At 37.3% G+C, this 144,179-nt stretch overlaps 10 protein-coding genes across 11 annotated transcripts; 5 read left to right on the top strand and 5 right to left on the bottom strand.

The window, feature by feature from the left end:
* Positions 1–29,454: 29,454 nt before the first annotated feature.
* Positions 29,455–31,508, bottom strand: LOC118435777. Its single transcript, XM_035852194.1, has 3 exons — positions 31,064–31,508; positions 30,048–30,403; positions 29,455–29,973 (listed from the first exon to the last, which is right to left on the bottom strand). The coding sequence occupies exons 1-3, from the start codon at positions 31,138–31,140 to the stop codon at positions 29,681–29,683; spliced, it is 726 nt and encodes a 241-aa protein (XP_035708087.1). The 5' UTR covers positions 31,141–31,508; the 3' UTR covers positions 29,455–29,680.
* Positions 31,509–34,467: 2,959 nt separating this feature from the next.
* On the top strand, positions 34,468–47,012 carry LOC110850246. Of its 2 annotated transcripts, none has more exons than XM_035852523.1 (6): positions 34,468–34,807; positions 44,835–45,013; positions 45,142–45,267; positions 45,346–45,454; positions 45,526–45,617; positions 46,315–47,012. In XM_035852523.1, exons 3-6 carry the CDS (start codon positions 45,196–45,198, stop codon positions 46,531–46,533), a joined length of 492 nt encoding a protein of 163 aa, XP_035708416.1. In that variant the 5' UTR covers positions 34,468–34,807; positions 44,835–45,013; positions 45,142–45,195; the 3' UTR covers positions 46,534–47,012. The 2 variants fall into 2 exon arrangements, with proteins under 2 accessions (XP_035708416.1, XP_035708417.1); XM_035852524.1 differs by lacking the exon at positions 34,468–34,807 and adding an exon at positions 42,046–42,134.
* A 2,991-nt stretch (positions 47,013–50,003) lies between these two features.
* LOC110850510 (lazarillo protein) lies at positions 50,004–52,202 on the top strand. The gene is made up of 5 exons (XM_022097947.2): positions 50,004–50,218; positions 50,284–50,417; positions 50,484–50,614; positions 51,816–51,908; positions 51,976–52,202. The coding sequence occupies exons 1-5, from the start codon at positions 50,006–50,008 to the stop codon at positions 52,110–52,112; spliced, it is 708 nt and encodes a 235-aa protein (XP_021953639.2). The 5' UTR covers positions 50,004–50,005; the 3' UTR covers positions 52,113–52,202.
* A 4,793-nt stretch (positions 52,203–56,995) lies between these two features.
* Positions 56,996–58,294, top strand: LOC110849905. Its single transcript, XM_022097378.2, has 5 exons — positions 56,996–57,579; positions 57,642–57,758; positions 57,829–57,962; positions 58,026–58,100; positions 58,166–58,294. The coding sequence occupies exons 1-5, from the start codon at positions 57,077–57,079 to the stop codon at positions 58,189–58,191; spliced, it is 855 nt and encodes a 284-aa protein (XP_021953070.1). The 5' UTR covers positions 56,996–57,076; the 3' UTR covers positions 58,192–58,294.
* A 16,563-nt stretch (positions 58,295–74,857) lies between these two features.
* Positions 74,858–78,745, bottom strand: LOC118435784. Its single transcript, XM_035852201.1, has 5 exons — positions 78,465–78,745; positions 78,340–78,401; positions 78,007–78,051; positions 75,936–76,130; positions 74,858–75,204 (listed from the first exon to the last, which is right to left on the bottom strand). Exons 1-5 carry the CDS (start codon positions 78,694–78,696, stop codon positions 74,989–74,991), a joined length of 750 nt encoding a protein of 249 aa, XP_035708094.1. The 5' UTR covers positions 78,697–78,745; the 3' UTR covers positions 74,858–74,988.
* Positions 78,746–95,449: 16,704 nt separating this feature from the next.
* On the top strand, positions 95,450–97,310 carry LOC110849763. Its single transcript, XM_022097207.2, has 6 exons — positions 95,450–95,690; positions 95,906–96,256; positions 96,371–96,606; positions 96,671–96,833; positions 96,972–97,080; positions 97,177–97,310. The coding sequence occupies exons 1-6, from the start codon at positions 95,477–95,479 to the stop codon at positions 97,208–97,210; spliced, it is 1,107 nt and encodes a 368-aa protein (XP_021952899.1). The 5' UTR covers positions 95,450–95,476; the 3' UTR covers positions 97,211–97,310.
* A 3,895-nt stretch (positions 97,311–101,205) lies between these two features.
* Positions 101,206–102,519, bottom strand: LOC118435963. Its single transcript, XM_035852532.1, has 3 exons — positions 102,398–102,519; positions 101,781–101,967; positions 101,206–101,470 (listed from the first exon to the last, which is right to left on the bottom strand). Exons 1-3 carry the CDS (start codon positions 102,463–102,465, stop codon positions 101,267–101,269), a joined length of 459 nt encoding a protein of 152 aa, XP_035708425.1. The 5' UTR covers positions 102,466–102,519; the 3' UTR covers positions 101,206–101,266.
* Positions 102,520–118,090: 15,571 nt separating this feature from the next.
* On the top strand, positions 118,091–120,601 carry LOC118435947. The gene is made up of 3 exons (XM_035852501.1): positions 118,091–119,122; positions 119,191–119,510; positions 119,580–120,601. Exons 1-3 carry the CDS (start codon positions 119,040–119,042, stop codon positions 119,735–119,737), a joined length of 561 nt encoding a protein of 186 aa, XP_035708394.1. The 5' UTR covers positions 118,091–119,039; the 3' UTR covers positions 119,738–120,601.
* Positions 120,602–129,345: 8,744 nt separating this feature from the next.
* On the bottom strand, positions 129,346–131,072 carry LOC110849579. The gene is made up of 4 exons (XM_035852035.1): positions 130,548–131,072; positions 130,411–130,457; positions 130,178–130,326; positions 129,346–129,781 (listed from the first exon to the last, which is right to left on the bottom strand). Exons 1-4 carry the CDS (start codon positions 130,607–130,609, stop codon positions 129,530–129,532), a joined length of 510 nt encoding a protein of 169 aa, XP_035707928.1. The 5' UTR covers positions 130,610–131,072; the 3' UTR covers positions 129,346–129,529.
* A 6,554-nt stretch (positions 131,073–137,626) lies between these two features.
* Positions 137,627–139,365, bottom strand: LOC118435780. Its single transcript, XM_035852197.1, has 3 exons — positions 138,232–139,365; positions 138,089–138,166; positions 137,627–137,890 (listed from the first exon to the last, which is right to left on the bottom strand). The coding sequence occupies exons 1-3, from the start codon at positions 139,327–139,329 to the stop codon at positions 137,798–137,800; spliced, it is 1,269 nt and encodes a 422-aa protein (XP_035708090.1). The 5' UTR covers positions 139,330–139,365; the 3' UTR covers positions 137,627–137,797.
* Positions 139,366–144,179: the final 4,814 nt, after the last annotated feature.

Below are 144,179 nucleotides of genomic sequence, written 5' to 3'. Positions count from 1 at the left end.
CCCCATGATCAGAGGCATTTGCAAGATTTGCAAAATCACACATACACCGAGACGAGCATTTTTCCCTACATGCCGTCCGATTTGCACTACCCCACCTTCGCCCTTCCCCCGACCTACTTCAACAATCATATCCTCTCCCAAAGTTTCACTCTTGGCCCGAAACCAATCATCACGACCACCAGGTCTTTGCTGGGACCAAACTATGAAAATCATGTAAGTACCGGGTTTCGTTTTACTAATTAAAAAACATTTTAGGCACGGTGAGTGGTCAAAAGTGTCAAAATTTGTGGACCATTCAAAATTCATAATGACGTGTCTCTTAGCCCAACCTCGTATTTTAGACACCTCAGTTTGGAAAAGTTATTTTTGAAATGTGGCACTTGGTTATTGAATTCACTTTTGTATTTTATTTATCATAACTGCCGCAAAAATATTAATTTTCAAATTCCAAATTTTTTCGACAGCCGTCATCTTCATCCAACTTTCCACCCTCTACAAAACACCCGTGCTATTACCACTGCACGTATTTCGCGGAAGGTTGTCCCGCCAAGAAACCGTCCCACCCAGGGATACTTGGACATGAAGAATTTTGTAATTTCAGGTACGCAAGTTCGATTTCGTTCAGCGATTCGTGAAAATAAACATATCTCACTTTCTTCTCGTTTTCAGACCGATATCTTGCCACTTTCCGGTCGAGGGGTGTCACAATGTCAAAATTCAGTTCGGCCAGTACATCCGGCATTTAATGGAAAGTCACGAAGTGGAAAAATGCTTTGGAGATTCACACCGGCACAGGTTTGTGGTGCCACGGAACGGTGACAGACTAGTTCCAGGTGGGCCGTATTTTTTAAATCGATATTTAAATCTTAAAAAAAATTCAAAAAACTAAATCAGGCGCCATTAATTTTATTTCATAAAGTAACACCGGGCACGGTGATAATTTTCCTTATAAAATTCATAGCCCTAATCCACATTGCAGTGCTTTTCTCTCCTCTTGCCCCAATCACACCGCGAAAGATTATTAGGAATTTACTTTTATTACTAAATTTGAATTTCCCACATTTTTAGACGGAAGTGCAAACATGTTCGTGATGTTCTCCGAGAATAAAAACTTCTTAGTTCGCGCCGTCCAATGGGGTGAACATATCTACGTCTGGGTCGCATATCACGGAGACTTGCGCCAATTCTCGGACACTTATCGGGCAGAAATCACACTCCTCTTGACAAATGAGGACGAACCACGCGGAAACCAGGGAGATTATCGCGGCGCCAGGGGTGGTGATGATAACGACAGTGTCGTCATTATTGACGACGACCAAGAAACTGGACAGGATGGCGAGTCTGAATCTGAGGAGGAAAGTGAAGCAGAAAGCGACAACTATCTGGTAACCAGATCTTCTTGTATTTTAAATAATTTAAGAAAATTCATCTCTCAATTTTCAAAAAGTTCAAAATTTCCAACATCCCGCCATTTTTTCCCTTAAATTTAGCCCACAAACAACCCCCAGTTTTCCGGTCGCATCGCTACATCAGCCCGAATCACTTTAGGGGAGTTGGCTGGAAGCGGCAACTATTTGAAATTACCGGTCAGTCAGGTTCGCGAAAATCTCAGTGTTATTACACTCCGTCCAAATCAGTTCTTGGAATGCTGGACAATTCACGTCTTAATTTATCATGGAAATAACTAAGCAGCTGAAATTATTTACCCTTATTACTGAGTATTCCTTGGTCTTTACCGTCCTGAATGAATTTCATCATATCAATATTCAATTATACAATTATAAATTATATATGTAACTCATTCCAATTATACAAAATTGCATGCATCTATATATCATGAATTCATTAATTACATTTTTTAGATATCTTGGGCAGTATTCTTAAAGAAATCGCTACAAACAAATTTCAATTGTTTTCCACTAATAATTTATACATACATATGTTTCAAATTAATATGTTTCCAAGAAATATGTACGATCCACCCAAGAATCTCCGGCTTGCCACGATTGAACTATATCTGTCAATTTGTACTTTTTTGGCGGGGTGAACTTTTTGGGGCGGGGTGAACTTTTTGTGGTGGCCGCAGACTATTCAGAAATAGATGTAGTCCAACCAGGTCCGGTAGCATATTAAAGGCTAATTGCCAATTAAATATTTGTCTTTTTACCACAATAATTTTTTTCTTCTCCCGCTTCACATTTTGTTGTAAATCGCTTGGTATTTAATAAATAAAAATAAGTTTAACTGATTTCACTGTAGCCATATTATTTTATAAGCACCCTTCCCATCCATGCCATACACATTCTCGCTATAATAATTCTATGATAATGTTCATTCCTGTCGTGCAGTTTACCGACGTCACAAACTAATTAACTTCTCACCACCTTGACAATGGAGAAGATAAGATAATTCGCAACGTTGGCATGTCTCATTTAAATATTCCACACTCCCAATAACAGTCTTATTCCTTCTACGAACACCAACACCACTGAATCCACTACATACGCTTGCTGAAAACGCTTAAGTTTTCCACAACCAAATTTATAATTTTGAAACAATTTCTCGAACTGAAGATGACACCACAAAAGCTGTTAAGTTTATCAATCATCACTGCTTGTGCCGTCATTTCTACCACTCTTGGTAAGCAAATTTTAACATCACTTAAACTAGAAATATGTAATTTTTTCCATTTCCAAAAGTAAATACGGATCACGTAGCTTTATAATATGCTCTCCTTACCTTGTAATGTTGAATTTGGCATGAAAGGATAGAAATGACGAAATTATGGTCAGAAAATTAGAGGTATTGTGCAGAAGACGGGAAAGGGCATGTTAGGAATTTCTCTGTGATTAATATCTTCCCCCTCCCCCTTCACCCCCTCCGGTCATTACAAATCCATCTTTACAATTGTTATAATTCGCAAAGGCGAGCTTGATTAATTTCTTCTGACTTTCAATATTCAAATTACAGGTCAGGGTGTTGTAATAACAGACGTGGCGTACGGATCTGACCCTGAACAAGTAATGGACATCTACCTCCCCTCCTCGCACACGACCCGGGTCAACAAGGTCGTCGCCCTGGTTCACGGCGGCGCTTGGGGCGGTGGATAGAAGGTAGACATGCTCGAATTTATACCATTCTTGCAACGAGATTTCCCAGAGTATTGCATCGCCAACATGGAGTATCGATTAGGTGGGGATAACCATATCGCCAAACTTTTTACAAGTGTATTTAGTACATAATTAAATTTCAAGCGATACCTTGACAGGTTCGAATCTAGGTACAACCGGACAAATTATTATTTTTACGATTCACCAAGTTACTTTTAGTCCAAAATTATTCTTTTTGCATTTTCTTTCAAAATAAATATATGGAACCAATTTCTTTCTCCAGCACCCACGAAAGTCCCGGATTCCCCAAACAACTCGACGACATCGCCCTCGCGCTGACCTATCTCTCCAACACGTTTACGCAAGACGTGACCTTTGCCCTTTTCGGAACCTCCGCTGGCGCCCATCTCTCCATGCTGTCCGCCTACTACCGCGATACTGCAAGAAACGTAGAAGTCATCGTGTCTCACGTTGGTCCTGGGGACCGTTTCACCAATCCGCAATTTGCACTTTGCACTCCTCAATTCATGAAAAGTGTGGAGTGCAAATGTGAAGCGTTTCACCATAAAGATGCAGTTTTGCACTTTTCACTCCACAAATAACCTCAAATTGCAAAGCAAAATCCTTGGTTACCTTTTCTATCAGGTTAGTTTAATTTTAATCCCATGACATCGAAAACTCAAAACGCAAATTTTAGGATATTTCGTTGGTACTTTTTGGAAAATTCAATGGTGAAAAGTGGATTTTTCTTTGACAAATTTCGGATTATTTCCTATATCAACCAATGTTAAAAATTGGATTTTTCAAGTTTTCCAAACAGAATTGAACATGAACATTCAAAATCGAAAATAATAATGTGCAGTATGAAAAATTAGGATTATGTACAAGACTAAATTAATTGTCATTTGTGGGTTTCATGATGGATAACAGAGTTTATGCGAATGTGATATTAAATTCTCATAATAAAACTAAAAGACTGAATTTAGAACTAAATTTATATAATTGTTATTTTTAATGTGCAAAATAAATTTTATTATCAATTACAAAAGTGCATAAAATTGATGTAATTGATATTCTAACAATTACAGAAATATTCGGAACATTTAAATTGCAATTTGAAAAAATTAAATAGTTATGGAAATAATAAATTGTAATATTTACTATTAGTATTATTATGAGGATTTAATAGCTCATTTGCATAAACTCTGTTGTCCATTATGAACGAATTCCATACTGCCGTATCTCGACCATGCACAGTTATATACATGTATGTATATCGAATAATACATCTATCGAAATGCTTTTGTTATTCTAAATTTTGAACATGCATCATCATCTTTCCTTAACTAATTTTATGACTTCAAAAAACTTAAATTGCTTAAATTTGTAAATAAAAGGGTTGCTCATTCATAAAAAACATAAATTTTGTCAGTTACGTCCATGTTTAATAAAGTTTCTCTTATTGCAAAGTACTTGGCGACTTTACGATAAATATTGTAAATTGCGGAATTTTGCATAAATATATTTCCAGAGTCGTCATTGGTGAAACATAAATTAAATTTTTAGCCTCCGCAAATCCGCAAAAATTACTTCGCATTCCTCAATTTTTCATCCGCAGTTTGCAACTATGGTGAAACGCTTTGAACTACAGGGTGTAAAGAAAGTTTGCCAGCCATTTTTTTTATGCAATTTTTTGCATTCAAACGCCTATATCTCCGTTGAAACGTGCTTTGAAAATCTGAATTTTTTACCACGATGAGTGCAAAGGTCAACGTGTCGCGTGAAACTATCCGGATGATGATCCGAGCTCTAACTGAGGAGAGACGCGTTGTCATGCAAATTTCAAGAAAATCTGGAGTATACAAGGAAACCGTCTACCACTGGAGAAACAGGAAAACTTTTTCAGACAAATAAACACCTGCTCGACCCACAACGATTTTTCGACAATAAGAAATATGATAAAGCACACTGGTCCGGCTGACCCAATTCCTTGGCCAAAACTTATTTTTATATATTAAAATACCAACTATTGTCCGATGTATATTGCTAATAGGTGAACAACTTTGCAAAGTTTCAATTGAATTGCTCCACTACGAGGAAAGTTCTGGATGCTGAAACTTTCATCTTAGCATTAAGTCAAATGGGGAAAACTTAAAGTTGAAAATCCTGTAAAGTCCTGTACCCCTAATGGAAATCTTATACATATTTTTTATCTCCTATATACCAACTACAAAATTTGCTGCCACCACTATAAATTAATAGAGAAATTTAACTTTGTATAATTACATCTCCATTGTGCATGAAAATAATTTTTTTATATCTCATTAAAGATGAGGCTGATAGAAAAATTTGAAAAATTTGGCCAGTAAAGCTACTGGTGTCTAGAAGACCTGGTAAAAATTTTGTTTTGATATCTCTTGATTTACGCAAATGGCAAACATTTTTTCGAAAGCCACAATTCACAACGAGACATGTCATCTTTGATCACATCTTCTGACTTAGATATTTGAGATACGAAGCTGGTTCCATAAGAAATAATGTAGCCTATGAGTAGAGCTTTCCAACGATATCCCATTTGATATGGTTGCTTATCATAACAATTGCGACTTTTGACCGCACCCCCTGACCTAGGTAGTGGTTGCATGGTCAAAACCCGCATATTAATTAATACAGCTCCAAAAGAGCTACCACATCACACCCATTTTGGTTGGGTGGGTCGTAAAACAAATTTGGTGAATGACCACACCCCCAGGGGGGTGTGGTCAGTACAACCACTCTAAGCTCTTACACAGCATTGAGCCCTCTTGTTTTCAATTCCCGAAGCCTGATATCAAAAAATTTTATGGTTTTCGGCCAAGAGGTTTAGGACGTTTATTTTAGGAATCCGGACCACTGTGTAAAGTCAAGAATATATCGAAAATTTGGAAGTTCGGTGTGGAAATGTGCAAAGGACCTAATCACTCAAAACGATTTTTGAGGAAAGTGGAGACAAGTAGTCACGTGACTGTTCAAAATTAAAAAAAAACACTCCTTGGGCAAGAACAGCATTCAAGGGTTAGAGAAAATCACTTTTGAGTGAAAAAATATTACTGATCGGAGGAAATTTTGGACATTTTTGGAAGAAAACGGCTATTTGGATATTGGAAGGAGGTAAGGTCAAGTATTTGTGCACGGATGAAACCTGGATTAAACTTTACCCTGAGCCACACCACCAGACCCCAAGATATCGAAAGGAACAAAGAACAGGTGTCCCTTTATCTGCCATCCCGAAAAACGGCCTAAAGTTTATGGTTGCTGGTGGATTTATTTCGCGAGGAGTTAATGGCTTGCGCATTATCCCAAAAGGTAATACTATTGATGGAAATTCATACGGAAATCAGATTCTGCGTATTCATACGAAGTCATTGGACCACAAAGAACTGTTCTCCAAAGGAAAACATAAAATTTTTCTCCAAGATGGTGACCCGGCTTACCCGGCGAAATAAACAAGGACAATTTTGGACGCGCTAGACGTCAACTTTCGGAGAAACGGTATTTGACCACAAAACTCACCGGATATGAACCCCATCTATAATTTGTGGTCAATTCTCAATGATCCCATATATTAACATCAACAGACAACGATAAGCGCAGACCTTATGCGTCATTTCCATAAGTCATGGAAATAAATTCTCAAAGTAACTTTAGAAAATCTGGCATAAAGTTTCGAAAAACGAATCAAACTGATAATGAATAACAACTTGGGACACACCAAGTACTAGGCTATTACATATAAATACCTTTTAATTATATCTTTTTTTTTGTTGAATAACAATGAGTTGAATTTGATGGCTTAATATGGCTGGCAAACTTTCTTTACACACTGTACAACTTTGCAAAAAAACTTGCAAAATGTGGAGTGCAAAGTTCTGGTGAAACGGCCCCCTGGTGACCTCACCGACCCTTCCTACGTCGCAAACGCTCTCTACGACGAACTGTTCTTCTCCCTCGTCGGACCATGCCACTTCTCAGAATGCCCCGATTTGTACAACGCCACCAGCCCGATCACCTACCTCACTTCCCGCGCAGCCCCAACGATCGGGTTCTACGGAACGCTGGATCTCCTCGTCCCCTCGACACAGATGCCAATCCTACGCGGGAAGCTGGACGAGTTTGGGGTCACCAATAAGTTCTCGGTTTACCCCGGCGGGCACGGTTGGAACTGGAGTGACGCAAACAAAGAAGATCTCCGAGTTCAAATTTCCCAATTCTTTCGTGACCATTGGTAAAAATGTGGACAAGATGTTCAGATTATAACGGGTGAAGAAATAGTGATATGCAATTAATAAAAAGGCTTGGAGTTCTCTTCGAGACTTCATCCTGTGCAGTCGCATCCTCTCATCGCTCCTGCAACGGATCTGCTGCCTATCTGGCTCACGGGATGTGTCCAGGGCAAGTTAAGTGTGCTCAAGGGGCGCGTCGCCACAGTGAGCCTCGTCCACTCACCACTCCCACCTGCGACCCCTGTGACACCTCCTGACACATCCCTGACCCAGCAACGACAAGCTGCGCCATCAGGCGAAGATGCAATCGCCGGACCTACTGCACAGGATGATCTACGTCTCGAAGGGGCTCCCCCAGGCAGGTTTCCGTTTGATATATCGGGGTGGTGACCGTGGGGTGTGGTTGAGGGGAGAGTGGGGGTGGGATTGTGCATGGCGGAGGGCAGTGTGAACGGGCCTACGGGGGTCCCATGACTCGGTTGTGCTGTGATGGGGGGAAGGGGCAAGTGGGTGGTGGTCGCGGCCCCGGCCAAGGCCATGATGGGGACACGTAGCCAGCACCCGTAAGGGTGTTAAGGTATTTCGTGGTCCGTGGACTACCCCTGCCCAACAACCTTCACTCGTCTGACTTCCGCCATCACGTCTCTGCCCTCATTTGACTATCGCCACTATCCTTCGCAATCTGCCTATGATCCCTATCACTCGTTGCCTGCCTGGGTGCAGTAGTGAGACCTAATCGGGCTCTGCACTGGGCTATCTTTCCAGTGTATGGAGAGGTTTTCCGAATACGGTTTTCCCTTCTCCATCTCCACTACCTTTCCATTTACTTATTTGTTAATATATATGAATGTAACGATGAGAGCCGTGGCTATATCGTAAAATAAACTCTTGATTGATTGATTTGATAGTAAAAAGGCTTATTCGGAGTTTAGTTATCTCTGCGTAATTCTGACATACGTTCACAAGTTTCGATAGAAATCAAACAAGCAAAAGTTGCTGAAACGCATAATTGTGTTTTACTTGCTTTACAATCTGGCATCACATACACTCATAATAGTTTGGAAACAATATTGTCACCCTTGTAGGCAATATGTGATTCTACCGCGAGGTAACATTGACGTAACAATTTGTTTCCGAAGGTAGCAATAGCAGTGAAAATTTTATTACCCGTGCGGTGATATTACGCCTGTCCAGGATTTAGTATCTCAATATTTGCTACCCTTCGGTAATAAATTATCACCAACGCGGTAGAATCACATATTGCCTATCAAGGTGACAATATTGTTTCCAAATTATTTAGAGTGTAGAGGCGGATAATATAACTGCAATGACATAAGAACACAAAAACACCAATATAGAGTTATTTTATAGAGAGGGATCGTTCATAAAATACGTTATGCAAATTTTCCTTTTTTCGAACTTTCCCTCCCCCTGTACACGTTATGAGATAGGAATTTTGACATGGTATAGGTAGGCAATTTCAGACCTAAATGTTTATAAACGTTCCCAGAGGAATCGCCACCTTGGTATAACATTTTTGCAGTGGATTTCTTTAAGTGTATAGACTATGCAGATTATTTTCGTCATCCCTAAGAGAATGTAGAGCCTCTGTCGTTCTTTCTGACTTTTTGACTCCTGCAATCTCAACTCTATGCTCTTCTCCACTATATGGTAAAGATAACTCTACAGTCTCACCTCATCTCTCTATTCCCCGTCTCCCCACCAAATCCAAACCCCAACACATTGTCACATTTGCAGCATTGTAGTAGGCAGCTCCTCTCTTCCTCCTACTCTGCTCATCCATAAAAAAGGAAGAGGGTAGCAATTATTAATTAATTAATGGTTGGCATGGCAACCAGTACGTTTATGGGTTGTCATGACAACCCTTTTATTTAAAGTTTATGGCAGGGCAACGACGGAGACGATCATCATCACTGCCACTATATAGCAGCAGCAAACCTCCTCCTCCTGCTCTCCTCATAAATTTAATAGTAAGTGGGGGTGGTTAATTTATGGTTGGCATGGTAGTTGCGGGGGAGGTGGTAGTGATAGGAGGAGGTCATGACATTTGTTAGAAATGTTTTTTATTTTAAATAAATTAATACCGATTTGTACAAAAGAACACATTAATGTAATTATATATTATTTTTTCATGAACAGACACTTCCCATACATTACTATATGGATTTCTAGGTGGCCGCTAGCCGGGCACTAAAGACTAGTTATTATATAAACTGGAACAATGAAAATACTTAAATTATGTTTATGCCCAGGATTTCCTGTAATTATTTGGAAATGTGTCGTATCCACGAGGTCAGTCAAGAAAAACCTTAGTTATAAAAAAATATTTTGAACGGGAATATCATTTAGTTGTGAAAAACCTCAACTGGAAGTACACCAAATAAATTTATTACAACAAAATTGGTAACAGTTATTAATTGGTACCCATTATTTTTTCAAAATCCATTGCAAACGTATTTTCCAGCTAAGTAATTAACTGTTAATCATAACTCTACATATTCACAGACCCCTACAACTACTTTCTTGCCCCACTTTCTACTAATTCTGTCCCTCATATCATTCCTGCATGGGGACCGTGACTACAGCAAAATTAAATTGCCCGAAATCTCCAAAGATGCCATGGCTGTACTTACAACTGTATACAAGGGTCAAAAGTATACTGCTGACTGTCTTTGTCCGTCTGATCTTAACACGACCGGATCCTTTTACATGTTTTGCGGGGCGGAAATACAGCACACTAAGCCAGGGATGAATTGTTTGCAGGACGGGGTGTATCAATGTGCCAATGGGAAACAGGAAGCCCTTTTCTTGATGAATTGTGCCTCGCACGCTAATGCAAAATTCCACCGTTGCGGCAGACTCGACGACGCCAGGTGCCCCGGTCGCAACTGTGCCACCCACAACCAAATGGGCTGTCGCTAATCGTATCGGTAATTTACAACGCGTAAGTGTCTCCAATCAGTATTCTTGTAAAATTAACATGTTTAACATGATAACAAAGGTTTCTCTATGTTTACAGAAAACAGCGAAAACAATAATTAGGAAAAGTGCTGCTTGAAAAATTGGTTAATAGTTTCTATATATTTGACCATCAATTTTTGCCCAATTCATTATAAATACCTTTAAAAATGGCGATAATGTACTAATTTTACAATAAAACAAGCTCATTAACATGGCAGAAATAAATAATCCGGCAACTAGAAAAAGCGTTAAATCTCCTCGACAGATGCCCATCCTACGGGGAATGCTGGACGAGTTTGGGGTCATAAATAAGTTCTCGGTTTACCCCGGAGGTCACGGTTGGAACTGGAGTGACGCCAACAAGGAAGATCTCCGAGTTCAAATTTCCCAATTCTTTCTTGACCATTGGTAAAAATGTGGACAAGATGTTCAGATTATAACGGGTGAAGAAATAGTGATATGAAATTAATAAAGAGGTGTGTGCTTATTCGGAGTTTAGTTATTTCTGCTAAATCTGACATACGTTCACGAGTTTCGATAGAGAAGTTGCTTAAACGCATAATTGGGTTTTACTTGCTTTTCATTCTGGCATCTAGAGGCGGATAATATAACTGCAATGGCATAAGAACACAAAAACACCAATATAAAGTTATTTTATAAAGAGGGATCGTTCCTAAACTATGTAATGCAAATTTTCATTTTTTCGAACTTTCCCTCCCCGTGTACACGTTACGATATAGAAATCTTAACATGGTGTAGGTAGGCAATTTCAGATCTCTCCCATTCTTGCGTTACGTATTTATAAACGTTCCTAGAGGAATGGCCACCTTGGTATAAAATTTTTGCAGTGGGATTTTTTTAATTGTATAAACTATACGGCTCTTTGCGTCATCATTATGTCAACTGGAACAATGCGAAATTATGTTTATGCTCATGATTTTCTGCAATTATGTGCAAATTTGTCGAATACACGACGTCAGTCGAAGAAAATCTTATTCATGAGAAATATTTTGAACTGGAACACCATTTACATAGTTGCGAAAAACCTCACCTTAAAATACACCAAATAAATTTATTACAACCAAAATTGGCAACCGTTATTAATTTGTACGCAGCATTTTTTCATAAACGCAGGTTAGCTATTAACAATCCAATGCGCACATATTTTCCAGCTAAATAATAATTAACTGTTAATCACAACTCTACATATTCACAGAGTCCTACAATGACTTTCTTGCCCCACTTTCTACTAATTCTGTCCCTCGTGTCATTCCTGCATGGGTACGGTGACTACAGCAATATTAAATTGCCCGCAATCTCCAACTATAGCATGAATTATATTACCACACTACGCAATGGTCAAAAGTATGCTGCTGACTGCCTTTGTCCGCGAAGCCTTAACACGACGGGATCCTACTACATGTTTTGCGGGTACGAAATGCCGATCGTTAAGACCGGGGTGGAATGTACTATGCGGCAAGGTGTGTATCGATGCATCAATGGGAAGAAGGAAGCCCTTTTCGAGGAGAATTGCGTCTCGCAAGGCGATCTGAAAAGCAAAGGTTGCGGTCCAATCGACGCCTTGTGCCCCGGTGGCGACTGTGGCCCCCACAACTACAGAGGTTGTCGCTACGTGCGTCAGTAATTTACAAAGGGTAAGTGTCGCAAATCAGTATACTTGTAAAATTAACCTGTTTAACATAAATGTTTATCAATATTTACAGAAAACCGCTTTTGGAAATTAGCCTAACGCGATTGGTTTCTATAGATTTGACAATCAATTGGTTTGCATAGTTCATTAACTATACATGAAAAAGACGGTAATTCACTGATTTTACAATGAAACAACTCTATTAACATGGAAAAAATAAATAATTGTGCAACTACGAAAAAGCGGGTGGAGTTTCCGTTTCAAAATAAATCTTAAAATTTCTATTTATTTCACCCAAGAAACCCTACAATCCAACAAAATTACATGGCGACATCAATATACCAAATCGAGTCGTGTGTTGTTTCCATCCATATCGTCGTATAACGACTGACCCTCCCAAAAACGTACACCCTTCCCCATTTGGGCACATATGCCACCCCTGTCCCGTAAAACAAGACATCCTGCGCCCCCGGAAGTCCCCACGTCGGGCAGTATTTGCCATCCCCGATCTGCAGTTGGTACCAGAAAATGCTGTCCATCTCCTTTAATCCGCCCACAATATAGTCATCGCGCTCATCATTCGTTGCCGACGTAACTTGGCCAATGTCCGCCGGGATGTTCAAATTATTCTCGATTTGCCCGACATCTGGATCCGGGTGGTAAATGACGCGGTCATACGGCGGGTTCAGGGCAGCGTTTCCCTGCCCAAAAAGATACAGTCTTCCATTGCCGTCCCAAAATGACGCCGCTGTGCGAAACAAGGTGGGCAGATCGTTCATCAAGGTCTAATAATTGTACGCCGTGTTAAACTGGATGACGCCTTGTTGAAACAAATTTCCGGCCAGGACGTACGAAATTGTTTCGTTGTACGCGAACGATGTACTGTACTGGAGGTCGTGGCGAAGGGTGGCGACATGTGTCACCTGAAGTGTGTTGGAGTCGAATTTGTAAACGTCTTTTAGTAGTTTCCAAGCCCGTCAGCTGTCACGGTGCCCAGGTAGAGGCCTTTCGGTAGGTGCGCTACCAGTTCGATGGTGTCGGAGGAAATGCTGTATTTTAAAATCTCGTCGGAATATACCGCCGGCGAGGGAAATAGGTACCATCTTGCCCCGCCGAAGATATAGATCGAGTCGTCACCATCATATTTTACGACGGGTACTTGAGTCGGTTCCGGAAGTTTGGCTCTGCAGAGGGTAGCGTACAACTGGGAACAATCAGCTGCGTCGACAAAATTTCGGCCTTGATTGTGGACGAGAAGAACAGAAATTAGGACGAGAAGTTTTCGGAATGGCGCCATTTCTTTTTTTGCGGTGATAGGAGACAATTAAAATTTCACACAGAATGAAAAATATTAAAAAAAATTATTTATTAAAATAAAAATATAAAAAAAACTTTTCTTAAAAATTTTAGATTTTAAATGTTACTACAACACTTGTCATGAACAATATATATAAATTGGCGTTATGACTGCTCTTTTATATCCAAGAAGTCGCACCCTCTTATGCAATAAAATATGCAAAATGCGCATTTGCGAAATTGTAAACAATTTCTGCGATACGCCGATACCAAAAATTCGTAAGTCTGCTGAATAAATAAATATTCTCTGAATTTTGTGAAATAAGTTATCAAATAAAAAAGCACAAAGGGATTAGTGGATCACACGATACATGAGTCATTGTCAACAATAAAAAGCAAATTACACAAAATATTCAATTCGCTGTTATTTACTCTATTTTACGTAAATGCCAACCCTGATGTTCGCCTTCACGATTCCGAGAAATACCGCTCACACAACAATTTAAATTGTGAAAGGTCATACGTAACCTTTTACTGCATAACTAAACCAATAAAAATAAACTGGGGGATTAATTCCTACACTGCAAAAAGTCTGGTGTAAATCCTGCCCATAAATTTACACCGAAAACTTGGTGAGAATAATTCTCACCAAATCCGGTGGCATTTCACCCCCGCGCACGATATCTCGCGGCACACACAGCATTTGTTTTTTTTCCTCACCAGCAAGCGGGGTCGATATTTACACTTTTGGAGTAATTTCATCCCTGTTCCGGTGAGAATTGGCCACGTTTTTTCTCGTCTGTTCTTCACCACTCCGCCATTTTGTCAGGCATGTCCAGCTCTACCATGTCCAGTCCCACCGTGACGAAGGTAGTTAGAATTTCTAACGTGTCGAGAGGTAAAAAATTTGTGGTGGGGTTTGATAAAATAAAATACGAAGACTTCATCAATTTAGGTAAGTCAAAATTATTGTCCACTTTTATATATTTTGTAATTTCTGTCTAAATCTTTCCGACTTCTCATTTTTATTTTTTAGTGAGAACAAAATTCAACTTGCCAGAGGGTACTGAAATATCACTTCTAGACGAAGAAGGAGCAGAAGTAGACGAGGAGGTGCTGCCATTCCTTCTCGATAAGGCCGATATCCCCAATCTTATCTTTGTTGTGAAGGGCGAAGAATATTGCGCTGCATCCCACAACGTCGTGACTCCTCAATCTTCGTCACAAATATTTCCAGGTAATTATTGGTCGCAATTAATTCTAATAAATTGTAAGTTACTAATCTTCCTCGTCAAGATGTGGCGTTACCCCCACGTACATTCCCAACCAGAGGACAGGTCAGCGATTCATTTAAACAGGTAGTAAACGCTACATATTTAAGTGTATTTAATACTTTATTTAACAAAGTATTTTTGTCAGGTCCTGGAAAACTTGCTAGAGTCAAACCAACACCTTGCGGGCGTCGTCGCAGACTGCAACAAACACGGTTTCGTCGACGCAGCCTCATCCTCTTTCATCATTAAGGAATTTGTCACCAAACTGACACAGCTTAAAGGGTAAATATTTTTATTTATTTTTGATGGACGGTGACGTCACCCAATTAGTCTAAATTATTATTTTTTTATTCCAGGGATTCACCTTCCACGAGGGACCAGAAACTTCTTGCCCTAGCAATTGTGGAAATATTGCCATGTTGGAGATTCCCCACAACTACCGACGGAATTGTAACTTATTTATTTCATTATATCTTATAGTAGATCATAATATCATTAATAATAATATCAACGAGTTGAAAATTTTAAATTGATGAACTTTATGTCTTACAGGATTTACTTTTCGACGACGTTAATCGTTCGGGACTGATCCAGGCACGACTCCGCTGGATGCATCGTAATTTGAAGGACAAAAATAATGTGGTCAAGTCAAGAGGAAAACGACCTTCAACGGCAATGATAGGAGGCCCACGGTCTACAAAACTCGTGTCGCTCGACCAGGATCAACAAAGCTATGAAGAACTTGTAGGGAAATTTAACGGTATCTCCACTAAGGCAGCGGTTGAAGAGATCAAGGCCTTAATGACTGCCACTCTTCCTCATAGGAATTTACTGCGCTCTACGAACGAATTGTCCATTCTCAAAATCTATAACAAATTCAAGGAATGCAATTTTTTGGTATCGTTGAATATTTAAATGTTACCCATATCCATGCTTGTCTAATTTACATGAATTACCTATTTTTAATGTCAATTTAATTTATGAATTTAGGTGAACTATGAGTTTTATCTTCTACACCCTGAAGCTGAAACAAATTTTCTTGACACATGGCCTGCGCTCTCTGCATGCATAGTTGAGAAGGCGCCGAGTTTGACCAAGTCACCCTCATTACATAAATTTATCAATGAAGAGGCTGGTAAATTTGCAAAATTTATAAGGTTGTAGTTTCAAAACAATCACCTAATTTTTCCATCATTTAGAAAATTGGGACTTAACTTTGAAAGCACTATTTATCCTGCTTCATCTCATCCCACCAACTGCTCACGGGAAAGGAAAAGCAAACCGGTGCAATATTTCTCAGGCTGTGGAAAGGATTGTGACATTTCATAAGGTGAGTAAGCCATTAAATCGATTGACATACTCTTTAGTTATTTTATTCCATTATTATCCATTTATTTAACTTATTTTTCTGCATTTTGGTAGACACCAACGCCAGTCCAATCTATTCTGGATACCTGGAGTGCAGAAAAGACGCAGCCTAACTTGATTTGCCTTGGCGAAAACAGTGCCAATATTTCGTCTTTCTTTTTGACTCTCGACAGCACCCTAGTTCCACTCGACGCCACCACCTCCTTGGCAGCAGTTGACTCCCTCTTCAAGTCACATTTTGTCTTCGCCACGGAATACGATAAGAGCCTGATCGGGCTATGGAAATTTCTTCAGGTGTACGTTTATAAGGTTGATGTAGAGTCAACGACTATTCCTCCAAAAGCCAAAGAAGTCTACGTCCAGTTGTGCAGCTCATTTAATTTTTAGTGTTATTAGCTAATTAACTATGAGATAACTAACTTATTAGATAATTTGTAGATAGTTAATTAATTAGTTAAACCCTAAAATGTTCACCTGCCCGGTTTGTTCAAAGTGCTGCCTAAATAGTAAGGATATTCAATTACACTTAAAATTTAAACATAACTATGGCCGCTCTAATTTTCCAGGCCATGTTTGTCCAGAAATAAGCTGCACTAGAAAATTTTCTACTTGGTGTGGTTTACTGAAACATTTAAAGTTTCACAATAATAATGTACAGCGTGAGGAAGAAATTTACGAAGAAGAAAGCAATAACGAGCTAGGTTTAGGGCCAGACGACATATCAGATATTGTCGAAGACTCGAATGTTTGTTACGACCCAGACAAGCTAATTATTTATTTACTAACAAATTTCTGTTCCTCTTTAATGTCTCGAGGTGTAAGTAATTCAGTAGTTGATTATGTAGTTAAAGAATTAGACTATTGTTTCTCCCAAGTTTCCAAAATAATAATTAAATTAGCTAGTAAATATATTGTTAATAACTTAGCAGATTTTTCTCTGGAACTAGAATCACTGTTGTCTGCATTGGACAAGTTAAAAACAGGTTATAGTCGCCAGAAACTTTACGAAACTACAAACAAAATTGTTAACCCAGTAGAAATAACTTTAGGTACTAGAGTAGATTTAAAACTTAAAGATACAAAAAGAGAGCAAGTGTTAGTTCCCGAAACGTTTATGTACGTTCCTATTCTAGAGACATTAGAAAGAATATTTTCCGAAAATCAATACTCTAAATATCTATTAAATCCACCAAAAATTGTGTCTTTCTATGAAAAATTTAGTGATTCTCAAAGTTTCAAGTCCAATATTTTATTTAAAAATTTTCCAAATGCAATTCAAATTCAGCTTTTCTATGACGATTTTGAACCTGCTAACCCAATTGGGCCAGTTCGTAGTGTACATAAAATTGGGGGTATTTATTTTATTATTAGAAATTTTCCTGATTATATCAATTCGCAACTTAACCAAATCCATTTATTGGCACTCTTCCATACAGAAGATGCAAAAAAATATGGAATAAGTTCAATTTTAAAATATATAATTCCAGACATAAAAATTTTAGAAACTGTTGGATTATTAGTTCGTAATGAACGAGTATTTGGTACAGTTTGTTGTCTTGTTCACGACAATTTAGGAGGAAACACTTTGCTAGGCTTTATGGAGTCATTTAACGCAAATTATTATTGCAGAATTTGCTGTACATCACGCAATGAGGCCCAAGATACTCTTGACCACAATAATATGGTACTTAGGGATAGGGTTAATTATACTCAACATCTGATTGACTCGAATTTTGGTGTCGTTAGAGAGTGTGAGCTTAATAATTTATATTATTTTAATTTTCTAGACCGTCCAACTGTGGACATAATGCACGACCTACTGGAAGGAGTCGTGCCGTACGAGATCAAATTAGTTATTCAGAAGCTAATCAGTATGGGCAGCTTTACTTTAGAAGAAATTAATAATAGAATAATGTGTCATGATTTCGGTTTTTTAGAGTCAAGGAATAAGCCATGGCCACTTCGTTTAGATTTATCCGGAAATAAATTAGGACAGAAGGCCGCTCAAGCGTGGTGTTTAGTCAGATTTCTTCCAATTATTATAGGCGACTTAATTGTAACTGAGGATCAGTTAAAGTATTGGGAGCTGATTTTACAATTATTGGAATGTATGAGCTTAATTTTTTGTCGAAAATTTTCTGAGTCAACAATCGAGACTATGCATTCATCAATTATTAGGCACCATGAGCTGTTTAAAACATTGTTTCCGGAACGTAAACTAATTCCCAAACATCATTTCATGACACATTACTCTTATGTTATTAGAAAATCTGGTCCATTAATTAATCTTTGGGCAATGAGGTTCGAGGGCAAGCATAATTATTTCGTGCAGTTAGTTAGCCAAATAAAAAGTTACAAAAATATTTGCTTGTCGCTGGCCAACAGGCATCAACAACATATGTCTCACGTTATATCTAGACACGATTTGAGTGACGATATGAAAATAGATATTATTTTCCCAGTGCTGTTGTCACAAATTTCGGATTCTTTTGACTTAATTGAGTTACTTCGAGGATTTAAAGGTTGCGAAAAATTTGATGAGAAGACCTCAATATTTACGACCAATCAAGTTTGGTTTCGAGGGTATAATTATAGATATAATTTTGTTGTATGTTATGAGATAGGACCAGTTTTCCCAAAGTTCGGCATAATTTCTGAATTTATTGTTTTAGAAGATAATTGTTGTTTAATACTGCTTAAGGAACTAGAAGTAAAATATTTTTATCGAAATTTGTTTGCTTATAAATTATCTCCCGTACAGGACCGCTTTAAATTAATTCACATCAGTAGTTTTGTAATTCATGACGCTATGGAAATTCAAAATAATTGTAAATTAGATGGTATGTATGTTATTTGTAGACATCACTTATAGCTAGTTTGTATTGAACCTCATATGTAATATTTATTATAATATTTTTTTAGTTTTTTCAATAAAAAAATATGCAGCACAAATTATTTTAATTAATGCGATTTTTATTTAAACCTCACCAGAGTTGCTTCCTAAATCTCACCAAACAGTGTAAAATCGATAATTTATCAGTGTCAATGGTCATCACCATCACCGTGTTAACGATATTATGGAATGGGGATGAATTCTCACCGTGTTGGTGCTAAATCTTATTTACACCAACGGGGAGGATTTCACACCAAAACGGTGTAGCCGCATAATCTCTCCGCGCGGTGTAAATCCGGTGAGGATATTTCTTGCAGTGTAGGTATTAATAATTATGCAAGTTCTTAAAGTCACTTCGTCTTGTAACAAGACTCTTCTTACAGGTTTCGAACACCGATCAAGTAATTTCTCTCGTGCAACAGAATGCTCACAATTCGAGACTTTTCGCACTTGGCATTGGGCCGTCTTCATCCCATCACTATCAAGGAATGGCGACTGCGGGTGGAGGAACGTGTGCGTTTGCCGAAGGGAACGCAAGAATTCAAACGGCGACACTAAGTCAATTAAAGAACGCTCTGCAGCCGTCTCTAACTGGTACTGAATATACTGGAGTACTGTCAAAATCAGCTGTTATTAAAAAATTAACCATACTACGTAGACATAAATATAAATTGGCTTGGACGTGAAGATCCAATAAGCGTGGTCCTTAATCCGGAGAAAACCCTTGTGGGGTATAACAAACCACTGCGACCGGAAATAGGAAAATCTTTCTCACAATCCCCTAAAAACATACCACCAATTTTTGACGGACATCAGCGGTCGTTTTTGGAATTTTCCCTCCTGGAGTTGACAAACCGATTGGAGTTACGATTACTGCTAATTCGCCTGATGGAACTATGACTTTGAATATCACGGTTAGCATTTTGAAATTTCATTAATTTATTAAATTCGAGTATTTTTCTTATGTTAGATGAGTGACGCGAACACGCTTGGACACACAAACATGCTTCACAAACTGGCAGTTGTAAAACTAATTCGTGAATTAGAAATGAAAGAAATCTCGATGCCTGGCATGAGCGATAGCGTCAAGGAGGAAATTATTACCCTCGGAATAGACCACGGTATTACAAATCCAACCTTCTCCATATACATACCTAACTAAATTTGATATCCTTTTCTGTAGGAATAACTTCGAAACACACTTCGTATATTGCTGTGGACGAGGATCAAACCGAATTATATTTTGGACCAATGCAATATCGACAGATTCCTTCTCTATAGTATGTAACAAATATAATGCTAAGATTGAATATTTTTATTTCGACATGATCCCGTAATTATTGGATGGTAAAACTTCGTACACAAACCTCATTAAAGATTAAAAGGGATTAATACCCCAACGAGGAAATTGCCAGCAGATTCCTTTGACATTTGTGTAAGAAAAATTACGGGATTATTTCGAAATAAAATATATGCCATCGTAGCTATATATTTGTTACATATTCTATATCGTCTTGCTGCTTCAGCAAATTATTACGGATCCACAACCGCTGATTATGATGAGCCAATTATTTGTTTTTCCAGCGAAGGGCTGGATTCCATGGTTGATTCCATGTCCCTGGCTGGTATTATTGGTGAGCAACAGTTGAAGGTGGACCAAATAACTCAACACCAAAGTAATAATGCATCTGCTACTCCAGGGAGGTATGCAATCAAAACACATTCGTAACACTTGACTTGATAGATTTGTTGAACTTACATAATACCAATTGTTTCATCACCCGGCATCACATTTACTTACCTGTTTGGTCTGTGTCACGTAGTTCCGTGCTTGGTTCAGTGTTTCGGTCCATGTTTGGGCACACCTTTAAGAAAAAGAAGAAGTCCGCGGAGGCGAGACAAATTTCTCTTGACCAAAACCAGCGTAATAATCCTTCTGGTTCTACGGAGGGGATATCTGGACAAAATAGGTATGCCTATAAACAATTAACCCATTCGTTCGTCAAACATTGACAGAATTTTGACAGAATGCTCATCTTTCCCAAACACATATATATCCGATTAAATTACTTATTTACTCGATTAAATTACAGCCCACAAAAAGTAGACCCGTCATCATCTTTACAATCTGCCGGGGAAAAACTGCTTGTTATTATTAACAATCACAATTTTGATGGATCATTCTCACTAACGGTGGAATTGTGCCGTGCAATAGGGCTCCCACATGAACAAGTTAAATTTGGTAAGTTGAACAAAAATTGGTATGTGACGAAATGAACTTCTTATAAAAAATAATTTTTACTATATTCTAGTATCTTCGACGCAAGGCTACGACACTGCACTTTTAGCAACCGCACTGGCAATTTCGTATCTTACTACACACCTAAAAGAACAAGAGGACTCGTGGAGCATTGTGGTTAAGAAGGCAGAGAAGTGGCTGGTACAAACTTGCCCAGATACAAACATGTTGCACGTAATTATGGCGTCCGCTGTCGAACTTCTTAAAAGTGGCATTAGAACCAACTAAATATGCATATTTCAATTGCAATACTTATACGATAAACGATCCTTAAGACAATTTTAATATAATTGCAACCTGGCATAAATTTTTAAAATTAGCAAAAGTATAGTTTTCATGGCGTCTTGTTTAGTAACCAAGTGGAACCTTAAAACCTATTTATTTATTTATTCACATCAAGCTTGATTTAAATACAAAATCTTGTTACGCTAGACCTATAAACTAACAATGCGACGACGCCGGCGGTCTCGGTCAAATTTTGATGAAACCACAATAATTATGTTGCGTTACATAAATAATCAAAAACATGTCTAATTGTAAGTATTTTTCAGAATCCTCAGAATCCGCAAATTTGCTTACAACTAAAGTTACAATGGTATGTGAGGCCGTAAATTGTGATTTTCTCGTGAAATTTGTCTTTTTTGTTTTTGCGCATGCATTAAATACGTGCAAATATATGATACGACAAAGCCGTAAATAAATGCATAATTCGCTGCCATATATTGTAAAATTTAACTCTCTCTTTTTCGATTGCAATCAGTTGTAAAATGCGTACGCTTTATACAGAGTAGGCATCTTCTACAGGGTGTTAATAAAGTCCGATCCCATTTTTCCTGTAAAAAAGTGAAGGCTAGTATAAAAAAAAACTACCCGTGATACTTACAAAAAATGTTCGACATATTTACCTTAGTATTTGGTCTTGCTACCATTTACTTTAACCATGCCCTCAACTCTTTGTTTAAGGCTCTGTGCTAATTTTTCCAATGTGCCTCTGGAAATCGAATTCCATACATCTTGAACTTTTTTTTACTAGCTCTTCCCTCGTCCGGGGTTGTGGCTCTTTGTATACATTTTCCTTAAGTATGGACCACTGGTTCTTCAGGGGATTCAAATCTGGGCCGTTAGCGGCCCACACCCCCTTGCTCCAGACCGTTGAAACTTGCGTCTTGATGAGACTCAAACTCGCTTTTGCTGTATGGGCTATAGCACCATCCTGCATGAAAACTATTTTTCTTTCATTCGGAAATATTTCCTTGTTCCCCATGCTATCGAAATAGATAGGTAATATTTTTTCCATATAATGCTTTGCATTGACTGATTGGCCTTTTGGTATGATATGTAGAGGGGTCACGCAACGTGCACAAAATCCACCCGCTACCATAACTTTAAGCCCGAATTTTGGGATCGCTCTTGATGGTACATCCGATTTGTTTTCTGTCCTGTAACGAACATTTTGTTGGTTCAATTTTGGATATAGTTCAATAATAGATTCGTCAGTCCAAAGGATGTGACTGCGCAATTCTTCACCAAGTCTTTTTTCACTCAAATGGGCACTTTTCTGAAGGAGTTCTTCAAATTTCAGACGGTCATCGATATATTTTTGTGACATGAGAGGTTTTTTGGTTAGTTTGTAAGCTGTGTGACCCCACTTCGTAGTTTTCACAAATTTTTGCACGGTCACACAGTTAATTTGCTTCTTCTTCTCTTTATAGCGTTTTGAGTCATTTAACTCCCTTGCTCAATTACGTAATGAACTACCGGTTTTCTTGCAAAGTCTGTTTTTAATCATTCTTTTTGTGGTAGGTGACACCTTTCTGGGTCGCCCTGGTCGCTTTTTGTCGTGGACAAAATTTTTATTCTTCCATTTCCAAACAGTTCTGCGGCTGCAGCCCAATTTTTGCACAATTTCTGTAGGTTTAAGCCCCTGCTGATGCAATGTTTGTATCTCAACTCTAAGATGCTCATGACTTACACGTTTAGTTGTTCCTCCCATGGTAAAAATTTGAAATAAATAACTTCACTGGTTCAAAAGTTCCAGCTGAATTTGTAACAACCACGCTCCAAAAAATGCATGGGATCGGACTTTATTAACACCCTTTAAGAGTAGAGGGATACAAACCCAAAAAACTAACAATGGAGGTCTCCCAACGAATGCTCACAGATTTGGACGAAACTGGTGTCAATCGATCACAAATTTAATTAGTATGAAATTTGCAAATACAACCATCTGCCAAGGCGCAGGTTTGGCGGAGATATTGACATAAACAGAGGCGAAAAGGCGCCCAAGATGCCATCAATTTTACACTTTTCAAATTTTGCCTTAAAAATTTGCGAGGTTTCACCTCTTTTTATGCAAATATCTCCGCCAAACCTGCGCATTTGCAGATAGTTGCATTTGCAAATTTCATACTAATTAAATTTGTGATCGATTGACACCATTTTCGTCCAAATCTTAGAGCATACGTTGGGAGACCTCCATTGCAAGTTGCACTTATGTGAAGAAAGCTGAGTTTTTTTCTGGCATTGAGTTACAACACGTGAATTTGGCTGAGAAAATTCAAACATTTGGCATGAATTATTAAAATTCAATTTCGCGCCAAAAAATTCGAACGGCCCGACAACCGGCGGTCCGGTCCGGTCCTGGAAATCCTGATCCGAAACTGGACCGAAACTTTCGGTACGGATTGGCATAAAGCCCAATCCTGGACCGGACCGCCGGGTTTCGGTCCGGTCCGGGCCAATCCGAGGCCCATTGAGAACACTACCCCGATCCATGCGATCCAGTAGGACATTTTGACCTCGGCCGAGTTGTAGAATCGGTCAGCGAACGGTTCTTGAGACAGGGTGACGCGTTCCTATGCAAATTTATAGGGTTAAATTAGAAGAGTTATGATCTGACAGTGCGACGTGGTTCTCTCCAATTTTGACTGGACGAATACTCACAATGGAGGTCTCCCAACGTATGCTCACAGATCTGGACGAAACTAGTGTCAATCGATCAGAAATTTAATTAGTAGGAAATTTGCAAATGGGTGTTACTGCCAATGTGCAGGTTTGGCGGGGATATTTGCATCCAAAGTGGCGAACGCGCAAATTTATAATGGAAAATCGGAAAAGTGTAAAATTGGTGGCATTTGGGGACCTTTTTCGCCTATTTTGATGCAAATATCTCCGCCAAACCGGCGCATTGAGAGAAACTTCCATTTTCAAATTTCCTACTAATTAAATTTGTGATGGATTGACACCAGTTTCGTCCAAATCTGTGAGCATAGGTTGGGAGACCTCCATTGTGAGTTGCCCACGCAAAGAAATAGGAGGACCAATATTTTTGCGTTTCCTGGAATCTCCGTGTTTTTGTGTGCAACGGATTCTTTAAATACATTTTCAGTCAAGATCGTGATTTTTCAGAACGTTGTTAATTTTGGAATGTCAACCCAATTTCTAAAATTTAAAACTTGATTGATCAAAATTACTTCCCCAAAATTATAACAGTGCATTGGTAATTTTTCATTCTATTCCTGAATTTAAAAAAATGCAAAGACATTAAATTTATATAAAAAGAGTTTTCTAAAACCTGTTAACCTTTCTAAAAGTAGGTCTTTTAATTGCTTAATGTAATTCTAGCGAGTAAACATGTCTAGTTTGTGCAATCGGGTCAAAATTTGCAAGATTTTCGTAAAGTGTTGAAAGTCATGATTTCAAGAATGTCAAGATCAGAGATAACCACTTCACACTTCCGCATTGTGAGTCATTTTTGTATAACTTCTTACCAATGAATCTTCCACTTGGGCATGAATTGGTGTAAAGAGGACACAAAATCTGTTCTGCGCTTTTATATTTGGATACGGAATCTGGGCCGCGCAGGTCGCAGAGGTCAATTTTTCCGGGGGTGGGTGGCCGCTTCCGCCAGATTCTTAAAGGCTCCACCTATGCAGGCAGTGAATACGGCAGTTATCGAGGATTTAGTGGAATCCTAGATAAAAACGATGAAACCTTCATAAATATTTAATTAATGTCCTCGTCATGAAATAAAATTTCGTAAATTGTGTACGTTCAATTTCTTAATTGCCGCTGGTTTTATGGGTTTCCACCATCCCAACGTTTTGGGACAACAAAGGGTTGGACCATGAAATGGGTTCGTCTCCTTTTTCATGTACAGATTTCGAAGCAGATACGGACCTGAAGGAGTAAATAGAGCAATATGTAGATTTTTATGTCATGTCAGGATATCTCATATTCCCAGAGGGATTACTCTGTTCCCGATTAAGAAAATTACTAATCCATATTTATGCAATGAAAACTTTTAAAATTCATCTCAATCCAAATTTTTCAGGAATTAAAATTAATCCTGGAATAACCCCAAAGAATAAAACCATCGTGAGTATGGATTATTAATAACAAAACTAATCCGCATTATTAATATTAATCCATAATCCGTCGGTCCAACCTTTCGAGCAGAAGGATTAATACTAGGGCATGTAATATCGATATTTCGAGATCTCGAAATATCGATATTTCGGTATTACAATACCGAGTTTTCGGTATTCAAATACTGAAATATCGATATTTCAATATTGAAATACCGAAATTGAAATATTGCAGATTATGATTTTAATCAATTAATGTAATCTTTGGTTAATCGACAACAATGCAAAATTTCAAATTTTTAAACTTTGACCTCATAATCATCCTGTACTAAAGGTCATAAGGTCAAAAAACCTTATAGCGAGTTTCATTCGAAACGTAGGGATCAAATATTGCTGCCCTTAACTCTCGGAGCCGCAAAATATGACCCCCAGGTCACGAACAAAATTGTGGGCGTGGCGAGGGGGGTGGAAAAATAAAGCCAGGTTTAAATTCCCTCAGCGTTACCGGCTGGGGAACCGCCCAACATCAAATTACTACCAGGGTCAAACCCATCGAAACTGCCAACATTCCTGCATTAACTTTTTCAATCCTAACCCACAGGGGGTGTGGCCATCAGCGCTTTTGGGAGTATGCACGTTAAGTACAGTGAGCCAAATGGGTGAAGGCACCTTTGCATATTTTTTATTTCGATATGATGTCGTGAACATAGAAGTTTGAAACTTGGCACACATGTGCAACAACTAAACGCCGACTAATGCCGCGTCGTAGATTTTTCAGGTCACCGACAGGTCAAAGGTCAGAATTTTTTGAAAAAAAAAGAATTTGAGAGGCAAAAATAAAAACTTTGTGGATAATTTTTTTTTAACTTTTGCATAATTTTTATTCGATGCTAAAAGCGATTTGAAGAAAATTGACGTATCACATGACCGTGTGCGATTTTTTTGACGCCTTCAGGAATTTTTTCGCCAAGGGGTGTTTGAGGGTCTATTTTCGCGACCGCGGGGTAATTCAAAAAACTGAAATATTGGAAAGTACATATATTGTGTTTGTATACTTTTCTATACGGAAAAAATATTAACCAAAACTTAACCGAGGCGATAATCCAAGTATTTCGAAATGTTCATTGCGTTCGAGAGAAAGCGTTTGGAAAACGACATCCAGAAACTGTGGGAAGTTTACCAACTTAGGAGGGGAACTTCAGAACGTGCCACTCTCAGAATTCGATGCCCTTCGGATATGTTGTAGTACCCCATGAGTGTACCAAAACCCTGAAACGGTTTGATGCCATGGCCACATTTGCGTCCGCCACACCCACTCAAAGGGGCTAAAAACACGAAAAATACCCTGTTTTGGTTCAATAGAAAATTCACCAAAAATCCAATTTTGATCCGATTTCCACAATTTAAGCATTTTTGTGATCCTAGATAGTTGCTTGATCATATCCAATATCAAACTCAACTTTTTTGAAATTTTGATTTTTTCGAAGACACACCCCTGGACAAGAAGTTTTCAAAAATATTCAAAAAATTTAAAAAATTCATTTTGGTGTCGGATATCATAAAGCAACTATCTGGGATCACGAAAATGCTTAAATTGCGGAAATCCGATCAAAATTTGATTTTTGGTGAATTTTTGAAGGTGATGATTTTCGTGTTTTTCGCCCCTTTGAGTGGGTGTGGCGGACGCAAATGTGGCCATGGCATCAAACCGTTTCAGGGTATTGGTACACTCATGGGGTACTACAACATATCCTAAGGGCATCGGATTCTGTGAGTGGCATGTTGTGAAGTGTTCCTCCTTAGCTGTGCATTTACTGGAAAACGGAAATAATGAGGGTCATATTGCTGAAGCCATAGAAAATTTTTGAACTTGTTTTGGCATCAGATTCCCAAATATTTGGAGAATCGCATCCAATTACTTTAGATACGAAATCATTCCTGTCACAGGGTTTGGAAAAAACCGAAGATTTCTCTGGTGCCTTAAAAATTTATGAAGAGATTTTGAACGGTCATGAAACAATCTTTGGAACAGAGCATAAAACAACTGTTAAAACAAGATGTTCCATTGGCAGAGTTTTGTATGAATTGAAACAGTTTGGAAAAGCTATATCCATTTTTGAACAAATTTACAGTACAAATAAGGTTTTGGAGAGTGAAACCATGGACACGCTTTATGCTCGGTTAAATTTTGCCATGTCGTTTAACAAGTGTGGGGCAAGGGAAAAGGCGATGAAAATATTTGCAGAAATTTTAAAGCTTCAAGGAGAATTTGAGGAAGATGACGAAAGTAAAGAAATCTTTGAAGCTGCGAGGAACCTGATGAAGGAAACTAATTAGAAAATCATAAGCTAATTAGCGAAAGTAATTGGAAATGCCATAAAATATATTAAGTTTAGAATAGGTTATGAGAATATATAACGTTTAACGTTTAATATATATAACGTTTTGTTATAAGTTTTGCCATACTACATGAACTTGATGAACAAATTATGCATTCTTTAACATGTGAAACATTTTTAAAATTGATTGATTGATTGAAGTTTTTAGCCCGAGTCAGGGCTTATGGAACCGTCACGTCCGTCTGTCCGTCCGTCCGTCCGTCCGTCCGTCCGTCCGGCACGATAGAGCCAAAACGGCTGAGCCGATTGACTTGAAATTTTTACCATATGCATATTGGACAAAGTTAGGAAACGAGTTCGAAGATGGGCGAAATCGGTCAAGTGGTTGACCCGTGAGGTGGGTGGGGTATTATGCATCAAAATTTCAAAATTGTCGTAGAAAGCTGAAATTTGGTACAGAGGTTGCTAATGACCCCTAACGGAAAAATGTGATGTGAAATTAACAAAATTTTTATGTTGAGTGACCCTATGGTGCGACCCATACTGATTTTCAGAAATTGTCGTAAAAAGATGAAATTCGGAACGGTGATACGTAATAGCTTCTCATGCAAGAATATGAAGCCAAACGTGAGCAAAATGTAACCAGAGTGACCCTAGGAGATGATTCATACCGTTTTTCAAAAGTTGCTATTTTCAGCTGAAATTTGGTATGGAGGTTAAAAATTTGTTATGCGCAGCAAGTAAAGGTTTGGAAGTTCAATAATTGAAAGAAGTGAGCCCTACTTGCCCTACTGGTGATGGCGAAAGATTCGTAAATATTTAAAAAATTAGGTGTCAAGTAATATAAAATTTTTACGAAAGATTTGAACATCCACACCATAATATAGTAGTCCGGTCAAATCGGACAAAAGTTTAGAAACGGACTCTATCCCTGAGTCAGGGACCCTGACTCGGGCTAAATGGAGTCTGCACTGTAGGTTTTTATTAATGGTGTCGAATGAGCGTCAACAGTGTTGACTCAACACACGTACTGATTTTCAGCCCTGGACACCGAGGCACAGAACTCGAATATAATTTGAACAAAAAATCTACGCTAATTTTAACTAATCATAACAATTGTAATTGACATCATAAACTATTATGTATCCCGCATACAAATAATATACTATTTTACTGTGTCACAAAAATTTGAATAAGTCAATTCCTTTACCTCAAAAATTGTGCCAATCTACACTCACCAAAACAGTTCTTTGTCTAACCTTCACTTTCCTATTTCATACAATATAAGAAATGACAATATGATATTTTGCCGCATTTTGTATATCCAATCACATTTGTGGAAAGACACTGAAAAGGTCAAAACTTACGATAAAAATATTACTTTTCTGTATAACCCTATAAAATTCTGACAGTGATGACAATTATTTGAACTTTAAGGATGAAATTTAAAAAAATATGACTAAATGATTCCAATTTAATTTGTTAAGACAAAAAATTACGAATGTATATTTCTACTAACAATTAAGTACCATAAATATGTTATAATTATTAATCGTCCCAGTCGTAAGTTAATCATTAAAATATTTCAGAGTAAATTACATATTTCTCAAAGTTGTTGCCTAATCCCAAAATTTGTTCGTATTAATAACGGTTCTTTATCCATAATTTATTATTTCTCCCAATTTATTATAAGTTAAACTGGATTATATAGATTTATTTTTAAAAGTTTGCCGCATAATATATTAAGAACAGTTAAGACCAAGACTCATTAACAAAAAATTCAACCCATATCTGTCCATGCTTAACCTTTCAAGTAGCGTTGTAAATACACGAACAAATTTACAGTTCTCTCGCATCCCTATATTTCTTTAGCTCAGCCGTCCTCGCCAAGTGTTCCTCGTAAGCTTTGGGATCATCCAGGACGCCAATTTGAATGCATTTCCACACCTCTGAAATCAACGCGGGGTCATCCAGATCATACGTAGCCAGGAAACGTATATCGTCGGTAAGGTCGTAGAGGCCGACTGGTTCGCAATCCAATATTAGATGGGCACTAGCAAATCCTACGCGACGCAGGACCGCCAAAGTCCCCCTCATCTTGAGACAAACGGTTTTCGAAAAATGTAAATTTCCTGCGGCAACGAAATTTGGTAAAGTTTTGTCCCAAATGAACACATGAGGCTTCGAGTTGTTCGCAAAATCTTACCGTCATAATCTTCATAGTCGTTGACATATTTGAAAATCGGATCGTTCTCTTTGTCCGTAACGAAATCAGTGAATGCATCCTTAATCGCTAACACTTTCCCGGGCTTGTTTACCAAATCCTTTAAAGCAGCCGGTATTAAATTTTTCTTATCGCGCAGGGTAATTCGGGTGTAAACTTCGTCACCAATCGTGACGCCGTGATCGGTAAGATCGTCCATAATAACGACTCTGTTCCCTGCATTGTCCTGACCTTGGTTGGTTTTAAAATCCAGGTAGCACATCTTGGTCACGTTGCCGAGGACGAGAGAGGTTAGTTTAGTGTGAGCGTGCTCACCAAGGAAACAGGCAGATTGGATTCTGTAAAGTATGTATGTAAATACATGAGATCAACCACATTCGAGTCTTCGAAAGTATTCAAAATTTATAAACGAATTCCCCAAACAGATGTAATAAACTTGCAAAACGGAGTGTAGTGCGGGAAAATTAATTTGCTGGCCACTGGCCAAGTAGCCGATGTAGATCGACGGGATGGTGACTTATGAAATCTCCTAAAAATTTAGCACGTTTTGACCCATGGCATACATACTAACTGTGGCCTTTTCACCCAGAATGATCAGTAGAGATTTCGGCTTGTAGATAAACCAAATTAGGAGTCTTTTAATGTTGGAAATGATGCAACCCCCAGTGATCTCGATGACCTTGGGAATGAGGTCAAAGGTCGAAAATGACAAATTTTTATTTTAATCGTTTACGACATACGACGTTTACGACAAAGTAGTTTGAGACTGTAGGGACTTCAGAAATCGACATAGTTTTGACGTTCAATGACCTCCTGACCTTGACCGTGTGGTCAAGGTTCGAAAGACCAAAATTACATGTCGATATCGTCACCCGGAATTATGGGAACTTGATTTTTTCGAGCTGACTTATCGAGCTGACGGACGAACCGACAAATCAATCACAGAAAGCCCTCTACACACATACACTTCGTACACTTGTTAAATAACTTTCGCCTACCCCGTCTTCAGCTGAGCTCTCTTTCGGCTGGGCAACGTCCACAATGGCGGCGTGAATAAGACCACTGGGCACACCATCGTCGTCCCCAACTTGTTCAAAATGAAGGACTAAATCCAGGTAAAGGCTCCCCCTCTCGCCCACCAACCAACCCAGCTGCACGTCGACGACGTACAACTCGGTGTATGGGGGACTAACATATGTTTTCCATTCCTCCATATTTTTTAAGGTCTCGATCCATGCAACCGGATCGTCCAAGACGATTGAGCGGATACAGTTCCACACGCTGGGAGTCAAGTCTGGGTCATCCACATTATCGAAGCGAAGGTTTAAAAATTCCGGGACATTGGTGATCAAGCAGACGGGACGACAATCCCAGATTTCCCCGAGTGTGAGACCGTTATCCCGCGCGAAATCAAACGTAGATACGAGCATTAAACATACCTTAGAAGTGTGTAGGACTCCTGGAATAAAAACAATTAAATGACTCCATATCACCTGTTTCGTCCGCTGAGTTGTTCTTTCTTAATATGTGATAGCACCTCAGCGCCACTTCAGTTAATCTTGTGTCTGTAATACCTTCCAGGATGGAAGGACCATGAAAGATGCAGGTAGTGTTCATCTGGAAGAAGAAAATGCATGGAAAAGTTGGACCTTTCAATTTCAAAAGTTTAAAATTTCATGCTATTTCTGAATCTTTAAAAATGCAAAAATAATAATTTTTTTAATTCAAAATTTTTCAAAAATGGATTTATATATTTTCAGGGAAGTAATTCTGAGCAAAAATTGTGTTTAATTTTTGAAATCGGGTTAAAATTCGAAAACTTGGAGCATTTTGAAAAATCCAGATTTCTGCTAAAAATTTATTTTAAAATTCCGCCACGGGCGGAAACATGCGCATTCTAAAAAACGAATAAATACGGGTCGACATATTTTTCATGCGACAATTTAAAATTCAGATCGGCGATAATCACCTCACGCCTTTGCATTGTAAGAGCTAGCCTGGGACCAGTAAGTAAATTTTCCCAAAATATGTATTTCCTAGTTTTCCTTCAAATGTTAATTTTTTTTTCTACGGAACGTAGTATGAGTTTTGAGAAGGGAACAAGAGAATACCTGGGCGCTATGGGGCCCAGCTATTTGAAAAAATTCAAACTGGCATTGAAAAAATGCATTTTTTCGATGCCAGTTTGAATTTTTTGGACAAAAACATGGCCAGCCCATGCCCTACAAAATGTTGCGGCCTGCCCACGTCAGCTGGGCAGGGCCTTCCGGAAAAAGTTGGGTCGCCCTCGCCTAGCTTCATTGTGCAGGGAACGTCCAAATATTACGACACAAAAAAGATTGGTGGGCCGTTTGGGGTCTCATATCTTGCTCGTGTGAAGCTTGACACAAGTAAGATAGGGAAGACGTGGTGACTATATTAGTGACACAAATTATAAAGTTGGTACCTCATCATTATCAAGCACGGGTTTTTCAGGTACGTCAGAGAGAACGGAATGAACCGTTAATTCAGGCTGGACGACATCGACGTAAAAATCAAGATATGTGGCTCCTCCGTTGTGTGGCAGTTTCCACTCCAAGGTAGCCTTTCGAACTAACAATTCTACGTGGTATGAAATTGCGCAAGGTAATTTGATCGCAATTAGTGCAAAGGTAAGTAAGCTTGGTAAATAAGTCGACGGCTTCATTTTAATGGATTTTGTACCAGTTAAGAGACTGAACTGGGGATCATGAAGCTTCTAAACGTTATACGGACGAAAGGATAAGTTGATAACGAAATGTTTTAGATAAAGGCACGTGATAACCAAATCTGTGGATTATGCTCGAAATTAATCCATATGATGTGATTGTCTCATTACAACACTTATATAAGGATTTGAGTTTTGCGTAAATACGTAAGCTAGATATGTTCTAATTTATGCATGTACTATTACATATTGTATCACTCACAAATACTAGAACACACTCTTAAAACTCGGTAACCAATTATAAGTATTTATTACTGGCCGGAGTATCTACATTCACAGAAATGGGGTCATGATTATAACCACACTCTAAACAAAAATTTATCAATTCAACACCGCCGGTGTCAATATATGACTTAACCGCCTTGGTGACAATTGTGATTCCGAGTGGTAATGAAATTTTTTCCGTCCGGTCATAACATTATAACTATCGGTATCAACATCATCATAACTCGGAATCAACACTGTAACCAAGGCGGTTAAGTTATATATTGACACGGCGGTGTTGATTTGAAAAATTTTTATTTAGAGTGCAGAAAGTAAACGTATGTGACTCTCCCGGAATGGTTATAAACTTATCACAACTGGTAATAATGTATAACCACCTGGTGACAAATTTATAACCATTCCGGTAGAGTTTACTTTCTGGTTATAATCATAACCCCATTTCTGTTAGTGTGTGCAACTATGTGGTCAAAATATCTTTGTCTCCACTGCAACGGTAAGTAATTTGTTTTTGGCTGGTAGTAAATTTACTACCACACTGATAATAAAACTAATCGCGAGATTTGAAAATATTACCAGTTAGGAAACAACTTTTCTTCCAGTCTTTCTATTTTTAACACCGTAGCGCACATATTTTAGTTTTGACCGTTTATTCTTGCAATTTCAAGGAGAGAATTTACTCAGCACTTTGCGGATAATAAGGTCAGATGACCGGCCTCTTCTCGACGTGGCCTCGGGGTAGCTTAAAAGTGGTAGCCGTTGAGGTAATGCCAAGGGCTTCAAGTTCAGTCCTTCTCAACCGTATAAAAATCGTGTAGCGACTTCTGCATAATACCGCACAGTTAGTCGGCATAATGAGTTATGCATACAAAGTTTTGCATAATTCTGGATAAAATTTCTGGAGAGTATATTCTGCAGAAAAGTTTATAAACCGATAGTTTGATGAAGAGACTTTTCTTCATACAAAGCTTGTGGCTAGCAATCTCTCATTTTAAGAAAAACCATAGCATTATTATGCATAATCCTGCATAGTTTATGTGCAAATCACCCTGCATAAATTTGTCTGCATAAAATTCAGCCAAATCTCTGCATAACATCTGGCCAAATTTCTGCACAAGATCCGTAAAAATTTTTATACGGGCACCTATGCTCTCCGACCACGCCCAAGACCAAGTTTTAATGTGAAGATCAGCCTTTTATCAATCCTATATTAATTTGCTAATCACATGCATTAATATGCAAGTCAAGATACATTCTATTTTGACACACTTCTTGGTTGCAACTTTGTTGCACCATCATCTCCCCTCATTATTATGCTAACTCTCTCTTATAGCTCTTACTTCCTTGACCAACGAACTATTAGTAGGTTACACATAGGTATATATATAGTATATAAAGAAGGGGCAGCAAGGCAGAAGACAGAGCTGAGCGAGTCTGGGCGAGTCTTCTGAAAGCAAGTTTTTACGCAGGCAAGGCTTCTGCCTTGCCTGCACCTCTCCCAACATAGTGTAGATTGAGTGTGCGAAGAATGGAATAAAATCTCTTCTTGTCTGAACAAGTCTCATTTCGCCTCCACAATTATTACGCACCACAACGACCACGACGATACACACCCCATCTTCTCTTCCCACCCGAATAGCCGAGTGATGTGGGGTCATTGCTGGTGAACCACACCCGGGGCTCATCACAATATTTACTCAAATATTCAAAAATACTTCAACCAGTCCCACAGGTCTAAACTTTGTGTGACGCACGTGTGCAAATTATTTAATTGGTAGGTCCAAGTTTTGTAGCCATAGTTATACATATACTATTAAAAACCTGATAAAGTCATATACACACTCCGTGCTGGTATTGATTTGTTTCCGAGTGGTAACTTTTTGATTAGTCTATAACATTACTATATATTAATGATCATTATTACCAGGCCGGTAGAGTCATATATGCACTTGGGCCAGTAATGATTTACTACCAGTTTGTTAAGAGTGTACATACATACAAACAAATGCATACATGCAGTATGTACGTACGTGAATACTGATATATGTACACATGTTCACATATTATGTAGATATACATACATTGGACAAAGGATATTCAGACGGTTGATTAAATAAGTCGGCGCACTATTAACAACCTTTAGAACTATTAAGAACTTTTTGAATTATGAACAAACTTTCGAGTAAAATAATATATTTTAAGATTCATGCATGTCAAGTCTAGCCGTGATTAACAAAATTCCGATTTAGTAGCAATTTATCTAATGAATCCGTTGTATCATAAAAATTGATATTAGCTCAATTAGTTGTATTCGAGCCGGCTCAAGCAGCACCTTAAAATATTTTTGACTCGAACTGGTCAAGAGGGTATCTTAATTCAAGGCAGTGGCCAAATATCTTTCCAAAGGTCTTGCGACTTATTATGAAATAACAACGTTCGAGTTGTTAACAAAATTTTGAATTATTAGCAAAAAGTCGTAATCAGTTACCACATGCTCAAATTGAAAGCATCTCACCTTGATTATCATTTATTACGTCTAGCATTGAACAATACGTTAATAACGTTTAATAAATTCCATAATTTGATCGTGTATTAATTAATACGCCAAATGCAATTATTTTGCAAAATCCTGCAAATTGGAAAATAGGGGCCAGAATTCAAGGCAGTGGCCAAATTCTGGTCCAAAATAATTTATTAAATTATTTCCACTGATATTTGACCCAATTTTTACAATTTTGAGACAAAAATCAAATTTTACAAAATTCGCACATTTTGGCTTGTAGCGCAAAAACCACCAATGGGCCCCCCCCAATATTATTACGGATTCTTCATGTACACAAAATTACGCAAATTTTAAGACATCATACAGCAAAATCGTTAGAGCGCGAAAAAATCATCATTTGATCGTATATATAGGTACTAATAATCGTTCATCAATTGGCGTGTCTGGAAAATTATGTGCATATGTACATACATTTTATACTATAAAACTATTATTTACTACCCCGCTACTAATTTAAAATTGACCACCACTTCCCCGGGCGACCCCTCTAATTCAATTAAATGCCTACAATCATGTTTTTTTAATACTTGCAATCGCAATTACACAGAGAAAACAAGAAATGTGTGATGCGATATTGTGGAATCGGTGATAAGTGTCGAACGCCATGATCTGCGTGATGCTAGGTCAATTTAGGAATAATTTGGTCTGGACAATTTTGTATTTTTTGTATTACTTACTAAAATAATACAATTTATTCAGTCAATCAAGTCATTTAAATATTTAAATTTTAGTATGAAGATGAAAAGAAAATTTGATTTAAAGGGATGTGCAATTTTTCGGATGTATTCCATTCGAGGGGTTGTAAAATATGAGCCCACGGCGTCTTTCAAATGCTTCGCAGCATTATATATTTCACTTTTAGACCAAACTGACCGGTCACCGATCTGCGTTCACCTATTTTCAATGTGTGGTTAATTCATTTTCTTGTAATCGTCCCTTTGTCCCATTGGCATGTGAAAATTAATAATGGTGTCACTTATTTTCCTTTGTATTGCAACCGGACGAGATTTTTTGCTTATGCACATGTAAGAATCGGTCATTTTCGACACGGTGATCAAGGGTGATTTCGAAATTAGTTTTTAGGGTAATTGATTAGGGTCGCCATTAATATTTACCCTTTTACACGGTATTATTACGTTTTTTGTCATTTTTTGGCCATAAATAGTCTGGAAACCGAACTCTTTGTCATGATTTTTGTCAAAATGTTTGAAAATCCATCCAGGGTTTAATAGGTTCTGGCGGTTTTGAAATTTAAAAAATGCGAATTTGGCTAATTTGGCGCCAAGCCAAACATGAGTCTAACACGGAAATATGCATGGATCCTTCATATAGGGTCCTAGCAGGTTCTAAAAAAATATAGTGGGTAGCCTGGGTACGAACGACACCTCGTCAGTTTGAGAATTCAGAGTACATTTATTCAGTTTTCAAAAGGGTAACATTATTTTTAAGAGTGTACAAGACTTCATCTATACTATAAGCTGGAAATGTCTGTCCACAAAAGTGGAAGTATTTTGTCCATGACGGAAGTGAAAGTGGGGAAAATGATTTGCATATCTGCAACTTGAATGTAATATACCTATGAGTCCTAACTCTGAAATAGTTAATGTGAAACTACGTTTACTCAAGGCAAAGCCAATTTTAATTGTAACAATTTATAGCCACCCCGCCACCCCCACTGCTAAATTAGTAGATTTTTTCAGGGAACTTAATATTTATCTATCCTCCTTCGAATTAGATTACTACATTTTAGGTGATTTTAATGTAGATTTGGCAAAGCGAGACGCTAACTCTTACCCATTGTTTAATGTTGTCAAAGATTTTCGACTCCGGCAACACATGGTAGGCCTAACACATAAAGGATTATCTCTTCTTGATCATGTTTATTCAGGCAGTAACAATAATGTCCGGCTCTCTGGCCACTTTCCTTTTACCAGTTCTGACCATGATCTCACGTATTTAATTCACAAAACTTGCAGATTTAACTACGAACCAAAGTTTATCAACTATCGCTGTTACAAAAACTGCGATTTCGAATAATTTAATAGGCAGCTTTATAGTTTTCAGTTTAATGTAAATTCTTTAGTGGATCAGGAATTTAAGCGTTATAATTCTTACCATATGTCTTTACTTGATTATTTTGCCCCACTAAAAAGACGACAAGTTAAAGCAAAAGTTAATCCGTGGTACACTTCGGATCTAGCCATTCTGCGTAAATCTCGTAACAAATTACGAATTATTGCTGATAGGGAGAATTCAGAGGTTGCAAGAATTATAGGTACGCTCGAAATAAATATAATATGAGTATCTCCAGTGCAAAAAAGTTGTATTTTAATACTAAATTTAAAGAATCAATTGGTGATACTTGTAACCTTTGGTTATACTGTTAATTTACTTACTGGATACCATAAAACCGCGTGTGGAGGTATAAATAAGTTGGTTACTGACTCAATTATTGATACTCCTGAAGAGATTAATGAGGTTTTAGCTTCAACTTTTGTTGTTAATTCTGACCCTGTCATCTCTGAATAGCAATTACAGACAAAAATTGTAAATTATGAACTAGAGTATAATGCTACTAATCCTAATGATATGTTACCACCTATTTCCCACTTCGAGGTAGAGAAAGCTTTAATAGATACAAAAAGGGACAGTTCATCAGAGTTATATGTACCGCTAGCAATGTTTAAAAAATGCAGTGATATTGTATCTTTCCAGCTAGCTTTATTATTTACATTAGTCCTTTCGTATTGTTCTTTGCCACAAGTTTTTAAAAACACATGTATTACCCCAATTTACAAAGGAAAAGGCAAACGCACCTGCCCATCTAGTTATAGACCAATTAGTTGCCTAAATATTTATTGTAAAATATTTGAACGAATCCTTTACCAGAGACTGCTAGTTAGAATAGAGTCAAAACTTCAATCAACATGCTTTCAGAACGAGCAGGTCTTATGACACTGCGTTAATTGAGTTTACAAAATATGTATATGATGCGCTAGATAAGCCCAATGGTAAAGTTATTGCAGTGTATTTCGATGCAAGATCAGCGTTCAATAGCTTAGACCGATCCCTTCTCATTAATAAACTTATACTCGACTACACGGTACTTGATTACAGCATTCTACACGAAAAACACACTCTTAAAAATAATGTTACCCTATTCGAAAAGTAAATGCACTCTGAATTCAATTAAGCTATGTATTCTAGACTAATGGAAACTCGGTAAGGGGTAAAGTTTCCTCTAAATTTAAGACCGCTAACTTGATATAGAATTCAGAGTGCATTTACTTTTCAAAAGGCGAACATTATTTTTAAGAGTGTAACCCAAGATTTTCAGAATCTGTTGGAAAGGCGGATTTGATACTTGTGAAAGCATCAATGCTGAATTTTGCAGGTACGAGCTGGGAAAATTTGTGAATAATTTCATCATCGGATCTAAGGTAGGAAAGGATTGCGGCCGAGGAGTATGAATTTAACGCAAATGATAACAGCATTCCTAGAAAGAGGATAAACTTTACGTAATCCCGCCGTAATCCGACCCAGGCTGGATGGTAGCCTGGACAACAAATCAAATTTCATCGCAAAATATGTAGAACCAATTTTCAGGTACACAAACCCAACTAGTTTTCGAACCTTGCCGCGCTACGGTCGAAGCAGCCCATTCACACACCCTGACGAAGAAACGAGGAAGGCTAGCCAATACAATTTTGAGAATTCTGCGAATGCTCCGATCGCAATTAATATTAGCACCGTGCCAATAACTAGATCGAGCTTGAACGGTTTGGTGAAAACATTGCCGTGTTCCATAAGATTCCGGGGTTGTTGGAAGAAGGCGTAAATCCTAAACAGTTATAAATATTAGTTGAGGTAATTTAGCGGGTTAAATTGACATAATTCTCACTCTTCCGTGTAAAATGGTATGATTGGATTCCCAAATCTTAATCGGGGTAGGACATGATACAGGCAGCCAATAGAGATATCTGCATTTCCAGTAATTATTTGGTACGCCAGGCTGGAATTGGTCGAATTGAAGGCGACATGAGCTTCAGGAAAGTAGTTAGCTACTTGGATAACCTTGAACCTACAGATAATTAGGAACAAGTTATTGTTATAGAAAAAAGACGATGATGACAATATGTTACGTGTCAAGGGTTATTAGTCTATTAGTCTCGTTATAAACAGGTAAAAGACTGTCACTATCTGTTACCAAATTTCTTTACGAAATTTTCTTTTCCAAATTTGAAAGCGTAAACCGTTAAAAATAAAGTTACCCTTTTGAAAAGTAACCGCACCTAAATTCTAAATTAAGTAGACTAAATCCACAGTAAACTTTGTTCTTTATTAGATAGATAGATAGATTTATTGTTTCATCACCCTTTCGGGTTTTTCAACCCATAGAGTTACATACTTCAAATAGCGTAATTAAAGTAGTAGTAATGATTGTCTTAACCACTAAATAATTATAATTATTATTATATGATTCTCAGTATTATTAATGATTAGTTGTGTTAGCTCATAACTGCTAAAAGTTTCACAAATTGTTCTATTATAAGTATAAGGTCGATACAGCTTCACATGATTACGTTCGAATCATGTTAATATTTTGCTCGTTTTTACGCATGTTGATTGCAATTACCATAACCAAGTTAATTATCATGACACCCAGGATCCCAGCAAAGATCCAGTAATTTTGTTCGTCAGACTTGTTCTCTTCATTTTTAGTTTCATGCATGATCTGTACTAGTCTGTATATGCTCTTTGTTAATTCATCTAACTGGTACGCATTTACTACAGTGTATTGGAGTAACCCTTTCTGTGTATCGTCAAATCCCTGTTTGTCTGAGAATTCCTGGATTTCCCGAATGCTGCCCTGATACTCGAGATGAAGTCCATCACTCCAGTCCACGATTGCCTACCCGCTATCCCTCGGATGATTGGGCCCACCGCCATGCTTTCCGCAGTATTTATGCATCCGACAGCAACAAGTAAACCGGCAATGATGAGAGGAACTGCTTTCTCTATAGTTAAATATTCGTTTTTGAAATTTACTTGTTTCGTTCTGGACTAGGCTACCTAATTAGTTTTAAATCACAAAGTGAAAGGAAAGAAGTTCTTACCGGACTGCATTTTTCTCATACTCACTTAGACACTTTGATCTATATTCCAAGTTGTGCTTTCGTGGACTGCGTGATCACTGCTATACGGTTTTTGGGTGTACTTAGGTGCAAAAAAGTAAAGTACTAGATGAGTGGGGTGCTATCCGGTCAGCGTAATATGTATAGGAAGATAGCCCAGCCCAGAATGCACATCTACCCGACCGCCGCCGCGCCGCTGGCCGCCAGCCGCCCAACTTCCGTCAACCCCTATTGCCTAAAGGAATGTTGTGTAAGAGTTGTTGGGGGTGTGCCGGGCACACCCCCAATGGGGTAACGTGAGACAAATATACGACCACACCCACTGATCGGGGTAAAGTGAGATTTTCGTCTAAATCATCCCCAAAGTGTAAGGCAACACGTTTAAATGATGTCTGGGCACACCCACACGCAACCACACCCACTCTCTTGGGGTATAATGAGATTTTTGGCCCAATCATCGCCAAAGTGTAATGCTTTAAATTTATTCATCTGTGGGGCTGCCTTCATGTCTCCCTGTTGGGGTAATATGAGAGTTTTGGCCAAATCATCGTGAAAGTGTAATGCATCATGTTTATACGTCTGTGGGGTTCCCCACATGTCTCCGTGTTGGGGTAAAATGAGATTTTCGCCGTGTGGGCCCACACAGGCTGCGGAACCCTTCCACTCTAGGGAAACTGGAGAACATCGTTTGTATCTTTACGTCTTGGAAGTTATTACGAAGTGGAGATGACTGGTTGTCCCCATACTTCAGAAACTCGATGGAAATGCAAGACTGTATTTTTCTTAAAGTCGTGATGACGGTGTAAACCGTAAGTTTCGAGCTTCCTTTGGTCCTTCCCACATAGCATCATCCTATGGATTGCAGGCTTTACAAGTCAAAATCTCAATGAGGTGAAATCCATAATTAATTTGGACATCCATAAAAGAAGCACCCGCCGCGAATAACACGCCGTTTCATAACCAAGTCCAAAATGCAAAGACACAAGGAGTGCTTTAACTGGATTAATCTGATCAGTATTCAATACATGGACATCTGACAATTTAAAACTTATCCATTAAGATCCTGAGAATTCACAAACTTTTCAAATTTACAACAACACTTGAATCAGGAGGCGCTGGTAGGATTCCCGCCGATTTATGACCAGCATAGATGGGTGTGTAGGTGGATTAATATCACGAGTTTCTATCGCGTGGAACTCTGGAAATTCAAAATTGATTCCTCGAACCTGAATTGTAAGAATCCATTAAGTTTGAAATTTTCTACAAAATTTGAATTAAGAGGCGCTGGCGGAATTCCCGCCGGTTTGTGACCAGCATAGATCGGTGTGTCGGGTGGATGAATATCAGGAGTTTCTAGCGCGTGGAACTTTGGAAATTCAAAATTGATTCATCGAACCCGAATCGTAAGAATTCATTCAGTTTGAAATTTTCTACAAAATTTGAATTAAGAGGCGCCGGCGGAATTCCCGCCGATTTGTGACTACCATTGATGGGTGTTTCGGGTGGATTAATATCAGGTGTTTCTAGCGCGTGGAACTCTGGAAATTCAAAATTAATTCCTCGAACCTGAATCCTGAGAATTCATTAAGTTTTGAAATTTTCCACAAAATTTGAATTAAGAGGCGCTGGCGGGATTCCCGCCGATTTATGACCAGCATAGATGGGTGTTTCGGGTGGATTAATATCAGGAGTTTCTAGCGCGTGGAACTCTGGAAATTCAAAATTAATTCCTCGAACCTGAATCCTGAGAATTCATTAAGTTTTGAAATTTTCCACAAAATTTGAATTAAGAGGCGCTGGCGGGATTCCCGCCGATTTATGACCAGCATACATGGGTGTTTCGGGTGGATTAATATCAGGAGTTTCTAAGGCGTGGAACTCTGGAAATTCAAAATTGATTCCTCGAACCTAAATCCTGAGAATCCATTGAGCTTTGAAATTTTCTACAAAATTTCATTCAAGTAGCGCTGGCATTATTCCCGCCGTATTAGAGACACCATAGATGGTTGTGTTATGTAGATTAATATCAGGAGTTTCTAACGCGTGGAACTCTGGAAATTCAAAATTAAACACAACAGGACAATTTGGAAATAAAGGGGAATATTTAGCAGAACTACAGTAAGCAAAAATTTAAATCGTACCCTGCACTTTGATGACACAAACCAAGGATTTTCTGCTTATTGGAAATCAACTTTGGTTATACATTCCTTGAATTTTATAGGAAATTTAACCTAGATTCCGAAAATGGTGCGCGTTTTTCATTTTTCATTACCAATAATGCACAATTAATTTAAAAGTGGAGACAAGTCTAAAATCAACGCAAAAAAATAAATCGTACCCCTATGGATTTTAAATAATATTTTTGTCTACGAATTAATTATTACTTCCAACAGCCTCCTTTTGCTTCAGTTACAGTCTGGATATACCGTGACATGGATTCCACTAAATTTATGGGCACTTCCGGTGAGATATTCTCCCATGAGTCACTTAAGATGGCGTTCAACTCATATTTCGACTTAGGTTTTCGGCTGGAAATCCGTCTCTCCAATTCTACCCATAAATGTTCGATGGTACTGACACCAGGAGATTGAGCAACCCATGGGAGAACATTTAATTAATTTTCCTCAAGGTACCGTTTGATAATTTGGGCGCCAGGCTTGGGGCCCCCATCTTTTGAGAAAATGAAGGTTATCTTGAGTCGCAATTTTCTCGCTGATTGACCAGGTTTTCCTCCAAAATTGCGTGGTGCACTTCACTGGTCATGACTGACTCAAAAAAATGCAAAGTTTCAACTTCATTCCACCCCTTCGAGGCCCAAACCGTTACAATTCCTTCAGCATGCTTCACGGTCTTCCGCATACCCTGGGACATGTAGGCTTCTTCCGGTTTCCTCCATACCTATACGATTCCAACCGACCAAAATAGGTTATACATGCTTCCGTCTGTCCAAATGACACGTTTCCGGTCATTTAAAATCCATCCGCTGTGGTCCATGGCCGATTTAAGGTGCTATGTCATATTTGCCTTAGATATGAATGGCATTTTACGCGTACTTGGGCCTTTAAACCTCTTTTCTCCAATCCGATTTTGATGGTCTGAGGGGAAACTTATATGTTGGACCGTAATTGCAGATCAGATGCAATTTTCGGGTCCGAAAGCCCTCCGTGCTCAAGATTTTGCCGATTATCCTATGCTCCATTCGTTTGATTATTACCCTATCGTGTCTGCGTCCGTGGAAATTAGCGTCGGATTCAGTTTTCTTCCATTTTTTGACAATGTGCTGGATGGTGGACATCGGAAACTTAGATTTTAGTGCAATTTTAGAGCACCCGATACCTTCATTATGCAGAACAGTGGCCATTTTTCGGTGTTAAACTGTTAACTGGTTTACTCCCATTGTGCACGATGCCAAAAGGCATCAAAGTATAAAAATTTGACAATTTTTATATGGAAATATTATAAATCATAAATAAACCGAAACTCGACCGATAATAATTGTTTTTGAGTTTTCGGAAGAATTAGATGTTCGAAAACCCATAGGGGTACGATTTATTTTTTTGCGTTGATTTTACATTTGCCTCCACTTTTCAATTAATTGTTCATTATTGGTAACGAAAAATAAAAAATGCGCATTATTTTCGAAATCTACGTTAAATTTCCTATGAAATTCATGTAATGCATAATAAAAATTGATTTCCAACAAACAGAAAATCCTTGGTTTGTGTCATCACAGTGCAGGGTAGGATTTAAATTTTTGCTTACTGTAATGCTTAGGATGATTTGATCCAACCATATTTTTGAAAGGGCCTATTTATAGATGTGGGTAGGATCAAAAATATTCATCCTTGAAAAAATGTTGAATGAAGATTTGAGGTATGTATAGATGAAGGCCAGGTCCTTTAATTGCATGTGGTTATTACGGTGAATATTTTGCTGCCAATATGAAGAAATTGATGCAATGAAAAGATTACATATGTACCATGCCATTCCATACTAAACTTGATCAAGTGGGTACATATGAATTATAATTCAAACATGCACACTCTTTCTTCTTTAAAATCCATTACTTTCGTAACTTATTGAAGCAATTTTTCTCTTTACAGATACATAAGTTTTAATGGGAGACAATCATTGTCCCCGTGTCACCAATTAACCAATCAATACACATGGGAACAATAAAGGCATGATTAAATCGATTTACTAATCCACCCGACCAAACAAAATTTTCACCGGGGCAAACATCCTGTTTACTAGACACATTGGTTTTCTAACAATTTAACATGTAAGCTTTTTAATTTTTTCATGCACAAGTCTTCCAGCGTTTTATAACATGCAACAATTCCTCAGAAGTGGGTAATGACAGTGAAGTATTTTACATTAATTTAAGTTGTTCTACTAAATATTTCTAAGCCTAAAACGGGAATGACCGCAAGTTAGAGGTCGACATCACAACCCCACGACGACATGGCTCTTAACCCGTGCTACTGTGGGATCTCTATGCAGATGGCGTGCAAAATTATTGCGTTTGTTCAAATGGTAAATAAATTATGCATTAATATTTTGTTGACCAAATTGAAATATTTTATTTACATATTTTCACAATTGTTATCCCAGCTCAGCTGTACTTTCTCCCTGGTGACGGGAATTCTTGGTTTGACGGGCAGCGGAAACGTTATGGAACTCAGAGGCAAAGAGTATGACGAGAAGGACGACTTATTAGACCGTAAGTAAATAGATTTGGTTAATTAATGGGAAATTGTATGTTTGTATACTTATGCAAATTATTATTTTCAGCCGATGTGGAACGTATTGTTTGGTCGATTGTGATTGGCGTTGCGGGAGTAGGGCTGATTTTGGCCATTCTGCTTTTCCAAGCGGCTAGAAAGGTAAATGGAAGAAAAAAATTGCAGATATTTTTCGCTAAATTCGATAAATGTCTTTAAATTCTAACTTTTAGAAATTGAGTACTAAAATTAGGTATGCAATTAATGCGTCTCCTAAATACTGGTAGAATGTCTCATAAATAATATACAAGTTGCCTGCATGGAAAACGTCTCCTAATATTGTTTTGGTGGTGTCATATTAATCCGAAAGTAGCTCTTAAATGGATTTCTAAGAAATAGCCGTTAGGTTTGTAACAAAAATTATCAGATTTTCGATTTTAGCAAAGCTTTGTTTCATATCTCGGGTGATAAAATAAATCCGTATGAACTGGCAATCCTACCTATTAAATGTTTACGCACTGGAACCTTTATAATCTCGGATAAGTGAATACATGTCGATTATTTTTAATTAGAAGTGTTAAAAGCTGCTTTCCATAGATGGTTGTACATTGCTTGCCAAAATGTACATCATTATACAAACATTATATCAAACGCTATTTTTATGTAAGTGACATTACCAAAGTGGTATTGATAAGTAATAGCATGTCATAATAAATAGGTCAGTGTTAGTGTCAGTATTAACGTTTACCCAAATTTTTTACACACCGCACAGGTATACTTTTAATAACAAGCGGTAGCAAGTTTACATACCGAGAAATCAACGCCTGTCCAGGTTTTTAACAATTTGCATATTTTACAGAAAAAACGACACGTCCTGTTCATCTGGTTCTTTCTGAGGTGCATCGTAATTGTCATGCTGTTCGTGAAATTTGTCCACGATTGTATCCACGTCAGGTCGGGCGGGGTTTCCAGCCTGATTGTGAGTGCGCTCAACATATTCCTCGACATGTACTGCGCCTTCGTCGTGTGGTGCTATTGGCAGGAGGTGAAAACCGGAGAAGGCGGGGGAACGGTATAAATATCGATATTTTGAGGGAGATGAGACATCGAGATTATTCAAAGTTTCTCACGTCAGAATAGTGCATTGTTTTTTAGAAAAGTTAAATATTTTGCTGTTTAATTTCTACTCTTTCGATGTAAATACTTACGTATCCGTCATAAAGTTGTTTAGTTAGGCTTATGCATGCTTACCTCGATACTTGGGACAGCTGTTTATGCACATGCTCCTCAAACCATTGAAAGAATGAGATCGCTATTTGCATCGAAGAATGAGGATGGTTTCCCGCATCAACTAAGTTATCGTTTGTACATTATTTTGCTTTGTTTATTCATTTTGTCAGTTTTAAGCGTCAAAATTTTGACAAACAACACGTACGTACGAACAACTTCATCGGTGATGTGAAAGGAAAAGTTCAGTTGTGTGCTTGCGTACTTAACCAACAACTTTATTTGACAAATCTTTAAGGAAAAATAAATCATTTGTTTATTTATTAAATATGCTTATTAATAGTAAGTGATAATGCATAACTTTTTTTACATAATGATCAAAACACATAGGTCCATGTTGCACAGAGGCGGATTATGCATAACTTAATTTTTACATAATTACCTTATCACATAATCACCGAATTTTAACTTTAAGAATCTTTCGATGTGTAATCCCAGGCTTGTTGATGGGAGTTTTAAATTATCACCAGTTTTTTTTTACTCAAATCTTTACGATACACGGAGTATATACGGAAACCGGGTTTCCTTGCGTCTACGCTTTTCTCCCAGGAAAATCAAAAGATTTTTACCGCATTGTTTTTTATCGGATCTCTAATGCAAAAGGAAAGTGATAAGCCCGAAATAATATATTATTAGCGATTTCGAATTAGGACTTATAAAAGCCTTTCGTGGCGAATTTCCAGCTGCGTTAGGGGGTGCTTATTCCACTTACAAGGGAAGGTCCCCGACTGCTTATCGTGTCCAGGGTACCCACTATGTCTTTTTAAATCTACTAGGACCCCAGACGAAGGATCCATTCATATTTCCGTGTTAATCGCATATTTGGCGCCATAGCGTGGCGCCAAATTCGCCAAATTTGTATGTATTTATTTTTGAAACCGCCATAACTTTTGAAATCCTGGGCGGATTTTCAAAAAAATTTCCAAAAATCATTAAAAAGAGTTCAACCTTCGTATGCCATGAAATTTTTCAAAAAATTTATTGTTTGAATTTTTGTCAAAATTTTGGAATTTTCTTACGCTTGGGGATTCGCCGAAAAATACCAAAAAATAAAAATATTTCGTTTTTTATTTATTTCTTAAAATTTTGACCTTTGTGGTCATTTTAACCCCAAAATTTTGAAAATCCCCCGGAAACTAGAGAAGTTATGGAGGTTTGAAATTGGTCGAAAACGCAGATTTTTAAGTTTGGCGCCACGCCATGGCGCCAAATATGCGATTAACACGGAAACATGAATGGATCCTTCGTCTAGGGTCCTAGTAGATTCTAAAAAACATAGTGGGTACCCTGGACACGATAAGCAGTCGGGGACCTTCCCTTGTTAGACTAAAGTATTCCCAAGCATACCGTTGCGGAGGGGCAGAAAGTAGAATATGCACAAGATAAAAAACTCAGAAATGCAGTTCAAGGGCTTAGCGGATTAGCCTTTATTCCACAATCTGATGTTTTTGCAAGATTTTTGGGGTTCAGTAAATATATATAATTCTTGTTTGGGGACTATGGATTACAGAAGGGTGTTTACATATTTTGTAGAAAGCATGAATTACTTCTTAACTTCCGAACGTGATGATAGCATATAGTGTTTTTTGTGCTTATATGTTGTCTAGTCTTCCTAGAAACTAGTCGAAATATATCTTGGTTTTCAGCTCTCCAACAGTTTTTGACAAATTTCAAGGGCCACAAGATTGCAGATTTGAGTTACTAGTTTCCGGAGAGCAAGAAATAGTCAAGGTTTACTTTTCATATGCACCATTTTTTGATATTTTTACACTAGATTATGAAATATGATCCGATATTAATCACAGAACGAGTTACCAGTCTTATTTCGAATCTAGATATAATATTTTGGGGGTACGGTGGGGCCAACTTGGTGCTATGTTAATAAGTCTCGTGGTGAAGGATGTTAACTTTGTCCGGCTAAAAGTTTTGAATTTAAAAATCTAAAACTCCGTGCAGAATATTGCCAACGAAGTGGGCGAAACTATGTTTTGAATTTGGTGTCACAGATATCAGTGGTTACACCCTAGTGGCCCCCCAATGTACCCACCACAAAGAACCGACCGAAAAACTTTTTTGTTTTTTATTCATTCAGATTGATGCTCGTCTCCTGTCCTTTGTGCTGGACACCTTAGCTTTTGTGTCCAGTAATTCTACTGAAAGAAGAAAAGTCCATAGTTAAATGTGACGACAAATTTGGATCTTCTCCGTTCAAATCGGCCATTTTGCATATAGAAAACTATTTTTGGTTGTTCTGTTGAAGACGTGGGTCAATTTTTATGCATGGGAGTTTGCCAGTTTCTCGACCGTTTTGTCCAAATCGGGATATCTGAGTGGTTAGGTTAGGTTTTGTATTTGTGCGAATCCGTTAATAATCCTCAAAAAAAGGTAGTAGCAATAGCAAAAATGTATGATTTTCCTCAAGCTTTTAACATTTTAGATAAGAATATTTTGATCTTGAAACAAATGGAAGATCTTGAGGTTGAGCCTTGGTATGAATGCAATTTAGGGGAAATACTTAGGAAATATTTATCGTGTATTTAGTATTCATAGCGATATTAAAATTATGATACGTCGGTTGGGACGTCTCAGGGAAGCATCCATTTTTGGGCGTGTTTTCCAGTTTAAATGCTCACAACTTGGCTGAATTTATTTTTCATAAAATACTATGCAGATGATGTAATTCTGTAAGCTAAAGGTACTGACTCAGATACAATTTGGTACGTGCCTATCCCTCAGCGAGAAAACGTGTGTGATTTGAGTAAAATTTACGGTAAAACAGGAAAGATAATAAATAATTGTTACAACTTTAATTTGATCCGATGACAATTTCAGTTGTACGATTTGGCCTATTAATTCCACCGGGTTTTCAGTCTATTGTATAAAATTTTACTGATTCTATCGAACTTTGATGAGTTTTCGGGTTGATTTAAGGTTTTTTTTGGTTGAGGGATTTTGAAACAAGTTCCTTTACAGTATTCTCTTCAGAGTTGTATATTTCCCGTCCAAAACCTTCGCAACACTGATTCTCTTGTTTTGCTTGTAAAAAAGAAATTCTTAGAAAAATTCATTTCAGCCGAATATTTAACATTGCAGGGATAATTCATTACACCTTGTACATTCAGACCATTGTAAATGTAGAGCAAAAAGGGTGTATAGGATTCTGCTTTTCTGCGAATTCTAAATTTATACTCGACTATTGTAAATTTCTATGCTGTCGACCCTTCTCAGAAAGTTTTAGGGTCATTGCATCTTATTCTTGGTTCATGAGAGGATTGGGTTCCGCTCATTTCTTGAAATTAAAAGCTCACTCGCCTATTTCTCCCACTGTACGAATACGCTATAAAATGACGTATTTTTTTAAAAACGCAAAATTACTTTACATTTTCCTAGTATTCTTCGTTGATGTGAAATCTCAACTATTTTTCCCTGGCCCTTGTCCAACACCAACGCCCCTGCCAAACATCAATATTACGAGGGTACGAATAATGTCTAATTTTCATTTCAAAAGTCAAAGTAATAAATGTGTCCTCAATTGGTCCAGTATTCTGGAACCTGGTATCTCTATCAAACCTATGCGTCCACCGTGCAATTATTCTTCTCCTGTCAACTTGGAGAATATTACCCACCACGTGCGGATGGGACTTGGGATGGTGTAACAAGAATGACGGAACGAATGTAAGTAGACTTTTGATAAAAAATTTGTTATTAAAAAATAGAATATTCAACAATTCTAATTTTCAGGACCGGAAATATAATATCAGTTCCTGGCACTGTAAAATTCTTTAGTACTGATGGCTCTGCCGTTTTTACGTCGGATAATCACCTCTTTTCAGGAAATTTGCCAAATATTGGAATTAATTCTCCGGCGGGAGGTATATAACTTACGCATTACATATCCGTGCATCAATCTTACTTTTAAATAGGGTGCTCGTCCTGGGAAGTTGATCACTTGGTATTTTGGCCTACAAGTGGTCATAAAACGATTCTAAAAATCGCAAATTTTTGAAGAATATTACAAACAGATCTAGCATTTCATATCCGCCAGCAAATAAGATTTAAATCCATCGTCCATCTCGTATTTAAGTTTTTTATTCACCTCCGCCATTTGTGTTTTTCCGGAAGGATTTTCAACTTTGTTGCTAATTTTCTTCTACGATAACCGAATTTTTTAAAAAGTATCAACTTTTTCCTAAAACTGGGAGTGTATCTTCTTGCATAGAGCTCAAAATCATTCGATCGGGCGAAGATGAGGGAAACTCGGGTAGTTTTCGTATTTTCACATCAAATTCCCATATGATCCAATGGTAACTAAACGCGATATTTCTATAGAAATTTTAAAGAAGATTATATTTTTACTTCTGTCTTCACTTGAGAAGGATTTTCGGCATTGGAAAATTGCCTTCCTGGGGTTTCTATCGTGTTTTTATGGGCGTAGGACTCGTCGGCAATGATCAATTTTGTTGGTCAAGTTTTGTTGTGAAGATTGGGAAATGTTGCGTTTACCATTTTATGTTGAATTTCTGTATGCTTTTTGCATACTCTTTGACCCCCAATATATCTGCCTTAATATGATATAAATAGTTTGTATTTATCTTAAATTTCTTGGCCGCACCAGGGACGGACGTGGAGGGATACTTTTTAAAAAAATATTCGATCGTTTTTAATTTTCGTTTGGCCGAAATGATGTTTTCTGATCATGATGCTTTCTTGAGATTGGCATTTTCGGATTCGCCATACTTTTTTATGTATGTCTCAATGTTTGCACGGCCACACCCTTCTTCATTGAAATGTAGTCAGGCATTCTCATCAACTTTGAGAAAAAAATTCTCGTACTTACGCAAAACTCTTTTCGCGAGTTCTTCTTTGAAATTGTGTAGGAAATTTGTTTTCCATTGAAAACCAATGAAATTTTCAGGATATGTAGTTAGATATATTTATAATATTATACAAAAAGTTAGAATTCCTAAGACTATTTCTTCACCATCCCGTTACCAAAACACCAAGTGATCAACTTCCCAGGACGAGCACCCAAGCTAGACAAATTTTGATACAAATTGATTTTCTGGTTTTCAGTAACGCTTACAATAAATTACATCGTGTTAGCAACGGATTATTCCTCCTACGCGGTAGAATGGACCTGTTATGACTTTGGGATTTCGAACTTCCGTATGTTTCTTAAAATTAGTTTTACTTAATAGTTTGAACTTATTTTGATCTATGTGTATATTTCCAGAGTTCTTGTGGATATTCTCCAGAGGGGCAACGATTTCTCAGAGCAATTTACAGAATATTCGAAAAGCATTGAATTCTCAAAGAATTAATTCTGCCTGGTTAAGGGATCAAGACTTAAGTGGGTGTCACTTTTTGTAGTGACAGGGTTTCCATTAATATGAGAATAATTATATTTACGAAGTATAAAAAATAATATTCTACATTTGTTACGAACAATCTTAAATAAAATGTCATTTACGAACTTTGGAAATGGTTAAGCTCATTAAAACGTCAATTTGTTTCTGTGTGCCTATACCTAAGGCGCCGTTCATAAATTATGTAACGCGTTACGCCTATCCCGCAATGTTTAGTATAGCATGGTGTGATAGGCCGTAACGCGTTACATAATTTATGAACGGCGCCTAATCTCAATAATATTAATTATCGCTAGTATTTGTAGTAGTACTATGGTCTGTGTATTCAAATTAAGGCAAATGTTGGTTCACTTTATAAATTTTGAATCTCAAATACTCTGACATTTTTCAACCGATTTTAATTTTTTTTTATTCACAACTGACCAATAGTTCTTCAGCAGTACATAAATGTTTACAATCGGTTCAGAAATTGCGGAGTATTTGAAATTCAAAATTTATAATGTTCCGACAATAATATCTTAAGTTATCAATTTATTCAACGCTCTCTTCTTCCAACCCAATCCGCTTATGATCTGGCCTGCGCTCTGGCTAGAATTATGCATAGGTCGAAAGAATGTTGTAAAGTTTCGCCGCCCAGCGCTTTTATCTGTATTTGAGCGATTTCGATGAAATTTTGAATATAAATTAATTAAACATGAACCTACATTATTCCCTAACTCAAATTCTGTTAATCGGAGCAGGAACCACACCCCTGGCTTGGTGTGTTTCCTGTTGCAAATGGACTCCAAAGGTAAAGGATATGTCACAGACCCATGGTGTAAAGTACTTTTTTGAAGCTTATGTCAAGAGCCTTCCAACAGTGTATCATATAATCGGGATTGTTGGAGACCCGGCTTTTCCATGACCTCAGGTCACAGGCGTCGAAGGTCAAAATTTGTTGTTGTATGGTTATCCATAAATATAAATCTTTACTTTAAAAAATAAAATTTTTTTGTGTAACGTTATAGAATTATCGCACCAGGCAGGGTGTCAGTAAACGCACTGGTTAGTGCCTCACCAACAGTAAATTGTAATAAAATTATCAAGCAAGTATCGTTTTGAATTTAATCTTGCCGATATGAAACTATATAATCCAACATTAAATAAAGTGCGGCAAAGCACGATACATAAGTAGCGCAATAATGCTGAGAATGCTGAGAATCAATTTGCGCTATAAAGCTCAAATTAATTAAATTAAATAATTAAATAAATTAATTAAAGTAATTAATTAATTAATTAATTAATTAATTGACTGACTGATTGATTAATTAATTGATTAATGATTGATTAATTAATTAATTGAGTGACTGCGGACAAAATTTGTCGTCGAAACCTTAATCGCCATATTGCGACATGTCGACAACACCGAAAAACATGTTTTGCGTAAATTTCATGCATATCGACCCCAAAATGCCGAAATTAGGGCATAGCGACAAAATTTGTCGTCAAAACCTTAATCGCCATATTGCGACATGTCGACAACACCGAAAAACATGTTTTGCGTAAATTTCATGCATATCGACCCCAAAATGCCGAAATTAGGGCATGGCGACAAAATTTGTCGTCAAAACCTTAATCGCCTTATTGCGACATGTCGACAACACCGAAAAACATGTTTTGCGTAAATTTCATGCATATCGACCCCAAAATGCCGAAATTAGGGCATGGCGACAAAATTTGTCGTCAAAACCTTAATCGCCTTATTGCGACATGTCGACAACACCGAAAAACATGTTTTGCGTAAATTTCATGCATATCGACCCCAAAATGCCGAAATTAGGGCATGGCGACAAAATTTGTCGTCAAAACCTTAATCGCCTTATTGCGACATGTCGACAACACCGAAAAACATGTTTTGCGTAAATTTCATGCATATCGACCCCAAAATGCCGAAATTAGGGCATGGCGACAAAATTTGTCGTCAAAACCTTAATCGCCTTATTGCGACATGTCGACAACACCGAAAAACATGTTTTGCGTAAATTTCATGCATATCGACCCCAAAATGCCGAAATTAGGGCATGGCGACAAAATTTGTCGTCAAAACCTTAATCGCCTTATTGCGACATGTCGACAACACCGAAAAACATGTTTTGCGTAAATTTCATGCATATCGACCCCAAAATGCCGAAATTAGGGCATGGCGACAAAATTTGTCGTCAAAACCTTAATCGCCTTATTGCGACATGTCGACAACACCGAAAAACATGTTTTGCGTAAATTTCATGCATATCGACCCCAAAATGCCGAAATTAGGGCATGGCGACAAAATTTGTCGTCAAAACCTTAATCGCCTTATTGCGACATGTCGACAACACCGAAAAACATGTTTTGCGTAAATTTCATGCATATCGACCCCAAAATGCCGAAATTAGGGCATGGCGACAAAATTTGTCGTCAAAACCTTAATCGCCTTATTGCGACATGTCGACAACACCGAAAAACATGTTTTGCGTAAATTTCATGCATATCGACCCCAAAATGCCGAAATTAGGGCATGGCGACAAAATTTGTCGTCAAAACCTTAATCGCCTTATTGCGACATGTCGACAACACCGAAAAACATGTTTTGCCTAAATTTCATGCATATCGACCCCAAAATGCCGAAATTAGGGCATGGCGACAAAATTTGTCGTCAAAACCTTAATCGCCTTATTGCGACATGTCGACAACACCGAAAAACATGTTTTGCGTAAATTTCATGCATATCGACCCCAAAATGCCGAAATTAGGGCATGGCGACAAAATTTGTCGTCAAAACCTTAATCGCCTTATTGCGACATGTCGACAACACCGAAAAACATGTTTTGCGTAAATTTCATGCATATCGACCCCAAAATGCCGAAATTAGGGCATGGCGACAAAATTTGTCGTCAAAACCTTAATCGCCTTATTGCGACATGTCGACAACACCGAAAAACATGTTTTGCGTAAATTTCATGCATATCGACCCCAAAATGCCGAAATTAGGGCATGGCGACAAAATTTGTCGTCAAAACCTTAATCGCCTTATTGCGACATGTCGACAACACCGAAAAACATGTTTTGCCTAAATTTCATGCATATCGACCCCAAAATGCCGAAATTAGGGCATGGCGACAAAATTTGTCGTCAAAACCTTAATCGCCTTATTGCGACATGTCGACAACACCGAAAAACATGTTTTGCGTAAATTTCATGCATATCGACCCCAAAATGCCGAAATTAGGGCATGGCGACAAAATTTGTCGTCAAAACCTTAATCGCCTTATTGCGACATGTCGACAACACCGAAAAACATGTTTTGCGTAAATTTCATGCATATCGACCCCAAAATGCCGAAATTAGGGCATGGCGACAAAATTTGTCGTCAAAACCTTAATCGCCTTATTGCGACATGTCGACAACACCGAAAAACATGTTTTGCCTAAATTTCATGCATATCGACCCCAAAATGCCGAAATTAGGGCATGGCGACAAAATTTGTCGTCAAAACCTTAATCGCCTTATTGCGACATGTCGACAACACCGAAAAACATGTTTTGCCTAAATTTCATGCATATCGGCATATCGACAAATTTCATGCATATTTGTGTTGGTCTTTCCGTGGTCTGGACTGGCACGATGTGGTAGTACAATGCACTTGGGAAAAACAATGAATTTCACAATTTAAAAATAAATTTGGCACTGGAGAATCAAGGGACAATTTTAAAGTCCGCCTTAAATTAGACATTTTTCAAAATAACTTCACTGTAAGAAGCTAGTCGAAATCTAACAAGCCTTAAATATTCCCGAAAATTTCGGTATACCTTTGAGACATTGGTATCACTTGTATAGTAACATGTGTATGCACCTTGACTCGGGTTATATGAAGCTGTACTGGGGGTTTGTACCTCGTATGGGTGGGTATCGTGTACAAAAACAGATAAGCGAACATTCAAGTTAAGTACATAAGTCCTGACTCAACGTTCGAGTCTCAAACTAAAAACCAAGTATGACAGAGACTCTGAATTATTAGCAGGATGACAACCTAATATTTTTTATATTGTCATAGAATATCTCAACGTGCTCATCACATGATGAAAAATTCCATTACGGAGTTAATTAATAATTTGATAAAGTGTCGCCTATCAAATTCCATTCTGATGTTGCAATTAAATCAGGTAATTTGTTTAGCTGGGTGCAAAATTGACCACGGCCTTGTTGTTTGCATGCGAAAGTTAAACTACTTACTTGCTAACAGGGTTTCGAAAATGTCACTTTTTGGGCATAATCGCATGCCAGTGATATTAATGGCATAAGCCTGCTTCTAATAATTCATTTACATTCACTAACCTTGACAAATAAGGAACGTAGTGCCCAAATTTCAACGTATGCCCAAAAATCTAATTAGCTCTAACTGTGTTTACAATTTTTTAAGAAAAAAAGACAATTGAAAATAACTACTTTAGCTCGAGAAATATCTTTACAAAGCATGATATTGACGTGTACAACAAAATTATATCCTTTTTAGGACCGACGTGGATTCAAAATAGATACATAAAGTTCTTATAATGTTTCTTGCAAAATTTGTAGGAAAATAATTGGTGCAACTTAACGTCATTTATGCCATTTGGCCACCGGCGGTATTTACCAGTTACTTTCAATGGCTAACACCACTCGAAACACTGCGATAACTTGAACCAGATAATACGTCTCATTTTCGTGCTCAAGTGTCCAATTAATAAACATAATTCCGAGTCATGCCTTTTGCTACTGATTATTTATCTTGATATTGATTGATTGATGATGACACGACTGTTTTGTTGCTTATTTATAAAATTATTGCAACCCATCCCATCCTCTGCATAGTATTTAAGCTCCAAGTCTTCACCAAATTAACCAGTCGTTGCTGTTTACCAGTATCAAGATTTTCTTCCCATTAACAATAAATTTACGGTAACTACCAACATGATTATCATTGTGGGCCTGTTGGCTCTCGTTGCGTGTAGCAATGCTCACACAGCAGCTTTCGCCCGTGGCATGTACTGCCAAGGGGGACCAAATCCTGGTCAAGACAATCCCAACACGAACGATGCCGTAGTTCCACTCTACAATTTGCCCAGATCCCAATATTGGTTTCAAGCCGACCGAGGCTGTGACAGAGTCCCACCTGCGCCTGGAGTGTTCCTTGAACTTCCCGCCGGCGGTAGTTTCACCGTCGAGCTAGCTCACAACCGAGCCCAGACAACGTTGTCCTACGACGGACAGTTTGTCTCAGATTGGCCCGACGGCAACCAGCACCCCGAAGACTGGAAGGGTCCAGGTAATCCTCCAGATTGCATCCAGGATGATGGGGCCATGCATACCAATAACCAGAGCATGGCTGCCGGAACGGCTTTCGCCATTAGCTACAACTCCGCTATCTCTGCCGTGACGATGGAGAACTTGGTCGTTTTCTCAGTTCTGCCAAAGTAAGGAAAAAAATTGGAAATATTGTCGAACATTATATTAATTAAAATTTTTTGGTTTTCAGCACCCCATGGAAACGTATTGCCACCTACCAGGTTCCTCGCGACCTTCCACCTTGCCCTGCTGATGGGTGCACTTGTGCCTGGCTTTGGGTTCCTAAGGGATGCGGAGAGCCTAATATGTGAGTTAAGAAGTGTGAACATTTAATTTCATAATTATTTTTGGTGTAATTAAAATTCGCGGGTTGTTAGGTACATGCAAGGATTCAAATGCATGGTGACTGGGTCTACATCAACCAGACGACTTGCTCCAGCCCAGCCTCCAAGATACTGTCCCAACTTCAACGACTGTACCGGTGGTGCCAAGCAGATGATTGTGACCAGGCGTAAGTTAATGCATTGATAAGCAGTTTATGGTAGATATTTTATCTGTAAAATATTAAATGCAGAGGCTGAAGGAAACAATGTCGAGATTCCTCAAAATGACTTTGTGTCGTACAGCGCTGATTGGGGATTCTCACCAGGTTAGTTGGACGAATAGAAATTTGGCATGAGTGGTATCTACAAGGTTGGCATAAATTTTTTTCAGGTGCCCAGAACGACATCTTTGTCTAAGGAGCCACAGGGGTCGGCAGCCAGTATAAATTTTCAACCCCGCCTTTAGTGTAAACTAATTATCTTACATTGGAAATTAATAAAAAATTATGCATTATTTAAATTTGAGGAGGCTTGACGTTATTAATTTCACATACATATTTATATTTGTTAACAAGAATTGCTAAGGGGAATAAATACATATTTTTTGCATGGTAAAAATTCTAGAAATTCTGAAACGAGCCAAAATTTCCAGGTCATTGAGGTTCGATCTTCCATTTCAAGAGGTTAGGAGTACAAATCTCGATGGGTGGTATACATTTTTGCAGTTTTTTTTAAATTAGTACATCTTTCCTAGTTGTCGAATAGTTTTTTGGCACACTATCGAAGCTATAACATCCTCTTACTTTATGGGTGTGGTCAATTGTGTGAAATTAGTTGCAGAATTTTCCAGATATAGTAAAAGTAGACTTTCTCCTCCTCACCAGCATACAGGTGTGGAATTTAATTTTCTACCAATGGTCGTATGTAAAACATACATAGTCACTACGATATCATTAGGTTTGATTTGACATAAATCTTATCGGAATAGAAACACCGGGAATTAAAAATACAAGAATATCCAGAATCCGTTAGATTAGCTGAACAAAAACTAGAATTGAGAGCGATGACTGATTTGGACCTGATAGTAGAGGCGGTTGAAAGAAAAGCAAATGATAGAAAATTTGTCATTGTTGGTAATTGTTTCTCATGCGTATGCGTGATTGGTTTGAAAGGAAGACGGTGGTGATTTTCACGGCTGGCGGATCAATGATTTTGATGATATTGTTGATTGATTCAATCAGGCTGGATTCAATACCAACAAAATTTATCAAGTATTATGGTGTGTTGAGAGGGTTGAACGGAGAAAGTAAACACGTCCGATGAGGGTTTCCATTCAATTCCGAGAGTGGGAAATGAAGCAGTGTTGTCCAAATCCAACGTGTCACTCCTTTCCCTGAGTTCTGGGGGAATGGACTGAAGAACGGCGGCGTCGTAGCTCATCCATTTCCTAATTTGCATACCTCCTTTCGCCAGGAGTGCCACTAATTGTTGTTGAATGATTATTGCTTGCTTCACGTTGCTTGCTCCACTGATGAGATCATCTACAAACATGTCTACCAGTAATATCTTTGATGCAATGGGATAGTTACTTGCCTCGTCGACGGCCAATTGCTACGTGTTAAAATGCCAGTATTGCAAAGAATATACCTGATCGCTTTGCTTGATGTTAAACAAAATAAAATTGAAAAATCAATGTCAGAATTGTACATTAAAAATACCTGAATTGTTAATTATTTTGATCAACCACTTACTTCGTGCCTGACCAAACGGGACGATTTTGCAAAACTTTGCCCACAAATCTTACATTTACGCGCTTTCTCCATCCTGTGAGATTTTGTGGGTGTTTTTTGTTTTAATTACTTTCATATGTTCCAATGTAATATCACAATTTCTGATTCCTCGTTTTTTAATATCTTACGTACAAAAACCTGGGCCTGTCCTACTTGTGTGCCAAGTTTTTGTTACAATTCTAAAGTTTCGTATGTCCATAGCCCCATAAATTTTAAAAAACTGTTACAAAGACTGTCGATATTATTGAACCCTCTTCGGAATCAATTTGTTTTTGTCTTTTAAGTCAATTAACATGTTTAATATTAATTGTGCCTATGAGGTTTTCATTGACACGATTGAGAATTATGGATTTGGGTAATTAGCCTCTATGGTCTGATCTCTATTTTGGTTACAACTTGATTTTGCTAAAATTATTTGCCCTGTCCACTTACGCTTTTGTTGCTCTATTGATTATTCCATCGTTATTTTTGATTTTGATTTATTATTTATAGTTATATTCAGTTTTTTGTTAAACTGATATCCATTTACATGGATAAGCTGGATAAGTTGTACCTCTCGTCAGGTCGCTCCACCCGCTAGATGGTGTTTCTTTGTCTTCCTTTTTTATTTTTAACAAATCCTGTGCACTACAAGTTCTAGGTGATGCCGAGAACTGGTACCTTCTAGGAAAGATTCTAGGATTCTAGGATCTTTTATTGCAACCCTCCGATTCGTGATTTTTCACTCGCTTACGAAATGTCCTTGCTGATTTTTCTACATTAACGTTCGAATCTTTATAACTTCTTCGTCCAGTACCGAAGGTTAGAGTACCTTTTTTGCACAAGGATCAAAACTTATCGATTGGTTGCAAATAAAGGACATTTGTAGGTTTGACTAACTTTCTCAATGTTAATCGCCGCTTAGAATGTCTCTCGGAAAGTTTTTTACAATATGTTTGGACTGCGATTTTTTGGACTTTAATGTAAACCTTTATTTTGGGAGACCTTGTTCAATTTTTTCCGTAATCCCCAATTTATGAACTCTAATCCTACCCGATAAACTTTAAGAGATTTTAACTGTTTATACGAGCAGCTCTACTGAAGGACGTGGAATAGTTAGTGGTTTAGATTTTTTTGATAGTTTTCAATTTATTTTGAGTGGCTACGACGAGAGGCGAACTAATTTTTTTGTTGAATTTCACTTTTTGGCATCCTTATACTAATGCATAAACGTATGTAGATTGTCGTTTTGGGATATCCCTCCGGTTTGAAGTGCTGCAATATGTTTTTCGAGGTAAATTAAGCGCTGGTTTTATAGTTATTGCAAAAATCGATTCGACCGTACCGAAAACGCAACCATGTACCGTTCGGTGACCGAACCTCAAAAGTTCGGCGTGTACTAATGATAAGTCTGAGTCAGTACCATTGACATCGAAAGCACTTCCCGTGTTAGTCATATTTTTGGAAGTTCAGGTCGTTTCAGAGTTTTAAAGTTTGTCGTGAATGCTTATCTAGAAATCTGCATTTTATGGTGAATAACCATAAAATTCGACTTTTTATAAGCCATATTCGACCTTTTATAAGCTTTGGTTAACATGTCCCTTTTATTCGACCTTTTATAGCCTTTTTAGGTGAATAAAAAGGACGAGATTGCCAAACAAGATATAATCTCTTATGAAACCAGTAAACTAATAAGACAAAAATTATATCCTAGTCTTCTACAAAACATTTATTATTACATCGATGAGCAAAAAACTTAACCATAACTATTGTAAGCTCGGGGCCTCGTGGCCCCGGCTACCTGGCCAATTTACCTGCCTGTTTACCCCTAGTTTAGTGCCTGTTTGTACACTTGTTGTCCGCCTCTCATTTGTCATCGTCTAGAGAGAGCGTTATCAGTAGTGGACATGATTTTTAATATTTTATTAGATTATCTGTGGGACAACATAAATTAGAAGTTCAACGAGGAAAGAGCATGCTAGCAGAAGGTGTATTATAGATATTAAGGGCTTAAAATATTTATTGGCCAAGAAAAAATACTAACATAATGATTCCCATGGTAAAATAATACACTAAACACTAAACTATACACTTCGAGTAAAATTAATATATTTCAGACTATGGTAGGGTTTCAATCCTTAGTCATTCAACAAAGGCAAAATTAAACAGTTCCTATGTTTGTTAATGCTTTTACTTACTTACAGACTCGTACATAAATTATCGTATTATAAAACTCCACAAAACAAATATTCCGACAGAACGCTATGAATTTATGATACAATATATAATTAAGGTACAATTTATATGATATAAATTATATCTATATACATATTTACTTAATAACAAATACGTATGTACATAAATTGGATTTTCTGAGCATAACCTTAATTCTAGCTACAAAAATTACAACGCAAAATTCGTAAATATACACAGTAAACGTAATTTCTTTTCATCGCAGACAACCAATATTTTCCTGTTTTTCATTTCTATCAGAAATATTACGATAAAAACAAGTTTCGGTTCGAGATTTATGTACGTAGGAAATTTATTGGCCGTGATTTTGTTAATTGAAATGGTCATTGTTACTCATCCCTTCTTAACTCTCGCGACTTCCGTTTCACTCCTTGGCTACAATTTTGGTACTAAGGACGTGCCTAGGCTGCACAACCTGCTATTGGGAATGTCGACTGGCTCCGACTGTCGTCAACATATCGTATTTTCCACTATTTTCACTGAAAACCTTTCAGAAACATTTGGAACACCAGTGACTTTAACGAAAGGATCAAAATATGTGTTATCTCAAAACGAAATATTTCATAGTAATTTTCGACTAAATATTTTCAAAGATCGAGAGTGGACATGTCAGCACACTATTTTGTATTTAAATATCATTCCGTCATTCAATCCAGTCTTTAGCAAGTTGCTAGGCAACTGGTTAACCATGTTCGGCGAGAGATATCTTTTTGATACCCGAAATTTTCGAGTCTTTCCAGATAATTTTTTCTTTCTTGTCGTCACTCAATTCGATATGGCGGAAATTTTAGAGAGTAATTTTCCCATTTACAACAGACCCGGTTCCTTTCATACTATTCCAAACATTGGACTTTTATTTTTGTCCAATCAATCATCAACATGTTCTGGTTACTCGATCTGCTACAATTACAAGGAAGGAGTTATACCATTGATTTCAAATTTTAAGTGCGCCGCCAAACAATCGTTATCTGAGATAGCCGAGTCATTTATGAAAATAGTTTCACCACGATTGGATCCTGGAAATTGGAAGGCGGAAATTTCTGAGGAAATATTGCCTCGAAAGGCTCGAATTTCTATATACATTTTTAATTTGGCATTGTCATCTGCAAACCGATCGTTATTTAACGTTTCACTTGGAACCGTTGGTAAATATTGTTTTGATCGATATCACGAAATATGTTTTCTCCAAGAGTTCTCCATGATTGGATCATTTGCCGTGTTGAACAACGAACTTAATAAAAACCTGGCAAGTATGAAATCGTTTAAGCTCGTACAATACGAAGGTCTTTCGTTCCTAAGTTGTCATACCGATTCCCGAATTACTTTCAGCATTTATCTTGCCCCGTTTTATAAATATACTTGGATTTCTATTGCAATTTGTCTACTCGTCTTATCGATCCTGGTTGGAGTGTTGGCCCATTTCTCGTTAGGTTATAGTGATCCATTTATAATTTTTTATTTCTTCGGGTGTCTTATCGACGAGGTGTCATATATCCCGAGTAAATTACAAAACTTGTCTGTATTCAGACAAATTAGTTTGCCATGGTTGCTAGTTGGTAGCTTGTTGAGTAACTGCTATATCGGGTTGTTAATCGAGAATATAAATGCACCTCTGCCAGCGACTAAATTTGAGACTTTTGCAGCAATAACTTGTGCTAGTAGAGAAACTTTAGAGATTGATCTTGATAAATTATTAGTTCGCAGGGACGAAGCCGATGCACTTAAATTAAGTTTAAAGGATGGAACGGCCTTAGAGGTCAATGTGCCTTTGGAGGAATACGAATGTTTCAGCCTCTTATCAGGGTTTGTCCCTGAAAGGGAGGATCCCTGGGAATATCCGCCCACACAAATTTACGGGATTAATCCAGAGACTTACGAACTGCACTGGGTTATCAGGGATACTTTCCCGGGAAGTGGACTTAGTGGGGTTTCCAGTAAGAAAAAAATAGCCGAATGGTATTTTTTATCAAATCATAAACTACGGCGCTATCCAGTCGCCCTGTATGATCGGCGGAGGAATATATCGTCAATACAAGACATTAAGGAAGCGACTGAGGAGGAAATTGTTTCTTGTGGAAAATCAGCATTCGTTGATTGGGAGGATAATGTTCGGAATTATTTGCGTTATCTTACTAGGTTTTATCCAGGAATTGAGTTTTATGTTTCGAAAGAAAATATTATCCAACCTCCAATTTTTCATAGCTTCTTCTGCTCAAAGAATGCTATTGTTTTTACGAATTTCATAAAATTGGGAGAAGCAGGCATTAATGAAGATGTTGTTAATAAATTCAGTGCTATTACAGATAGTGTAAAAGAGGAAAATTATACAAAGAGTGTAGCTATCAAGATAATCGAGCGGTTAAAGTTGACTGATAAAGTCTCACCGTTAAATTTGGAAAGCAGTGTCCAGACTGTGTTTGTAATACTTGGGATTTGTTTAGCGTTTTCTGCAAATATTTTATTGATTGAGAAGGTTTACGAGTTATTCGGTAGTTTTGATGTGAAGTACGTAACTAATTATTGTAAACAATTAGCCAGTCGAAGACCTAAAAGGCGAAAGAATATTTCAACGCGGAAACTACTTGTAATTTGTCAGCATAAAATCCTTAGCAAGTTAAGAGGTGTACGCATTTATTTTTGTGCTTACTACGCAAGATATACCAAGTTAATGAATATGTATGTAGAACACTTAAAGTAAAAGTCGAAACTTTATAGTTTCTATGCGTGAGTATAGGAGATAGGAATTTCCTACAGTTGCTGGTGTTACCCGTTTATGTCACCTGAAGGGTTCCACATGTGAACTAAACATTTATGTTTCTGGACCCGTTAATTAGAAGGTTAGCCTCTCTTATGTAGTGTTAAGGGCCCAGAGTGCACGCAGGCAGGATATAGAAATCATACCGGCCAAATGGTATTTATCGAAAAAGTATGCAAAATATGTAGAGGGAAATATAAAATGTTATTCGAGTATGACAAGTTATGCATTCAGATTTATTAATTAATTTATTGATAGTAGAGAGGTACAAATTGCGTACTGTAAGTCAATTTTCCGTATTGTAGATTGTAGGTGATGACGTCATCACCCATCTACAATCTGAATCTACAGTCTTTTGGAGGAAAACTGAACACCGTCTCCCAACTCGATTGTGACTAATATTTGAAATTCGCGCGTGACAATTCTCAGCTTAGACGGATCGTTGTAAACAAAGTATGCTTGTCTTTAGACAGTTATATGTCTTTATACAGCTGGACCTCTCCGCTATTATAATTTATAAGTAACAAGAGTAAATTTAAGTAAATTGGAAATGATAAACGACACAGAAAGCGCTGGAGTAATGGAGGTAAGAAATTATTCAATGGAGTCAGTGGATTAAGTGACATATATTTACTTCTCAATGAAATACATTTTTTAATCAGGAGGAGGATATGAATAATATAAATACTACTCGACGTCGAGAAAAAGTTCGGAAAAAACAATTGAGATAGCAGTTTTTGGAAGATGGACATGCAGCCACTGCAATTTGGACGACCATTGTAGCAGAAGTCAATTCAAACTACAGTGATGTCGATCGGGTTGCTGTTCGACGTCGATTTAACCTAATACTCAAAACATTCAAGTCGACTGATTTGAAAAACCGGGTAACCTGAGGTAAGTTCACATATGCACCGACGTCGATGTATGTACGCGTATTAGTATTTTGTTTATTTAAATATCAGATCCGGAATTGAGGAAATCATCAGCCAGGTGTAGGAGAAGTTGGCAGAATTATCCAGTCTGATTGAAGATAAACAAGAGGAAGATAAGCATAAGAACAAAGAAAAACAGGGTAAACTGGAGTCTGAAATAAAGGCAGCGGATGATGTCCGAAAAGCAGCAATGGAAACGTAACAAAGAAGGTATATTAAGCGACGTCGTTTGAGTACAAATAATTAGTAATCGCTTGTTATAATTTTATAAACTTCAATTGTGCATTGTAGCGAGTTCGTCTGAATCGGTCACCAAGGTTTAAAGGAAAGCTGGAAATGTAATTCTGCTTGAACTGTGGAAAGAAAGGCAAGTAAAAGAAGCAGAGCGATCCCAGACTAAACAGCGATACAGGGAGAAAGAGCTTGAGTTAAAAGAACAACTTGGTCTCGAGGTAAAAAAATTTGTACACCAAAAGATGAAGGAAGAGAAAGAACTTGTCTTGCGAGAACGTCAGCTTGATATTGAGTCTCAAGAGAAACAGGCACAGATCAACGCGCGTAAAGTTATTATGGAACTATTGCTTAAAAAATTGTAAAATAAATTAAGTACCTAGTCGACGTCGATCAAAATTGTTTATTTCATGCATTTGGATCATTTTTTGAGAATATATACTTCACCTAAGGGTTCATGGTTTCGAATAGAGTTGGAATTTTGAAAATCCATGAAGAACTGACCCTGCAGTAAATTTACAGAAATTTGCATGCTATTATGATAGTTATGGCGTAAAATAGGTCAAAATGACCATTTCAAGTGGCCATGATTCCGGTGTTTGTGGCCATGGTAGAAGCCGCGATAAGTACCTTATATTTAGTAGTCCTAAATCGTGAACAATTTTAGAGTGGATCGCTGACTGACAAATGGGAAGCTCTCCTCCCAAGTTTGCCCTATTTGCTTGGTTTTAGGCATTCAGCGTTTCGAGCAATTCTCCTCCGTTGTATACTTTCCAGCCGAACTTCCAGCCATCTGATAAATTTGTGTTTAATCGTTATTTTGTGGTAGCTGACAATACTTACAATCCGACGCCGTGACGTGTTCTTGAGGATTAATTTTAATTTATTCACCCACAAAAATAAGCCCACCCGTGTTTATTCGATTCCGATAATGCGTGAATTTGAACGCGTGGAGGGAATTTCGAATATTTTTTCAACCAAAATCTCGGATATTTAAACAATTAGAATTTTTTGAATTTTGTGGCAAATTCAAAAATTCCAAACATGTTACAAATTTGGTTTACTAATATTTAAAATTAGGTTTTCAAATTTTTGGAAATTCGAACTTTCATGCAGTTTTTGATTTTTGAAATATGGCAAACTTCAGAAAGTTTCGAAATTTTGAAAATTTCAAAAACTTGTATTTATTGTATCAAGGAAATAATTTTGGATATACGTGTTTGTGATTTTTTTTATCCAAAATTCAAAACGTTTTGATGATTTAAGTATCGGAGATTTTGGCTGAAAAAATATTTGAAATTCCATCCGCGCAGATTAACGCATTATCGGAAATGAAAAAAACACGGGTTGGCTTATTTTTGTGGGCGAACAAATTAAAATTAGTCCCATCAAGATCGGAGATGAACACGTCACGGCGCCCAATTGTTAGAAATTAATTCCTTGAGTTACAATAAATACAAGTTTTTGAAATTTTGAAAATTTTGAAACTTTCTGAAGTTTGCCATATTTCAAAAATCAAAAACTGCATGAAAGTTCTAATTTCCTAAAATTTGAAAACCTAATTTTAAACCATGGTGTGTGTATTTAAAGGATGCGACGCTGACCATAAGCAACGAATACAAAATTTCGCATCGTTTTAATTCACAAACCATAGGTTGTTATTAACCATAACAAAATTACTGGCTTTCCATAATGCCCCTGCATTTTTGGATATCTTTTAATTTGTAGCAATTTACATATGAGACAAGTTCTGGGTGACTAAAACGTATTTACTAACTATAATATGTCTACGATTAAGCTTTTTCTTTGGCTTGCTCTTTATAAGAATATTCACTGCGTCAAAAGTTACACTACAATTTATAGCGGGCGGGCGTGCGGCGAAGAAAGACTGTCCCAGAAATTAAGCCAATAGAGGAAGCAGTTACCTCACAGTATTTTATGGACAAAATCTTGCCTACTTACTTTGATGGTAGAAGGACAAGTATTTATTTCCAAATGAGAGAAAAATAATTCCAAAAAATTTCAAGTTTTGTTAAGTCAAACATTTATTTAAGATATATTCAAGTATTTATTCGATCATATTAAATAAAAATATTACTATATAATATAAATTCTTAGTCAGAAATTCATCGGACACTCTTTATGCACATTCCTCCTCCACATGTTCAATATTTAGCCGCAATTTCCTCCGATGTTGGTTACCATTTATTTTCCCTGTATCCTTTATTTTCCTCGCCTTTCCCCTCACAAAGCCGCTACTACACCTTACCTCCGTCACCACTACTTCTACTAAAAGAACAAAACCTGCAAATATCACGCCAAAAACATACAACAAGAAAATCACCGGCATTTTGGAATCATAAGTTAATCCCGCCGGTTTAAAAACATTTTTACTATTCAACTCTCGCTCCCATGGCATTTTCGGCAATTTACTATTCTGCCAAATTGTAATTTTCATTAACTCATTCAAAATGCCTGCCTCCACCACGTACGTCATCGCTTCATGAAATGCCGTCGCCATATGAAATAGAAATATAGAAGTATATGCCACCATCCCCGTTCGTGGATATAACGGGTCTCCCGACATGTAACACTTGACCTCCTTTTTCAACCTCCATATCTGCTGCCTTATTTTCGGCCGGGCTGCCTCTATTTCTATCTCCTCTCTGAATATCGCCAACTTTCCTGACATATTCACCACCGCTTCGTAAATAGTTTTGTCAAACTTCACACTCACAAAGGTGTCTTTCAACTTGTCCATTATACCATACTTTCTAAAATTCTCCACATACCATCTCATCGCCTCAGATAAATTATGATCTGACATGTACCCTATCTTAAACCCTTTCAGAATTAGTTCCTTAAATGTCCCAATCACCTTGTCCTGAACTGGGACTAGTATTTCGGCAGTAAGCAACCCTTCATACAAGAAGCTGACAGACGTCGAAATTACCAAGCTCCAAAATATTAGGAGCCGATACCGAAATCGTTTACCTTTACCCGGCCGCAGAACTAGGTAACCCTGCCTCACAATTATTGATAAAAACCTGACTGGATCCTTCGGCCTTACGACGAGCACCATCAGACCCGTCGAGGCCACAAGAGACGTCCACACAGGCAGTTCGAAAGGATGGGTTAGTGTTCCAAACAGATTCAGCATACCCTGAGATGACTCGTACTTGTCTGTACAGTAGAAAAGCCTATCCGTTGACGTATTATAGAACAGAGATTTCGAATAGTTCCTCGGATACGATCTGCTATACGGTCCGGGGAGGATTACCATGTTATGCTTCGGTCCAAAAAAGGGCCTTGAATAGACCAGGGAACTAGAAACTTCTTTGGGAAAAGTGGCGGAAAAATTGAACTTTCTCATCAATAAATTCAGAGTAATCCTTCCATGAGGAAAACACGTAAAGTTATTCCACCGTGTCCCATGTTGAAAAGGGTCGCAATTTACCCCCTCCTCTTCAATCCACCATGAATATTCTACAGCCACATTCTCTCCCAACAAATCCTGGTTCAATTTACGGTACTTTCTATACAAGTTTGTCCACCCTTGATCCATCTCAACTTTCCCCACTATAAATACTTTCTCTTTGCATAGGTAGCAAAAAAGTCCAACCTTCAGATCCGATGGTTCTCCTCCAATTATTAGAAACACAATTGTCACATCAGAAAATAAGACGTGTGGGTCGATCCATGTCATTGACTTCCCTTCGTCACGAATTCCAGCAGCTCTGGAAGACCGTTGTTTCTTAAACCAGTCGTGTCTCACATAAACCAAAAATAGTGCCGATGGTTCCAAGAAGTATCCAGAATGTTCAATCGAGTCCCCAATTTGCCTACTGGTTGGTCTTATCAGGAGAAATGTGACACAACCGGATATTTTGTAGTGTAAGCTGGGAACCAAAGTTTCACGATCTTTACGTTTATCGCTCCATAGTTTCGGTTCCGTAAAGGAGTGATGAATATAGTTGAGGTTTACAGATTCTAAGATAAGATCGTACGATTCCATTCTGTCGTTTCTCATTTTCTCCGATGATATAGTACTCTTCACTCCATAGGTTTCTGAAGATTCTGAATCTGGCGATGATTTAAAATTCGCAATATGCACAGCGCAATTCTTATCTAGGAGAAATTTTGAAATCAGACTGCTCTCATGACCAACTGTAGTTTCTATAAGTATAACTGATATTACTATGATTTCCAACATTTTAAATTTCCAGAGAGATCTATGTACGTCGACATACGTCGCGTAAAATACTTATCAAATACAAAAATAATGAAACTAATTCATTTTACACTTGTACAGAAATATGTACAATGTGTGGACTTATCTAAATATTTCCTAAAATTCTCTAAAATTATACTCTATAGAAAATATGTGTGTACAAGCGCTTCCTCAATACAGAACATAATTGACAGTAAATAAATAAACATAATGTTGTGAATTTCATGAAACTCCATACATAAGGCGTAAATCATTACTGTATACACAGTCACGCTGGATACGCCCATACATATGTATAATGGAAATTTTCTACGTATTCATATTGCATAATATATTATGCAATATGAAATTGCAATTTCTATACAAATATATCTCAAAAACCTATACACAATTCTTATTGAATGTGGGCCTCTTCACACACGACCTACCCAAATTGTTGTGAGATAATTATGCGGCTGCAAATAGAATGACACTTGTTAGCAGGAGACATGTAACTTGTACCTTAGTGCAGTGAAACTTCTAACAATACAAGAAGTAGTTTAGCCTCATTAATTTCCATTATATTCTCAAATGTCAGGGATGTTTTGAAGTGAAAAATATTTACATTTTCCTTGACATTTTAGAATATAATGCAGATTAATGCAGAACCTGTTTATTAAGGAAATTTGAAACAAATTCCTTAAATTCTTTAAAATTTTCCAGGATTCATACATCTTGAGATAGGTTTTGAGATATTTTGACATATGAGAATATAATGGAAATTAATGAGGCTAAACTACTTCTTGTATTGTTAGAAGTTTCACTGCACTAAAGTACAAGTTACATGTCTCCTGTTAACAAGTGTCATTCTATTTGCAGCCGCATAATTATCTCACAACAATTTGGGTAGGTCGTGTGTGAAGTGGCCCACATTCAATAAGAATTGTGTATAGGTTTTTGAGATTTTAATTTTTCCCTTCATTTTCATCAGCTTCATGAGATGTATGTATCAGTCATCTAACTAATTGTTCGCTATAGAGAGGGATGTAAAGTATAAAGTGCACTTTATAGTCTTCATGAAGACAAAAGGAGCAATAATAATCATGCAGTTATCGATTCATGCCAAATTAGAAGAAAGGTTTTAATATGCAAATTGTTTTTGACGCAGCTATGAAATTAATTATGGTGTGGGTAAGCAATAACTTTGTGCAAACTTTGAATGCAAATCATTGAAATAGTTCTGAAACAATTGGGAAGAGCTGCCCTTCACATATAGATTTACAATTAATGCATATGTAATTTACCTCACGGGTGTAAAATTTCAAGCTTTTAGGAGCAATTTGCAAGGTCTATGAATTGTGTCTTTCAAATTTACATACTAGTATTCTGGAAATATTTTCCAATATCGTGGCTGATAGGACCATAATGAGTCAAAACATTCTTTAAAAAATTAATTCATACATTGCACAGACATATTTTAACAATTTCAATTTTAACCGTTTCCGTTTCGTTTCCGTTTCGTTTCCGTTTCGTTTCCATATTTGATCCGAAACGAAACGGAAACGCAACGGTACATGGCGTTTCCAAAATTTAGGAAACGAAACACGTTTCCATTTCGTTTCCGTTTCTAATCCGAAACTGGCACTAATTCGCGTTATTTTAAAAGTTGTGGAGTTTTAGAGGTTTGGATCCCAATTTTGCAACATAAATCTGGTTCTTCATTGGTTTTTAAACGGTTCGGAAAATGGATCGGAACCACCCTTACCTTCCACCTCTGCCTTATCTAAGGGTTTTCTTGTGGACAGGTTTACAAATATGAGCAATATATAGGTTTTTGAAAAACAGACATGTTTTTTTGCGAATAAATTATTTAAACGGGAGCATAAATTTGGTTGTTTAAGCTCCAAATCTGCAAGATTTCTCACCCCGTCCGTCTGAACGTCTGAACATAAATTTGAGGAACTGAAACTGACTGAAACTGAAACTGAAACTTACTGAACATAATTTGGATTGGAATTAAGGAGAAGGGGACAAATGTCCCGATATTGGACGAGCATGGGTTTAATGATGAAATTTCGCCCTACAATTTCTGCTAAGGGGAGGTGATGACAAATTATAATTGTTTATGACACGCTTTTAGATAATTAATAGTGTTCGGTAAAATTTTAGCTCTTTCAATAGTGAGAACCTGTTTTCCGAACAAGATGATTATCATGTGATAGAGGTTTACTTGAGGACAAGGGACGCAGACAAATCTATTTTGGATGTTTTACGTAAATAAATCTGGAAAATAATTGATTTATAATTATTAAAATCATCGAGTTCAAAAAGGGTTTACCATTTAGAATAGAATTTAGTTAGAATTTTAAATACTTATTTACATATGAAGGTTACAAATATGTGTTTGTACATATCTTGGATTTCCCCGTGTTCCCGTGGAGGTAGGGATTTCAACAATTAAAATTATTAAATAACAGTGACAATTTAAGCCATTGTTTACTCAAGCACACATCCAGGAGTGGCAATCCGATCCGAAGAAATCCGACCAGATCCGATCCGAAATCCGCGGACTAGGATCGGATCGGAATGTACTTCCTAATCCGATGGGATTGAATGACTAATCCGATCGTATCAATCCGAAGCTAGTCATCGGATCGGATTTCGGATTGGCGATTTTGATTTCACATTCCCCCAAAATATGCATACTAGTGCTGCCGCAGCACTAGTGTGCACACAATATTAATCACAAATTGTGATTCACAATATCAAAATAAATTCATCATTTTGAAAGTTGGTATTTTTGATCTTTTTCGCACAAGGGTTTGGCATGCATTTACATATACAAAAATATAGTGCGGAAAATAAATTTAGGTGTCTAGCTATGTATTTATTAAGGGGTGAAAACCCCTTTATGGGAATGTCTTGGCTGTCCGTCCGTCCGTCTGTCCGTCTGTCCGTATCCACGATAACTTTAGAACGGATGCGAATATCGAGATGCGGTTTCCGCCAAAGTATTTCTAATTTTTGAAGTATGGCTGAGTTCGAAGATGGGCATTGTAGGCATTAAGGTCACGGCGCCACGGTAATGACGCCGTGTCGAATATGTAGGAAAAAGTGAAAGGATGAGGGCTCACTTTAGTAATTCGAAGGGTCCAGATTAGGCGGCCTTAGTCAACGTTTCGACCTTCGAGGTCTTCTTCAGGACTTCTTCACATGGTAGCGATTCGTGTGGGAATGGGGAACAAAATTTGGAAAAGGGTGAAGAAAGGAAATGTATTGTGAAGATAGGAAGGAATAATAAACCGTCAAGCGCGTGACGGTTTATTATTCCTTCCTATCTTCACAATACATTTCCTTTCTTCACCCTTTTCCAAATTTTGTTCCCCATTCCCACACGAATCGCTACCATGTGAAGAAGTCCTGAAGAAGACCTCGAAGGTCGAAACGTTGACTAAGGCCGCCTAATCTGGACCCTTCGAATTACTAAAGTGAGCCCTCATCCTTTCACTTTTTCCTATTATATCCTCACTGCACACTTTACATATTATATTTACCGTGTCGAATATGTGTCGAATTTTTTGTTTCGACGGTTTTAGACGTATTTTGGGGCGGGGATTTCGAAAATCGACATGGTTTTGACGTACGATGACCGTGTGACCGTGTGGACGACGCCACTTGAATTATGCCATGTGGGGTGTCTATCGAAAGGTATAGTCGTGTACGTTCAAAGTACGCGGGTGTTATGTCGAAACGGGGCGAAATGAGACGTGGGGTAATGTGAGACAATTGGGGAAAATGACGGGAAAGTATTGGAAGACGATGTGGGTGTGCCACAAGGACATTTACGTGTGTTTTCACCCCTTTGCTACATTTCGTTTGCAACGGTTTATTATTTAATGGAAGGATTGTCGACTGGGGGACATCACAAAGGTGTAAAGGATAGAAAAAGTTATTTCGAGAAAAAATTGTCAGATTTGAAATATGGATAATTAATAATCGATCCCACGGTAAAAATTTTCGCGGTGAAAAGTAAAGTTAAAATTTTGAACGTGAACATTATTAAAAATTAACGAATGGTTTTTTTATATTTTAATCTAAAGAAATTAAAAAGTAAACAAAAGATAGAAATCATTTATCACTGGGTTTGAACGGTCCTGACCTTCCAATTCTTCTTTAGAAAGGATTTTCATGTATCAGATCTGAAAATGTTTGGCTGAATCGGATTGGGATGGGTTGAATTGAACATCCAAAAATGATGATCCAAATTATGTAGAGAATGAACAATTTTACCGTGTTTCAAAAATATAGCAAAAACATAAAATTCATAAAGCTTGAAAAACTTTGTAAATTTTTTCAAATATCTTTGGCATAATCGACACTGGTAAATTTCAATTTTTAACAAATCATGTCGACTGTACTGTCTATTAATTCGAAACATGAATATGATACATATGTTTAACACTCATATTATTATGCACATACTACAATTTCCTGTAATCGGATCCGATCCGATCCGAAATCCGACGGATCAATCCTAGTCGGATCGGATTGAGTGTTAGATCTGAATGGGATTGATTCAAACGCCTGCTTAATCCGAACCGGATCGATCCGAAGGCCTCATAATCCGATCCGATCCGACGGATTGCCGCTCCTACGCACATCCAGTATGGGGCAGATAGAGTGTTACAATCAGACAAAAAATTTAACATAAAAATTACAAAACTCCTTGGTTACATGTTTTTCAGGAAATTTTTTAACGAGAAATGAGCTAGTAAAGAGGAATATGAAATTTTCATGACAGAGTAGAATTTAAAAATTGTAGTAAATTTCTTCTCCAAAATGGATACATTTAGCGAAGGAGTTTGTAATTTTTTATATGATTTTTTTTCTGGTTGTAACACCGTACAAATTGGTAGTGTCGCACAGAAAGGGATTTGGGTCGAAATTTCCAACTTTATTGATAAATCAACAGTTCAGGATGGTCAAGATCGGAGTGGACAAATATGAATTTGATTGATTTTTTTTGCAGAAGTATGTCCAACTCTATTCCGAAAATGGGAGGATCTACGGCCCACACCGGAGACTGGGACGTATTGCCCAAGCGTCGCTGTGATAAGTGCATTTGCCGTTGCAACAATGGTCGGAATTAGAATAACATTGGACCCCGTTTGCGATACATCTCCCATTTTTAACACATTTACCATTGACACAAGTTGCATCCTTTTGACAACATGGTAACCCAGTAAACCGACCGGCACATGAACTCTTGGTAGCGGTACACTTTAAATAACAAAAGAGTAAATTGATTTAATATTTCGAAAATTTATGAGTGGTCTGTGAATTTTGTATTTTGCGATAAGTCGCCCTTTTCAGGGACTAATATAGTTCTAATATTAATTATTACTTAGTGGAATGAAAAATCTAGGATTAGACACTTTAATCTAAATAGACAGTCATTTTGATGTGATTTATGTGACTTTGTATTACTAATAGGCCTATTATAGGCGCCTATTATTATCCGCTTTCATATAATCTAATCTATAAATTTTTGAGATTGTGGTTGGTCAAAATAAGTAATCAAATTTCGGAAAAGAAGGTCCCGTCTCAAAATGTATCATATAGAGAGCCATTGTCGATTATTTCGACATTCACGACACTATGTGATCAGCCACTTAAACTTGATGCAAAATAATTGGGGTAGGCACTAATGTACCCACTCCCTAACTCGGGCTATATCAAGTCTTTACTGTAGGTTTTTAGAGTAAAAGCCCGGGGTTTTTAATTTTTTTAGAGTAAAATCCCGAGTTCCTGGTGACTGCTAAAATTGGAGTAAATGACATAAAGTACAGTTTAAAATTGAAGGTCTCAATTTAGATCGCAAAAATCACGTAAAATTACAAAACTGTGCCCAACACAGTGACCAGATTGGGGACAAATTTTAATGGAATTCTGTATTTACTTGATGAAATGCAAAAATAATTTATTTCGAAATAGGTTTTGTATTTACATACCAGACAAATAAATGGGGCACTCTGATCCTTGAATGGATTCGGGGCGCAAATCCCGTTTGCTGAGTCGGGTTGACGCGTACAACATTTCATCGGTTGAATGGGTTCATTACTTAAATCGATGCCTTCCTTATCCGCAGTTTCGAACGGATTGCAAGATAAATATTTAAAGGCGGGATATGATGCGGAAAAAAGGCACTGAAAAAAGTATAATTTGTAAATTTAAGTAAAACATTCTACTATTTCCGATTTGATGCCAGTGGCCTGGAATTAGTGGAATTAATGGAAACAAATGGATTTTGAGGTATTGAAAGAAATGTCTACTTGTTAATTTCAAATGATACATGAATAAAGGCTTATAAATAGCGTAATTCAACTTAATAATTACTACGATCAAAGTCCTATTATTTTTCTAAAGCATTGACATATTATGCTGAAATTTTCATAGATATTTAGTCTTTTCAGAATTTTATATGAATATCGTCGCACTAATTCTAAAAGGAGGCAAGTGCAGTCTCTTCTTAATTTTAAAAAGAGGTAAGTGCACTCAATGCTTAATTTTAAAAAGAGGTAAGTGCAGTCGATGTCTAATTTTATAAAGAGGTAAGTGCCTAACAAAAATCTAAAAAGAGCTAAGTGCAATTCCAAAATTATTTATTTATTAGAAATCGTACTGCAGAAGGAAATATGAATGTTTTGACCCGACAAAGATAGTGCTATCAAAATATTCTAAATTTAAAAACCACCCTCAGGGGGGTGGTCATCGACCCAATTTTAAAAACAAAAGGGCATGATATCATACCATTGGTTAGCAATATGTGATTCTACTGACAAACATGCTCATTACATGGAAAATATCAATACAATGAAGGATCTATCTTACGGCCACACTCCCTAAAGATGTAGTTTCAAAATTTCGAATGTACGGACTCAAGATTGACATTGACCTAAATGACATTTTAGTGTCACCTCTTTATTTGGCTTTATTTGGCTCTAAGAACCACACCCCCTGAGGGTGGAGTTTTTAATTTCTAAGGTGGGATATGATCGGGTATGGCAGCCCCCACCTTACTGATATACAATACATATTACATGTCATTTCGATTTAGTTTAAAATTAGGTGTGGTTGAAAACCCACACCTAATTTTATGGAAAAAAAAATGTGTAAAAATGTGGCTTTTTGCGCATATTTTGAGTTCTCCTGAAAAATTTTGAGTGCGAAAGTTGGAAATTTTTTATGTAGAAATTATCTACAAATTAATACCTACAATTTGGCATATGGGTCGACCCTAGGTCATTCACTTTTAAAAACGGGGATTTAGGGTAGGATCCTGTAGGGGGGGTCGGCTGGGTGGCGCTGCACCCCTGGTTTTCAAATTTGAATATTCAAATATTCAAATGGGATTCTGTCATAAGGGTGAGAAATTGGGTCGATGACCACACCCCCTGAGGAAGTAGTTTTCAAATTTAGAATATTCTGTCAGCCTCGCCTTATCGGGCTTAAAAAAATAATATATTGCATGTCAGGGTTTTATTTAGCTTAATTTGTGAGCTTATAACCACGCCCACTGAGAATGTGGTTTTTAAAATTCGAATATTTTGATAGCACTATCATGGTCGGGTTAAAATATTCATATTTCCTCCTGAAGTACGATTTCTAATAAATAAATAATTTTGGAACTGCACTTAGCTCTTTTTAGAATTTTTTTTGTGCACTTACCTCTTTATAAAATTAGACATCGACTGCACTTATCTCTTTTTAAAATTAAGCCTTGAGTGCACTTACCTGTTTTTAAAATTAAGAAGAGACTGCACTTACCTTACCTCTAGTGCGACGATATCGAATTTGGCATCAAAATAGCCAGCATGCCAAAGAAATTACGAATATGACGTGCAGGCTGCAATAACTTGTAAGAAAATTAATTCCATTTATGTCATTTATACTACTTTGAGTGTGGTGGAATTAATGGATTGCTTCCATAAATTCCAGGCCATTAATTCAATTCTATTACACCCTATTGATTTCAATTTCTAAATTGTATTTTCTTCCCTAAAAACAAAAATCGAAACTTACTCCTATCCTTCTTGCGTCATCATTTGCGTAGGAATCGCTCAGTTTCTGTAAAAAAAATTCGAATATAATTTATATATTTTTTTAAATTAACGAGGAGTCAACAGATTTTGAAAGATTACTTCATTCTAAAATTGCAAATATTTTCAAAATTTTACAATTAAAAAAATTTAGCAAAAATTGCAAAAAAAGTCCTAGAAATTGCTACCGGCGCCATAAAAATCGTCACAGTGGCGCGCCGACGATTATTATCAGCGTCGGCGGCGTCTTTTAAGAGTCTTAAATGTCCCCTACCACCTATCCCGAAGCTATTTACGTACTAGATAAGATCCATACCGTTATAATTCCTTCATTGATGGCAAGTGGGTGTATCGTAGTTGTAGTAGGCGGGGTGTACCCTGTAAAATATTTGGATAGAAATTAATTGTCAAAAAGCATAATTAGGATAGTTGACATCGTACTTCGATCTGAGTCCTGGTAACCAATCCAAACGTTACAATTCCAACAAGTAAAACTTCCTTGGTACGGAATGTCCCAATACTGGCGGGTTTGTCGCTTTTCAACTTTTATATAGTGGTTATTCAATAGTTTCTTAACACATGTTGTGAAGTCTGGGGTAACTTGACATTTTTTATTTCGCGCATTGTTACACTGGCATATATTGCAATACGTTGTGTTCCCATTTGTTGACATGAAATGGAGAATTTTGCCAAAGTCGCGTTTTTCACAGGGATGTGTTAATTCGTTTTGGAGTCGGGGTTCTGCAGTAGCGTGAAGGTTTTAAGGGTTAAAATTTAATTAGTATAAAGTTTAATTTTGAACTATAATTTTTTGCGTAAATAATGGTTTAAATATTTTTTAAATACCCTGATAATTTGATATATTTATTTGCTTTATCGTCCATCCCGAGGAGATGATTGAGTATAAAATTCCAATCCTAAGTAACCTCTGCATCGTTGATATTATTGAATTGTGCCTGGTACAATTCGTTGTGAGGAAGCTGCCAAAGTGATCTGTGGAAAAGAGTAAAAAATCCACTTTTTTAAACGTCACCTCTGCACGTACATACATGATTACTTTGTGGATATGCACATAGTTCTAGGGAGGTTTTAGGTCAACTCGACTCTCACTAGTGGGACGGTTCAATGACAAGATAAAATTCTTTTTTTCTTCAATAGAAACTAGTTTCTAGTCAATCAGTGAAGTTGTTGAGTTTTATGACTGTGAATTTATACGGGGTCAGTTTCCCCTGTGATTTTTGAGGAAGACGAAGAGCTTCGATGAATAAATGTTATGCAGTTGTGTATCAGGCAGTAACGTTGCTTTTTACTTTAATTGTTTCCACTTAGGATTAGTTTTTGCGAAATGCATGACATAACCAGTTATGATAAACATAAAATTTCTAACATAACACTACATTTGGTGCATGACAACTTTACGTTATTTGTTATAAGCTGCGTGGTTTGCATGAGGCACTATCCTGTTTTATGGCAGGGTGCAAATTTTAGTTTAAAATTTAACTGAAGCTTTGTGAATTAAAAAAAAAATATTTCCTGAAAATTGTAGAAATTTTTTAACCTGCGGAAAATGAAAAATTTGGTATGATAGAACAGGTGACTGGGGTCACAAAAATATTAAAATCGGGATAAAATTGGACATTTAACAATAGTTTGAATTTATCAAGGAAAAAAACTTCAAGGGGTGTTTCGGGCTTGATTTAGGCTAACCCTTTCGCAGTTATTCTACACCTGTGTTGGTTTACAAAGTATGTACCGCTAGGTGATTTTCCAAACCTATGCCCAACTCTAAGAAAAATTATTAATGAAAAATTGACTCTCTTTTTAATATATCGACCATAGACAAGATGTATGTAAATTTGCAACAAATATGACTAAAAATTTGACTAAAATTTGTACTAAATCTCTGCGTTTATAATAAGATTTCCAAATGGTTTTAGTTATGATCCCATGTAATTTATGGGGAGGTTGTTTCATAGTTTTATAATAGCTAGCAGCGTCTTACTGCGAGTAAGATTTTTAGATGAGCTCTCTACGAGATTGCATAGATATAAAGAAAAAGATCCATAATTAATGCCCTCCTAGTTATATTTTTCCTCCACCCTCCATGCCCTCTGCCCTCCGGCAAATTTCGTGCCCTCCGCCCTCCGGAGGGCAAAATTGTCTTTCGGAGGACGGAGGGATCCGACCTATGGTTGGCACGAAATTTCCCGCCATACTGATTTCTCGAACAAACCTTTAAGTGTAACTATTATTATAATTTACGTTATTTAAAAGTTGAGGAGTGCCAGATTTTTTAGAGCTTTGGATCCCTATTTTATAGCAAAAATCAGGTTTCCCCTTTTGTGCTTAGAATGTCCGGAAAATTGCTCGTGATCACGTTTTCCCTCCACCTCTGCCCAGTGTTCCGAACGATACGATATAGCAATATTTCATATCGAAATCGTATCGTATCGTATCGAATCGATTGTTTGAAAACTTTTCGATACGATACAGGGCTTCGTATCGTATCGAATCGTATCGAATCGATACGATACAGTGTCGGACAGATGTCTCCGTCCACATAGTCGCGTCAATTTCATTTTCAAATTTTCACTGAACTACTGAACCAATTTTCATCATTGATATATCAAATTCTCACAAATTTAACGTAATTTCATAGCACATTATTAGTTTTCCGCTAAAAAATTTATTTTAGGCCAGAGATGTATTTTAATTCAAAATGAAAACAATTGGATGGACAAAAGTCAACGTCCAGTCAGAGAAAACATACAAAAAAACTGTAATTTATAAGGAATGTTATAACAATTAATTTTTAATATTTGGTTGGGCCTCCGTTCGCTTTAAGGACGGATTCAAGGCGTCGAGTCATAGAGTTTACCAAATTCTTGGTCACATCTTCAGAAATGGTTTCCCAAACTTCAAGAATTCTGGATTTTAGGCCCGGAATTCCTGAAAAAGATTGTTTTCTTATTTCTCTTTCAATGTGGTCCCACAGATGCTCAATGGGATTCAAGTCTGGAGATTGGGGAGGCCATTCTAGCTTCGAAATTTTTTTTTCTTGAAGTATTCCATGGTGGACTTGGCAGAGTGTTTCGGATCGTTGTCTTGTTGGAAGACAAATCGTCGTCCAAGTCCAAGTTTTCGAACAGATTCCTGGATATTACGGTCAAGTATTCCCTGGTACTTGTATTGGTCCATAATTCCGTCAACAAATTCCATTTTTCCTGCCCCACTTGAAGCCATGCATCCCCACACCATTACCGACCCGCCGCCGTGCTTAACTGTGGGGTTGAGATTTTTTGGATTCAATGCTTCTTTTGGATATCTCCACACTCTACGACGCCCATCTGACCCAAAGACATTGAACTTTGACTCGTCAGTCCATAAAATACTGTCCCAGAATGTTTGTGGCTTGGAAATGTGGTCTCTGGCAAACTTCACTCGTTTGGTTGCATTCCTCGGTACAATAAGAGGCTTCCGGACTGCTCTGTGGGATTTCAAATTTCCCTTGTTCAGTGTTCTTTGGATGGTCCTAGGACTAACTTGTTTGTCGAACATCTCCTTGATCTCGGTAGATAGCTTTGGAGCACTAAGTGAGGGTGTAACGTTGACTTTGTTGAGCACGTGGCGTACTTCTCGGTGAGCCAAAATGGGTTTTCGACCACTTCTGACCTTGTTTTGGACTGAACCATTAGCTTTAAAGTTCTTAATGATTGTCTGGATGGTTGTCCTTGCTAATTTATACTTGGTCCCTATTTGTCTCTGCGACAGCCCCCCTTTTTGTCCACCCTTCCAGTCCTGAATGACAAGATCTCGAATAGCGATAGGAATTTCCTTGCGTGTCGACGCCATCATATTTTTCTGGAAGAAAATTATTTAAAAATTAATGCGGCATATGTTATTGATAGATTTATTAAGTTACCTGATTTTATAAATTGGATAGATTTTTGTTGTTGACAATTAAAGTGAAGTGGACGTAGACTTTTGTCCGCTCAAATTTCATCCTCTCTCGCTCTGCACTATGATTCTCAGTTTTCCCAGAATTTTCAGAAATAACTCATATGTTTTATGAAATTACGTTAAATTTGTGAGAATTAGATATATCAATGATGAAAATTGGTTCAGTAGTTCAGTGACAATTTGAAAATGAAATTGACGCGACTATGTGGACGTAGAGATCTGTCCGACACTGTATATATCGATTTTATAAGTCGAGTTTTGAAAGTTGATATATTTAGCTGAAATGAGTCTAAAAACGACTCATAAACAACAAATACATGTTTTGAAATTTCAACATTTATATACAGTTAGCAGATTTAGTATCGGGACACCCCATATTGAAAAGTTCAGCGGCCAACAGGGAATTATCCGCTTATCAAAATATTGCCGTCCTTGGTATTTTTCGTAGAGAAATTAAGTGGCCACAAGATGGTAATGTCGAATATTTTCAAAAGTGCACAGTTCTCATGAAATAAATCGTAAACCACGACAACGCCAGATTTGACGCGGATAAATTATTGGGACACTTTTACTATAATTTATAAACGTAGGTTATTTGTAATTATTTTTAGCAATTTGTATTTTTTTTAATAGATTAGATATTTGAGCGTAATTTTGGACTGTTTTTGCAGAAAAATTGCAATGGGGAAAAAAGTAAGGGAGATTGCAATTCCGATTCGCGATAAAATCATTCAACTCTGGCCAGGGGGCGGAAAAGGGGGGTTGTCAGTAAGAAAAATAGCCACAAACCTCATACTTTCCAAGACAACGGTCCACAGCGTCATACAAAAATTCAAAAAGACGGGCTCGGTGAAGAACTTGGCAGGCAGAGGTCGGGAACCAATTCTAACTCCACATGAAGAGCAAAAGGTTGTCCGCCAGGTCGAAGAAAACCCGTTCCCCGAGCGCGCCGAAACTTTCGGTTTTCGTTGAAAACGAAATTGGAAAGAAGATTGGAGCTGATGTGATCAGAAAAGTTATTAAAAAAAGTGGTTATCATGGCAGAACCCCCCGAAAGAAGCCTTTCATCAGCAAGAAGAACCAATTAAAAAGATTAGAATATGCCCGTCGTTACGTTTCAAAGCCCTTGACCTTTTGGGAATCAATTATTTGGTCAGACGAGACAAAAGTAAACCTCTTTGGGCCGGATGGACACCAAAAGGTATGGAGGAAAAATCGGGAGGCCCTAAATCCGAAGAATCTTCTTCCTACCGTCAAGCATGGAGGTGGTTCAGTTATGGTGTGGGCGTGTTTTGGTGCCAAAGGGGTGGGAAACTTGGAATTTGTGGACGGAATTATGACTGGGGATTCGTACCGACAAATATTGGACCGGGATATTCTGGACTCCGCAAGAAAAATTGGGATTGGACGCCGATTTATCTTTCAGCAAGATTCTGACCCCAAGCACACCTCAAAAATCGTGACAGAATTCTTCAAAATAAAGAAGATTAAAAAGTTCTAATGGGTTCCTCAGTCGCCAGACCTGAATCCTATTGAACATCTGTGGGATACCATCAAAAAAGAAGTTCGAAAAATCCCCATTCCCCGAAAAATCCCCGAAAAATCCCCGAAAGATCCCTGAAAAATCCCGTAAAAATTGCAATCTCCCATACTTTTTTCCCCATTGCAATTTTTCTACAAAAACAGTCCAACATTACGCTCAAATATCTAATCTATTAAAAAAAATAAAAATTGCTAAAAATAATTATAAATTACCTACGTTTATAAATTATAGTAAAAGTGTCCCGATAATTTATCCGCATCAAATCTGGCGTTGTCGTGGTTTATGATTTATTTGATGAGAACTGTGCACTTTTGAAAATATTCGACATTACCATCTTGTGGCCACTTAATTTCTCTACAAAAAATACCAAGGACGGCGATATTTTGATAAGCGGATAATTTCCTGTTGGCCGCTGAACTTTTCAATATGGGGTGTCCCGATACTAAGTCTGCTAACTGTATGAGTTAACCCATCGGTCCTGATAGAAAATCAGAATGTTTACATTTCGAAAATTATGTGCTAACTTCTAGGAAAATTTCAATGTAATTGACACAAATTATTTTAAATTGTTTTAGTGGACCAATTTGATGAAAATAAAAGTGACGTGTTACAGTAGGACATAATGCTAATAAGAACAATGGTTATTTTCAGAGCATATGGAAAATTAAGCTTTTTCATTCATGTTTTAAACTACCGACGTAATATGATTTATTTACTAAACTATAAATACATGCATTCATGCAACACGTTTAGGTTGGTTATGCTTTTTCAAGTAAAGTCAAAATTTCCAAATCATGATACAAAAAATCAATTTAGAAGGATTGCAATAATTTAACATTGAAACTAAAAATGTTCATAATTATTTACAATAGATAACTGAGACTTAGGGGTAATTGCATGTCCAACAAACAAGATTTAGGTGGGTGTTATGCAATCGTGATAGCTATATGTACTATAGAAATAGGGTGATCAAATTATTTCTAAACATGTTGAAAAATTGCATTGGAATGAAATTTGATACATGGTTAGGTTAATATAGAAATAGTCCCATTGATTGTAAGCTTAATCAATGTACTTATAATTTTAACACTATAATTTCAGAATAATAGGGAAATTTCATGAGACATTATCCCCCAACCTGGCTTAGTTAAATAATATTATAAGTGTTTTTATATTGATTTATTTTTTTAGCCAAGTAATTTTTTTATGTTAAACAAATGTGGAAATTCCGGTATTTGAAATTGGTGAATATACAAGAGCAATTTGTGGCAATATTATGTAATTTTTAGACGTTTTCGAGTCGTTTCCAAAACATCGGTTCTTCCACCGGTTAAAAACCGGTTTTTGGCAGCGATAAAACCGAAAAAAACCGAAACCCGGTTTGGCCAAAAGGGTGCAAATTATACTAAAAATATTTTTTTACGAGATTGTATCCGGCCGAGGTACAATGCAATACAATTCTACCGCTTTGACCATTTACAAGTTATCTCCGGATGGTAGCATGTGTAAAGTCATAGACCACGCAACCACAATCCACAAAGTCCCCCATGACCACATACTTACCACAATCCACACCAAATTTTCGACCACAATCAACACCAAACTTTCGACCACAATCCACACCAAATTTTCGACCACAATCCACACCAAATTTTCGACCACAATCCACACCACTGACCATTTCTGGAATCCTTAAGTGCACAGTGGGCCAGGTTTAAAAAGTTTTGGCCAAAAATACAATTAAGCCTGAAACAAGTTAATTAGCCATCCGAAACTTCATTATGTATATAACGTAATAGAAGTCGTAGACGAGTTCGCTGATGAGGTCAATCTGACCACACCCCCTAACGCCAGGGGGTGTGGTTACATCGAAAAACACTTAAACGGATACAACTTTTGGTATAATATACATTTTTCAACTCGGTTTTCACCATATGGTGCAGCAAATTAATATCGACGTCACGACCCCACCCCCTTGACCTTAGTGGGTGTGGTCGTGGCAAAATGACATTTTTAGCGAAAATGAGTCTAGTGTATTTGAAATGCAGTAAGAAATGAAGTTTTATCGTTTTGTCATGCGCGTGCCGCGGCTAAAATTAAACAAAAATGAAATCGATGGTTCGGGTTACATGAGACTGTTACTCCAATTGAATCTATATATGCAATACCGCGAACTTAAGCCGCGGGTGCCACATGAGAAGCCATTTTTGTTGTTCGTCAATTCCAAACAATATTAAAAACCTGTGTCCTCAGTGGCGCACCTATTGGCCCCGCAGACTGGGTTGAGGTCTTAAACAAACTTCATTATATTCTCCTGCAATTCCCTACATAAACCATAACGAAAGTTGCTGGAAATATTTCAAAATATTAAAAATGTTTGATTTTTGAAATGCATCAAAACTGTCAAATATATTTAATTCACATTTCCATTATTTTTTTTAGGTTTATGTCCGGGCATAGAAGGGGAATATACCGAGGTTACGTTTAAAGACTCTAACCAAGTCTGTGAAGCCAATTTTTTCGATGATTAAAACATTTTGTGTGCTAACGGCAAAGGTCACCAGGTCAAGTCTCACGTACCCCCATAAATGCGGTATCCTTGGAAAGGTCTCGGGGGGAGGATTAAGAATATATACACTTTGTGGGGTCTGGGACCACCCATTGAGGAGTTAGAGGTCGATGAATATTATTGAGTTTTTGTCGATCTACTGCTACGTTAGCTCTCAATCTCCTCCTGTGTTAACCTGTACATACCTAGAAAACTAAAACTCAAAAACATTGATCGGTCTGGAAATACTCAGGGGGTGGTCCCAGATCCCACAAAGTATATATATTCTGAATCCTCCCGCCGAGACCTTTCCAACGGTTTCCCCATTTATGGGGCTATGTGAGCCTTGGCCTTATCACCTTTGTCGTTCGAGCGTAAACATTTGTAAATCTAGAAAAAAATAAAATTCGTAACGAATCTGAAACTACAACTCACTCAGATCATTTTTCATCAGTAATGAAGAAAATCCGTCCAATATTGTTGAAATGCCAACTATTTGAAAAAAATGTGAAACACGAGTTGAGTTGGCACCTTACTCAGTCACCGTCCTCTTAAGTGCTATCGCTCTTCTGGGGTAAAGTGAAACAAAATAAAATCGATGCTTGGGGTGGAATGAGATTTTTACTGAAATTGAAGATTTATTGTAAACTAGAAGCAACTCAAAGAAGCTGCTTGTTTATTTGAGTTTGGTGCAATTTATATGACTGAGGATGGGTGCTGTGAGAAATCGGCTTGATGGTCGCAGCTGGTCGCAGCAGTGTATCATGCCACCACTATTGTGTAATTAATGGCGTCAGTAGTTAGTTATTCATGCGCAGCGTTGGACAGCAATTTAAGACGATGTCCTTTCCTATCTACGCAATGTATTATAAATATTTTAAAGTCTTCGTATGTCCGATTGGCTTTAACGTGTTTCTTTATACTTTACACCAAGGACAAGTAGGTTCTAAGGATTACGATTCCACACTTATTACGCCAAATAGTCGTACTGCCTTAATGGCCAAATTTTCCCTGGCCCACTGTGAAGTGGTCTGAACAACTATGGTAAAAACATCGTTCAAAATCCTGACGATAATCTAAATCAAAGCGGATGAAATAAATTCAGCTTCTAAGTTGTTCAAATGCATGAATTAAGTAGGAGAGATTTATGCTGCGCAAATCCTTTTTCTACTACCACCAACCATTTGCATATTGTTCAGTACCTTCATACGACATAATGAGAAGAAAAATTCCGCCTTTTCTTTACGTTTACTCACGAGATTAAAACAACAAGAGCAAATTTGCCGTTTGGATGATACAAAATTGTTGCAAAATAAGGGGAGTGAGTTCATCTACAAAATTCTGACCAAATCTTATCCTTAGTGGTGTTAGAGAAGATAGAATCAGTCTCTTAGCCATCGAATTTTCTCCTGCTTTGCAAGTCCGTAACAAATTGATGCTGCCTGTGAAAATCTTTCCTGCTCCGTAAAGGAGGACCAACATGAATCCTGAGACCATCAGGGTTAACGAAAGTATGAACGTAAATTCCAGCTGGTTCATTCCCTGGCGAATCCTGAGACAGGCAAACCCTCCCAATATTTCTATCCCGGGGCAGATGGAGACGAACACGGGAAAAATGCGGGTCTGGACGCAAGAGTTGAGCAATTTGTCAAATACCTGCGTCGGTGTTTGATAAAATCGAAAAAATAGATATCTGTCAATGCTTTTTACTAAGAACTTACGTACGCACTTACTTTATTTAGCGGCGAATCGTATAACTATAATGCTATAGGTAGCAATAAAGCCAAACAGTTGGATCAATAAATCAAAAAAAATAGTTAGGCCAAAAAAGTAAAAAAGCTGATATTTCAATAAAGCAAGAAACCAGCTATTTCAATATAGCAAAACAGCAAAATAAGCAACTATTTCAATAAAGCAACTTTAAAGCGAGTAAAAAGCAAGCAAGCCACCAAGCAGTTTTTTTATCACACTGACCTGTATCTCCCTGTATGTCCGTGTAAATTTTGCTCCCGTTGTGTCGACAATATTTCCAGAAGATTCCAACCACAAATGAAGCATCCCGCCGAATAGGATACCGAATGCGAATATGCCACCGGCCAGGGTCACGTATTGAATCGTGGCATATTCAAGTGTCGCCAAGCTGATCCGGATAAAGTGGGATGTCGTCAGGCATGACTTCGGTGGGAGTATGATTGACCCCAGGAATGGCGGTTGACACGGGATGAACAAGACTAGTAAAGCCGGAAGAGCGGGAAGTACGAAATATAATATTTCCAGGCTTGCCAAGAGGAGACGGGTTATGTTGAGAACTATTTGTTGCGCCCGGCAAGACGAATCTAGTAAATTAATAAAATTAATACACATAATTAGTGCGACGCTGAATCATTCCATTAGGTAGAAGGGTTTCCACCTCTTCCAAAGACCGGCTAATAAATACCTGTTATTAAATATTTCCTCTCCGAAACTTTGCATCATACCAATGCATGGAAATCTTTTAGCATTTCGAAATAAGTAATTACGTATATACACTCTTAGCAAAGTGGTAATGATTTGACAATTCAGATTATTACCGTGTCGACGGAATTAAAAGTTGATTCCATAGTAGTATTAAAAATATTACCAAATTTTAACTCAGGGAAGTAATATTTCGTAATAATCACTGGTAATGTTTCGCGTGTATCATTTTTTGATGATTTAAAACCGCATGGAGTAAAATCATTATAATATACAGTTAACGATCGACACGAAATTTTATCATAATGGAGTAATACAACTTTACCGCGAGGTATGTTTTTTGTATCTGTCAGGAGTTAAGCTCTTTCTGGCCGGAATAAAAACTACTCTGTAGAGTAACTAAACGGACGCTGAATCACTTCTCTACTCGACTCAAGTTTATTCCTCTTTCTCCCTCCAACTGGTTAAGAATATTAGTGAAAATTGGCAAAATGGGCAGAATTTCAAATTTAAGAAGAGTAGAAAGATAATTTCGACTGGAGATTTTAATGAATTTGTAACAAAGGGTAAGTACTGGATATTTAATTTAATTTATATGTTTATGCATGCAAAATTGTTAGCAAATATTACGTATTTTATAATCAAGTCCTTAAAAGCTGGTTGAAAATGGTTATTGAAATCTATATATATTTAATTGTAGTTAGCAGCTCCTTGCCGTCTCCAGCACCATGTTGTACAAGTTCTAACCGGAATATTGAATTTTGTAGTAAAGTAATTAATACTCGCTCGTTTTGAAATTACTGAATGTATCTACAAATTACTAAAGATTCTAAATTATTTTCAGGCACCGAAATATCAAGCCGAGAGAGATATTGATTTGAATAATTAATGTTTGTAATATGTACTACGAAACTGCGACGAAAGCTGCGACGATCCTAATTAATCAGTTTGTCTCTGGACTCATCGATTTAAGAAGATAATCATAAAGTTATTATTCGTACATGCGATTACTCTGGGGCTAAACATTCACCTGACAATAAAATTATTTATCTATTTCTAGAGATTCCCCTTCATCAAATGATCATCAGCTATTGGCGATCTATGAATTTTGCAAGTTATTCGTTGCCTAAAATATCCAGGGCCAGCTGGCGAAATTGTAATTAACACTATATAAATTTTTAATTTAGTAAACACCATCATTAATGTTTCATCATATTTATTTATCTCATTAATTATGGTTTCAAATTATTGTGTAATTTAATAATCGTGAACTTTTATTTAATGAAAATAAAATAAAAATAATCATTACGAAAATTTATATAAAGTTTTGACGATTCATTACTGTCACAGTAACAAATATCACAAATCGATTCCGGACAGAAACAAAATCAACACATACCAGTATTAAGTACATTACTGGGTAATAATAATTCACATCAAAATTGTGTTAATTTTTACCCCTTGTTGTGTTAAATCATCTACACTGTGTATGTGTTATTAGTAATAACACGTACACAATAATGAAGTACACAGTAATAACTTATTTCTGGGGGAAATTGAATTTTATATCCCTGCTGTGTTAAATTTTACACAATATTATAATATATCATTACAGTTTTAGTATTGTTTCGAATCAATTCCAAGCTATAATGTTTTAATTCCAAACACGGTAGAGTCATATATGTATGCACTCCGCCCGGTAAAAAAAATGCTCAAAAATTCGATCGTTTAACATCGAAAGACATCAGGTATTCCCTGCTTTTCAGCCTTAGATGTCGACTTATTGCCATAATTTGTAGCAATTCGTCTCATCCCGAGCAGAGAACGGACTCTGCCGGGGCCACTCCCTATGACATTTGCATTCCGTATGGATGGGCTCACCCTGTCAAGGATCGTGCACCTACCCCGTACTTTCACAGAGCCAAGTAGGATTAGCAATAACTTCCCGGCCGAGGGAATCGAACGTCTGACTGCGTGGTGACAGCCAAACCCCCTAAACCACTCGGCCTCAGGGCCTTGCGTAATGATTTGGTCACGATTTTTGCAAAGAGTGTAGATTACCACAATTAAGGTAAACAGCGGCTATGTTTATCTCAAGGAGTTTGAAATTACTTAATGAGATGACTCTCTCTCTGGCAAAATATTTCATTCTGGTAACAATATGATGTTCATTACAGAGGTCAACGCCGCCGCCGCGCCGAACGCCGAGCTAAATTTCAGCGCCGACACCGCCGCCACGAAGGTGCCTTCTATACTAATACATTAAAGGGATATGGCTAAAAAGTCACTAAAATTCACGCCGCCGCCGCTGAAAATTCATCGGCGTAGATCTCTGGTTCATTATCCCTTCATGTCTACTTAAAGGTTCCAACTAAAAAGGTTACGCCCCTACTATTTCTTGGGTAAAATAGTCATTCGTTATCAAATTTTCCAAAATACATAAATAGGTAGGTTGCGTAACCTTTGCGTTTTTTGGCAAAATACGAATAAAATAATATTTTCAAGGTAACGTCGTGACCACTCTGTCCTAATTTTTGCAAACTAGTGGCTTCAAGTCGTTAAATCTTACCCTTATTCCCTCTCTGATTAATCCTTCTTCTCGTGATGACATTCAAGAGGGGTGGTATTCCTTGGTCAGGTTTCCCATACGTCATGATAAGAATCCCAGCAACATGAGGTAGTATAAACAGCGTGGAGTTCACCTTGGTCACCCGGCTAGAAGTGGAACTGTGCGAAAGAACTCCGTAGATTTGGAGAAGGACGTAGGTGAGGTAGGCGGAGTAGGAGATGCGATCAAACAGCGCGGCACGCCCTTTTCTAGCAGTTATGAGTCGGCTTTTTAAATCATAGGTGAAAGACAACCAGCCTAGTCGATCGACATGGGAGAAAGTTCGCTTTAAAAAGGGGTGCAGAATATTGGACAACATCTTTATCCTGGATAAAATGGAATATTTATTTAGTTTATATGAATTTTATTAGAGTAAGCTCCAAACAGTTGGATACCAATACTTAGCATGCTCGAATGATAAAATATTTTTGGGAAAAGTATTTTGGTAAGTAAAGCCTAGTACTCAGGACGATTGTTTCACGTAAAAACGTTAAGCAAAAACGAGAATAAAAAATTTCAGTAAGATCTAACAATTTTTTTGAAGAAACACTCCCATTTGGTTCACCTTATAGTGAAATTGAAATAATTCCCATGAAGGAGTAATTTAATACAAAGCGATGATCCAGTCGTTTCGCGTGAAAAATCCGTCCTGAGTACCAGGTGTAAATACATACTAGCCATGTAGATGAAAAAGTTCTCAAATCCTTTTAAAGTCAATTTCTTGAAAACAAATTTGCTAATGTTTCAAAGTCGTGATAAATAAATACCTCGGCTATTATTTAATAACTGCTCGTATAAATATATAAGTCATAATTGATCAATTTGAAAATCTACTTTTTATACGAAAATTTGTGCGCTATCTACACACGCGTTTATCCTCACTTGGACAGTGCTGAATGGTGAATATACAATAATGTGGAGATACTAGAAGACAGAAGTAAGTAAGTATTTATTTTATGGTGCATTATGGGTTACGATTGGATACTAACATTTAAATATATTTATAAGTTACGATTGCTTAAATGAGTAGTTGATATTGGACATGAACAGGGTTGGGCGTAATATTTGTTAATTAGTTTGAGATTCACGGTGAAATATGAAGGTGTGGTTATTGAAACGAGCGAATATTATTGTTGCGTAAATGCAGGGTTGTTTAATTATCCATGAAAGTAATTAATTCTTAATTACTAAATATGAAAATAAAGTAATTAAGTATCAATTACAAGTACTTATTTTTCAAGTAATTGAATTCAATTACTAATTACAATTACTTCACCAAAGAGTCATTGAGTTTTAAGTACTAATTACTTCCCCTAAAATTACTAAGTACTTTCTTGCTATAAAAATTCCTTGACAAATTGCATTCTGCAAATTGCATGAAAATGCAAATTTAGCATTTTAACATTCCCATGCTTTGAAAATTGGAATTTCATAATGAGCTAATACTGTACTTTATATGTACTGTCAATGGTTTGCCGTTTTGTCCGGTAAATCTTTTCTGATTGTGCAAAGAATTTGAAATTAAAATTTCTTTACAGTTTCTCACTTATCTGCATAAATATCTATTGTGGATTTTAGTTTACAGACAGTGAGAAACGAGATTGTTTAAGCACGTTTCCAATTTAGAGCCCATCGAACAATTGTGATCAATAATTGCATTATACAAGAAATGCAATAACTGGATGGGACTACTGTCCTCAACAAAAAATACTTAACTTCATCCGGTGAACGAGACTTGTCGCAAATTTACCCCAAAGTACGCCCAAAATATGCTCGATTAAGTAATTGATCAAAGTAATTGAAAATTCAATTACTTGGTCAAGTACTTAAATACTTCCTATTTTAAGTACTATTAAGGCTTGAGGTACTTAAGTATCAAATACTTTGCAAAAATTTTGGAGTAATTGAAATCAAGTATCAATTACTAATTACTTCAATTTCAGTAATTAACTGTGTACTTCCCAACGGGCAAGTCGAGATATCCTCGCTGATCGAAATCCCCACGATTATCTCGAAATATAAGCGAGGTCTACATCGCTCAGAAATCCACAAGATTTCCTTATCGAATTCCATGGGATATTTGAGCTACTAACAGACATAACAAAACGTCGTGACACTCTGTGCGAAATCGATACGATTTCGAGAAAAATTCGAGAATTGCAAATCAGCATGTAACATATTATGGACGATTAGTGTCAGAATTACTCTCGATATCCCTGCGAATCTACAAGTATTGTTAAGATGGTAACTCGAAGTCGTAGCGAATTTTTAGCGAATACAAAAAGGACTAATTAAATATATCCAGATCCAGCTGATATATTATTACTACCATTGTGACAATGGGACGAGTAAGTAAAACTCCAACGTTCCGTCTTTGTAAAAGGTCACAGTTTAGGAAAATCAGCGCTAATGTAGCCAAATTTATGTATAACAATGTAACAGATAATATTTCACATTTTCAAACTGATATAGTTAATTTTAGCAGTTCACAAATAAATCCCCAGTCCGAAAATCAGAACACAATTGAAATCAATTTTAACGAAGACAATTTAGAAAATAGTGTAATTGAGTCGGTGAATGAGTTTACAAATTTAAGTACAGACCAATTTGCTTCAGTGCCATATAATTTAGAGCAAGATTTAAGAGAATGGGGTGTGAATAATAAAATAACAAGATCGGCATTTAATGGATTACTGACAATTTTAAATAAACAACCAAGCCTACCAAAATTACCTGTCGATGGCAGAACTTTACTAGCAACCCCGACAACATCACTGGTTGAAGAGTGCGGTGGGGGACAATATATTCACTTTGGTTATAAAAGTATAATTGAGCAGTCAATTAAATTACTTCGACCAAACCCTAAAGTAATCAAAATTCAAATAAATATTGATGGACTCCCACTATTTAAAAGTTCATCTAAACAGTTTTGGCCAATTTTAGGACGTGTAATTGAAACGAAAAAAGTGTTTATTATTGGACTTTACTTTGGGAATGAAAAGCCAAGTGACGTAGATAACTACCTGCAAAAATTTGTTCAAGAAACAAAAGCTTTAATCGAAAACGGTGTAGTTATTAATAATGTAAAATATGAGTTTAAACTGTCAAGCATAGTATGTGACGCCCCTGCTCGTGCATTTGTCACTGGAATCAAGGGTCACACTGGATACTACGGTTGTGGAAAATGCATCGTTAAAGGAAAATATAAAGAGAATCGTGTAGTATATTTAAAAACGAACAGTGAATTGAGGACAAATCATTCATTTCGTGCTAATCAACAACCCCCTCATCATAATTATAGAACAGTGATTGAAAATTTACCCCTCGATCTAGTTGGAGACATCCCATACGAGTTCATGCATCTTGTATGCTTAGGAGTGACAAAAAAAATTCTAAAAATTTTTGTACATGGAAAACGAAAAAGCTACAGACTAAATAAAAAATCAATTGACAAAATATCACTTCGTCTTGAAAAGTGTCGACCTTGTGTGACAAGTGATTTTGTGAGAAAAAGTCGCCCTCTCTCTGAAGTTGACAGATGGAAAGCTACGGAATTCCGCCTGTTTCTTCTCTACACGGGACCGATCGTCTTAAAAGGAATAATTAGTGAAGAATATTATAGACATTTTTTGGTGCTATCAATTGCTGTTAGGTTGTTATCAATCACTAATCAAACCGAACCGAATTTAAAATACGCTGAAGATTTATTACTTTATTTCGTGGAACAATTTAAAAAATTATATGGAAAAGAAAATCTATCATACAATGTACACGGCCTAATACATTTGACCAATGATGTACGAAAACATGGGGACTTAAATTCCTTCAGTGCATTTCCATTTGAAAACTTTTTGGGAAAAATTAAAAATTTAATTAAAGGGTCTCATCTTCCCCTCCAACAAGTATACCGCCGCATCATTGAGCAACAGAAAAACGAGGTGAGCATGCTTCCGCATACTGCAACTAAAAATTCAGTGACTTTTAGTAATGCTAAAAAAAATAATTCTTGCGCATTTAAAAAAATAGTATTTAGGGACTCTATAATTAGTAATAAATCCCCTGATAATATCATTTTGCTTAAAACCGGTGAAGTAGTAGAAGTTAGTCACTTCGTTAAAAATGCAACTGATGGGAACGTAATTGGACGTGTTTTTACTTCAAAAAACAATTTCTTTGAGTATCCGTGTAATTCATCGATTGTTAACATTTTTGAAGTTGATAGTGCTACTAGTCCCATAAATACTTTTAACATAAGTGATGTTCAATTTAAGTGTGTGGCTTTAAAACGAAAAAATAAAATTATCGTTATTCCTCAACTCCATAATTTCAACGAATAAAAAATGGAGCAAAAATACGCCGTCGTCGTATTTAAAGAGTGTAAAGATAATCAAGACATAGAGACTGTGGAGGCCATTCCAGTTTCATGGATATCTAATGGTTCCATTTTATGGCCGAACAATTATGGACATAAAGTTTTAAAAAAAGCAATCAAACGTTGTGAATCGCCCAAGGAAGACTGGACACAATATCAAGGAAGAGTTCTTGGACAATATGGTGAGTGAAAAAATTAAGTAATTTCCATGAAGTCAATAACTAGTATATTGTACTCACAATTTAGCAGTTGCACGATAACTTTAATTTGGTGAGATCTTGAACAATAATTTGTTGTTCCTTAAACAATAAGATCGAGTTTAAAAACCTACAAATGATTTATTATGTATTCTTTACATTTATTTACATATATATATATATATTTTTTTAATATTAAGGGACTTTGCAAGAAGCTAGACAGGAGTCCAAAGTTGCAGAGGGAACATCTGATTTATCCAGCGCCAAACGCCGTGTCGTGAAGAAGAATGTTGGACCCGTTACTCAGCTACCAAACCCTCCGCGACATCAAATTGAAGAAATGGCTTCAACTTCTCAAACTATTTACACAATTCAAGAGTTGCTGGCTGCTGGTGTCGATACGGGAAGGAATCAAGAGGGGGACCACTTTGCAGGAAATGAGGGCGACGACTTTGGAGGAATGGAGCGTGGCGAAATAATCCTGAATAATGCAATGAGCCAGGCTCCCCCGCAAAGGGTAGAAGAAATGAATAGAACCGTTGGCGATCAAGGTACACAAGATAATAAAGGGATTATTTTTATATTTATTTGTGAATGCAGATCATTTATTCACAAATGCAATATTTTAACATTAATTAATTTAAAAACAAAACAATAATTTTTAGGATTACTCCCTGAAATTCTAAAGAAAATAGAAAGAATAACTATTGTACTCGATCGCCAACAAGATCAACTGGATGAAATTGTGCAGATTTTAAAGAATAATCAGTATAATCAACCGCTCGCTTCCAGTCAGCAAACTTTCTCCTTTCCTTTCGGATTATTTCCACTTCGGGATTCTGCAGCTCTTTCGTCACTGGATGAGCAATTAAAAAATGATGAGGCTGCCAAAAATGCATTGGTATGTAATTAGACCATGAATATGTTTTTGTTTAAAGATGTTTTAATTGCTGTATATTTTATAGATTCGTAAGCTGAAAGATTGCGGGGGTGCAACTTTGTTAGAAGCCGTTAAAGGGATGATGTCCTTTTTAATGACGGATGAACTTTGTTCACTCTATAGTCACAAAGGGAAGCGGGGAAAATTGTCGCTGGCCGATCATGCTCTTCTTGTGAATTCGATTTTTGGTAAGTGAAAATAAAAATATCGTATTATGGTTTGAGTTCATTAATCAGACCCTTTCGTATGAATTTTTTATCGAGCGGGGTCATTTAAAGCTAATTATGAGCGCGTCTAATTATGTGAATTGCTTAATTAATTATTAGATGCACTGATGAGAAATCCACGGACATCTGGAGAAGCAACCTTGATTAAGTATTATGAAGTGCTTCCGACTGTTTTGAAGCAAGCCCATGATCGAGTTAGACAAAGGAGGTAAGTACAGAAACATTAAATTAATATATATATTTCTATGAATATATATCAAATTGAATCGTTGTATAATGTATGGACTATTTTATTATTATTTAGAAATGTAGCTGCTCAACCTGGCAATCCTGAGTGAAGATAAAATTATAAATTATATCATTAACTTATTAATTTTTTGATACAAATTGTATTGGTAGTTATTTGTTGTAAAATAAATTAAGACACAAACAATGCAATGTATTTTGTATGCTACTTTTTTAATCCCAATGAAATCGCATAAAATTCGAGAGGAATTCGATATTCAGGCAAATACGAAATCTCGTCGATTAATGCTGGAAATCGTGTCGCCAATATCTCCGAATAATCGAGAGGATTTCCTTAGGTCTCGCTGGACATTTAACTGTAAATTCGAGATCTTTTCGAGCTACCCTCGCTTAGAATCGAGAGGCTTTTTTATCTCGAAATCGTAGGGAATTCCTATGCCTTTGCCCGTTGGGTTAAGTACCAAAGTAATTAAGTACAACAGCCCTGCCTAAACGTATAATTTTCTTTAGACACATTTAGGTGTGTTTAATTCATAGGTACACGACTTTAGAAATTCTTTATAATTACATTTCACCCACTGAATAATTCCAATCCCGTAACACAGACATGTACAGGTTTCAAAGCAATCTTATTAATAAGTAGGTCAGAGGTCGACGCCGCCGATCTCACGCCGCCGCGCCGCCGAACGCCGGTAGTAATTTAGGCGCCGCCGCCGCCGAAAAATTTGATTCATATTCCTTCAACATTTGGACGCCGCGCCGCGCCGCCGCGCCGCCGAAAAATCCCCGGAAATTGGCGCCGCCGCCGCCGAAAATTTGTCGGCGTCGACCTCTGAAGTAGGTTTATATGTACATGTGGAGGGATGATTGCCAAATCCCGGAAGTTACACTTAGGATTTAGTTTTAGATTGTATGTATTATTGAAAATAATATCTGACAGAGAAAAGTCAACGTGTGATCGTCGAAAGTGAGGTTTTCCCTAAATTTTGGGCACTATGTAAATTCAAATATGCAAAGCATCTAGATAAGCCGGATACCTTTCTAAAATTCAAAGGGAAGTCGTAGAAAATCAGTCTGGAAGTAGAGAAACCGAGGGGAAAAAATTGGTCACCAATCTGAAAAAGAAAATTAAATTAGTTGATGAAGGAGGCATGGAATCTTAACCTAAAAATTAGATTGTGAAGGTGATTAGTTGATGGTAAATATGTGTCAAGCATTTCCAATTCCAAAAAATGAGGATGCTATATATAAATATTTCTTCCAGGTAGTTCTAACATTTCAACCCATTCTTTATATCGTTCAAATTGACTAAGAGGACTATGAATATGTGGATGAGGACTAAATATTAGTGATCAAATCGTCTTAAATCATGACTTTTTTTGTGCACGGACCCTTAATCCAATCATGAAAGTTATGTGTGCTATGCAACGAAAAATAATAATTTATGTGAAGTTTGATTAATTTTAATTGAAGTCAATTAATTGAGATGGTTATACGCGTCGTATCAGTTTGTTTCAAATTTGATTTCATTAATTTTACTTTATTTTACGCATAGATTGAATTTCAATAAAAATCTCATTGTGCAGTCAGTTCAAAATTTGTCATGATTTTACTTTTTTCGATATAACCACATCCCTTGATCGGAGGGGGTGTGGAAACTAGATCACGTAATGGTTTTTATGATTCAATCTGCCATGGGGTACAATCCATGTGAAAAGAAAACAATGATCAAAAAAACTATTTGACCACACCCCCTGGCGCAAAGGGGGGTGGTCCGATTGACCCCGTGATCGAACTTATGCACCCTCAAAAAATCAGACTGCAATGCCCGAAAGCTGATTTAAAAATATTGATCCGTTCTAAAAGAACGGACAATTCAAACTATTATTGGTAAAAATTTCAAGCCGATCTGTTATTATCAACCTCGGAAGCTCCCCTCCTCAGTACAGCTTTGCATAGCCCTAACCAAGCATTTTCACTAATCTTTCATTGGAGACCATCAGAGACCTCTATGCCAAATTTCAGCCTTTTAACACGACCATCGAAAATCGGTATGGGTCATTCAATAGGGTCCCATCACTAAAAAAATTCAGAAGTTTTGACTTTTCATTTTTCGAGTTTATATCATTATAGGAGTTATCTTGCCGAATTTCAGCCTTCTATAACAATATTTCAAAATCGGTGTGGGTCACCCAACCCGGTCTCATCATTTGAACATTTTTCAGTTTTAATTTAATTTTCCGAGGTTTCTGCTAAAATTTCAAATATTCTGCATCAAACGCCAAAAACCAAAGGGTCCTCCCATTGGTTTTAAAAATCCACACCACTAATATGACCCCCACCGGTCCAAACCTTTTTTGATCGACCCCAAAGACTATACAGCACGTCGCATACCCAATATGCATATGTATTTCCACCAAATTTGATGAAAATCGGTCAAGGCGTTCTAGAGTTATCGCAACACAGACAGATAGACGGACATCACGGGTACATAAGCCCCTGGTTCGGGCTAAAAATTCGAATCGATTATAGACCAAACAATTACTAAAACCCAATCCAGGCTCAAGACCCACAAGAGGTAGAAATTACAAGTACTCCGACAAAATTCCGAACTTATTGGAACCTAAGTACTGTATCCCAATAATATGGAATACCATGCCTTATTAGCTCACCCTGCGTAGCAGAGGAGCTATTGAATTCCTCCTGTCCGTCTGTCTGTCTGTCTGTCCGTCTGTCTGTCTGTCTGTTAACGAGTTGTTTGCATCAATTGATGCTAATTAATTTGCCCCGGGTGCAAATTTTAGCAAATTAGTAGCACCATTGGTCTCGAACAGTCGGCAACACAAAATGGTGCCAAACAATTGGGAAAATAGATGCAAAACACACCAAACGTGCATATGAACCGAAAAAAATAACTAGAATTTTTACTTCGAATTTGTAGCGATTTTATGTCAAAATTATGGATGCATTTTCCTCGTCTATTTTCGACCATTGATGGAAAATTATATCACAATTATGTGTATCTTCTGTCCGCCCATTCTGCTCCATTAATGCAAAATTATGCCAAAATTGCGTATCTATTTTATCTGCCAATTCTGCACCATTGGTGCAAAATTATGCTAAAATCATTATTACAGGGTGAGCTACTTCTAACGTTACAACGGTTTATTCGACTATTGAGCAAAATTAAGATTCTGTTGAGGAAAAGATTATTGAACTATGTTATTACATATCGTTACAATACTTCACTTCATAATTCTCGCATCGCAGCCCAAAATGTTGATGGGTTTTTATGATTCAGCAAATTGTTTATCCGATTTTGGTTAATTTCCTGCTTCTTTTCTACGCTATTTATACCATTTAACTTAACACAATTTTTCTCTCTTGAAGGACCAGTATTCTATAAAATTATAGGGCAGATATTTATGTCACATAATTTGTTAAAATATATAGTTATTATTCTGTATGTGTGATAAGAGCTAAAGTGATGTATATTAAAGGGGGAAAATATTAAAGAATTCTGAGATAATTAATATAATTTTTACTAATTAACCTCTATGTTGCCCAATAAAATCACTTGAAAAGCTGTTAGCGAATTATTTATTGTAGAATTGCAAAACTCAAAATTGACAAAAAGGTTATAAAAAAACTCGAAGATTACACTTTTGTGCTTGACGATGATATGCATACATAGAAATAGTTTAAAAGTTATTTTGGAAAAGTTCACTTTAAGTTTTCCACATTTTGCAATGGAGTTGATTAATTTTTCAATTTTTGCCATCTACCTATATTTTGGTTGGGTTGGTAAATTTTAAATTACACGTATTTGTTTATTTCGTACCCAAAAGAAAGTATAATACTGTACATGCCGGGTCATCCATAACCAGCGTTAACTTCAAGATGATCAACAAAATCCATTCAAAATTTATGGATTTTATATCTTGGGCGACTTATAAAATCTGGCCAATCATTACAAAGTCCATCATTTTTTAACAAAGACTATAAAAACTGCTAGTGCAGTGTAAATGCCAACTTGTTTTTTGAACTGTTATGAAAAATAAAATAAAACTGTGCACAGTAAAATAAATATGCTCGACACAGATTCAATAATTTATTGAGTTACATATACACTGGGAAATTGAAATCTGTTAAACATACAAAATATCCCACTTGTCTGACTCGCCGGCATAAATGTTTTTAGCAGGGGAGCGAAACTGTGGAGCCCCATCATCACTTCGATTCCCAATTGCCTTAAATTTTTTTCGAATGTACGAGTTTATGCATTTGTTTGGCTTGATGTCGGCCTTATATCCGTTCCAGTGCGCTTTTTTAGTTCGGTTGACATGTCCGGTCTAATTAGATTATAAATATACTTAAATTATGTTTTTTCATTTCTGACAACTCCTTACAATTTTGAGCCGTGATCGATAAAACGCAAAAGGGCCGTAATGTAGACTTGCTTTTTACTTGTGTTTTTTAGCTCTTTACTTGGCGCTACCTAGAAGCGTATCTACATTATAACTGTTATGTTGTAATTATGTAGCAAGAAGGCAAAAAGGCATTAATTTCAATACAGAAAAAAAACATCCTTAAAGCAAGTTAAAGGCAATCAAGCAAAATTGCATTTTTTTGCTTGAGACAACACTGGTTGTGATGGCACACCTCAGTTCCACCTACTACGACAATAGGGCAAGACGATTGTCGCTTAAGTTTTTGCAGTCCATTAATTGTAGTAACCTTAACTCCAGCAAGGCTCGTACATTCTGGGTTATTTCTGTCACTGCACTTCGAATCGACCTTTACTCCAGATAACTTTAGTCGGTTTACCGCTTGGCTATGGGTGAGTGCACTGGGTAAAAAATGATGGTATCAAAATAGGCGCCATAAATTATGTAAAGCAAAACAAATGGATTTTTTCAGACCCCCCATCACCCCTTGTGCTGTTGGTACCAGAGGTCGACGCCGACAAATTTTCGGCGGCGGCGGCGCCAATTTTCGGGGATTTTTCGGCGGCGCGGCGGCGCGGCGCGGCGTCCCAATGTTGAAGGAATAGGAAATCAAGCGGCGGCGCCCAAAATACTACCGGCGTTCGGCGGCGCGGCGGCGTGAGATCGGCGGCGTCGACCTCTGGTTGGTACGCCGACTCTTAACATGTATTTATCTCAAATTGGGGTGGAACGTACCTCACGCGCTAAATCCCCACCTCTTGCCTTACATAATTTACAAATAGCGCCTTATGAGGAAGTTTATATTGTGAATGTTTCAAAATTATTACTTACGAGTAGGCAGTGCAAAATAGTAGGGCAACTGCCAAACCAAATGCGAGCAAGCTTGATACAAACTTCATGTTGTCAAGTTTACGGAGAACCAAATGAGCTGCTAACCAATATTGAATGACATTTATGCTCAAAACTTTATATATGACGTGAGCTAAGTATGTTCATGTCAATTTGCTTTGAATATTTAATTCATTGAACAATTATAATCCCTTAACATGCAAATTTAGTTCTCCTTTAAAGAATTCGACAGACCATTACAATTTGTGCTATTTATGTGCACGAGGCAGGAAATTCATTATTTCCATTTCTTTTTTGCAATCAACCATACCTAGAATTGTATAGTTTAATCTTCTCCATCGATATCGAGTACAATGGATACTGTTGGAAATTTAAATAATTTTTTCGTGCTGATTGCGACCCACGATAAAGTATGTAATTTCCTATATTGCAATCAACTAACGAGTGATGAATAGGCCTTGCTTTTACGCTATACTTATACATATTCTGCCTATCGTCAACTGTGCATGTGCCACGCAAAAAAATAGCGTAATATTGGCCAGATATACTTAATAAGTTACTAATGATATGAGTACATACGTACTTTGCGTTATAAAAGTACGCAAAATAAAAGTAAAAGAACTGTGGCAACAATACAAGATAGCAAATGCCCTCGTTGCTCCAAATTTTTAGCATCCAATAGGGGAATCTTAACATTAATGTAATTTTTTAGACTGTAGGAAAGGTAATGAATTAATTAATTTGCTATGAGTCACCTTTATTCTCATCCGTCCCCTCAATAGACAGGTAAAAATCCATCGTACTGTAACTGTGATTGTGATTGTACTACAATCATTGTAGCCTACAGCCACAATCACACTGCTGCACAGTGGGCCAGGTTTAACAAATTCTGGCCAAAAATAAATTTGAGCGGAATTTGAAGGCCCACAAAATAGTTCTTGGTGCATAAAAACAAACTAGAACAGGGGCTATCTGATGAGCATTCAATGGTTACTTGGCACACCCCATGGGGGTGTGGACATAAACGACTTTTTTAATCAAGGTAAACCCAAGCATGCGACATATCATTCTTTTTAGGCTCATCAGGCGATTCAGATGAACAATTCCAAAACCTTATTCAATGATTATTTCGAAGTCATAATCTGCGCTGTTAATTACCGCAACAATGCTCACTTGGAATTTTAATTTTTTTAAACACTTAAAAGTTCCAAAAGTTAGGTTTGATGTTGGATATACGAAAGCAACTATCTGGGAGTTTAATGGTGAGGTTAGGTAAATTAAGAAATTTCAGTAGTAATTTCAAAATAAGAGTAAAGTTGGAATTTTGGTGTGGATATGAGTGAGTTAAAACTGGGGTGTAAGCGTTTTTGGGCACCTTTGAGTGAGTGTGGCGGGCGCAAATGTGTCCATGGAATCAAACCACTTCAGGGTTGTTGTTTATTCATGTAACACTGTAACAAGTCCAAAGGCCATCGAGATCCGTGAGTTGATAGTACACAACTTCACTTCCTAAGTGGCATCAAAGAAATCATGAAAATCAGAGTAAAATTGTATTTCCAACAAAGGTTTAATGATTTTGCAGATACCTGGGTTGACTTAAGTTAAAGGTTTGTGGATGGCCACACCCTCTTGGGGGCGTGCATTTTAGGTTTCTTGTTAGCCACTACAATCTCTTATATATCGCCGGTTTTTCAACTTTGACCTCAAATATTTTGTCGAATTCGAACCATCGCAGAAACTGCCTCAAGAAACGTTAGTTGTATTGACTTGGACTACATAATTCCAAAATTTGAGCCAATTCGGAGAGTTGCACTTCACACCATCGCATTGTAAGTTGAACTCATCTCCACGACCAAAAGGTCACTCACTTTTTTCCAAAGCTCCACTCACGTGAGTGGAGATTATTTTCATTAAGAATATGAAAATCGCTGAGTGTGAGTGGCCACTCACACTTAGCGTGAAAAAATGTCATTCAGAATGTGACCGTAAGGAGGCTTGGCTCAAATTTCATGCATATCGACCGCAAAATGTCGAAATTAGGGCATGGCGACAAAATTTGTCGTCAAAACCTTAGTCGCCATATTGCTACATGTCGGCAACACCGAAAAACATGTTTTGCCCAAATTTCATGCAAATCCCCCAAAAAATGCCGAAATTATGGCTTGGCGACGTTTTTCGACATGATGTCGATAAAGTGGCCACACCCCCTTAATAGGGTGTCACCCCACATCCGTGGAGAACATTTGAAAATTTCAAGTCGCTGCGACAAACCATTCTCGAGTTTTAGTGTTGACAGACAGACAGACAGACGGACGGACAAACTAACCGATCGCTATTATTAAGTAGCTTGCGCTACTTAATAATGTACATTCATAAGAAAGTGCATGATTGCAATATAAATGCAATAACGCATCGTGAAGAAGAAGAGATATTATTATACGTTTACAAAAGCACGTTTCAGATAACGCAGCGTGAAGAGTACCTGCATGTAAGTATTAGCAGAAAAACTGGTTTTAGTGAGTTGAATAACAAACGAAAAGCTGTGGCTATTATATTTAATACACCACACAATGTTGCTTCCACTCACAAAGCGAGAGAGGAATTGCAAAAAGATTAAAGGTTCTATTTTCTAATAATAATAAAAATGCAGCAATTAATTGCATGATTAAGATGCTACCCAAAAGTGCGAGACAAGAGTGAGTTAAACTCTTTGTATGAATTGGGTGAAGATGGGGACGTTTTTGCCATGATTTTTTGCGACATTTGCAGAATACATGTTGAACAGTATTTTACGGTGGAGTAAATGTTGCAAATTAACCGGGTTGATGCCCGTGTTGTCTTCATAGGAAGAGGGTGTTCACAAAGTTGGAGCAATGAAATTGTCTAAGTTATTTACCTTACTTAAAAAATCAGTACATTTAATTTATCTCGATAATATGACAAATTTTTACAAATAATTTTTACAGAGTAATACAGGTGGAAATTGAACTACCGATTTATTGAAATCATTTTAGAGCTTCAGATTGTTTTAATTACTTCTAACGGCCACTAAAAGTTTTAGAAACTGTCCAAGTTTTTATCATAATTTTAATTGCTGTTGCAGATTTCACAAGAACCATACCCTCAACCACTCCTCGAAAGTGACACAATCGACTCATCTGTAACTTCAAGAGATATCCATGCCAGAAGTAATTGCAACTATTTCAATATTATTAGAAACTTTTCAAAATTCATATGTGCTAATTTATCTTTCAGAAATACCTTAATCCCAGCCCAATACTTTTTAACTGCTTGATAGTTTCTATAAAGAAAACGGGCCACCAAAATTCTAACCTCGACCCCAAAACTAGTGAGGGCAAGAAGGAAAAGAAACCAAGACAAGATGAAAATTGATTTCACCGCCTTAAGTTGAATAGGGACTTCCTTTGCTGACTCCCTATTTGACCGGAACCCCTTAACATATCTTTTATAGGCAGGATCCCTAATTTGCTTTAGAATTAATTGCACATCAGTTACTCTCTGGAGGTCGTCCCATCTCCCCGCCATGCCGGAGAAGTCGAGTTCCCCCAGCTTTCTAGCAAGGAGTGGAGACAACCAGTTTCTATGGCGTTGGTCGCACCAGAGAGAAATAAAGGGGGTGCCATCCTTCCCAATTAATACTGACCGACTGCTATTTATTCTTAAGAGGGTGGATGTAGGTTCAAAGATATGATGATTATCCATAATGGCGTACGTTTGATGAGGATCGATGGATGTGTTGAAATGTGCGAGAGATTTTGAGGCCAAAATACTAGATAAGAATTCGACCACCTTTGAAATGGAGCCAACCGCATGGACAAAAGTGAGTCTCCTCTTTAGTTTTACTAGTAGTTCGACGGATTTATTCCAATCCTGGTAAAACTTAATGTACTGCGGGATTGTATTGCTCGTCAAAATAGATCCAGAACTACCACGTCCCGAGTAGGAGCTGGTCGTTATTATTGGAATGTCCGAGTCGACCAGTTGGGACAATGTTTCGGGAACATGGGGAGGCTTGATGGCACTCAAATATGAAAATATCTCGCCCGTGTACAAATTTCCCATGATAACATAGCACCCACAAAGTAGCCAAACTGCGACTATTGATTCAGCAATAGTCCTTCTGTTGCGACATATTTTTGAACTGTCCCCTTGGCCAAGGAGGATGGCGACTATGTTTATCATATCAAAGGTAACCTGGATAAAAGTCATGTCCTCCTTTGTAACTTGCACCACCAAACATATAGTCACACAGCTAAGTAACAGGACCCCCCAAACGGGAGGGCTGAACGGCTGCAAAAACGCAGCCATGCCCTCCAACCCGGAAGGGTATTGCGTTATAATTAAAAAACTGAACAGATTTGTACTTGACCGAGTATGGCATCATGTAACTATATTTAGGATTATAATAAGTGTCAGCACCCAGCATTGATACTTCAAAAGTGTGGGGTAACCCGGCCATGGAAAAGTTCAAATTTTGAGAAAGGTGCACAATTTTGCAGTCTCTAGACGACATTTGTCGCACTTGGTAAACTTTGCAGTTGATATGTTTTAGGTTGATATACCTGTTGTATAACACCTTCTTTTGGAATAAATTAATATTTTTTGTCCACCAAACTGATTCCATTTTTGGGAGAGGGATGGACCTCAATTCTATACGGACAGAGTAAAGGCATGGGATGCAGGGAATGAAAATGTCGTGAGGATAGTTGACATTGAAGAGGATGAGTTTTGAGATACCATTGTGGAGGGAATAACTTTGGTAACTTGCTGCATCCCAAGGGTTATTGGTGTGTTGGAATATAAAAGTTGGGTTGAAAATGTACACTATTCTTCTCTGTATCATAAAGTAGTCTGCTTTGGAATCCCGAGGAACAGAGGGCAGAAATGAGACCGATGCCCAACCCGACTTTCTGCGGATATTCGTGCGCGGATTAGCCACCGTGCCAAGAATTGCGTGTGTCTGGTTGGCATATACTTGATTCAAGAGAATGGCTGTGTGTGGATTGTTGGTTAGAATATGATCAAAATATCGTGGGGGATGTCTACTCGTGGTCCAGCCAGGCAACGGTGAGACGAGTTGGATGTCATGCTCATCAAAATAGTGGGGGATTGACATTATCGTGGAAACCACTTTTTGTGTACTTGTGTTCAATACAATAAATACTTCGATCACCCGTATAGCTACACAGGCTTGTCTAAATTTTCCGGAAGCCATATTTCCAAAAAGGTTTAGGTTAATACTTCAAAATTGAATAGGATGGGAAGTTTTGGAAAGAGTATGGCTGCCAAGTTTTAAACCGCACCTGACGGGGAATAGGGTAGGACAATGTATGTATCAGAATCGGTCAGTTCAAAATGATAACATTTTCAACGATCAGGTAACCAAACACAAGCGAAGAAGATATATATTCAAGTTATGCATCGTAGGCACATGTATGTAAGTCTATCTGTTTCCATAAACTGGTGTATTAGACCATTTAATATTAATAGTTAATATTTCTGTTCTGAGAATATTTTAGAGAAAAATATCAATACCATTAGAATTATTCCGAGAAACTAGTTAGAGATGTCCCTATATAGAAACTAATTATATTCCCAGTGTGCTGAACTGGGTTCAATATACAAATTTTCAAATACATAACTAACTGTAATTAATTTACTACCTATATATTCTGAGTAAGCTTAATTTGTGTCAACCTGTAAGAATACTTCTAACGTTCGATAAAGACAACCAGATATTAAAGAAGCTATATATGTTGAGTTGGTTATTTATTTATGGATATTTCCTAGAATATGCTTCTTTTAATATAAATGGTTTATAAAACTAGGTAATGTTAACGGTATTCGGAGAATATTTTAGACAAGCATGGACACCCGCATTCATAATTAACCTAGCCCCTTATTCTGGGAAACTAATTATATTCCGACTATGTAATATTTAACCGGAGATTTTGCCAGCATGTAATTAAAATACTGATACGTACATGACTATTTAATTAATTACAACGAATTGTATTTGATGATAACCTAAATATTTTGTCCATGAAGTACCCAGAATGCAAAACATTAATTTTAAACAAACTGGCCTATAAGCCCGTATTTAAGACGGGCCGCACTTAAAACTCGGTTCTAAACCATTTTTAAACGTTGCCGGGGACTTTTTATAAGTTGTGAGGAATTCGCTAAACGTCGCTAAAGCAATGGCGGATAAACCGGGGAGGTGGGGTAGGCATGACATAGGGGCCCCGCGTAGCGGGGGCCCCCGGGTGCAGCGTGGTGTATATGCATTATTGCAAGTTTTGCCAAATAGTTACGGAAAACTACAAGTTGATTGTGAGCTTTATATTCGAGATATGTCAGCTGGGAATGGGCTGTTTTTGAGCTCGAAAAATTTTTATATGTGTTTCTGCAAAATTTTTGGAATGTTTAGTAGAAAAATAATCCGTCATAAAATTGGGTGCCCCGTTACGCGGAAATTTAAATAATGTCATAATTTATGACACGATCGTGAATCGTCAAATTTGTTGCTGAAGAATCACGATCGTGAATCGTCAAATTTATTGCTGAAGAATTACGATGCGCGACAAACATGTGAGATTTATTTGCAGAACTCAACATGAAAGAAAATCAGGGTATAATGGGCGGGAGAATGTGGTACAACCTAAGGAAAAATAATAAACCGTTGTAAACGAAATGTGGCAATAGCGTGAGACCAAGTCGTAGACCCGTCTACACGGTCACAGGGTCATCGCACGTCAAAATCATGTCGATTTTCGAAATCCCCGTCCCAAAATACGTCTAAAACCGTCGAAACAAAAAATTCGACACCTATTCGACACGCCGTCGTCGCCATGGCGCCGTGACCTTACGACCTACGACGGCCATGTTCGAATTTGTCCGTACTGTTAAAATTAGAAACACTTTGGCGATAACCGCATGTCGAAATTCGAATCCGTTCAATAGTTAGAGAAGGAACAGACGGACGGACGGACAGATAGACAGACTGAGCGTTCCCGTTATATGTTTGTTTGTCTGTATCTTTATTTATGTGTCTTTCCCAATTCATTGGATAGATTGTACTCATACAACAATGGTCTACCATTGGTGACACATTAGTCACAATATACCATATAATAAATTATCTGTTCTAAATTACTAATATTACTTAAACTAATAGTATAAATAATCTTCTGTTCTTTTTTGTACAATGATTTCCATTACTTCATCTTTAAAATTTGCGAAGCTCATTTTGGCTACATTTAATGATCTTGGTAGTTCATTCCACAGTTGTATGGTTCTATAATCTATTGATTTTTTGTATAGTTCAGATGTAACATGTATATTTTGAACTATAAATTTTGAAATTGTAAATTTTATATTTTGTGCTCGTTAACCTCTTTACTTATTTTATACCAAAATTTCTCTTAGGTACGATGTTGATTTCAAAATTAAACCTGTTTGCAAACAATTAAGATTTTCATGATGTCCTGTAAACGACGGAATATTTATTTCGACAACTTTTAACATTGCGAGTTTATAAAGTAGGGTAAGATAAGAGCTCAATAGCGATAGCTCTCATGCTACGCAGGGTGAGCTAATAATAATCTAGGCACTTCTGTGGCTAGAATAAATTTAAGCACAAGAAAGTAAATTTTATGCAAACGGTTGTGTCAGCTCAAATTTTACTCAACCTTGAGTAAATTTAGCACACATTTATTCAGAGTATGCATATAACCGACTACTCTAAATAGTATCTCAAAGTATGCAAATTATTACAAGCCGATGTAATATTTCCAGCCAACTGGAAAGTTTGCTCCAGTTTGCTGGGCCGTTGAGATGTCACGGTTTTGTCAATTACAATGAGGTGAAAAGAGTTAGCTCACAATGCAATTGTTGATTGTACGTCTTTCAAAACGAAGAATATTTACAAGCATGTCACGAAAATTGCAATTCGTAAAGTTATATCGTAAGTGACCAAGCCGTGACCGTTCCTGTTGGTACGAAGCGCCCAAGGGGTCGCCTTTCGACGGAAAAAACGGCACTACTTGTTTCTGGCACGAATAAATTTGATTCTTTTACACTACTTACTTTTCGTCAAAAAACATACAGTACACAAAAATCTGTGAGGTTATCCGGTTTACAGAAAAAGTATGAAAGACCAAAAACGTCTGACTTTGCGATTTTCAATGAGACAAAAATCACCACAGGCAAATTTCAAAAGTGGTTTTGGCATGTATTGTGAAGCATAAGCTGCCCAGAGACCCGGGGAAACCCTGTATGTAATACATTTCTGACAGAAAAGTTGGAACCATGTTACGCGCCAATTTTAACAGTTTTTAAAAGACAAAAACAGTATGATATTCATTTTGATTTAAGACACCGGTTTCACTCTCGGGTTACACGAGTTTAACTTAACATTTATTATAGGAGACAAGGGTTAAATTTAATGCACCGCAAAATTAGAGGAAATTTGCAACATATTTTGGCCGAATTCGCCACAGGATGAAATTTTTCCAACTTTAGCCTTTTTACCCACATTATTAGGTTGGGGTTACCACAAATTTAGATGAGGTACCATTACATATTTGATGACGTTAGATATGGGTTTAGGACTATAAAAGTACAATATAATTTACAATAATCTGTAAAGAATAATGCAAATTTCATTGTCATTTCATATATGTACTTATAGGTATTCATTTGTATATCATTTACTATAGTGAGCGTGAGAACCAACTGAGCTACCTGTCGCCTGGTAATAGCTACACTCCGTTCACAACCAGTTTCGGTTTGTTAAATCCAAAATATATCCGACTATATAAATTAATTAATTAATGAATTAATTATTTATATATCTGATATACATATAATTAACAATGAGCGATTTTTTTGCTTTAGCAACCCTACCCCATTTGCGATATTCACCCAATGGAATGGTTTTGGCTTCCGGTCGAACGACGTAAAGCGCAATAATCGCTAAACCAATGCTTAAAAACATGTCCTTTTAAATAAACGGGACATGAACATGCAGAATTAGTTAATTGGTGTGGAATTTAAGCATCCATAATCTTGTTGCGCTGGCCGCGTAGGAATCGAAAGTTCTCCAAGATCTGTTCTTATTCAATGGGGGTTGACTTGCGGCAACGACTTTTGTGGTTCGATGTACGTAGGACCTCCTCATTGTGGGTATAGGACCCCTTCTTCAGTAGAACATTTGGAGTGATAATTCCATTGCTCTTCTTCTTCTTTTAAATAAGTCTCGGCCTCTGTTTTATTTTCGATTTGACGAAGAACAGACCACTAACAAATGCGTCTGGGGTTCTCAGATTTTTGAGAATTTTCCTCAGAAACAGAGGAATCGGGATCACTGGACCAGTGGAAAACACACCATTTATTCTGTTTTAAAAATGTTCGTTCGGATATATTTTGGATTTAACAAACTGAAACTGGTTGTCAACCGATGCGATGACCAGCCGACAGGTAGTTCAGTTAGTTCTCATGCCCACTCTAGTAAATGATATACAAATGAATACGTGCACATATGAGACGATAATGAAATTTGCATAATTCTTTACAGATTATTGTAAATTATATTGTACTTTTATAGTGCTAAGCCCATATCTAACGTCATCAAATATGTATTGGCACCTCATCTATGGCAACCACAATCTTAATATGTGGGTAAAAAGGCTAAAGTTGGAAAAATTTCATCCTGTGGCGAATTCGGCCAAAAAACGTGGCAAATTTCATCTAATTTTGCAGTGCATTAAATTTAACCCAATCGCACCCTACTGAAAACGGAAGTTATGATTAGAAATACTAAAGTTTGTTTACTAAACACGCATTTGGAAAGCATGGCTACAAACACGTTATATAGAACCCAACAATTGCAGAAGTGCTTCAATATCTGCCAATCCATGCCGTCAGATTATCATGTAATCTTGGGTGGCAGTTTTAACATTTGTGATTGGGAAGTTAGTGAATTATATTGGGGGACCCCAGTCTAGTCTAAAAAAATCTCGCTTGCTTCGCTTGGTTAGAAACTTCGCATGTGTACAATACTTGTACAGAATTTACACACGTTTCATTTTACGACTTGCAGCTAGCTAAACTAAACTTCCCCAAGAATTTGGAAGATATGTGGAAGCTGTATGGAAACAGTGGTAATCAGTACACGTGGAACCTGACGATTAACAAATTGATCCAGGCAGAGGAAAATTTGGCAGCTGGGAAATCTGGGCACATTACATTTTTTCGAAGTCAACCGCATAGATTTGATTTGAATTTCAGCCCGCCACCAATGTTAATCAAGTGGGCACGTGATTTTGGCGCGTAGAAAATCCGTCCGGTTGAGTTCGCAAAAATACAATAATAATAATATTCTTAGATGCCGTAGAATCTGAAATCTAAGGGGCAGCCAAGGACACGTTATGGCCGGATTTTAGGCGGGCTTTTTCCACCAATCTGGAACCACGGTATTGTTAAGAAGATGGAATAATTTATAATAAATTCACTGTTGTTGCAGAAATTTTGCATTACCAGTGGCGTCCACATGTGTAAGGGTCACCAACGTATTGCATATTTTATTTTCTAGAAAACGCTCAAGGATGAAAGCAATTGATTGAAATGTTTAAATCAGCTCAAGTGAGATTTTTTAGTTGCTAATTTTTTGAATGTGCAAATGTTTTGCTTGTAAATATGTCAAATCATTGAAAATTCTTTGTTTAAAAATATTTTCGAATCCATGGGAGCCTTTAGTTGAGGCCAGCAGCGGAGTTAATATTGATCAACTTAAGTCATCTCGACAGTCGTCTATCTCCATGCATTCATTCTCCACGCAGGTGCGACAAGGGAAACAATCGGATGAAACGACACATTCGACATAGTCATTCCCCACGTAGAGTCGTGCCCTCTAAGGATTTAAAACAAACAATCTCAAACAATTTTAAGATCGATATTCCTAAACTACTTCAAAATTTTCCTGCCATTCATGAATCGGTTCACGAAACAAGTTCTAGGCATTCTTTTGTTATTCCACCCAATAAAACTGAGTGATTCGAAAAAAGTGCAAAATATAGGTTACTAAAATTCTGGAATGAGTTACCTCATGAAGTAAAAGATGAAAAAAATCTCAACATCTTCAAATCCATGTTGACTACGTATATTTGTAAAAAACAGATGTAAATTTTAAGTTAAAAATAATACCTGTATCATTTTTAAAAACTAATTAGTAAATGTCAATGGTTGGAAATCAAGTTGTTACCTTCTGACAATATACACTTATTATTATTATTATTAAGGTGAGCTTGGATGAGTCATTCCCGCGCGTCTTATTCCGCCTCATGTGCCATGTTTCCTTATGGAGAACTTCTTAAAATTAACTTTCCGGTGTTAATATTAAGTGAAATTTAAATGTAATTTCTTTAAAATACTTATGCAGATTAGGTTTCAGCGAAAAAATTCCCTTCCTGCGAAGCACAGCAAAATAGGAATCTAATCTACAGTTTTGTTAAGCTAAAAATTTAGAATATTTTAAAGTAATAAAATTCAAATTTGATTGAATATTAGCGCTGAAGAGTTAATTTTAAGTAATATTTTTTACGTTGGGAATTTATTTACCTCAAGATTTCTGTCCTCTGGCATGGCGTCCACGTGCGATGTGAAGATTGATTGAACCAGAAGGAAGAGTAAGATTTTAGATATCATGTTCCTGAATTTTGGAACAATTAATTTTTTTAACAAGTCGGTGTGGGTGGAGTGGCTGTGAGGTTATGTTAGATAAGTTCCCTTCTAAAACCTTATTTATATGTACTGGAACCATTCTGTCTTAATCATCTAGTCAGGCTAATTAAGGACTGTTAGATATAAGAAGTAGGTGAGCAACGAATTGATGGTATTTCCAAAATCAACATAGTCGTTTTAATTTAAATAGAGCTAAGTGCAGTGAATGTTTAATTTTAAATAGAGCTAAGTGCAGTCAGTTCTAAATCTAAAAAAAACTAACTGCACAATAAGCAATATATTTAAAACCAGTGCAGTTAGCTTTTTTTAAATTAAGAACTGACTGCAATTAGCTTAATTTAAAATTAAGCATTTACTGCACTTAGCTCTATTTAGAGTTAGAACGACGATATTCGAAAGTAATTTAAGCAGGATGTTCTTCAAAAGCTAATCATAAATATTATAACTATTCCCTAATTGCTGCGTAAATCGGTACCCCCATAAACGTTACGAGTGACATGTAAGGTAAGAAATGGAAATCCCAAAATTTTTACGACACCTAATCGTTTTCAGAGTCATTGTCTGAATAAATTTAGTACATACCAACACGATAAGCAATATTAACGAGGTAATCTTAATGTTTGATTAGATGTGTGTATCCTATACTTGGAGATGTTTACAGTGCATGACAACTACATGACCAAGATAAGCTCAAATTGATCAATCCATTGCTCAATTAATTCCCATTGTAACTCGAATGTGGCTCAGATGCAGGTGTGCAATCAATTGTATGGCATCAATTAAAGGAGCTTAGTCAAAATCAAAATATTCATTTAATTAATTAATTAAAAATCTAAATACGTATGTAAATTAATTTGTGCTTTGAGTTGAAAACTACAAATATTTCTATGGGGTATGAAATGCTGGTAAAAAATATTTAAAAACTAATCCACAACCTTTAATCAGTAGAAAATACGGTTACGATTATAACCAGAAAGTGAAGCGAAACAACTTGATATGTATTCCAATCAGGTATAAAGTTATTTTGAGACAAAATTAGAACCAGACGGTAAATAATTTTGTTACCAGAGCAAAGAAGTCTTGCATATCTGGATTTTCTGGTTTTAATCGTAACTTAATTATATTGATACCTAGTAGACAGTTGTATGCATACTGGGTGTCCCAAGTGTTTCTCCAGACTTTCTCGTACAAAAGGGCAAAAGCTGGTTAACAAAAGTTTGTACGTGACCTCTACGACGCTCATGCTGAAATTTTCAAAGTAAACTATTCACTTGTTCGCGAACAAAAGTTGAGTTTTATGGCTGGCGTGCCCTTAACCTCTTTCGGTCGACTTATTTTTTAATAAAACTTCCCTTCAGTACAACCTTTATTAAGTGGCGCAAGCTACTTTATGCGATCGGTTAGTTAGTCTGTCTGTCCGTCTGTCCGTCGGACGGACACTATAACTATATAACAACACTATACTATATATAGTATAGTGTTGTTAGGTCCAACACTATAACTCGAGAACCCATCAAGATAATCGAAATCGGTTTGCGGCATCATACATACGACTTCAGGGGGAGGATCCCGGAAACTTTTGGACCACACCCCCTCGGCGCCACGGGGTGTGGTTGCAGTGTGATCGGGGCAAATGAGATTTATAGCGCAAATTAATCTATGGATGAAATCCAGTTAAATTAAGTGTATCTGTTAAGTGTATCTGAGTGGTGGCACACCCCCTCGGCGTCAGGGGGTGCGGTCGCGGTGTGATAAATTAATTAATTCCAATGAATTAATGAATTAATCATTAATTAATTAATTAATGAATCAATTAATTAATTCAATTAATTAATTGCGAAAATTAATTCTCAGCATTCTCAGCATTATTGCGCTACTGATGTATCGTGCTTTGCCGCACTTTATTTCATACATAATTACACCTGATAGCAACCAAATAAAATTAATAATTATTTCACCCAGTTTTCAAGTTTAGAGTTTTTTGATGAAAAATACGAAAAGTATACTTTTTAACACTCCAAAATTAAAAAAAAGCTCTAAAATCTGTGAATAAAATATCGAAAAAAATCCACTTTTCATCATCGAGTTTTCGAGTTTCCTCAAACTACCAAAGAAATAATTTTATTTTTGATAAATTTGGGTGTCAGGGTAATTTATGCAGTACACATGCCTTGTGTAGTTGGTAGTCAACGGAAAATCAAATACTACACAACTCTGTGTACTTTGGTAGCCAAGAGGTTAAAAATGCATCGGGACAAACATTTAGTTAGCAAAAAATTGTCAAGGTTCTCAAAGTCAATCTCTTTCTCACCAATATTCCGGAAGCGACACGTGTTGATAAGTTATCCTTGTGTGGTCGAGTCATGCCAATTTGGAGTAAACAAAAATATGCAAATTAATTATTTACCTGTTAATCAGTATACACCTTCGAAAATTGGGTATACTTTGAAAAATAGTCTTATCCTCTCAAAAAGTAAGTCAACTTGCTATGTACGACTCTTCCACTGGTCACGGAATTTAACCCGATTACACACATAGAGTTCCAACCTTTAAACCCAAAAATCGATGTTGGTCAATTTAGGTAAAGAATTGTATAAATGTTGCTAATCTACGCGTATTCCCTTGACGGAGGCCCCAAGTGATACGGGAGAATGTCTACTTGCACTCTTAAGAAAATCAGTAAAACGCGGTATTGATATGTGACTTTACCGCCCTGTTAATGACTTGGTAATACATGCAAGAAAATAATGCCATATGGTACAAATTTTAATACCACCTAGTAATAAATGATTACCACGTAGTATTATTTCATTACCGAGTCTATACCGGCGTAGTACAATCGCTTAGTACCAAAGCGGTAGAGTCATATATCAATGCCGCTCATTTTTTAATACCCAGTTTCTAAGAGTGAACGTAAATGGCGCGTTCACGGACCATGCTTCCTGATTATGCATGTCAACTTTGTGTCAGGTCAGGGTTATTATTCATTAAAATATAATGCAGCATAGCGTCGTCCAGTTTTACATATATTTATAATCATGTCATAAAATTACCCCGATTGCTATCAGTGTTATGAAATCATTACGATTACGATCACGTGACAGATCCAATGTCCCAAATTATTTGCACATACTGCATGAGAGTTGGCTATTTTTAGGCAGCACAAAGATTTTTTCTGGGGTTCAACTGATACTGTGTGACCATAACATGTTTCCCGGTGGAAAGACTAAGTCACTAGCTCACTTTTTCTAGATATGTAGCGATCTTGTGTTTAAATGGGTTGTAAATGAATCATAAGTTGGGCTTGATGGCGTTTTAACCGACTTTTTACACTATACCCCCATATTTAGATTTATTAGCCTCCCTAATTTAGTGATACCATATTTCACTTGATATCATTCCGATTTTGTATTTGAATTGGTACAACTTTAAATATGAATCTCATTTGCGTCATTTTTTATACCCATCATTTTCATAAAATGCAATTTCGTTTATCTTTGTGCAATTGACTTTGATGCCGCATCAAATGAGGAATGTATAAAACTGCGTACATATAGAAAATCCGGTGTAGTAAAGCGTCACCGGCCGAAGTGTACATGTGAGTCAGATAAACCTTCGCTCACTGGTGTATATTTTATCACCAGCAGACATTATCTGCCTGCCGTGTCACACGCACACCATGTCGTAACGAGTTTCACTGGATTTTTGGCAGCATTTTTGGGAACCAAACTCCCAGTTTTTTGTAGTCTATCCTCCAAAAACTGGGATATGTGCTGGTTTTCCATCGTATAAATTTATTTCCTTCGACTGGCGAAATCTTTGAAGTGATTTTGTGAATGAGAATTTTAAGACGTGAAATATGGGCGTGGATGGGAAATGATCACGGGCGGGTATAGATGGGCGGGTTGTTTCCGTATAACTAACGTGAGGAACTTACCCGTTATCCACCAATCAGTAAAATATTTGATATGCACAATACATTCTCCGCTGGATTATATGCTCAAAGGTTTAACTGACCGAAATTACCCCCCCCCACTTCACGGTTGATCAAACGATGTAAATAAATAGCCGCCTTAAATGGCACGTATGTATATAAGGTTGTAAATGAAAATTACAAATATTAAACTTTGCAGTTATAAATAAATTTCTGCTGTAATAAAGTGCGACAAAGCACGATACATAAGTAGCGCAATAATGCTGAGAATGCTTCACAAAATAATAATTCACCGATTCAAATTTTAATAATGCCTAAAAACGAGTTAATTAAAGATAAACCAATTATCTTTAATTGACCACATTCTCTATACTGTGACATGTCGACACCACAGAAAAACATGTTTTGCCTAAATTTCATGCATATCGACCGCAAAATGCCGAAATTTGGGCATGGCGACAAAATTTGTCGTCGAAACCTTAGTCCCCATATTGCGACATGTCGACAACACAGAAAAACATGTTTTGCCCAAAGTTCATGCAAATCGCCCAAAAAATGCCGAAATTAGGTCATGGCGACGCTTTTCGACAGGATATCGACAAAGTGGGCAAACCCCATTAATTGGGTGTCACCCCCTACCCCTGAAGAACATGTGTTAAAAATTTCAGGTCGCTGCGACAAACCGTTCTAGAGTTTTAGTATTGACCGACAGACGGACGGACAGACGAACTAACCGATCGCATAAAGTAGCTTGCGCTACTTAATAAAGATTGGTTGTATGGTATATTACTCTGATAACATGCTGGTATAAAACCATTCTCACTCTTAATCGCCTGACTTGTGCCTCATAATCAGCGAAATCAGTTACAAGTTAAAAATAATTCGCAAACTAAATTCCCTCCTGAGATACGTACATATTTGGTAAACATGCGTTTAGCATACTTCTGGTTGATTTTGCTAATGCAAATCATGCTACTCGAATATGTAGCAGGATTTCGAAGAAACAGCAAGTATGTAACATAAACATTTGCAATAGATCGGCAGCGATAAGAATTTAATTAACCGAGTGATTTTCTAGATTCCGTCAGAGAAACGGCCTTCGCACAACCAAAGCGATAATTAGAAATCAAAGCGAGCTAGAAAAAGTATGTTCCGATGATATGGGAGTAATTGCTAACAAAGTTAACCCGAAAGTTAAAGTTGGCCATGCTCGCAAAACAAAACAGGAGGATAGAGAAGCGTTAAGAAAGGACCCAAATGTCAAGAAATTCATTAAGAAATTCTCCGAAATGACAATTTGCACTGGAACGTCTAAAGAAGAAAATTGCAAGAAAGTGAAAGAAACAGAACGTGTAAAAAATTGGGCTTACAAAGGAAATCAGGATGGTGGACAAAATTGTGAGTTAAGTTACCTTTCATCAAACTTTTCATATGCGCTGTAACTAAGAAATTTTTATTCAAATTTAGCGGTTTTTAACCAACATAATAAACGAGTACGGGACGAATCATCGGCAAATGACCCGTGCGCCGAAATATATTCCAAATTCCCAAAAACTATGCCTTCTCGGGATCCGACCGCGCCTGAGGGACTCCTTTCTGTAAAAAAAACACTCACGAACAATTAGAATATGTTGCATTTGAGGTTACTCGTGAAGACGTGCAGAATAAAACAAACGGGAGAAGAAGTCGTGGATCCGCAATTTCTAACAAGGTTACAAAACACATTAAAACAAGTATGTTAGCAGGAAAGGATGCTCGTGGCCATATAACCTGCTTCTCTACTTGCAAAAAATGGAGAACTTAATGGCCAGATCGACAATTTTTTTGCGCAAGACAGAAGCATAAATACTGCGTGGGGATCAAGAGAAAAAGATATAGTAAGGTTTTTAGAAGACAATGAGAGTTCAAAAGTAGTAATGGAATATTACTTTGAATATTTGCCACAAAACAGAATCGAAGAATCTGAAAATCATCGTCCTGACGTAATTAACATTAAAGTCACGTTTCAGGGTCCGAACCCAGAGAGTGGTAAACAAAAAGAGGAAGTGGGCTTTATCTCTATGAGTAATGGAGACCACAGTAAAGAACGACGAATGAAGAATCCTTGTAAGCCGGTTGCGAAAAGTGGTGTTACGGCTACAAATGAAAAAAAGCGGTGGGGAAGAGGTCGAAAGAGGTCAGAAAAGGTTAAAAGGGTGTTAGTAAAAAAATGCATAGTGATTCATATCGTTTGGACTGGTGGTGATCAAATAATTAATGTTATTTAAATTGTATTCACCCATTCAAATATACATATTTATATAAATTGGCACAGTTTCATTAATCCAATTTGCGTAGTTTGTTTATGATCCTGATTTGTGTAAAATTCGATCTTACTTATCTCTCTGCAATTAAATTTGATGCCGCATTAAATGCCTAAGATTTGATAAGTTATCAATGATAACTGAGTCATAATGCAAAATAATAAAAGCGTTATTATCCTTAAAGTATTTAATCCATTTGATTCAGCAACACAAGATTATCTACATAGTCCGTCATTTATTTAAGCAACACTCTAAATAAGAGTTGAACAAAATTTACCCCACAGTTGAGTAAAATTTTCACAATTGTTGTGTCATCCTCTTTTTTTTTACTCAACCTTGGGTAAATTTTCCACCACTTTTATTTAGAGTGAATTCACGTCACCCATCATAAGTCCGGGACCACGTAAATTTACGAATCTTACTAAACTTTTAAGAAATTTGTACATAGTTATGATTAATATTAGAACGTGGGCAATATTTTAAAAATTTATATTTAATGGGCGCGAGGGTTTGTAACGGATACGGTAATAATTTTCATTTTGAGTTTATTTTACTGGACACGTTCATGTCCAGGTCGAATCCGCCAGGCGAGACAACGGTGAAGGATTTGGATATTCCTTTTCCGACCTTTGGTTTCGGTACAATAATATTTGTGAAGCGATCTTGACAGTGTGGTCATGACGGGGAAACCTGCGAATTTTTCGAGATGACGGAATCGCCAAGTTTTATCGACTTGGTGGACACAATTTTTCCCAAATTAGAGAATGTGAGGTGTAGAAGGAAGTAGTGCTAGAGGGCAAAAACCGAGCGTGCATTCTTACAAATCCAGTATTAAAACAATACAAGGCGGAATTCATACGTGCCTCTACGGAAGAACAGCTCGGTATTAAAATTTTATTGTAATTATTTAGACTGTAGGAAAGGTAATGAATTAATTAATTTGTTATGAGTCACCTTTATTCTTATTCGTCCTCTCAATAGGAATGACTCCCGTTATGGAAATTTGCACTCAGACGTCGTGCATAAATTAGTGGACGTAATTACGACTTCACAGCCGTGGTTGGATGATGCAAAATCGAGCAGCAGTTTCCGTCCTACTTTGTACGGAATTCTGTGGCACGGAGTAGCCTTCGACGACGAGGTAAGGTCGTTGACCGAGGGACCAGCGACAGGGCGACACGTGGGGAAAGTCACAAGCCATCATGACCAGAGGAAATGGAGGTTGACGACTAAATCGATTTTGTATTTAAAAAAGTAATATCTAATTGGATTCAATATTTTAATAAATTTCTGGAAACTGTAATCTCTCAAAAATTGTAGTGCATATAATTGCATAAATATGGATCTAGATATGCAAATAATGCAGCTAATACTGCAGTATATTTTTAAGAATATTTAAATAATTTATCGCTCTATAAAATTCTATCATTTGCCACGAATACAGCGAAATAAATATGTAAATTTTAAATATTTAGAATAAATTTTAAACATTTCTATATGATTATTTTAATGTCAGAAGTTAATTTATTGCGAAATTGCATGTTCCCAGTGCGATATTTAAACGTTTTTGTTGTGGATTGTGCAAGTTTCCTACGTGTCGGAGGAATATTTGGTGTGATTTTCAAACTGGTTGGCAACTTTAAGCTTTACAAAATTTTGGAACAGTTTATAAGTGTGACATGAATTTACGTAGTGTCAAGTTTTTCGTGACAGGTGGAAGGGTCTCGGCGGGAGGATTCAGAATATATATACTTTGTGGGGTCTGGGACTACCCCCTGAGTATTTAGAGACCGAAGAATATTATGGAGTTTACGTCGATCTACTGCTGTGTTAACTCTCAATCTCCTCCTGTGTTAACCTGTACATACCTGGAAAACTAAAACTCAAAAATATTCATCGGTCTCTGAATACTCAGGGGGTGGTCCCAGATCCCACAAAGTATATATATTCTGCACCCTCCCGCCGAGACCTTTCCATCGGTACCCCATTTATGGGGCTATGTGAGATTTGGCCTTATGACTCTTGCCGTTAGAGCGTAAATATTTGTAAATGGCGAAAAATTAAAATTCGTAACGAATCTGTAAATACAACTCATTCGGATCATTTTTCATCAATAAAGAAGAAAATCCATCCAATATTGTTCAAATGCCAGCTATTTGAAAAAAGGTGAAACATGAGTTACGTTGGCACCTTACTCAGGAGGGGAGCTTCACCACTTGCCACTCACAGAATCCGATGCCCTTTGGATATATTGTAGTACCCCATGAGTGTACTGAAACCCTGAAACGGTTTGACTCCATGGCCACATTTGCGCCCGCCACACCCACTCAAAGGTGCGAAAAACACGAAAAATACCCTGTTTTGGTTCATTAAAAAATTCGCCAAAAATCCAATTTTGATCGGATTTTCAAAAGAATTACATATTCTTCATCTCAGATACTTGCTTTATGATGTCCAATACCAAACTCAACTTTTTTGAAATTTTGATTTTTTCGAAGACGCCGTCAGAAATCTTAGTCAGAAAATTTTCGAAAATATCCAAAAAATAAAAAAAAATCATTTTGGTGTCGAATATTATCAAACAACTATCTGGGATCACGAAAATGCTTAAATTGCGGAAATCCGATCAAAATTGGATTTTTGGTGAATTTTTGAAGGTGATAATTTTCGTGTTTTTCGCACCTTTGAGTGGGTGTGGCGGGCGCAAATGTGGCCATGGAGTCAAACCGTTTCAGGGTTTTAGTACACTCATGGGGTACTACAATATATCCAAAGGGCATCGGATTCTGTGAGTGGCAAGTGGTGAAGCTCCCCTCCTCAGTCACCCGTCCCCCTAAACGCTATCGCTCTGTTATGGGTGAAGCTGGAGCAAAATGAAACACAATAAAATCAGTTGAATACTTATTGCGAAGGAGACCGTATTATTTAGACACTTCACTGGCGTTAAAACTGTTTAACACTTTGCATATGATATGTACAATTAGGCGCACCCTACGACTCCGTAATTTTTGAAATTTCAAAAAGGTGGACGATGTCGGGTCTGTTTCGCAAACAACAAGACTGAAAGGAAATAATAATGGCAAAAAATCAGCCGCAGCAGCCGGTGACGAGCGGTGACGCTTATCGAAACTTGTGCCCACTTACTCCAATGCTTTCTCTGAACTTTGGAACCCTGTTACTTTTAAGCTGGAGTCCATCAATTGATGACATTTTGGAACAATGTTAAAGGATTCATACTCTGTTCATCTGGTATTGAATTTACCCTGAAGCTCGCACTCAGTTAATGGCCACCTAATCACATGCCCTGGCCCACTGTGCAGCGCCCGTACTTGTTACTAATTGGCAAAAAGTATAAAGCAAAAATTCATCAAAATCTGGGTCATGGTCAAATTGGCTGATAGCAGTGAGAAATTGACTTAATTTGTCGGAATTTTCAAAACAAAGTATCGTGTATCTTGTCAAATATCTTAAGATACTTTTCTACCAGGCATATCTAGATAAGATACTTACGCAAGATACTATTCGATGTCCAAAAGTTGTAAGATACAAGATACTAGATACTTCCCTGATCAGGCGACCAAGATACAAGATAAAGATACTATCTTGTATCTCCATCTTTTATTTTGTATCTTGACCAAGTATCTTGCCCACCCCTGCGGAGTTAAGAATATTATACGTTTTGGATAACCTCCTCATCACGGATTATCTCATAATCTCCCTAGCTTTACTTCAGGGTAATAAAAATTGTTGGAAATATTTACCAGAAACTCATAACCCTTCGAACTTCACGCCTAGCCTAGGCACCAGGCCCCGATTTTGGGGAGGGCAAGCGGGGCAATTGTCCGGGGCGCCAGATTTCAGGGGGGCGCCGGTAGGCGCCCGCCTTTACACTAGATTTAATTGAATTTTCCAGTGTTGAATAAAGTTAAATATTAAAGGCAAACAATAAATATTAAAGTTAAAGTTAAAGTTATTCATGGCTTATTTAATTTAATTTGATTTTTCCAGTTTCTGTACACATATTAACAATACTTTAAACAGGAATCTGTTAAGTCGGAAAAAAATTTGATTTGTACAACGCTCCCAGGGTGCAATGAGCTAATTTTTCTGAGACCGACGCCAGAATTTTCGCGTTTGTACTTTGCCCCTCTAGCGGAGTTGGAGGAGCTCAAATTTGAAAACTAACCTAGTCTGCGACTTTTGGCACACAGAGGGGTCAATATTTTTCAACTCTCTTTGCACTAGAAATTTCCCAATTTTGTTTCCTGCAACCCTTTCCAAGCGTTTCTTGAAACTCTCAACACGACCCTCACGACCTGAGACTAAATGTATGGAAAGGTCAAGTCTCACATAAACCCACAGGTGGGGTACCGTTAGCAAGGTGTCGGTGAGGGAATTCAGAAAATCTACATATCGTCCACCTAATTCTAAAAAGCCCTAAGTGCAGTCGATGCTTAATTTTAAAAAGCCCTAAGTGCAGTGGATGTTTAATTTTAAAAAGCCCTAAGTGCAGTCGATGCTTAATTTTAAAAAGCCCTAACTACACAAAAAAAATTCTAAAAAGCCCTAAGTGCAAGCATGTATTTACTTATGGCTAAATCGCGCGATGTAGGAAGAATTGTTTTGTCAAGATTTAGCCATAAGTAAATACATGCTTGCACTTAGGGCTTTTTAGAATTTTTTTTGTGTAGTTAGAGCTTTTTAAAATTAAGCATCGACTGCACTTAGGGCTTTTTAAAATGAAGCATCCATTGCACTTAGGGCTTTTTAAAATTAAGCATCGACTGCACTTAGGGCTTTTTAGAATTAGGTCGACGATATACTTCATCTTTTGTGTGACCTCTTTCTGAAATTCCAAAAATAGAAGAATCTTTTGAGTTTTGCCCGACCTTTTGGCCGATCAAACGTTATGTTTAACTGCGAGGGGCTAAAAATTCGCGAAATCCTGAAATTTTTTGAGAATAAAAAAAAACTCGGAAACGGTTTGCACTCGATTGTGAGTGACAATAATGAAAACCAGAATCACTTTGCATAGCCACAATTTTGATTTTAGTAAGATTCTCCGTGTTTGTAGAAGTGAGTGGGAGGAGCTCTATCAATCCGTCTGCCATTTGCAGCTTAACGATGTGTCAAAATTTTGTAAAGCGGTTTTCGCCAAAAGTTGTATTTATCAAAAGTTTGCAGTTTTGATGAATGAGTTTTCAAATCCCATGGAGTTTTGCAAAAATCATCAAAACACTACACGAAACATTGCTAATAACGAAACTTCATTGTGGGGGGTCGTGCAGCTCCGCTGAAAGTGCCTTTTCCTCACTTTTTCCCAGTGCCCTGGTCAATTTGGTTTTTACCAATCGTAACCCTGATTGCAATAACTAATTTGTAATGAAATTAAATTTGTCCAGAAAAAACAATTCATAATTTGTAATTGTAATTTATCACTTGAACCAAGTTCCTAAAATACTTGGATTACTTTCCAAATTATAAATTACACTAATTCATGCTATCGGTGATGTACATAAGTAAATACAATTTTGCAATTTGATTTCTCAATGATCAGGCCACGTCTAGTAAATCCATAAGCCTCGAATGTATTTTGGATTTTCAAAAATATTTAAATAATGTTGGGATTCACGTCAGCTTTGTAAATGTGGTAAATGTAAATGTCGCTTCCCAACATATTGTGCTTATATATAGTACTTCCCCACGTAGCTTCTCAAGTTTGCGATGTTTACGAAGGGTTGCGATGCGACAAACAATCAGACTCCTTTATTATGTTACGAAATATACGAACCAATGTGCATCTATTATCAAAAGTTTCACAAACTCGTCGTCAAGGGAAATTTTCATTTCTCCTCTCATCTTCAGTTTATACACATTTCGCCGACACCGAGAAGTTGCGACGATGTGGTCCGAACCAACGATTTCGAGTGACGTGAATAGCCACAATGTATTTTGTGTTTTGACAACAAATAAACCGTTCCAAACGAAATGTAGCAAAGCGGTGAAGCAACACGGTCACGCGGTCATGGCATGTCAAAATGATGTCGATTTTTGAAATCCCCGCCCTAAGCTACGTCCAAAACTACGGAAACAAAAAAAAATTTGACATTTTCGACATGTGGCGTCGTCTACACTGTCAACGCGCACCGCACGTCGAAATGATAGCGATTTTTGAAATCCACTTCCACTAATACGTCTAGAACGGTTAAGACAAAAAACTCGACATCTTTGACTGTTGGCGTCCGTGGCGCCATGACCTTATGATCTACAACGCCCATCTTGGAACTCATGCGTACTTAAAAAATTAGAAACACATTGGCGAAAATCCAATGTCCGTATTCGAATTTGTTATGAAGTTATACAGACCGACAGACAGTCTGTCTGTCTACAGACATAGACATTCCCAGTCGGCAATTAGCCTTTAATGTGCTACCGCCGCTGGCCTGGCTATCTCTTTTATTGAGTAGTCTGGTCACCCCACACAGTACATACATAGACATTCCCATAAAGTAATTTCGCTTCGCTTCACCCCTTAGCAGTGCAAGTATGTGTTGATTAATGTACATATTTTGGACTATGAAAAGTCTGAAGTGTATTTCCGTTTTGTATTTTGAAACCGTGTGTTTTGGACATTCCTGGAACCAAAATCCTGCTCTGGTACTACCCTGAAAATTATGCACCTGCTAGAGCGTCAAATATGCGGGGTAGAACAGTGTCAATGTCTTACAATTATAGGGCCCAGAGCATAAGAATTGATTATTAATTACCCCTAATAGGTCTAGTTAATTTATTTGTTAAGATAATAATAACGGTTGTTTCGCAAATGTGGGAAAGAAGATGTTCCTGGTCTATTAGCCCGAGGAAAAGCATAGCCTGCGAGCGCCAAAGGCGCGAGCGGCTAGGGGCGCCAAATTTTTTTTGCCCCGGTAAGATTTTTGGCAAGCTCGGGCCCTGCTAGGCACATAAACAAAATACGACCAGACTTAAAAAGCTGTATGTTGGTAGACAATAATACAATCTGTGTTTACAAATGTATCCAACTTTACATAAATCTAACTGTAGTCTAATTGTTTAATATGCCAAAAAGCGTACGATCACATAATAAATATACTTACATTGAATTATAAATTTGTCTCACAAATTCTAAAAAGGGTGAACACTCTTTAAATTGTACGGATGAAGCGAAAACATGTAAATAAATGACAACTACGCACCCAGTCATACAAATCGTATGGTTTCGATAAGCATTTTGAAACCTTTGATAAGTGGAGAAACGACTGTGTATGACTTTGGTGTAGATCAAGGTTTATCGATAATCAAAAAAACTTTATTTGAACCTTCCCATTGCTGCGTATCTAAATTAGCTTACGTAAATGGTTTTGGTATAAAGTCTGATTAATTGGCTTATAAAGAAATAAAGTCAGTGTTCGTCCAATGGAATAATACTTAACTTCGCCCGACATAATGCATTATCAGGGATTATTTATACGACGCCTACGGTAAAACCAGGCAACCCGGAAGAGTTTTTCACATAATCACCATTAGAATGCCGGCGTGATGGCTTAAATTAATTTTATCAGACTGGCAGATTCTCTTACGTATGTCATACTTACCTTTAGCAAAAATTGTGGTTAAAACGGGGTCAAGAATCATGTGCGGTGTTCATTAACAAATTGCACTTGGATCCTGTATCATCTCGAATCATCCAGCGAGTATAATGAAAGTCTTGCTATCCGTCATATTTGCTGCTGGGTTAATTTCCCATGGGGAAGGTACATATACATACATCCAGCTTTTGTACATAGATTGTCCAATTTTATCAAACGGTATTATTCCATTACTTGCAGGGATATCGTGCTACCAATGTATGAACTTGAGAGGTGTGACACCCGACCGAATTCCAATAGGGATGAACTATGGGACCGGATATGAAGCCGGCAGTCTTAGCAAGACCTTCCGAGACGTGTGCCTCTCAGAGGTTGGTGTTCCAGATACGGATACCTGCATGTCAATGGAGATGCGGATTAATGGCTCCATTTCAATGATTGTTCGAGAATGTGTCACCCTCAGGGATTTGGGAGGTGCTGGGTGCTCGGCTGGTCAAGAACCCTTTCGAGGAGTCCTTTGGTACTTGATTTAAGCTTATGAGCCGTTCCTCTTCAACACCCCTGGCCTTCCTGATTCTCCCGTGAATCTGTGTATCTGTACGGGAGGGGATTGTAACGGGGCTTGTGGGTGTGGGAACTTTGCGGGTAAAGTGGCCCTCGCTGCTCCACTTTTCTGTTTGCAGCACTCATAACCAGTGTTGGAAGCATAGTTTAGGTTAAACGTTTGTGATGGCTTGGAATTATTGTAATTTGTTTACCCCTACGATAAATATATAGGGGTCGAATTGAATAAACTTGATTAAATTGTGACCTGATGGATGTTGGTTTAGCCAGAAATATGCTCATTTTTATGTGTGGGAGAGCTAGTTATTAGTGCGACTGAAAAACACTTTAAATTTAAGAAGTTTCATTAACAGGTTAGTGCATATTTACAGTGGAAGAGAAGAAAATATGTCCATGGAAAATAATGTGTGACTTGAAGAGTCAACTGCAAAAGAAGAACTGGCGAGAATTTATCCTAAAACTAAGAGGTTGAGGAGAGGAACTCCTCCATCCTAATTGATTAAATTAAAGTATGTCTCTGTCACAGGATGTGGCAGAGATCCTTATCTACAAAAGATTAAACTCCGTCCTATACCAATCTCGTGTTAGATGGATTTTCTGGTGGCCAAGCAGAAAACCATCTAATTAAATATTCATACAATATTTTTCCTAGGACACATCAACTTGGGGTTGAATGATCAGTTCAAAACCATGGTGGTGTGTTACACACCCCCGGAAAAGCTGGTGCATAGGTTAAAAAATCACCTTAAATCTGCCAAGTTAACGACGCGGAACCCACAATTTTATTCGGAAAATTAAATATTTATCAATTAGATTTCTTGCTTTTTAGAAAATTAATATAACCTCTCAGAGGTTTGAAACACGGAAACTTAATATTTTCATAAAATCGTGACAATGCAAAATTGTGACACTTTGTGCCCAACAAATTTAAGAAGGTAACCCCTTATCCACCCCAATTAACGACTGGATTGGCGGGCCAAAGGGCATCCCAGTGGTTTGACTCCTTGAGCAGAATTGCTCCTGAGCCTGACCGGTACCTCGGCCCGTAGCTGGACGTGCCAATATAGCGAAAATATGAATTTTGACCCGTCCGACTTCCCCGTTCGATAAACTGGTTGAGACAGGAGTTAAATCGAAGGTCCACCTTGTATCCGCCCCAATGGCTGTCAACCCCAGTTCGACGACCGTGGCCGGTCTATTATTCAAATTTATTTTTAATATTATCGCTATCTTTGAGCACACATAATACGGGGATTGCGACTTAAGGTGCACACTTTAAATTTTCAAGCAATGGTTTAATGTATCGTTGCCGTAAATGTTATCGTGCGGTCTGCACAATTTTGATGCGAAGTAATGCGAACGAGAAAATTTCTTCAAAATTTTAATTGTGTCTCACTTCACATTTGCAACGTATCCTTCACTAAAATATTTGTTAAGGTCAAGAATAATGGAAACCCTAACACAATTGATGTTGGTGTAAAGTCTGCGTTGACCAAACTTGGTGGGAGCCAAAAATTCGTTCTGGTTAGATTTTAGTCTAATTCCGCAAATTCGCAATATCCATACTACAAATCTAAGGAATTTTGATTACCTCGGTTCCTCCAGTGACCACGAAGGGACAGTTGTTCGTCTGCTTGAAATGTATGAGCCAGTCAATCGTCTCGGAACGGATATTTTCCAGGCTGGTACACAGCCTGTTATTTCGATTGGAACAGTTGCCTGTGCTGCTCAGCGAAATTCCTTAAAAAATAACGAGAGAGGAAGACTTAAAAATGTTTAAAAGCACCTTTTAGATTTGGCGCTCGTCGTTTCCAAAAATGTTACCCGCTCCTTGAAGACGAGCCAACGCGGCACTATGGGACAATTGGACCCTGATGAAATATAATGAAGCAAGAAATACATAAGTCTAATTTGATGCTATTTTCTGGTCTTGCGATGTTTTTATCAAAATATCAAATTACCCCATTCCAGTGTGCACGTCGATTAGGAGGAATACAAAAAAGACGATCGCTTTACGATGCATAATGATCGTACATACGTATTTACGTATTTAGCTGCAATGTTTGTTTATGGTTGGGTTGACACAAAATTGGAAGGTTTACTAAATTTGGAATGAATCATGTCACCTAAGTTGCGATGCCTTTTATGTATACCGGTCGAGAACTACATATTATTGGACAACAAACAACAGAGTTAAACTTAAGAGTTTTAAATTAGCTGATTGGTGTAAATTTGTTTTTTCCTGGGTGTCGTGGGGATCGATAAACTCGCATGAAAACCCTTATTCACCAAGGTTCAAATTATGGGCAGTTTATAAATACTATTCCCAACTATTTTAAGGTGCTTGTTATCCCCAGTTTAAAAAGGATTAGCGTATAAATTGTTTATGGAGGTTTGAAACGAACCTAAACTATGTAGTATACAACAAATGGTTTTGCTTCGACTTGGTGGAAACACTGTTAGTGGCCATCCTATAAAACAGTGCCAAACTTCGCAGTTATTACGAATTGTGTATTTTTACACAACTTTCTTACATCAGACCAGTTAGCATTTATTAAACGAAAAATGTAGCCATTGATTACGCAATATTTAGCCACATATTTATGTGGCTTCGCCTCTTTTAGGGAATGATATATTAATTCGCCGCGAGCATGTATGCCGGCCAATATTTCACAGCAAGGAGAGACAAATTAAAGATGACATATTATTTAATTCTGTTCAATTGGGTTGAATTATTTACTTGTCCGACGAGTCATGCGAATTGCGGGGTGAGGGAGTATCACAAGAATATATTTTACATGCTTGGTGTGTGAGCTCATTTAATGCGCTGTTTAAGCTTTGTGCATGTACGTGAAGTGACAGATTTGCAGTGAAAGGATCTGAAAAATGTGGGCTGGTTGGAATCTCAGTAAATCCAGCTCAACATGAAGTACACAGTACTAAGGAAGGAATAAACATAAACATCTGCTCGACTGCGCTCGATAATTTTTGCATACTTATTATCAGAGTCCGGGTAAATATGTTCTTAAAACTTCCGAAATATGTATGTAATATGTTTAATCAAATCGCCAAAATATGTATAAAAAACATTTTTTTTAATTTCTTTTAAATTTCTTCAAATTTAATTTTGAATGCTAAAAAACGCTTCTACATTTCAATGTGACAAACCAAAAGCATTTTCACATACTTTGGTGTCGTATTTCTATGATGATCGGTCAAAATTAATTTAGAGCGTACTTTAGGCACACCCTAGCATTTTGAGTTCAATATGTATCAAGTATTTACAAATTATTAGTGTCTGATTTTTTTTTAAAAAGAGCATTTATTTTTGACCAAATTGCCAAAATATGTAAAAACATATTTATGTGCGTTAAAAAATGCACATTTTAGGCAAAATCGTCGAAATATGTAACAACATATTTATATGTACCAAAACCACGAAATATGTAAAATATGTAAAACTATTTTTTTGACCTTGTGACCTATGCATGACCATTAGCAAGATCCCAAAGTTTCAACTCAATCGGGTTGTTATTGAAAAAGTTGAAAATACATACATTTCCGGACTCTGCTTATTATTTGGGCTGTTAAACAACCCTTCCAAAGTGGAAGTTCCAACGACCGAGCAGAATATACAGAAAAAAGTAGGATTAAAATTACGCAAGGCATTTCCATGAATTTGTTGTGTAATTTTATCCTTTTAATCCTGTAAATTTGATACAAGAAAAATATTGATTGCTAACGTAATTTGATTTCTGTAGATACTTTGCCATTATAAATTTCGAAGCCTCAAATTGCACGTTCTTTTTTGTGGGTGTAACTATAGATATGTGCATAAAGCAACGTATATTTTTTGGACATAAGGTGGGTGCTTCGTGCTGTTGCAAAAATTTAATTTACCACAGACCAGACCAGATTGCATTAGTTGATTACATTCAATTACTATAATTATCTTACACGCAGTTTATGTACCTATCTACATATGTAGACTATTGTGGCAACAAGCCCGCATTAGATATAAGTTTGGTTTCTGTTTCTTTATAATCATAAATAAACCTCAAGCAACGCACATACGGAAGTAGCTTCAGCGACTTTCTTCTATCTCTCTACGAATATTCCATTTCAGTAAACATATCATTTCGCCCCTCGCTTCGATTTTATTTTGTTTCATTTTACCCCAGCCGTACCCATGACAGTGCAGGAACACTTAATTTCGCTATACTGCTTCTAAATGTTCAATTTCAGTAAAAACCTCATTTTGCCCCGACCACTCCCTCTGGGTGTGAGGGGTGTGGCACATCGTAGAAAATCTTAATTTGGCTATATTGCATCTGTAGATTCAATTTCTGTAAAAATCTCATTTTGCCCCGACCACACCCGCTGGCGCTAAGTGGCCCCAAAAGTTGATATGATCCTCTCCCGGGAGTAATATGTGTGATGCTGAAATCCGATCTCGATTATCTTTATCCGTTCTCCCGTTATCCTGCTGACGCACGGACGGACAAAGTCTTCACATAAAGTAGCTGAAGCTACTTAATAACGGGGAATTTATTCCATCAGTGGAATTATTTATTTCTTTTATGTATAAGGTACGATTTGCACACAGCACCTACTACGTATGTACATATATTAGTACCGTAACTATCGTTAGATAGTTACTAATTACCGGAACGTGCGGTAATTCGCTATTATGAAAACGAAATTGGTAGACAAATGCTTTCGTATTTTTATATGTATATCTAGCAAAATAGTTAGCAAAACCTGTATATTGAATCCTTTACATACATAAGAACACTATAAAATTAGAAGCTCGGTAATTGAAAAGTAAGTTACCTTGTTGTGACTTTACCATTCGTAAATGTGCACAGGTAATCTATAATTTAAAAACATACATACAGATATGTACGTCCCAGTTTAATGTGTCACTTATGTATGCAAATATTCTAGTTCTTCTGCTATAGGGGACTGGATTTTATAAACTGATACGAAACCAACCTCCAATTTGACTCACGTATGTAGTTCAATAACAATTTGTCCACTTTGGTTCTTCCGCAGTAAGTAAAATTTGAGGTATTATGTCCCGTTATTTAGGTTAGGTTATTAACTTCTTCTGTTATTCCACCTTCTAATAAACCTTATTCTACCTTCTATTATTAAATTCAAATGGACGTGCATATTTACATAAGTGTACGCAGCCTGCAATTTTATTAGGGAAAAATCCTTCATTCTGTAGGAAAAGTCAGTAATGCAAAGTTGGTTTAACCTAATCAAATAAAGGGCAAAATGTATTCGGAACATTTTTACAAAATATTTCACCTCGAATTCCTCCTCGCTTCGAGCATTGGCGTTTGTAGTTTCCGGCTAAACCGGAAAACCCGCCTGTTCTACACGACACCCTCTTTGAAGGGGGGATGTCTCTTAAGCTTGGGCTTTATCGGGCTCCACATTGTTTTTCATTCGTGGGCAACGCTACGAATCGCGATGACCGGAGGGGATTCCGACTCGCACTTTTACATCAGCTACATCTACGCGATCATTTCATGGTTGGAATTTTTTGCGGTTCTAATCATCAAATGGAATGATGACGACATTCTGCACGTGATTAATCAGCTTTTGCGGTATATCGTCGACTTCTACGGTAATTAGAGAGGATTCTGTACACTCTGAAAAATAATGTTACCCTAAGTTATGTCACATAAGTTAGGACATAAGTTACGTCACGTAGCACTTAAAAACAATCTTTACATTTTGAGAAGTTAATGATAACTGGATATTTGAAGCGAAATAAACTACAGGGTAAACCGCCAAGTTTACCTTGGGTTTAGGTTAGTTTACTTACAAGGGACACTCACGACCTGTCGTTTGTTTCCAGGGTACCCACTATGTTTTTTAGAATCTACTAGGACCCTAAATGAAGGATCCATTCTTATTTCCGTGTAAAACTCATATTTGGCGCCGTGGCGTGGCGCCAAATTCGCCAAATTTGTAGGTTTTTATTTTTAAAACCGCCATAACTTTTGAAATCCTGGGCGGATTTTCAAAAAAATTTCCAAAAATCATAAAAAATAGTTCAACTTTCGTATGCAATCAAGTTTTTCAAAATATTGATTGTTTCAATTTTTGTCAAAATTTTGAGATTTTTTTACACGTGGAAATTCGGCGAAAAAATCTTAAAAATGTCTTAAAAATAAAAATTTTACATGTCTTATTTTTTTCTTCAAAGTCTGACCTGTGTGATCATTTTAAGTCCAAAATTTTGAAAATCCAACAGAAACTGCTAAAAGTTATGGAGGTTTAAAAATGGTCGAAAACGCAGATTTTTAAGTTTGGCGCCACGCCACGGCGCCAAATATGAGTTTTACACGGAAATAAGAATGGATCCTTCATTTAGGGTCCTAGTAGATTCTAAAAAAACATAGTGGGTACCCTGGACACGAACGACAGGTCGTGAGTGTCCCTTGTTAGCTTAAAATCGAAGGCGTGATTAATTTTAGAAAGAGTTTAAATGTGCAATCATGGTCACAGTTTATAAATTTAGTATCCAAGCTCTTTTCCTTGCAGTCAAATGGGTTCCTGGTTACGTTCCGACCAAGGATTTTGTCTCCATGGTGACCACACTGCTGTGCTTCCTTCTCTTAATCGGACCAAGTGTAGCGGTTCCTTTGGCCCCCTTGTTTTTCCTCTTGTTCCCATCGTCCCCTGCCCACATCTACTCACTCGTTCCCCACAACGCCTCCGACATCCTGAAGTGGGCAGTATTCGTTTTGAATGTGGCGGACTCCAGCCTCATTTCCGCCCTGGTGTGGTACGGGCTTATGACCTTCATCACTGTAGCGATCGTATACTTTTGTAAGTAATGAAAAACAAAAAAAAAATCGCTGTTTAGTTTCTTGCGGGTTTGCCATATTTCTTGGACTACGAAGTAGGAAACACAAGAAATGCAAGGTGCATGAAACTGCCCATCTAGCCGCGCGTCCGATTTATGAGGGAACAGCGGCGGGGGTTCAAACTTATTAAGATTGGGTTGGGTTATTGTGCCTTACATTTCTTGCAGGGTAAAATAGCTGCAAGAAATAAATTACTTACGGTTTACATAATTACTTTCACCCGCTATACTGAAAAATATGTTTATTTTTGCATTATACTTGTTTGCAGAGTGGCTAAAGTTATAAAATATGGTATAAGTTAAAGTGGCTAAAGTTATAAAATATAATTCAATTAATTCTTAGTTTCAGCATTTCCCCTAATTTGTCAGGAATTTCGGGCTAAGAATAAAAACCTGAGGTATAAAACGAGTGATGAGTTGCGCCAGGTGGATAATCTTACACGAGAGTACCGCTGTATAGAACTGATCCACAAGGAATTCATGCGCACTGCGGGCCTCGTGTTTCTTGTCTTCCAATTCTGTACGGCACAGTTCTCACTCGTCTGCAATTACTCGGTCATCAAGGAGTGGGAAAGGTTGGACATCTTCACGGCGGTAAGGAGAGCGAAATTCAAATAATTTACCGATCGCTAACATCCCTTCAGCGTTAGTGAGTTTCCTAGTCGTATATGATACATCTTAGGGCACTAACAATGGAGGTCTCCCAACGTATGCTCTGAGATTTGGACGAAACTGGTGTCAATCGATCACAAATTAAATTAGTATGAAATTTGCAAATGCAACTATCTGCAAATGCGCAGGTTTGGCGGAGATATTTGCATAAAAAGAGGTGAAAACTCGCAAATTTGTAAGGCAAAATTCGAAAAGTGTAAAATTGGCGCCGCGTTTTCGCCTCTTTTAATGCAAATATATCCGCCAAACTTGCGCATTTGCAGATAGTTGCATTTGCAAAGTTCATACTAATTTAATTTGTGATCAATTGACACCAGTTTCGTCCAAATCTGCGAGCATACGTTGGGATACCTCCATTGTAAGTTTGTGGGATATTGAGGGTGCAGGGCTGGTGACGATTTCTTGTAAGACTTTCCAGAGTAGAAATTTGGACTGCTTTCCTCCATAAATCTGTCCCAATTTTCTGCAGAAAAAGCTTAATCATGGCAATTGGAGCAAACCTGACAATAATTATTCATACACAGTTCTGCAGAATAAAGTCCACAGAGACAAAGATTTTCGGCAGGATTGTGCAAAAAATATGTAGAGTAAAAAATCTATCGATCTTTTGTCGAATATTTTTAATTGATGATTTCTATCTGGAAATACCTCCCTAAATGTCCATTATTTATCGATAAGATATGTTTTATGCAATTAGCCATATTTTTGCAGGGAATGCTTGTCTTGTTTGGGGTCACTCTGCAGACTATTTGGGCCATCGTGTTGGAACTGTCGGGCCGTTTTCATACGCAATCCGTACGAACGTTGGCGTCCTGGAAGGGTCTGGACTTTAAGACGGGGGCAGAAAAGAAATACATGTCCAAGTTTAAGAAGGGGTGCTACCCACTTTCAATCGGAGAACGGGGCTTGTTCATCGTGAGGAGGATTTCCGTCCTCAAGTTTTTAAGGGCAATTGTGAAAGGGACGTTCAGAGCGTTGCTGACCATTGGAGGGACCGCGAAGCATGTTCCTTAGTAAAAATTAGACTGGACTGGTATAAAAAAGTCGAAGTTTCTTCAGTGTACTTAGAATGATCTGATTTTTGCATCTATCTAGATGGATGATTAGATAGTGTCGAACTCTATGCGACACGAGCAGAGATTTGGGTTAAGAGGAATTTGACTAGGTTAGAATGTTTCTTAAGGGAAAAATTGTATTTATAATTTAATTGGCACGTCTTATTAAGGAACAAATAATAGTGATAATTCTTATAAGGCATATATTTTTAGATAAATTTATCGTAATTAGGAGACCCTAGTTTGCTTGTATGCCACGTCACTAAAGAGACGCCGATTTTTAGACGACCCACATCTCGGGAGGTCACGCTTATTAAGCTTAGCATAAGTGGAGTTAGACACATTCAAAATAATTCGGTTGCGATTATAGTAGCTTTATTGTATTTGTATTTTAATTCGAAATAATAAAGCTGACATATTTGTTCAATTAATAGCAATTTTTTAGAAGGGCATAATTGCATAAATATGCAATAATATTCTGCATCATAGTGAAACAACTAAAATTATACATATACATATTGAAGCCTTCCATTTTAATAAATGCATCCATTTAAATTTTAAATTTTGAAGCAAGGTTGGCCATGTTCCAATCTGTTCATCAAGTTGACTTTGTTGCAGTAGAACAATTACCTTTGTCGGTACTGTGGAATTGTATGAGTACCAGTAAATTTGTTGTAATTGTAGGCAAAATCTGGATGAAAGGAAGTAATTTACAGTGGTTTATTCATATATCTAAAACAAATCGTGCTACTTTTCGTTAAAAAATAGAAACAAGAATCTGAAAAATTGAAAGCACATTTTTTTACAATGTAATTGAACTCTGCCAGGTAAACTTGAATTTTTTATATATGTTTTTTAACAAACAATGAATAGATGGAAGAAATCTTACGGGTGTGATGATTCCTAAATTTAGGGTCATGAATTTCGTCTTGATCTGAATTGCCTCCATGTTTTGTAATCTGCAAGTCTGAAAAAAGAAAAAAAGAAGATTTCATTAAATCTTAAAAAAGTTGGGTTAGGCACAAACATTACCTTGCAGTTGTTCAAATTCTTCAAATTATCCAACTTTCCCAACTCCATTAACATATCCCGACTTTCTGATTCCAACTCTGACCCTCGTCTGGCCACCATGTAGAGCAGGTACGAATAAACAACCATGGTCAGAAAGTTTTGCACAATTTGCGAAAACATGGGCTGCTTTCGAGACATAATTGAGGCGATGAAATACCCAGAAAATATAATTCGCAGCACGCTATGACCAATATCCAAGGCAACCCAGGTACCAAACAATCTCCCAAATTCTACAACCTGCTCCCTCACACTATTATAGACATCAATTATTTCGTTGTAATCCCATTTTCTTGATAATGAATTCAATTCAGGGTCATTATCTCTAAAGTATCTTTGCAATTGGGGCCTCTTCTTGTCCGAGCTGATATCGTCACCAGGACGATGGAATTCTGGCATTGGGTTTGTAGTTTTAAGTTGGTTCTTTACCATGGCCCTTATTCTTTTCAAAATTTCTAAATACCAGATAAGCAAGAACACCTGGAGAAAAGCGAAGGCGGAATGATAGTATCCCAGCACGACTGGGCCCACTCGGAGAAAAATAACTTCCCGAGATGGAGAAATTCTTGACACGGTAAAGTACATTTCCACACTCCAGTACGTAATTATTGCGAGGAAAGTGGCAAACTCTATCTTAAACCGGAAATAATACCGATTTTTAGTTTTTTTTGATGAACCCAATTTGCTCAGAAGTAGACAGAAGTCTTTGTAAAAATTGAAAAGCTTATTTCTTTCGAGTGCCATGTCCATCTTGATGAAAGTAGCGCAACACATGTGAGACACGGATTTGATGAAGAGAACGAAAAAATACGTGCCCCGAGATTTCAAGATATTTAGGATTTCAGTAGTTGAACATGATGAAATGTTATGGATGAAAGTAGCGAAGAGGAGAAGTGAAAAGCAGGTGAAAAACAAGGTTGGAAAGTATTTTATTCTGGCGAAGGCGAATAGTTTTTTAAGACGAGGGTAAGAAGTTGTTATGGTTTTACTATTAGTGAAAGTTTCCAGTGAAACGGGGACAAATCCGAGGACTTGGAAAAGGCGAAGATAAAATAGCTCCATTTTGTCAATAGTTTCAGTGGGTTGAAGAGAGTTAAATATGAGGAGGCATTGGGAAGAGAATATCTCTAATGAATGTGAGACAGGAGATGCATGTACATATATACTTTTTTTTTTACTTTGAATGCGTACAAGTGGGATACCATTAAACATTATAACGTCAGTAGGGTTGGACTTGTTGGGATGGAAACGTGAGACAATATTATTTTACGGTAATTGCATACCACAGTGGGCCAGGACATGTGATTTGGTGGCCATTAACTGAGTGTGAGCTACAGGGTAAATTGAATACCAGATAAACGGAGTATGAAGCCATTAACATTGTTGCAAAATGTCATCAATTGATAAACTCCAGCTTCAAAGTAACAGGGTTCCAAAGTTCAGAGAAAGCATTTGAGTAAGTGGGCACAAGTTTCGACAAGCGCCACCGCTCGCCACCGGCTGCTCCGGCTGATTTTTTGCGATCATTGTTTTCCTTTAGTCTTGTTGTTTGCGAAACACACCCAACATCGTCCCACTTTTTGAAATTTCAAAAATTACGGAGTCGTAGGGGTGCGCCAGATTGTATATATCATATGCAAACAGTTTTAAACAGTTTTAACGCCCGTCCGTAAAATATCTAAGTAATACTGTCTCCTTCGCAATAAGTATTCAACTGATTTTATTGTGTTTCATTTTGCCCCAGCCTCACCCATAACAGAGCGATAGGATTTAAGGGGACGGTGACTGAGTAAGGTGCCAACGTAACTCATGTTTCCCCTTTTTTCAAATAGCTGGCATTTGAACAATATTGGATGGATTTCCTTCTAGATTGATGAAAAATGATCTGAATGAGTTGTGTTTACAGATTCGTTACGAATTTTAATTTTTCGCCATTTACAAATATTTACGCTCTAACGGCAAGAGTCATAAGGCCAAATCTCACATAGCCCCATAAATGGGGTATCGTTGGCGGGAGGATTCAATATATATATACTTTGTGGGATCTAGGACCACCCCCTGAGTATTTAGAGACCGATCAATATTTTTGAGTTTTAGTTTTCTAGATATGTACAGGTTAACATAGGAGGAGATTGAGAATTAACACAGCAGTAGATCGACGTAAACTCCATAATATTCTTCGGTCTCTAAATACTCAGGGGTGGTCCCAAACCCCACAAAGTATATATATTCTGAATCCTCCGGCCGAGATCTTTCCAATGGTACCCCATTGATGGGGCTACCTGAGACATTCAGGCTGATTTGTATTTTTGGCCAAAATTTATGATACCTGGCCCACTGTGCATACGTATGAGTCATTAGCAAATTGAGTTTATTACGCTTATTAAGGCTGGGTGGAGTAATTGGTTTTTCGTCATGTTAGGACAGAGACATTAATAGATATGTCTATCAGGCTATGAATGTACGTATGTATGCCATACATACGGTGGCTGTTTTTATGAATACGCGCTGATGAATGAGAATCGACTTGAATAACATCCAATCTTCATTAGCAATTTTAGTGATTACAAGTGATTAAATCTGTGTTTAAAAAAAACAAAGTCCTGTCACTCAGCTCAATACGGAAATTGTGTTCCAACCTTTTTATCACATACAATTTAGTCACATGTCTTAATAAAATATGTGAAGAAAATATGAATCCAAATTCTTGGAATTTTCATGAAAATGCAAACATTGAGTTGAGATGGAGTATTAGATAATATACTATTTTTTTGTTCAAGTATATATACCTGGAAAAGGAAAATATAGATGGGAAAGCTTCCTTTCGGTATACTCTCTAGACTTGGATTTCGGACAACAGCTGTGCCGGCAAACAATCCTCGTAATTTTATTTTTTATCCTTAGAAGGATAAAAAATAAAATTACGTATTCCGCTATCATATGGAAATAATATTCCGAACATAAATGGGTTCAAACATTAATTTACAAGTAGGTGGCAGTGTTCCGATCGATTTCGATATATATCGTATCGTATCGTTCGATACGATTTCGATACGAAACGATACGCCTTCGTATCGTATCGAAAGTTTCGATACGATACGATATGTCGTATCGAATCGACGATTTCTATATAAGCCCCACATCGTATCGTATCGTATCGAAATTTTCGATATATATCGAAACATGAAATTCGTCAAAATATAAAATGACCTTGTTCATCATGACCTGATTTATTCTACCATTCCACATCGAAAGCATGATGGGAAAGCAGAAAACGTGTTACATGAATGTATTTATAGTTTAGTAAATAAATCATATTACGTCGGTAGTTTAAAACTTGAATGAAAAAGCTTAATTTTCCATATGCTCTGAAAGTAGTTATGATTGTTATTATTAGCATCATCTCCTACTGTAATACGTCACTTTTATCTTCATCAAATTATTCCACTATAACACTAAATAGTTGGAATATTTTCCAAAACAATTTGTGTCAATTACTGTGAAATTTTTCTAGAATTTAGCACATAATTTTCGAAATATAAACATTCTGATTTACTATCAGGACCGATGGGGTAACTCATATATAAAATTTGAAATTCCAACACATGTATTTGTTGTTTTTGAGTCGTTTTTACACTAATTTCAGCTAAATATATCAACTTTTAAAACTCGACTTATAAAATCGATATATATCGTGTCGTATCGACGATTTTCGATACGGTACGATATGATACGATACGAAGCCCTGTATCGTATCGAAAAGTTTTCAAACGACCGATTCGATACGATACGATACGGTTTCGATATGAAATGTTGCTATATCGTATCGTTCGCAACACTGGTAGGTGGGTTTATGCTTACGACTGGGCATTATCACTGACATTAATTTGACAAATAGTGTTGGCCACTAAAATTAAGCCCTGGCCTGAGGTACATACAGTTTAATTTAAGCATTTATGTACATTGGGTACCCAAAAATGTTTGCATTGTTTAAATTATCCAAACGCCACCGTTCTTAACTCACATTGATAAAACAAAGCTCCCCTCTTAACTTGTGTCCTTGTATGTACAACGCATTTGCCACTAATAACGCCGTACTCGGGATAAGAAGTTAAACCCTGGGTGGCAAACAAATCAAAGCCATCCATGCACTCTTGATAAACTGGTAATAAATTGTCATCTACCGGAGTGCATATATGACTCTACCAGCGCGGTAATAACGATCATTACCAATTAATTACGGTAATGAAAAATTTACCACATGGAAACAAACTAGTACCAATCCAGTTGAAAGTTATTACCAAATCAAATCAATACCAGCACGGAGTATATATAGTCAGACTAATTGTAAAAAGACCCAAGTGCACTTGATTCTTAATTCTAAATCAACTTAAGTGCAAAATAAAAGTTATAGGTTATTGTGCACTTAGGTCGTTTTAGAATTAAGTATAGACTGCACTTAGGTCCTTGTAGAAGTAGTCCGACGATATATGACCTTACCAGATTTTTAAGTGTGTCTCTAAACCTGCATACTTAAATATGTACCTGAATACAATTATGAGGTACATACATTGAACATAAATCGATCATGATAACTCTGTCGGCACAACTTACCACTACCTCATTCAACCATTCGACCAATATAAAAATGACGCACATTTCGGCAATGAAATCTAGTCGAGTCGGATGAATAAATTGCCCAACTTCAGGTTCAAATCATGTCCCGTTCCTTCCTTATTTTCATCGTCTTCGCGACGGTATCTTTAGCGGTTGCAAATAATGCCGAGATTTCCTTGACTGGGAAGACTAGCGGCCCATTTGGCGTTGTCACTCCGTAATTGGCTTCTTGCTAAATTTTAATTCTCTAAATTTAATTAACGATGAGGTTTTTATATATTTTTAATTTAGGACGATTGTTTGTGGGGGATTGGGAAATCATGCCGTTAACGACAAGACATAATCGGGAACGTAGAGGTCTCTAATTCCCAGATAGAATAAAGTGCGGCAGAGCACGATACATAAGTAGCGCAAGCATGCGACCACACCCCCTGGCGCCGAGGGGTGTGGTCCAAAAGTTTACGGGATCCTCCCCCTGGGGTCATGTGTATGATGCCGCAAACCGATTTTGATTATCTTGATGCGTTCTCGAGTTATAGTGTTGACAGACAGACGGACAGACAGACGGACAGACTAACTAACCGATCGCATAAAGTAGCTGGCGCTACTTAATAAAGTAACTGCTGTCATGGAGACGAGGCAGGACTGAATATACCAGGGGACCAGGTTTGAGCGATGTGTCATCCGTATCATCCATGTCACCCTGTCGAACGTGATGTACTGAAGGTAGAGCCATTCAGTGAGTACTGTGAAGCGTTGAAGAGCTTGAAATTGGGTGTAAGTGATGGTGGAAATAAGTCGAAATTTCTTCATTCTTAACATGCTAGCAATTTAAATTGTGATTTTGAGTAGTCGTAATTAGGACCTAAATATGTGCGTCTGCAGTTGGCTTCTTGAAAACATTTGAGCAAAAAAGATATGAATTTGTACAGTAAATGAATGGAAATCAGTGTATTTGGTTACGTTGAAACGCGAGGCATGAAAGCTTATCCTGATGTACGTAGTTACAACTGTACTCGGCGATGATGTTTTCATCACTTACAATGCAAGTCATTTACGTGTAAAACTCAGATTTGCATGGGGCCAATTTTATTTTGCTCAGCACATAAAATAACCATACCCGTATTTTTGCATTTTTTTATGATGCGCTAATTTGAGCGCTAGGCGCGAATTTTAAACTGTTCTCCAGCCAAAACCTCGGGTTTTAAAGATTCTCTAACTTTTTTAATTTGAGCGGGAATCAAAAAAATCGAAAACATGGTTCTTCGAAACGACTTACTTTACTTAACCAAACC

The sequence above is a fragment of the Folsomia candida genome, unplaced genomic scaffold, assembly GCF_002217175.1.
Source record: "Folsomia candida strain VU population unplaced genomic scaffold, ASM221717v1 Fcan01_Sc005, whole genome shotgun sequence".
In the NCBI taxonomy this organism is placed as follows: domain Eukaryota; kingdom Metazoa; phylum Arthropoda; class Collembola; order Entomobryomorpha; family Isotomidae; genus Folsomia; species Folsomia candida.
Note: the sequence above shows the minus strand (reverse complement) of the source record. Positions and strands in the feature narration are given on the sequence as shown.

Excerpts from the sequence above, each read along its gene's own strand:
- LOC118435777 (XM_035852194.1), bottom strand. The coding sequence starts at position 31,140 with ATGGTGTGCCCAGTGGTCTTATTCACGCCGCCATTGTGGACGTTGCCC. Across the intron at positions 30,404-31,063 it reads AGAGCTCAGCTGAAGACGGG|AATCCAATCTGCCTGTTTCC; the intron begins GTAGGCGAAAGT and ends CATACTTTACAG. Across the intron at positions 29,974-30,047 it reads CGACTATGAAGATTATGACG|GAAATTTACATTTTTCGAAA; the intron begins GTAAGATTTTGC and ends TCGTTGCCGCAG.
- LOC110850246 (XM_035852523.1), top strand. The coding sequence starts at position 45,196 with ATGGCTCTTAACCCGTGCTACTGTGGGATCTCTATGCAGATGGCGTGC. Across the intron at positions 45,268-45,345 it reads TTATTGCGTTTGTTCAAATG|CTCAGCTGTACTTTCTCCCT; the intron begins GTAAATAAATTA and ends TTGTTATCCCAG. Across the intron at positions 45,618-46,314 it reads TTTTCCAAGCGGCTAGAAAG|AAAAAACGACACGTCCTGTT; the intron begins GTAAATGGAAGA and ends CATATTTTACAG.
- LOC110850510 (XM_022097947.2), top strand. The coding sequence starts at position 50,006 with ATGAGAGGATTGGGTTCCGCTCATTTCTTGAAATTAAAAGCTCACTCG. Across the intron at positions 50,418-50,483 it reads ACAAGAATGACGGAACGAAT|GACCGGAAATATAATATCAG; the intron begins GTAAGTAGACTT and ends TCTAATTTTCAG. Across the intron at positions 51,909-51,975 it reads CTTTGGGATTTCGAACTTCC|AGTTCTTGTGGATATTCTCC; the intron begins GTATGTTTCTTA and ends GTATATTTCCAG.
- LOC110849905 (XM_022097378.2), top strand. The coding sequence starts at position 57,077 with ATGATTATCATTGTGGGCCTGTTGGCTCTCGTTGCGTGTAGCAATGCT. Across the intron at positions 57,580-57,641 it reads GTTTTCTCAGTTCTGCCAAA|CACCCCATGGAAACGTATTG; the intron begins GTAAGGAAAAAA and ends TTTGGTTTTCAG. Across the intron at positions 57,759-57,828 it reads GGATGCGGAGAGCCTAATAT|GTACATGCAAGGATTCAAAT; the intron begins GTGAGTTAAGAA and ends GCGGGTTGTTAG.
- LOC118435784 (XM_035852201.1), bottom strand. The coding sequence starts at position 78,696 with ATGTCAACAAATGGGAACACAACGTATTGCAATATATGCCAGTGTAAC. Across the intron at positions 76,131-78,006 it reads ATGACGCAAGAAGGATAGGA|TGCCTTTTTTCCGCATCATA; the intron begins GTAAGTTTCGAT and ends TACTTTTTTCAG. Across the intron at positions 75,205-75,935 it reads GTGCCCCATTTATTTGTCTG|TGTACCGCTACCAAGAGTTC; the intron begins GTATGTAAATAC and ends TGTTATTTAAAG.
- LOC110849763 (XM_022097207.2), top strand. The coding sequence starts at position 95,477 with ATGGAGCAAAAATACGCCGTCGTCGTATTTAAAGAGTGTAAAGATAAT. Across the intron at positions 96,834-96,971 it reads TCTTGTGAATTCGATTTTTG|ATGCACTGATGAGAAATCCA; the intron begins GTAAGTGAAAAT and ends ATTAATTATTAG. Across the intron at positions 97,081-97,176 it reads GATCGAGTTAGACAAAGGAG|AAATGTAGCTGCTCAACCTG; the intron begins GTAAGTACAGAA and ends ATTATTATTTAG.
- LOC118435963 (XM_035852532.1), bottom strand. The coding sequence starts at position 102,465 with ATGAAGTTTGTATCAAGCTTGCTCGCATTTGGTTTGGCAGTTGCCCTA. Across the intron at positions 101,968-102,397 it reads CTATTTTGCACTGCCTACTC|TGCACTCACCCATAGCCAAG; the intron begins GTAAGTAATAAT and ends TTTTTTACCCAG. Across the intron at positions 101,471-101,780 it reads TCGTAGTAGGTGGAACTGAG|ACCGGACATGTCAACCGAAC; the intron begins GTGTGCCATCAC and ends TAATCTAATTAG.
- LOC118435947 (XM_035852501.1), top strand. The coding sequence starts at position 119,040 with ATGCGTTTAGCATACTTCTGGTTGATTTTGCTAATGCAAATCATGCTA. Across the intron at positions 119,123-119,190 it reads GGATTTCGAAGAAACAGCAA|ATTCCGTCAGAGAAACGGCC; the intron begins GTATGTAACATA and ends GTGATTTTCTAG. Across the intron at positions 119,511-119,579 it reads TCAGGATGGTGGACAAAATT|CGGTTTTTAACCAACATAAT; the intron begins GTGAGTTAAGTT and ends ATTCAAATTTAG.
- LOC110849579 (XM_035852035.1), bottom strand. The coding sequence starts at position 130,609 with ATGCATCGTAAAGCGATCGTCTTTTTTGTATTCCTCCTAATCGACGTG. Across the intron at positions 130,458-130,547 it reads GACGTGCACACTGGAATGGG|GGTCCAATTGTCCCATAGTG; the intron begins GTAATTTGATAT and ends ATATTTCATCAG. Across the intron at positions 129,782-130,177 it reads TGGTCACTGGAGGAACCGAG|ACCGGCCACGGTCGTCGAAC; the intron begins GTAATCAAAATT and ends TTTGAATAATAG.
- LOC118435780 (XM_035852197.1), bottom strand. The coding sequence starts at position 139,329 with ATGGAGCTATTTTATCTTCGCCTTTTCCAAGTCCTCGGATTTGTCCCC. Across the intron at positions 138,167-138,231 it reads AGAATTTGAACAACTGCAAG|ACTTGCAGATTACAAAACAT; the intron begins GTAATGTTTGTG and ends TTCTTTTTTCAG. Across the intron at positions 137,891-138,088 it reads ATTTAGGAATCATCACACCC|ATTTTGCCTACAATTACAAC; the intron begins GTAAGATTTCTT and ends CCTTTCATCCAG.